Genomic DNA, 144,179 nt, shown 5'->3' with positions numbered 1-144,179 from the left:
CGACGCTTATTATATATGTGACCAAAGCCAGAACTGTGTTATTAGCACTGTGTCAGGTGGCTGTCTCTCTTCACGAGGCTTCATGGAAGAAAGGCATTACAAGTCACAGTTTCCTTGTTTCCAGGGAATTATTTCTCCTTTCCTAGTCTGAAGAGACACAGAAGGTGCAGGCGAGTTGTGAAGTAGTGTGAATGTGTCTCTCAAATTGCAGTGTTGTGGGGAAAAGTGTTCCAGGAAACTCTCCTATGTATTTGCTAAAATAATTAACTTGCTTTTTCAGCTGATCAGATAGATATAGCTTTGCCTTAAAACTCCCTGTGCAGTGTACTAGAGATGCTCTCAGACTCCGGGAAACTTTTCCATTTGGAAGCCTCAGTGTCTTCTGAATTGGAATTGAGTTCATGAACCCAGGGGCAGTAATTTGAATAAAACCTGTCTTTCTACCTTCAACAAGTATTTGATACTACTTGCTTTTGACAGTAAAGGATCTTAGTTCTTTTCACACTTTGATGTGTGAAAGAACTAAGTTAATTGAAATCATTCTAGTTTTTAAGGATGATAGAGGTAAATTAATTCATGGAGTTGTCTCTGTCAAATGCTTTGATAACTTGGAAAGCTAGGAATAGGCATTTGGCAGACTGTCTATAAGTAAAGTGTGGCCCTTCCTTCTCAGTTTTCCTTTTGCTTTTGTTCTGTCTTTGCACTCCCTCTAACTTCTGCACCTGAGGCTCATTGGACCTTACTCTAACTGTGGCAAAGAGAATGTTAGCAGACCTGGACCAAGCAAGGGTCTGGGGAAAACACATGCATTTTTGATGATTCCTGCAGGCTGAGAATATACCCTTGATAACCTAATCAATGGATAAAAGATGTGTACATGTGAACACATGGGAGAGAGTTAGTTGCTCAGCTCAAGTCATCACAGACAAGTCTACAGACAGCTGATTCCAAACGAAGGAGCCAGCTTGAAGACCTGCAGAGCTCCTGCCAGTCTGAGACAGGCCATATATTTCCGGAAGAATGAGGTTATAGTGTACAATCCTAGACTAGGTAATTCAAACTATTGGATTGTGAGGTGGTTTATTTCATGGCATTGATTGAAAAATAGCTTATTATGTTTAAGACTTAAAAATTGTGAGTTGATTAGTCTCTATGAGTTGTGTACTTACTAGAGATTTTTTTATTGTTGCTTTTAAGTTTTACTGCCTTATGGTCAAATAGGATACATGGAGTTATTTCAATCTTTCTGAATTTCTTTAGATTTATTTCATACTGCCAAGACTTGGTCATTTTAGAGGGACTTCTGTATGCTACTGAATAGAACATATTCTTTGGTGTTTGGGTTGAAAAATCTGTAAGTATCTGTCAAGTCTATTTGATGTTTGATGTCATTTAATTCTTATGTTGATCTGTTTACTTTTTTTGTGCCAATGATCTGTTTATTAGACAGTTTCAATTAGGAAACCGAGTTTCCGTTGAGAAATCAGCTGTTATTCTTATGAGTTTTCCTTTATAATGTGGCTTGTTGTGGTGATATTATGCTGTAACAAATAAAGCTTGTTTTAAGATCAGAGGCCAGTCTGAGCAGAGCTCTGTGGCAGAGCCAGCCACAGAGTTAGTCATAGAGGCCAGGCAGTGGGCCACACACACCTTTAATCCTAGCACTCGGGAGGCAGAGGCAGAGGCAGACAGTTCTCTGAGTTCAAGGCCACCCTGGACTACACAAGATTAATCCAGTCTAAAAGAGAAACAGCTGGGTGGTCAGGGCTCACACCTTTAATCACAGTACTTGGGAGTCATAAGGCTTTAATCCCAGCACTAGGAAGGTTGAGACAGGAAGTAATATGGCTGAGTGGAGAACGGAATATAAAGCGGGAGGAGACAGGAGTTCAGCCCCCTTTTAGCGGAGGACTCAGGGGGCATTCAGTCTGAGGATTCGTGGAGACTGGATCTTCCCCTTTCAGCTGAGGAGTTGGTAAATGAGAAATGGCTATGGCTTGTTTCTCTCTGATCTTTCAGCATTTACCCTGATATCTGGCTCCAGGTTTTTATTAAGATCAATTAGGATTTGTGCAACAGCTTGTGTTTGTACTCTTTCATTGTTCTCTATACTTAGTGTTTTAACTATTATATGCTGTTCAAAGTTTCTTTTCTGGTCTTCTCTATTTGGTACTGTGTACTTCTTGTATCTGTATGGATATGTCTTTCCTTAGTTTGGGGAAATTTTCTTCTATGATATCATTGATTACCTGGTCTATGCCATTGGCCTGGGATTCTTCTTTCTAGTCCATTTCTACAGTCAGAAGATTTGGTCTTTACACGGTGTCCCACATTTTCTGTATGTTCCTTTCCTGTGCTTTAACAATTTTCACACTCTTTGCTTATTTCATCTGTCTACTCTGCCTTGGAGTCTGATAGTCTATCCTCTGCTTGATTCATTCTACTTGTAAGGCTCTCCCTTGAGTTTTCTAGTTGTATTATTGGAGTTTTAGTTCCGTCTTCATTTCAGCTTGAATCTTTTACAATGCTTCTAGTTCTTTACTGAATTGAATTTTGAAATCCTGGATTACCATGGTCATTTTCATTAGCCTTATGTTTGTTTTCTTGAGCATCACTAAGGCATTTTTCCCTTTGAGTTTATTCTCTTTAAGTTTCTTTGTGTTTTCTTAAACTCTTTGATGAAGTTTCATTTGAGGTTTATGATTATTCTTTTAAATTCTGTATGCTATGGTGCATTGAGGTCAGTGGTTCTTAATCTGTGGGTCCACGACTCCTTGGAGTCAAATGACTCTTTCACAGGTGTTACCTAAGGGAAACACAGATATTTACATTACAATTCTTAACAGCAGCAAAAATACAGTTATAAAGTAGCAATGAAAGTAATTTTATGGTTAGGGGGTCACCACAACATGAGGAACTGTATCAAAGGGCCGAAGCATTAGGAAGGTTGAGGACCACTGATATCATTGGTGAACATTTCTGTAGTACTGACAGATTTGGCATTTCTAAAGAGCAGGCTCATCTGTTCTCCTGTCACTAGTTATTAGTATTTTGGGGAAATTTGAGGTACAAAATCATTATGTACTAATCAAAACAAAATAAAGTGTTAGGAGTTTTTAGCCTTAGCACTTTGAAAGTATCCATACACTCTAAGGCAGCTCTGGGTACAAATACAAAGCAGTATGTTTTTTTCTTTCTTCTCGCTTTAGTAAAAATGGACACTGACAGGTAGCTTCTAAGTGGGAGGATCAAGACAAAATATAAGATAACAAGCTTTGTGACACTTCAATTTAGAAACAAGGAGAAATACAGTCAAAGGCAAAGGTGACTAGGGTTTATTGACACTTGAATGAACACAGGACCTCACAGGTATTGCAAAGAACAAAGTTGGTACAACTCCAACACTTAATGCTCAGTCCTATTCTTAATCTCCAGTGTTCTCTTTGCTGTAACATGGTGAGTATGAGGTTTTTTCTACCAACTCTTCCACTTTTAACTATTATCAACTTTTGTAGAGACTTTTAATCTTTCATATATATGCCTCTTACTACAATAGGAAAAACTTTATCTGCAAAAGAAAAGGGTTATTTAAAATTAAAATTACAAGACTGAGAAAAGTACGCCTTTTGGTTTCCCCAGTTCTCCGATTATCTAGGCCATGTCACAGGGCACAAGATAAACAAACCAAGTGTGACATTTCCAATCTAGCCTTCGACCTCCTCACAGCATCACTGTCAGTACTTCACCTTGTTCCTAAGACATGCCCCCACTCCAACACAGGAATACTTGGTGGAAAGCTAGCACATATAATTTGTCAAATTCCTATCAGCACCTTGTACATATCAAATAACATCTGGTAAGTATTCTATATCCATAAATGAGGAAACAAACTGAGCAGAGTGAGATTAGAGATAGTTACTTCACCCGGGTTGAAACACATTTCTCTTTTCCAGGCTATGTTGGCTTTTCATTGCTTTCCTCCTGCTTTACTGGGACCCTGTGTGAGAAAGGAGTTTTATTTTCTAAAGTCTTTGTTCTTTGTAAATAAAATAAAATAAAAAACTTGTTGTCTTCCCTCCCCACCTTCCTTAAAGCCCCAGTGACCACTTTTATCATTTCCCACTTTAAGAACTCTTCCCTTTGGCTGGGCGGTGGTGGTGCACGCCTTTAATCCCAGCACTCTGGAGGCAGAGGCAGGCAGATCTCTGTGAGTTAGATTATATGGGAATGGATTGCTGGATTTCTCTCCTACTCTGGCTCCATTTATACTTGAATCATTGATCCACTTTAACAGAGAGCTTGGATGCTCAAAAACTAACCCTATGGACTGCAACTTTATAGATGCCAATGACACCACTTTAATCCTTCGCTTGAAAAGAGCTAAACAGAGAAAATTTAGTCCCCCAAAGAAGCAAGTATTACTTTGTCCACATATAGATCTGGAGTGTTTATGGTTCATGTTTGGTCTTCTGGCATTAGGCAAGTTCTGAGTTCCAGTTCTGCCATTTGATCTTCAGCCCACTCCTCAGTTTCTTTTTCTTTCTCCTTCCCCTCCCTCCATTTTCCTTCTCTCTCTCTCTCTCTCTCTCTCTCTCTCTCTCTCTCTCTCTCTCTCTCTCTCTCTCTCACCTTCAAATCAATACTAAGACCTCCTGAATCTGTTGACCAGACTCTACCACCCTCAATGAGAACATTTCAGTCTCCCTCCTACCACCTTTCTCAGAGTTCCCATTGTCTACCCTCTTCCTGGAGAGTCAGTGAGGCACATGGGCCCTGGTCCACTTTACTTCAATTTCACCATCCCTGGTATCTTGGGTTATATACTTGTACCTATCTGGACTCTGATTGGTAGATATACACTCATTCTTTTTTTTCCCCTTTTATTTTATTTTACAATACCATTCAGTCCTACATATCAGCCACGGATTCCCTTATTCTCCCCCCTCCTGCCCCCTCCCCTTCCCCCCAGACCACCCCCCATTCCTACCTCCTCCAGGGCAAAGCCTCCCCCAAGGACTGAGATCAACCTGGTAGACTAAGTCCAGGCAGGTCCAGTCCCTTCCTCCCAGACTGAGCCAAGCGTCCCTGCATAAGCCCCAGGTTTCAAACAGCCAACTCATGCAATGAGCACAGGACCCGGGTCCCACTGCCTGGATGCCTCCCAAACAGATAAAGCCAATCAACTGTCTCACCTATTCAGAGGGCCTGATCCATTTGGGGGCCCCTCAGCCTTTGGTTCATAGTTCATGTGTTTCCATTCATTTGGCTATTTGTCCTGTGCTTTATCCAACCTTGGTTTCAACAATTCTTGCTCATATAAACCCTCCTCTTTCTTGCTAATTAGACTCCCAGAGCTTCACCCAGGACCTAGCCGTGGATCTCTGCATCCAGATCCCTCAGTCGTTGGATGGGGTTTCTAGTACAACTATTAGGGTGTTTGGCCATCCTATCACCAGAGTAGGTCAGTTCGGGCTGTCTCTCGACCATTGCCAGCAGTCTTTTGAGGGGTATCTTTGTGGATTTCTGTGGGCCTCTTTAGCACTTTGTTTCTTCCTTTTCTCATGTGGTCTTCATTTACCATGGTCTCCTATTCCTTGTTCTCCCTCTCTGTTCTTGATCCAGCTGAGATCTTCCACTCCCACAGGCTCTCTTTCCCTCAACCCTCGCCCTTCATTACTCCCACTCATGTCCAGGTTGTTCATGTAGATCTCATCCATTTCTCCGTCATTGGGCGATCCCCGTGCCTTTCTTGGGGTCCTGTTTTCCAGGTAGCCTCACTGGTGATGTGAGTAGCAGTCCAGTCATCCTTGTTCCACATCTAGCATCTTCCTATGAGTGAGTACATACCATATTTGTCTTTCTGAGTCTGGGTTACCTCACTCAGGATGATTTTTTCTAGATCCATTCATTTGCCTGCAAACCTCATGATGTCATTGTTTTTCTCTGCTGAGCAGTATTCCATTGTGTTTATGTGCCACAATTTATTTATCCATTCTTCAGTTGAAGGGCATCTAGGTTGTTTCCAGGTTTTGGCTATTACAAACAATGCTGATATGAACATAGCTGAGCAAGTGCTCTTGTGGTATGTTTGAGCATTCCTTGGGTATATGCCCAAGAGTGGTATAGCTGGATCTTGGGGGAGATTGATTCCCAATTTTCTAAGAAAGCGCCATATTGATTTCCAAAGTGGTTGTACAAGCTTGCATTCCCACCAGCAGTGGTGGAGAGTTCCCCTAGTTCCACATCCTCTCCAGCATAAGGTGTCTTCAGTGTTTTTGATCTTAGCCATTCTGACAGGCATAAGGTGGTATCTCAGAGTTGTTTTGATTTGCATTTCCCTGATGATTAGGGATGTTGAGCAATTCCTTAAATGTCTTTCAGCCATTTGAGTTTCCTCTCTTGAAAATTCTCTGTTTAGTTCTATAGCCCATTTCTTAATTGGACTGTTGGTTGTTTTGATGTCTAATTTCTTGAGTTCCTTATATATTCTGGATATCAGTCCTCTGTCAGATGTGGGGTTGATGAAGACCTTTTCCCATTCTGTAGGCTGTTGCTTTGCCTTGTTGACCGTATCCTTTGCTCCACAAAAGCTTCTCAGTTTCAAGAAGTCCCATTGATTGATTGTTTCTCTCAGTGTCTGTGCTACTGGTGTTATATTTAGGAAGTGATCTCCTATGCCAATGCGTTCAAGATTACTTCCTACTTTCTCTTCTAGCAGGTTCAGAGTAGCTGGATTTATGTTGAGGTCCTTGGTCCACGTGGACTTAAGTTTTGTGCACGGTGACAGACATGGATCTATTTGCAGCCTTTTACACATTGATATCCAGTTATGCCAGCACCATTTGTTGGAGATGCTTTCTTTTTTCCATTGTACACTTTTGGCTTCTTTGTCAAAAATTATATGTTCATAGGTGTGCGGATTAATGTCAGGGTCTTCAATTCGATTCCATTGGTCCACATGTCGTTTTTTATACCAATACCAAGCTGTTTTTATTACAGTAGCTCTATAGTAGAGCTTGAAGTCAGGGATCGTGATGCCTCCAGAGGTTGTTTTATTGTACAGGATTCTTTTGGCTATCCTGGGTTTTTTGTTTTTCCATATGAAGTTGAGTATTATTCTTTCCAGGTCTGTGAAGAATTGTGTTGGTATTTTGATGGGGATTGCATTGAATCTGTAGATTGCTTTTTGTAAAATTGCCATTTTTACTATGTTAACCCTGCCTATCCATGAGTATGGGAGATCCTTCCATTTTCTGACATCTTCTTCTATTTCTTTTTTCAGGGACTTAAAGTTCTTGTCATATAGGTCCTTCACTTGCTTGGTTAGTGTTACCCCAAGGTATTTTATGTCATTTGTGGCTATTGTAAAGGGTGATGTATCTCTGATTTCCTTCTCAGCTTCTTTGTCCATTGTATATAGGAGGGCTACTGGTTTTTTTAGTTGATCTTGTATCCTGCTATGTTGCTGAAGGTGTCTATAAACTGTATCAGTTCCTTGGTGGAATCTTTGGGGTCACTCAAGTATACTATCATGTCATCTGCAAATAGGGAAAGCTTGACTTCTTCCTTTCCAATTTGTATCCCCTTAACCTCCTTATGTTGTCTTATTGCTGTGGCTAGAACTTCAAGTACTATATTGAATAAGTATGGGGAGAGCGAACAGCCTTGCCTCATTCCTAATTTTAGTGGAATTGCTTTGAGTTTCTCTCCATTTAATTTGATGTTGGCTGTTGGCTTGCTGTAAATTGCCTTTATTATGTTTAGGTATGTTCCCTGTATTCCTGATCGCTCCAAGACTTTTATCATGAAAGGGTGTTGGATTTTGTCAAATGCCTTTTCTGCATCTAGTGAGATGATCATGTGGTTTTTTCTTTGAGTTTGTTTATATGGTGTATTACATTGACGGACTTTTGTATGTTGAACCGCCCTTGCATCCCTGGGATGAAGCCTACTTGATCATGGTGGATAATTGTTTTGATGGATATACACTCATTCTTGCTTTGTTTTGTTTTGTTTTTCCAGACAGGTGGTTTTTTGTTTGTGTGTGTGTGTGTGGGGGGTCCTGGCTGGCTGTAGAACAGGCTTGAACTCACAGAGATTTACCTGCCTCTGCCTCTGAAGTGCTGGGACGATAGGTTGTATGTCACCACTGTCTTGGCTCACTCTTGCTTGTGAATTTTCTGGGGATGGGAGTCCACATGTTAATGACTGCAAGCTATCACACTTTCTTATCCTGATGCAGCCTTCAACTGATGCTGGAGAGGGTTTTGTCTACACTCCACCCTCCATGTCCCTTTTCCTTCTATTTTTCTCTCCTTCTTGGGCCTAGCACTAGTGATCATAAATCCCTATGCTAAGGACAAAAACCTGCAGTAGAGAGAGAAAGCAGGAATCAATTTATTTTGAATAACACTACTAACCACGTAATTTACTACTAGGTAAGTATGGGATATGGAAATTCTGGTAAAATAAAATCCCTATCGTCTATAAATCTGCTGTTGTCCTCAGTGTTTTGGCTTTCCAAAAACATTTAACAAATAGGACTCCGGGATTGTAGGAAGTTCTTTTGTTGCTGTAATGGGATTTAGTAGTCATAGTAATTGACTAACTATGAAGTAAGTTCAATTTTGACTTGTACAAGGAAGGACATTGAACTGATTTTTCTCATGATATAGGCATAGAAAATTTATGCAATTGACTGTGTTTGCTGACTTGAAAGTCCTCATCGTACCAACACAACCAAAAGGAATGATGAAATTTTCATGCATTTTAAAACAAGTGGTCTATTTTTAAATTTTAACATACTGTACCCATAAATATGACTGATGATGTTGTACATCACAGTAAACATTTGAAAGGAGTTACATATTGAGAGACTCAGGTCTCAGGAGAAGTACAGGCACAGCAAAAAGGCCTGAGCAGGATGCCCCCCACCCCCGACTGCCCCTGACCCTTGCCCTAGTTACAAAGAGAGCCAGACACCTTCCCCCATAGGGAAGGGGCAATCAGAAGTGGACAGACACCTCCAGGTGCTGAGACTAAAATGTTACAATTCCCTAGACCAGCAGAGTTGTATGCCATGTGATTGTCTGAGTGTATAGTGGGAAGAGGCTTGTAATCTGATCTGTGGCCAACTCCTGTAGCCCACTGAATCTTGTTGACCTTTTAAAGTTTACTTTGTTTTGATTATTTTGTTCCTGTGTAAGTACAGGGACAGATATTTCAAGAATGTCTCATAGCCTTATGCAGAGACCTCTGGTTCCTTTATGTGTTACAACCTCCAAGGCATAAGGAAGACCTTCAAGTAGATAAGGATATCTCCCTAAAAGCAGGGGACTATTACGTTCAGGACTGTCCTAGAGAAGCTTAGAAGAAGCATTCCTGGGAGAAGGCATAAATGATTCAGAAGAAATTTTCCATCAATCTAATATCCCCAAATTGTACAAATATTAAAAGTGCCCCAAGTATGCAACAGGTAGAGATGAAAACCAAAGGTGGCATGGCATCCATCATGCCGCTCAGCTTTGCTGGATCTTTGTCCGAGCAGCTGTGCTGGCTTTATGACTTCTGCCATTCTATTCAGATATGGCTGTGTCAAAATTCTGAGTGTGTCTTGCAGGAGAACCCTCATGACCTTGGTGCGAGATGGTTGTTCACTTGAAACACCAGAAGCATTATTCATGGCAGGGTGGGAAGGTAAAATTGGAGTTCCTTAAAATTAGTAACTGTTTTTCAAAAGGCAGTAATAAGAGAATGAAAATAAGATATAGACTGTGAGAAAATAGTTTGTAGGTATATCATATATGAATGCTGTTCTAGGCAGGGTTACTATTGCTATGACAAAATGCCATGACCAAAAGCAAGTTGGGGAGGAAAGAGTTGATTTGGCCTTCCACATCACTGTTCATCATTGAAGGAAGTTAGAACAGAAACACAAACAGGCCAGAAACCTGGAGGGAAGAGCTGATGTAGAGGCTATGGAGGGGTGCTCCTTACTGTCTTGCTCTTTATGGCTTGCTCAGCTTGCTTTCATACAGAACCAGGACCACGATCCACAGTAGGCTGTGGCCTCCTATCAATCACTAATTAAGAAAATGCCTTACAGTATTGCCTACAGCCCAATCTTATGGAGGCATGACTTTAGCTTGTGTCAAGTTGACATAAAACTAGCCATCTCAGATGCATATAGAATAAAATAATAATACAATGAATGAAAGAATTAATAAAATGTTTTAAATAGAGAAAGAAAAGGGAGACCATGTGCCACACAGCCATCTCCAATGTTCTGTGAGAGGAGCTTCTGTGACCTTCAGGACTTTTTCAGATCCAACTATGCCCAGTAAATATGACATTATTATCTATTAACATCATGGTACTATTGTGTCCACATCTCGAGACCCCCAAGCAAGACCACCACAGAGCCAATATCTGATGCACAACACACGGGTTTATTGATAACAAGCAAGCTGGGGCTTTGTCCTCGTCCAACATCCAACACAGCGGGTGAAGGAGGATGGCCCTGAGCTCTCAGGGTGAGGGGGTTTTAAAGGGAAAAATCATAGGCAGGGTGGTACAAGCCTTTGCATCATATGATTGAGTGAGAGTGTATAACTTTTGAATTTACTGGTTGGGGGTTAGAGTTATGATTTTGGGCAGGCCTGGACAAGTCCTTGATCTGCCATGGAGGCTGGCTGGCCTTGCACATTCACATTGACCCATGCACATAGCTCTAAGTTGGTGAGGGGTCCCAGACAGTAAACAACTGGCTGAACCTAGAACAGTCAGAGTACGTGCAGAAAGGGAGCTACTACAAGGACTATGTCTTTTGTTCATGGCCCTTCCAGAAACTGCTTGCTTAAGTCTCAGGAAACTGAAATTGAGGCCTGATCTCTGAGAAAAGACTGAGCAGCCTGTTATGGCATCTGCTTTGTCCTTTCAGTATAACTGATAATTATAGACGCTATTAAATAAAAACTCACCACTAACAAGCCAATACAATTTTAGAGATAAGAGGAAGTTCATTACATTAAGGGCTGAAAAAATATATTCAAGAGTGGAAAAAGACCACAGGCATCCATATGTAACATCTATATGGAAACTGCCTCAAATCATTTTGTAAACTCCTAGCTCAATAACCTCAGAGGTGTGCAGCATGGCTAATTTATTAATTTTCTGATTTGAGTCTGAGTGCAAGCTTGCCCAAGAAGCAGCTTGGGATTCTGCCAGTAGAGGGTGCCAGGAGACTGTTGGGAAAACATGGGAATAGCAAGATATGTGGGATCTTGTGAATTCTAATTCTTCAGATAAAATATAGTAAACGATCTATACTTCTTTAATATGAAAAAATAACATAAAATAGCATAACATGTTTGGAACAAGCAGAAGCTAATTTTTCTTTCATCACTATAGAAAACCCAGAGTTCGGGTGCCTTAACATGCTTAGATGGGACTGCTTTGGCCCAGTCATTAGAGTTTACTTAGCAAGTTCAAGATCCTAGCTCCATCCTCAGAACAGTAAAATAATAATGATGATTATTGTGATAATGCTAATAGTATTGTGATAGTGAAATGATCCCCAAATTTTGGAATATTATTTCTTTTTAAACTTCTTTTTTCCACTTTTATTTATTTACTTTCATTGGTTTAAATCCGTGAAGGGTACAGTATCACACGGATTCTGTGTCCAACGGCCTTTGCAGGAAGGTTGCTTCGGAATTTGGCATGTACCATGCCACTGTTTCCATGGGCCTGGGTTACTTTTCCCCAGATCACTCTGGTTTTGTTTGTTTTGCCTCCGGGTGTCACTGTGTGGTTTTTTGCTTTATACACATGAGCACATCTCTTGCCCAAGTAGAATTCAGTCTCATCTCGAGCATAAACACCTTCAATTTTAAGAAGAGCTGTGTGCTCTCTTTGGTTCCGGAGACCTCACTTATAGCCAGCAAAAATGGCCTTGCACCAAAGCCTTCCAGACATGTTTGCCTTTTAGAAGTCCTGTTCCCAGCAGGCCCCGGGAAATCTCTCTTTTTAAACTCTTAACCTTGTGACTCTACTTTTAGTTTTAAAGCAAACAAACCACCACCATCACAACAAAAAGAAACCCAAAACTTTCCAAGTAGAAGAGAGAAAAGGCCAAAATCTCACTCAGGGTATCTCTTTCCCTTCCTAACAGCCTGTCTATTTCATGGCCTTTAGTAGGTAGATGATTGGGAGGAATGGATGGTGACTTGCTATTCATATCACATCAAAAGATTTCTCATAGCCTATATAAAGATGCAGCACAACATTGTGCACATAGGAACTGACTTGCCATTCAGAAGCTTTGGGACAGGCATCTGAAACAGAGGGATGCATCAAAATCTGCTCATTGGAATTCCATCCTCATGTCTTATCTTGCCTACGACATAACCTGCTCTATTTATCAGATAAACAAATGGGAGATCCATAGCCAGAGCTTGCTTCTGGATAAATGAAATGATCCAGAACAAGACATCACTTATTAGTGTCTGAGAAACTGACTTTCAGTGCAAGACCACTAGAGGACCCTTACATGACCATCACATCTACTCTCCTTATTAGATCACTCAACTAACAACAAGAATGAAACGCTTAGAAGGTAGCTACTCCCTGTAGCTAAAGTTTACCTGGTCCTGTCCGGCTCCCATGGCCCTGCTGTTTGGACTCAAGTAAACACATAGGGGCTTATATTAATTAAAACTGCTTGGCCATTAGCTCAGGCTAACTATTGACTAGCTCTTACACTTAAATTAACCCATAATTCTTATTTATGTTCAGCCATGTGGCTTGGTACTTTTTCTCAGTTCTGCCTTCACATGTTGCTTCCTCTGTGTCTGTCTGGTGACTCCTTACTCTTCCCAGAATTCTCTTATCTCTTTGTCCCGCCTATACTTCCTGCCTGGCTACTGGCCAATCAGCACTTTATTTATTAACCAATCAGAGCAACACATTCACAGCATACAGAGCAATATCCACAGCAACACTCAAACAAAAGACCAAAGTAGAGAAGCAGATAAAATTATATAATGAAAACTAACACACTAGACACATGAGAAACAAATAAGCATTATATCATTATTCACTTAGTAGTATTTTCTGAGGTTTCAACCTTACAAATATATCACTTTGATGTGTTCCTAATTATTAGGATGTACTATGTATATTTACATACTCAAATTTCAGTTATTTGCATGTTCAACATATTATTTTAGTGAAAGTAAAACAAAGTTGATTTAAAACCTGGCCAGCAACCAAGGAAGAAGAAAGGAATGGAAAATTTTATAAGAACATAATAATGGAAGATACAACATTTTACTGAAGTTTGAAGTTTACAGAACACAATCATCATTAACTAAGAATCTGGAGATGGAGCTTTGGGAAAGACTCAAGACAGAGGCAATGGAAAAAGAGCAGAACAAAAGATGATATATAAACAGAAATAAAAGAAGAACAAGTTAAATACAAAGCCACATGTTGATGGGGTTAGAAACTTCAAGAATTAATGGAATTATAGAATATCACATGAAGAGACTCTCAAGCTGACCAAAGGAATGTCCATGACACCAATTCCAAGAAGGATAAACTTGAAATCTTCTAGATGTAAGCAATCAAACCCAGTCTTGGAAGAAGCAACCCAGGAATCTATACACATGTCCATGCCAAGAGCCTGCAATTAATACCCACATGAAGACATAGATAGGAAAGAGTTTTTCTTTTGTTAAATGTTTCTGGGGACTAAATAAGTAATTTTTCACCTGAATGCACACATGGACACATGCTCATGTACACAGCCACACATTCACACATGCACATCATTGCACACATATACATACACACAAGTGATGGACAAACAGGCGACCTCCGGGCTGGAGGAATGTGGAATATGGGATGACCATGGGCTCTGGCATCTCTCCTCACCTGAGATTGACCATGTGCTGCTGAATCTACTCAGTTACCTTAGGGTGAAATGACACTTTGGACACATGTATAAATTATTTATTTTTATCTATCTGTCTGTCTGTCTGTTTATTTATTTATTTATTTTATCATTCCAGGAAATAAGAGGACAACTGTTTGGCAAAAAGAATGTGCATGTTGTGCATAGATAGAGCAGGTGCCTGAGAGCAGCTCCCATGTATTCTGATTCCCACAACAAATGAACATACATGTGGGGATTAAGACCACTGAAAACCAGAAAATACAACTGAGGCATAGCTCCTCTTAATGCGCATTTACTGTGTCTGGAGAAGCCTAATATCAGATGTCCTCCTTTGAAAAGATCAAGAAAACACAAATCACCTCCCCCAGCTGGTTTATGGAGCCTCATGTAAATGTCCATGAAGTCCTCACTCCCTCCTCCTTTCCTGTCTTCTTTGATGAAGCAGTAGTTTCCTCCAGCAGAGAGGCAGCATGGGGTTCTCTTGTGGTATCACCTAGTCTAACTCTGAGTAGGACTTTTCTTGATGGTCTCTTCTACCTCCCAAATATGTGGGTTTTTCCTTCTCATGGCCAATACTAAAGCCTCAAGAGGCAAAGCTCTGGGTCAGAGGCTATCGGATAAAGCTCCTATTTTTGTAGGTCTCATGATTGCCACAATGTTGTCCCATATGATGGCTACAAGAACTGTGATCTGACTTTTATCCAGTTGCCTAATCGCTTCAGGATTGTCACTCAAAATGTCAGGAGCTCTTCTGTCTTTCAAATTATCATTTTTGGAAATGTATAAAAATAAAAGAAGCTGAAACACTATGGCACCTGCTGAGAAAGAACTCTGCAGAATCCTTGTGCATTGTGGTACATGGGGTTACTAATGTTGATGCTTTAAATACAAACACAAGAATAGGAACATATGGTCATAACCCTTCCTGGAAAGACTGTCAATATAAACGCTTGTGTTCTCAGCTGTGTGTATCCCTCTTTGGAGAAAGTATAAGTTACATGGGGGAAAGGTTTAAGCCCTTTCTGAATGGTCTGAATTTGGGGAGGGAGAAGGTTCCAAGGACAAATGAGAGACACACCAGTCAGTACATGAAAGCTGTAGAAATCCCAGTACCAAGTATGGAGTTTGCTACTGTGAGATACCATGACCTTGACTTTATCAACACTTCACATTAAGCAGATCTCACCCAACACAGTTCATGCTGTTTCTAAATTTCTGTTTCTGGAGTTCTTTGAGAAAACAAACAGGGACAAGGAACTTGCCTGCAGGCATGACCACCCAGAAGGCAAGTCCTACAAATCCCTGTGTCACCTCCACTCTCTTAAAACTGTGTTTAGATTTTTATAAATTTTGTTATGTGAGCATTATGTACTAAAAGGTTTTAATTAAAGATTTTTTTTAATGTTGAGTGAAGTGTTCACTAGCTTGATCTGTAATATATACACATACAAAATTAAATTTGTCATATAATTTATTTTCTTTAAAAACAAACCTCTTTTACAAATTGCCCATGTAACTTTTATTTAGAATTTAAGATCATTTGTAGCTTAATGTCATGCAAATAAAATTCCCCAAAGTGCTAAGGTCGTTGTTTGGAGTTTTGCACTCTGACAAGCTAAATCTTGTCAGCTAACTATTGGACAAACAAAGCCTCTGGCCTGAAAGCTTAGGGCTTGCTGGAATACAGTTCATTGAGCCATAAGCTCCCAACAGCATAGCTAGGAACACAGACACCCCTTTCACCTTGGCATTATGTCTGACAAAAGCATAAATTTCTGTTGTAAAGAAAGTTGCAAAAAGGTTGTCTTGGTGGAGTCTTTGAAACAGGGAGGAAACCTGTAGAGAATCATATTCTCAGCACTGAAAGTTTCAAATGGCCATGTATCCCAGGCTTGCTCTGGATATCAATCTTCAGATCCTCTTGTCTCAGCTTTCTGAATTATAGGTGTTGAAACCACACAATCCAGTTGTAAAAGAAACTATTGTGTCGTTTTTATCTGATTTCCCAAATAGCCTGGATGGCAGCTCTTCTGAAGGGGATGAATGAACATTATAATTAAGTCATTCACCAATAGAAATGTGACTTGAGGGGCTAGAAAGATTGCTCAGTGCTTAAGAATAGATTCTGCTCTTGCAGAGGACCTACATTCAGTTTCCAGCACCACTTTGGGTGACTCACAATCACCTATAACTCCAGTTCAAGCGGGTCTAATGCTCCCTTCTGCATTCTACAGGTATCTGTACAGGTGTGTGTGTGTGTGTGTGTGTGTGTGTGTGTGTGTGTGTGTGTGTGTGTGTGTGTACATTTAAAAATAAAAAGCTTAAAAAGAAATGTGTCTTGATCATAAATACTTGAAAGTGTTAACTGTTTTGTCTCTTTTATACTAATTCACATTATTAATTTTGAGAGGATGTCCTGGCCATGTTTTAGGGTTTCTGTTGCTATAAAGAGACACCATGACCACTGTAACTCTTATAAAGGAAAAACATTTAACTGGGGTGGCTTGCTTACAGTTCAGAGGTTTAGTCCATTGTTTTTATGGTGGAAAGGCAAGGCAGCATGCAGGCAAACTTGGTCCTGGAGAACTAGCTGAGAGTTCTACATCTTGACTTGCAGGCTACAGAAAGAGGTCTGAGAAACTGGGCATGACTTGAGCATATATGAGACCTCAAAGCCCACCCCCACAGTGACACACTTCCTCCAACAAGACCACACCTACTCCAACAAGGCCACACCTCCTAATAGTGCCACTCCCTATGGGCCATTTTCTTTCAAACCACCACCAGCCCTAAAATGGTTCCTTAGTTACTTACTGGTTATTTGGAGTAACTATTATTATAAATTATAATAATATAATATAATATAAAATATAATATAATATAATTAATATAATATAATATAATTAATATAATATAATATAAATATAAATCTGAGCCTATAAGGTGCTAATGAGTTTCCACTCCTGAAAGGTCTTCTTTCTAGAGAGGAAGCTGCACTTGGGCTCACTTGCAGTAAATGTAACACAGCAAGAGTGGTTGTCTTTCAAAGTGAGGTTGCAAACTGTCTGTTCTTGTTCATGTCTGCTTATTTAATAGAGGCAGCTGTCTTGTTGCCCCCAGAGGAGCCTTTAAGGTGTCAATCTTCAGACACTGGGTCCTGCCTCCAGCCAGGCTATGGAGCCTTGAAAGTCTTTTCAGAAAAAAGCTCTGGAAACAGTTCAATGGCAGTTTTGTCTTTTTTTTTTTTTTTTTTTTTTTTTTGGTTTTTTCGAGACAGGGTTTCTCTGTGTAGCTTTGCGCCTTTCCTGGAACTCACTTGGTAGCCCAGGCTGGCCTCGAACTCACAAAGATCCGCCTGCCTCTGCCTCCCGAGTGCTGGGATTAAAGGCGTGCGCCACCACCGCCCGGCTGCAGTTTTGTCTTGAGGTCAAAGCACCCAGCTGAGCTCTACTCAGGTTCCCAAAGTCAGAGACTTTGTTCCAACTGACTAAGCCTCGGAGTAATTTTCTGTCTCATTAGGAGAAAATACATACTGTTCCTTGGGTTCTTATTTTTAAAGACTGTCCACTTAGTACCAAGGGGAGAAGTGACCTGTGTTTTCAATAGATTCATTAATGGTTCAGGAGAAATAATATGTACACACATAAGGATATATAGAGACAATGAAAAGTTTAAACAACTGGTAGAAAGGAGGAGTTCTCTGAGCAAGTATTTACATTTACATCTTGATTAAGGGTTATAAGGTCAAGGAAAAGGACAAATTAAAAGGGGAATGATTAAAGCTGGTAAAATTGAGATTACTAAATATACATAAACCAAGAAAAATATAAAAACAAAGTAACTTTTTTTTTCTTGATTAAATGTGACCATGTGACCACATGTAGGGTTTGGAACAGGCCTAAGATGCAAGGTTGAAAAATGCTCTGCCGTCATTTATTCCTGTGTAGTAATATCCATCAAAGATGTGCTTGACTTAAACAAAAAAGATAAATCATATAAGATTAAAGCAATGAACAAAATTCTTTTATTAAATACATTTAACAATTTTAGTTTGAAAAAATCTGAAAGATCCCTCAGGCTTGATGGGATATGAAAGTGTGGCCAGTGCACTTCTTCCTGTGAGCAAAATGTTGAGCACCCTCAGCCCTACACACTGCCACAGTGTCTTCCTTATCCATGGTCTCATCCTCAATTTCCACCATCTACAGATCTACAATGCTTGATATAAAAATGCACCAGTAGTGAACAGACATTTTCTCTGTTACCATTCCCTAAATGCACAGGAACTGTTTACATCATACTAGGTATAATAAAGAACACTGAGATTAAATTATTTGGTAAGATGTATACAGGTCTGTGTAAAGGCTTCTATATCCCACCAGGGACTGGTATACCTGAGGGCTTTGAAATCTATTGAATAACTAGTACCCTGGAGGTGCTGGAGATGACTGTATTTCCAAAAGGAGTGCTATTCTGTGATCTTTTGGATACATGTCATGTGGCAAATTTTTATTCCTACTGGTGTTGAACAAATTTGCACAACTTGTTAAAGAAACAAGTTGGAAACATATGTGTAAAAAGATTTATACAGCTTTGACTTAATGTCTCAGAAACTTCCTTTGTCAAACTGTGCTTTGAAGAAGACATAAGCACAGAGATGCAGATGACAATGACCCACATTAAAAAGGCAAGATGGAGCCGGGTGGTGGTGGCGCACGCCTTTAATCCCAGCACTCGGGAGGCAGAGCCAGGAGGATCTCTGTGAGTTCGAGGCCAGCCTGGTCTCCAAAGCGAGTTCCAGGAAAGGCTCAAAGCTACACAGAGAAACCCTGTCTCAAAAAACCAAAAAAAAAAAAAAAAAAAAAAAAGGCAAGATGGCATACAGGTACAACCTGACATGATTTAGTCATGGAGAAGACTACTATTTGAAGCATGAAATAACACTGCAATTCAAAAAGGAATATATGTAGATGGTAAGACAGTGTGACTTAGCAGACTCTGGTCTACTGTTTCCAGAAAAGGGTATGTGAGCTAGAAGGTGGTTGGTCTAGCTGCAGAAAGCACATCTATGGTAAGCAAAGAAACCAGAGAACTGAGCTAAAGGCAATCCAAGTTTGGTTGTAATTGTAATGTAAGGCAAGTAAAAAGAATATGGCTTGTTTTGCATAGTAGTAACACTAAACTAGAAAGAACATTTATTGAATGCTTAGTATGTGGATTTTCCCACGCATCATTTTATTGTGTGTTCTGTGTCTCATAATCTGCAATGGAAGCTAAGCATTTGCTAAGTCAGAGACCTATCGTGGTACCTGGTTGCTATCCTTGTGTAGGTAATTTAATTCTCAAATCCAAGATGAAGGTTTTTCCACTTGGCTACACCAAGGCCTCTAGCTATTTGAACACTCTCAGCCTTTCTTACCAAGCAGCATAAAACTTCATGTATAGAGTAGGAGGAGGCTTGAGAAACATTTTCTAATTGTCAGTCATTATGATGTCCGTTGATTCAGTGGGTTCCTCCTGTGCTCTAGTGAAGCTTGAGGTCTTCTTTTCTTGGTCCCTGGGAAGGTAGCTATAAAACTTGCCTTTCTGGGGAGTGGGCATAGACCCTGTTAACTGAGATATGCTTATGTGTATCTTCTTGAACCAACGTGTCCTGTGTGACCCTTGTGTATATCTCGTTCTCCACTATTTTGAGAACTGTGCTGAAGCACCCACCCCTCCTGGTGCTCTCTGCCCAATGTCTAGATTCCACAGAGCACTGTGAAGAATTTGGATCCATTATGAGTACACTGATGCTCAAGACCCCCAGCCACTCCTTCAGCCTTCTCACCTTCCAAGCCTCAGGACAACTATATATAGGCCATATAACCAAGGTTCTGTAGCATGAATCTTAAAGGTACTTATTAATAAAATCAAACCTGAGGCCAGTTATTGGGGTGAATGCTGGAAGATCAGAGAAGCAGAACAAGCCACAGCTACCTCACCTTGCCAGTTTCTCAGCTGATCCTGTTTCCTCAGACTGGAAGCCTCTGAGTCCTTATCCAAATGAATCTCAGCTGAACTGCTTCTCAAAAGCCTGACTGCTTAACCAGCCTAGTTCCTGGTTTTCATGCCTTATATACCTTTCCACTTTCTTCCCTCACTCCCTGGGATTAAAGGCTCACTTCTTGGGATTAAAGGCGTGTGTCACCATGCCTGGCTGTTTCCAATGTGGCCTTGAACTCACAAAGATCCAGATAGATTTCTGCCTCTGGAATGCTAGGATTAAAGGTGTGAGTGCCACCATTTTCTAGCCTCTGTATCTAGTGGCTGTTCTGTTCTCTGACCCCAGATAAGTTTATTAGGGTGCACAATATTTTGGGGAACACAATACCACCACAAAGTTCTGTTATTCAGAATTATACATTCTTTTTGGAGACTATTTCTCTTCCCAGAACATCTGACTTCTAATGTTTTCTAGCTGTGGGAGATTCAAAGAAAGAGAGATGTTTATTTTAGATTTTTTTTAAAACCCTCTAATTTTACATGGTCTTGGCCCTTCTCCTATATGTACAGACATTTCCCCCATAACCAATAATACCCATGAGCTGAAGGGAAAAATTGATTTGAAAAAAAAAAAATCTGGAAGTCTGGAAGATACTTTGTTTCTTTCTAGCTGATAGCCTCTGTTACAGAAAGCAAGATAGAAATGATTTCTATTGACTGTCCCAGTGGATGTTTGCATAGGCTGCATTGGTGTAGGGGGAGAAAGAAGGACTTAGTGGACAGCACATGTCAGAGCCTGTTCCTGTCATGTTGTAGCATCAGGAGGTTACTCATGAGTAAGAAGGTAAGCTAACAACAGGAGAAAATGGAAAGAGAAACCAAGTCCTATTGATAGGAACATGGTAAAGGCATGAACAGCATCCATAACCCGTGTTTCCACTCCATGTACTAACTAATACATGTACCTATACTGAATGTACAGATATTGTATAGAACTTTAAAGATAATCTAATGTAAAGATATTAATGTTAAAATAACTCAGAATAATTTTATCTTATTAACATTCTCTGCCTTATGAAAACATTTCTATATATTCCCACATTCTGCATTCATATATATGTTTTCCCTTATTTAATCAATATTTAGAAAAATATAACAAGATATTTATTTCACTTCTGTTTCATGTATTTTAGTACATTGCCATATAATTAGTATTTTATTTACTATTATGCAATATAATAAAGTGTGACTATACATGACTTAAATTCATATCTATTATTAGATATTTGACTTATTGTTGTTACTGAAATCAACAGCTTTTATTGTTTTTCTTCTTAGGTTACTTTCTTGTGGTAAATTTCCATGGGTCCATGGCACAGTTTCTCCTAAGCTCTAGGCTGACCTGGCTGCCTTACAAGATTGTCTCTCATCATTGCAGAGCTACCTGGTACCAGCATGTGGTGTTGGGCATCCTTCCCTGTGGAGTCCCCTTGGTTCTCTTATGATGACCCCTCTACTTTCACCTTACTCCAAGGGCTGTTGTCAGGACAGATTGGTATCTATACCATATTCTAGAGATCTCTGCCCTTGTGTGATACCAGACACAAGGGTATTTACCAGCTCTCATTTTATTATGTCCTGTTTTCTCACAACCTTCTATTCAACCCATTGTACAACCAAGGCCAGGACCTGGGTCTTTCTTCTTATCTGTCTCAAAACTATCAATTCTGTGTGTATATCTTTTCAAAATCCACTTCCCTGGGCTATTTATCAAGGTCTTGGGACAAATATGACCATATCAGAACATTTCAGCAACTCCCCATTTAGGAAATGCATAGCACCAGAAGAGGCTCCCATAGCTGAGGTCAAATATTCAATCATCATTCCTTCTGTTCAGTGTTTTGTGACAGTGAATTTCTACAGTACTCAGTTTGATCTTTTCCCCACTGTCAATTTTCTTTATATATCCTCCTGCCTTCCCATCACAGGAGTGCACTGGATCTTCACTTTCCCATCAGAAATAGTGTAAGGCTTGAAATCTGGATTTTGGTTAATAAGATGGTACTCAATTCAGACCCATTGCCAAAATCATTCCCAAGGATGGTTTACATCTGCTTCTGCCTTTACATACTTAACACTACTGACTAAGAGTTTGTTAGTCACAGAGATCTTGGGTTTAGGAAGACTCTAGGAGTGATTTTCTAGTCTCTTTTCCCAGAATTCAGACAGATAGGTAGTCTGAAGAGACTTGCTTTCATCTCTGGTAAGGTCAATATTCTCTACTGGCCTGGGTAGATGGTCTAGCAGGTAAGAATGCTTGTTGAATACGTATGAGAACCTGAATTCAGATCACCATCCATCCATGTAAAAATCTGAATATGGCTGCACAAGAGGACTTTAACATCAACACTGGTAAGACACAAGTAGCTGGGGCTTGCTGGCAATCAGCCTAGCTCCAGGTTCAGTGAAAGACCATACCTCAAAGGAATACAATAGTGAGTGAGGTAACTGTCACCTGATGTTCTTTCCTGGCCTACACATGTGCACAGGTGGGTACATCCCATACATGTATGCACATACTACACATATACAAATCTTTCTGAGGGCACAGATTTATAAAAGCCATTTTATTTCCTGCCAGAAACCCTGAGGCCACAGAGAAGAGACAGTGCCCTCAGATAGTACAATGCCTTCTCTTTTCTCAATATCCTTCTACTTATATAGTTAACAAACTCTAAAATGCTTTTATTTTCATTATTTATTTAGCACCTCCCATTTCTGTTTGTTGGGGCTCAAGTCAAGGGTCTCATATGCTAAGTGAAGCCCAACCCTGTTTCTGGCATCTCAGTACACTCTGGGCAACAAGGCTGCACAGGCCACGGTGGACATATCCCAGAAGGAGCAGCCCCTGGTCACAGTTATTGTTCAGGACACAGTTGTGATTCTTGACCAGCCTGTTGTCCAGACATGGTAAAGGAAGACTTTTTTTTGAAAGATTTCTTTTGGTAAGGGGAGGAACATTGTGGCTTTCTAGTATCTTAATATCAGGCAAGAAATTGTGCTTCTGGTACCTGGAACTGCCCAGGCATAAAAACACAAGTAAGTTGTAGGTGAGTGGGAGGCCAGCTAGATGGTAGACAGATAATGAGTTATCTTGAGGGGCCTCAGTGGGGACACTCTTAGAAAGTGAGTAAAGTCCCCACTCCAAGGCTGTGGGAGCCAAACTGCAGGGACTGGAGGAGAGAAAGGAAGAGATGAGCTGACAGTTTCATAAGCTGAGTCAGTGGAGTCAAAGAAGGTCAGAGGCTCACAGTCCAAGGATGAGCATGGGAGTATCTAGTCATTGGTGTGACAGGACATTCATGAGCCTTAGGAACCAAGTGAGGAAGAAGTTTCTTGTAACAAAGATAGGGAGGGGCTTTGTAACTCTTCCAGGCTTGAGAGCTAGGACAAGTTCAGTTCTGCTAATGGCCAATATACCTTGCTTGCTTGCATATCTATCTATCTATCATCTATCTATCTATCTATCTATCTATCTATCTATCTATCTATCTATCTATCTATCTATCTATCATCTATCTATCTATCTATCTATTTATCTTCTTCATCATCATCATCTATCATCTATCTATCTATAGTATGTGCATAAGTATGTGGTGTGAATATGTGCATGTGTTCACATGTGTGTGAGCATACATATATACCCATGTGTGTGTACACATATATGTGTTTGTGTGTAGAGGTCCGTAGTTTATGCCAGGTTGTAGCTAGAGTTTTCCTGCTTTGCCCACAGTCAGGACAAATCTTTGTCACCCGCCAGTCCCACAGCCGCTCAGACCCAACCAAGTAAACACAGAGACTTATATTGCTTACAAACTGTATGGCCGTGGCAGGCTTCTTGCTAACTGTTCTTATATCTTAAATTAACCCATTTCTATAAATCTATACCTTGCCACGTGGCTGGTGGCTTACCGGCATCTTTACATGCTGCTTGTCCTGGCGGTGGCTGCAGTGTCTCTCTGCCTCAGCCTTCCGCTTCCCAGAATCCTCCTCTCTCCTTGTCCCACCTACTTCCTGCCTGGCCACTGGCCAATCAGTGTTTTATTTATTGACCAATCCCAGCAATTTTACATACAGACCATCCCACAGCACCAGGCGTCTTCCTTGATTGGTTCCCTCCCCCCATATCTTATACATTGAGACACGGTCTATTGCTGAACCTGGAATTTGCCTATTCCAGCTTGTCTGCTCAGCTAGGTTGCTCAGGGGCTCCATGTCTCTGTCTCCTGAGATTATAAGCAGGCCATACTACTCAGCTTCTTTCTTTCTTTGTTTCTTTCTTCCTTCCTTCCTTCTTTCTTCCTTCCTTCCTCCTTCCTTCCTTCCTTCCTTCCTTCCTTCCTTCCTTCCTTCCTTCTTTCTTTCTTCCTTTCTTTTTTTCCCTTCCTTTCTTTCTTTTTTCTGAGACAGGGTTTCTCTGTGTAGCCCTGGCTGTCCTGGAGTTTGCTCTGTAGACCAGGCTGGCCTCAAACTAGAGATCCATTTGCCACTGCCACCCAAGTGCTGGGATTAAAGACATGCACCAACCTGCCTGACTCAGCTTACTATCTTAAACAACTCAGGTCTACCTGCCCAAGGATAACACAACCCAAGTAGTCTGTGCCCTCCCACATCAAGGATTAATTAAGAAAATGCCCCACAGACATGCCCACAGGCCAATCTGATAGAGAAAATTCCTTAACCGAGGGTCCCTCATCCCAAGTGACTCCAGTTTGTGTCAAGTTGACAAAGTCTAATCATACATGATATCAGTATCAATTAAATAAAACATGGTATAAAATTTTGCATAAAGAAAACTCATGCTGTACCAAGTACCAGGGATATGTCAAATATTTCACATGATTTTCTCTGCTGGTCTCTATCCACACAATTTCACACAGTCTCTATCAGGTTGTAACAGAGTTCATGTGGTGCACTATGTAAATGTTTGTCTTAAGTCGCTTCCTGTGTTGCTGTACCACTGCATATACCCTGCAGACCGCCATAGTTTCTGCATATTTCATAGTTTTTAAAACACTGCTAAACATGTTAACATGTGAAATAAAAGACTGTTGTACCTTGATAGGGGACAGAAATTCTATGTGGTTAAGGGAGTTCATGCCGTCACCCTCGTGGGCAATAGTTGCTGATTTTCCTGTTTCATATACTTTGATATTAATTAAAAATATTAAAATCTATTCATCTTATCCTGAGTCTTGAACTTCTTCTGTGGCCACGAACTCTTGATGTTCAAGTCAGCCCCATGAAACAGTGCTCCTGAATTCACCCCAACCCCTGTATTTCCACAGTGTAAAGTTTACTTTGAACTTATTCTTTCCCATATTGTGTTGCTTTCAGATAACACATGCAATTAAGGAAGTAAATTCAGGTGAACTCTGCTTTTTTGTAAGAATGAGTCACAGTAGAACACCCAGGGTCATTATGTGGGAGGAATATGACACAATCATTTTAGAATAACTGGGGGAAAGTATAAAGCACTGGGGCAATTTTATGTTGCCAACCAAGCAATAATTTCTGAGTTCCTCAAACAGGCCCCCAGATACATTTCTGTCATCTTGATGCACTAATTTGGCTCTCAACTCCTTTGCATGAATGCAAGCTAGAGACTTACTTCTCCTCGGTTGAGTAGTGTGAACTCATTTAGTGAATAGCATGGCATCTCTAGGGAAGCAAGGTATACTTAGATACCCTTTTTATCACTAAAATATCACATTCTTGTGGAGATAGAAAGGATGAGAGAATGTATATCTGCAATGCCTCAGTGAAGGGCAGAAATAACAATGGAGAGACTTCAAGGAGCACTGACAGAAATCAGAGGAAGTTCAGTCGTATTTCTTAGTATATGACATCACAGAATTCCAAATGCTTCATCTCACATAATCTTTCTAAGCTCAGAAAAGGGACAACATGTGGGTAGCTTGTTTCACATCAACACTATCTGATACAGTTCCACTTTGTTCCTCAGTAATTCTTACACCTGCACAAGAACATGATGTTTGCCTTTTTCATATTCTGCAGTGTTTACAGAACCTTGAATGACATTTAACATATAGTAGCTACTCAATACTTTTTTGATTGAATGCATAGATAATAGAATAGTCATTTAACCTAATAAATTCTAGAATTAAACTCTTAATAGTTTAGTGGTCTCACTAAATATATAGATATAGCATTTTAGCACAGGTATTAAAAGACTTTCATTTGTCAACTTGGCATTTATTCAGTAAAATGGCACTTGGGTACTTATGACCTTTCAGTTAGCATGCCAAGCCCTGAGAATACAAGGACACAGCTTACTTCTCAGGAAGCTAGGCAGCCCCAGTTGCATGTCAGCAGGTAAGACTCCTGCAGGCAGGCCTGACCACACTCCCCATTGGACCCTGTAATTTACAAGCTCTACTCCGTCCCCCAAACCCACCCATCCACCAAGACTGCAGCTGCTCCCCAAGACACAGACTCTGCCAGCTCCTACTGGACCAAGAGGTGAGTGACTGTTCTCTCAGCTGGTCACCCCAGCCTCTAGGCCCTAAACCCAGAGGCACAACCCATCCTCACCCATTGCAGCGCCAGTTGCAAGCCAGCAGGCAAGATTTCTGCAGACAGGCCTGATCAATTCTCAGGAAGCTCATTGCTGCTGCTGCTGCTGCTGCTGCTGCTGCTGCTGGTAAAACACACAGACAGGACTAGGAACAGAACATATAGTTCTGCAGCAGAGCAGCTCTAAAGGGCAAAGTTTGTGGCCAGAGACTGACATGAGAACCAAAGGTGTCCAGAGATCACTGAGATGTCAGGCCCTAAACAAAGAGTCCTGTAGGATGCTCTGTGTCAAATGATGTAGACATCTAGTATTTCCGCTCTAGAAAGTTATAGACATGGATAGTGTTAGCTTTGCTTTTAGTTGGAGCATTAGCTTTTAGCTATGTTTGGAAACAGGCAGTAAAGGCAGGAAGATGGTTTATTACCTACCTCCTCAGAGGTTCATAACTTTTCCAAATAGTGCCACTAGATGAGGACCAAGTGTTTAAATGCAAAAGCCTATGGAGGGCATTTCATGTTCAAACCACAACACAGATGAATTCTGGGATCTAGGCTGTCAGAATTTCTGATCATGAAGTAGTGTGTACACACTATGGCTTTGTCCACCCAGAGAAAAAGGCCACTTAAGATGGATTTCTTTTTATTTACAGCTTGTATCAAAGTGTGGAGGGCTTTCCAGGGAGAAACATTCAACAGTGAAGCACACAAGTATAAAAATTGCAAAGAACCCTCTAATAGTATAGCCAAATATACCTCCTTACAGTCTCCTTCCTTCCTTCCTTCCTTCCTTCCTTCCTTCCTTCCTTCCTTCCTTCCTTCCTTCCTTCCTTCCTTCCTTCCTTCCTTCCTTCCTTCCTTTCTTCCTCTTTCTAACCTGTTGAGCTTGTTGGTCCCCAATAAAATTTATGTTGAAGACAGCCTATTTTCACACTGTGGCATTTGGAACATTCTTACACAATAGTATAAATAAACATATAAAAATATGTAGGAGAGTCACACACCACAATGGCAGTGGCCTAGCCAACTAAAGACTAACCTGGCATTGGCATGAAATCCAGGGCCTCAAGATGCCAACTGGATGCAGGTTGGATACTGTTTAATGGTACTAGCTGAGTGTCTTGAGAGGTCACCACTGACTGGGAAACTTGGGAAAATACACTTGGCTGCCTTGGAGGGTATTACAAGTAGCTTGGGAGAGCACTAGTCAGTACCTCTGAAGGTAATGGTCAGAATTCTTAGAAGACCATTGATCAGAAGTCTCAGGGAAGTACTATTGGATACCATGGAAGAGTACTGGCTAGAAACTTACTAGGGCATTACTGGTCAGTGGTTCTGAGAGGATGCTAGCCAGGCAATTTTTGACTGCTTATCAATGCCAAATTGTTGACAAAATTGACTGATAGCCAGCCAGGCTAGCATAAGGACTCTGTGGAAGTTTGAATTAGAATGCTCCACAAAGGCTCATATATTTGAATGCTTGGGCCTCAGCTAGTAGAACAGTTTTAGAAGGATTAGGAGGTGTGAACTTGATGAGGTAGGCATGGCCTTGTAGGAGGAGGAGTGCCATTAGGAGTGGGCTTTGAGGTCACCCCAGCCTCTAGGCCCTAGGCCCAGAGGCACAACCTGTGTTTCAGTCTCTCTCTCTCTCTCTCTCTCTCTCTCTCTCTCTCTCTCTCTCTCTCTCTCTCTCTCTCTCTCTCTCTTTCTCTCTCTCTCTCTCTCTCTGAAGTCAGGATGTAAAGTTCTCAACTTCTGTTCCAGCAGCATACCTGCCATGCTCCCTGCTATGATGATAATGATCTAGCCCTCTGAAACTGTAAGCAAGCCCTCAATTAAATGTTTTCTTTTGTAAGAGTTGCCTTGGTCATATTGTCCCTTCACAGCAGTAGAACAGACTATTTTTTTCTTATGAGATTCTTTTTTTAATTAAAATATAATTATATCATATCCTTCCATTCTGTTTCCTTCCTCCAACTCCTCCATGACCCCATCCCCCACCCCAAACTCCTCAAATTCCTGGCCTCCTCATTTTTTTATATAGGTGCATATAAATACATAAATATAACCTGGTGAATCCATTCAGTGTTGCTTGCATGTACACGTTTTTTCAGGGATGATCACTTTGTATTGGATAATGGATAGGGGGCTCCTCCCTGGAAGAAGACTCCTGCTCTTGGCATCTGTAGGGTGAAATTCTTCAATCTGTGTATTTAACTCATTTTCAGTTAAACTTCTGAACACCTAGAGAATTTTACCTACAATGCTTATTTACTATTGTGATGGTCTGCTGGTCTAACAGTGCTGTATTTGCCTGATTCTTTTATATTTTTGGTTGTGAGCCTAGCCTTTAACGGCTGAGCCATCTCTCCAGCCCTCCTGATTCTTTTTATACTAAACCAACCTAAACTCTCTCTTAGGAGGAGCTGCCATGTGTTCTATTATTTATTTGTCATTGTGCAGCAATGGGCGTCTCTTCCATGTTACAATAGGGTATTTTCATTGTTTTCTCATTCTGGCATGGTGAGTTCACTTTCTGTCTTTAAATATCTTTCATATTTATCATCTGTTTACTTGTACAAAATAATTTCTTCAGACCTCAGTATGACATGAAATTAAGGTAGACATCAAGTTTTAATCCTAGGTATCATAGCTTTCACTTATAAACGCCACATTTAGAAATGTGACATGCTTTTCTTTTTTATGGTTTATGACATTTTTATCATAATCATTTTGCAAGTTATTTCAACTTAAATTACCCTTATTCAACTCAACTAGAAGCATGAAAAAAATTAAGTGTAGAAGTAAGAAAGGGAATTTGAAGGGAGGATGGAAGAAAGGGAGGGAATTTGCTTTATCAGGGGAATGCTTGACATCTGGTAGAATTTTCATCATTTCAGAAGGATTTTCTTTCAAGAGTGTATCTGGGAAGGTTATGAGTAATAACCCAGTGGTACAAAGACATCACGATCAAAGATAGGCACCTCCTGAAGACTCCCTGAAAAGTGAGCCTGTGAGTAACACAGCAGGCTTCCCCTTATCTTTCCACTGCAAGTCCAATGTTGTTCAAATGTTGCATTTGGCATGAGACCCCTGGACGGAAAATAATGCTCATAGGGTGTCTTAGTTAGGGTTTCTATTGCTGTGAAGAGACATCATAACCATGGCAACACTTAAAAATGAGAAACATTTAATTGGGGTGGCTTACATTTTCAGAGGTTTATATCATCTGGTAAGACATGGTGGCATGCAGGCAGACATGGTGCTGGAGAAGTAGCTGAGTGTTCTACATCTTGGCTCGCAGGCAACAGGAAGTGGCCTCAGTGTTATACAGAGGGAAGCTTGAACAAAACAGACCTCAAAACCTGTCCCCACAGTGACACACTTCCTCTAAAAAGGCCATACCTACTCCAACAAGGCCACACTTCCTAATAGTGCTACTCCCTTTGGAGGCCATTTTCTTTCAAACAACCACATAGGGTGCCTTAGTTTCTTTTTTATTGCTATGATTAAGACATTATGACTGAAAGCAACTTGGGAAGAAAAGAGTTTATTTTAGTTTACAGCTTATATTAATGAAGGGAAGTAGGGACAGGAACTCAAAGCAGGTACTTAGAAGCAGGAACTGAAGCAGAGATCATGAAAGAATGCTCTTTACTGGCTTGCTCTCCATTGCTGGCTCAGCCTACTTGCTTATACCATCTAAGACCACCTGCCCTGTGGTAACACAACACACAGTGGTAGGCTGGGCCATCCTGCATCAATCATTAATCAAGAAAATACCTCTAGATTGTTGCCTACAGGCCAATCTGGTGGGGGCATTTTCTCAGCTGAGGTTTCCTCTTTCCAAATGACTCTAGTTTGTGTCAAGTGGCCAAAAACTAAACCAAAACAAACTGCAAAATAAAACTAATCAGAACACAGGGTCTCCAACCCACCTTTTATCTTGTTCTTACTTTACTAACAGTTCTACTTTCTGTGTGTCATTTTGAGCATTACAGCTAACAATATGACCTCTTCTGAAGGGGAAACTCTAAGACATTTTCCAGACTACTAGGCTTTAGGGTTTGAAGCCAGGCCCTTTCCTTTAGAAACCCAAAGCTGTCTTGTAGATCAGGCTCCATTCCAGTGACAGCTGTCCTGCCTGACACTTTTACATGAGATCACCAGTAGGTGTTTATGTTCTGCACTGAAAAGCAGTTATTTAGATAGCCTCCATGGCAGGGCTGGCTCTGCATAGACCAAGAGGAATGCCTGTAGGATATGTAATTGATGACACACAGGTGACCATAGGAGCTCAGCCCTGGGTCCTCAGCCTGGCCTCTGCTTCCACTTGGGTCTTCTGGGAGAAGGGGCAGCATCTTAGAGGATAAGGTTATCACCATTTCTACAGAGCTTTAATACCCTTCTAAACAGCAACAACCTCAGGCTTGCAGACCTAATAAAGGATCTCTGTGTCTCCTTAGTATAGCAGATTCATGGCCTGTAGGTTGACAGAGCTACATTCAGCTGCTGTGATTCTCTGGTTCTCTGGCCTTTGACAGCATGTATGCCCTCAGTAGTAAGGCAGTGGGCACCACACTGCCCACTACCTTTGGCTGTCTATATAGCCAGTGAGGTTAGTGTTCCTAGGACAGTGACTCTGCCTCCTTCCACCTCTCTCCCAGGATCACAGCAGTAAAAATAGATCTAGATTTGTTCACTAGGGCTTGTCAAATAGATTTATAAGTTTAAATAACTTTTCTTATTAACAAATATACATTTACAGCTAATATATCCTGTATAGACTGGGCACATGCAGCCCTGTTATCAGTTTGAATGTATGGTTTCCTTTTAAATATATACTTTTAAAGTATAATTAAATGATATATTTACACTGTTTCACTCTCGACTTTTTTATTTCAGTGATATAGAATATCTTTGCAAATTATTAATTCATCCCCAAATTTAACAGCTATGCTTTGGTGTGTATATCACTGAGCCAATGATTGTACCAATCTCACTGAGTTCATTTAATAACCAGGTTCCTAAGGGAGCTCCCAGAGCTACTGATCTGAGCTTGGGGAAGTCTTCTGGATTGCATTCATCAGCTAATCCTTAGCAGAAATTGGTTTATTTCCAGACTGTCTAATCTAAAGTCAACAGTTTTCAAACATAATATAAGCTGTTTTAAATGTTATTGTTGTATACAGCTGGGAAATGAATACCTTTTGGCACTAAAATGAATAGTCTATACAGTTCCTGATGTTTTAGACCAATTAGAGTTCTTTCAGACTTTTCAAGTACCAAGGATAAAAACCAAACAAATTTTCATGAGATTACAGCAAAAGCTTTCAAAATTGCATAGTTCCACTCACCGATTCTGCCAGCAGGATATAGCCTAAGAATTTATTCCTTCCTATGAGTATAAGCATGAATATTGGCCCCAGACTCTACCTGCCTAAGAGCATCTGCCAGTGCTAACTCAGGTGACTGCCCACTGGTGCTCTTCTTGGGATGCCCATGGTGACTGAGGGAATTGTTGAGTACCCACATCAAAGCACTGTTCATTGCCTCATGTATTCAGAACTATGAGCCTACATAGACATCTTTTTCCCACATAAGAATTTTTTTCTTCTGTTCCTGTTCCTGACAGGAGCTGTGCACAGGTATAGCTCTGCTCCCTCATAACAAATCCTCTCCCTATTTTAAATCATAAACTACATAGCAAATGTTTCCAGATTCTAGTATTGACTTCAGATCTTTCCACTTCATTACAGACCCACAACTCTACTTGGATGTGTCTGGTGGGATCCCTAAATTAATATGTTAGAAAAGGATAACCACATCTTCCTTTTGCCTCTTTTCTATCTTTACTAAGCCTACCCACTTCTCCCATGTGACTATTCTACTATGGAGCACACAGCTTACTGATGACCTTTCTTTACCCTGCAAACCATTCCATTAACAATACAAACCTCTAAAACATCTAGCTGGGTCATGTTCACAGCCTTTGTTTCTCAGTGCCCATCTACAGTTCTAGGACAACAAGGGTATTCCTCTGTCATAGATACACAGAATGAAAACCTCTTCCATGGGTCTCTGCAATCCTAGGTGCAACAAGCCTTCTTTTTACCTTCACGACCTGTGAAGGTACAATACTCATTGTTTCTTCTGCTTATAAAATCTTTTCATACATCCAGTGCATTCTAATTTTACCTAAAGATTCTTTCTAAACATTTTAGTTGAAAAGTAAAATTGATATCTTTATCATGTGTGAGAAATGTTTTGGACTATGTAAACATTGTGGAGTAATTAAATCTACTTAGAGTATATATTACTTCACCTCCCCATCATAGGGGAGAAAATACTTAAAATCTACTGTCTTAGCAATTTCAAGAACAGGACACATCATCACCAATTACAGTCATCACATTGTGCAGGAAATTTGAGTTCTCTATGGAGTTTTCTCTGTCCTGTGTCTTTATGCCACATACTCCATGGATGGGTCTCCCTAGCCACCTTTGATGGAGTCAAATCCTGCTTCTATGTGCTACCAATAATATTCTTTATAGTATTTAATATATAAATATATATTTAATATATAAAAAGAATATAAACAATATTCTTTATAGTATTTATCAGTGACTAAACTACTGCAGCTTCTTAGTTTTAACTTAGGAATTTATTGTTCTTCCTCTTCATTAGATTAGCCGCATTCAGTTTTTCTTCAACAAAACAGGTGTTCTGAAAATACCTGTGGACCAACCCTCAAGTTTATCTGTCCATATTTTCACTTGACCTGTTAGAGAGAGTACAAACATCCCTGTAGCTTTGAGACACTGCTCCCTAGACAACACAAAGCTTCTGGGATCTGAGTCTCCCAGACAGGGCTCAGCAGATGGGACAGTGGTCTGATACTCTATACTTTGAGGGGTTAAGCAGGTATCTGAAAAGAAAGCACTCAAGAGAATGAACTCTAGGAGGAAGACGGGTCTGGCAGAATTAGTGTTGGAAGGCATCCTGAACTGTGCTGTTTCTGTGCCAGTGAGCCACCTCAGCACCTGAAAACATAAGAAATGCAAAACAAGGCTTCTTCACATTTAGTTTTAGTTATATGCAGTCCAAGTGGTAACTAGAAAAGGTACAGTTCTTTGTCATGTAAGGAAATGCAACACTAGTTGCTGGTGTTTAATGATTTCTTTACATGATCAACACTGTTCTAAGCATTTTATGCAATCATCAGAGGTGGAAAAACTAAGGCATAGAGGTTGGATAAATTGTTTAAGATCAGTCATTAAAGTTGGTCTGAGGTTTACAAATTAACCAAAAAAATGTAAGTTCTGGCACAGGGCAAGTGTTTCCCATGTTATGCAAAATGATTTTATTGTGCTTACTTTAGAGGAGAAAAGGAAGTGATCAATTTTCTGCCAGCCATACAATGTCATGATGATACTCATCCTCAAAAGACAAGTTAACAAGGGAGAAATAAAGGAAATATATTTGATTATCATCTTATGAGACATCTTTTAAGGGAGCCTCCAGACTGATTTATACTTGGGTTCCATGATGGAAGCCACTACCTGATATTCCCTGCCTGATGCCTAGTGTGGATCTTAGGACTTACCAGGCAAAGCACATCATAGAATTTCTTTATGGTTAGTTCCAAGATGGAAAGGTGGAGGCATAGGGGAAGATTCCTATTTCTAGGCATGGAGATTTGGTTTAAGAAAAAGAGGTTCTAGATTCTAAGATTTATTGGGAACAGAAATTGTATTTTCTATGGTTTGTCTTTGGGAGAGAATGGATAGCAAAACACGGCAGGGTGGGAGACAAACAGAGCCTTTCTTCCTAAAGGCTCTGAGGCCCCTCTACTCTGTGGGGCCTCTATTCTTTATGTTCACGAGCTCATTTAATCACCTAAACTTTGTTAAATGAAAAGAACAAACCTCTACCCTACCCAGATGTTCAGAGGTTGACCCATGTTCATATAAGAGTGAGCAGTGCTCCCCAGACATGCTTTGTTTACACTAAAACTGTGGTAATAAGCAGTCAGATTAGTCAAGGGTCAGTGGGGTCTGATAAGCACAAAAGAAACATGACCATAAAAATTGTTGCTGACAACTGTAGAATAGTTTATGTGATTAAGTTAATACAAAGTATTTAGCAACATGTTAATTTAACCATTTATTTATATGCAGAGAAAAATCTTTTCCAACTGGATAAAATACTTGCAGAGCAAGGATGTGTTTAAACAGATTAATGTAAATAAATGAATCCTGTCTGTGTAGAAATATTTTTGTGTAATTATTAAATAACAAAATAGCATGAACTTTAATTCATAGTTACATAGTTGGCTGGAAAAATTCCAGTTTGACCTCGAAGCTTTCCTTCCCACCAATCAAAATGTGAGTCCGTCTTTGATATAACTGTGATTCTGTCTCCGGCTTGAAAATTCAAATCACCTGGCTGTTGCCCTTCAAAAGAGTACAGTGCTGTCACTTCTATTGGCTGATTCAAACTACCTAAAACAAGAAAATGTAATTGGATTGTAAATTATTTTAGGAAAGAAGTTGAAGTATGGGTTGTTAAGATAGAAACTGATTGATTAGCTTTTAATTTTTGGTTTCCTAAAGGGTGTCAGAACCCACACTGCTCAATCCCTGCAATGTTCACATCATTAAACTTAGAATTTTCTCCTTTTCAAGGATGAAAGACTAAAACAGATTCCCAGGATCCATATGGTAGAAGGAGAGAACTGACTCCTAGAAGTTGTCTTTTGGCCTCCACAAATGCCTTGTGTGTGGACACTGCCTTACAACAGGACCAGTGCCATGGGATCACAGCAGGAGGCATGAAAACCCAGAATAGCAGAAATCTAGTTTCTAAAAAACCTAGAAAGACATTTAAAATATTTTTATCTATATGACAATATTTAAAATTTTGATTACCTGATTTTTTGACAATATTCTTTATACTTATACAAAATGGCTAATTTGTCAATAGTTTATAAATCCAGTAACACATAATTTGAAGACTTTAGTTGTAAAAGTTTAGGACATTAAATTAATGGCTCTTTAATCTTTGGCCTCGATGTGTGTTCAATTCACTTTTTTAAAAAGTGCTTAATTCTTTCAAGAAAAATTTCTAAGGAATATTTAAGTAAAACAAGTTGAGAAATATTTTTACTAGAAAACCATGGGCTGGCAATGGTAATGCTTGCTCCTGAATAGTCTCTATTGGTCTCTCAAAGCCTTTCAGAGAACAAAAGCATACCATTTGTCACTGAAGAATATTTACAACTAAACTTACTCTTTAAAAATGCCATGAATAGAGTCCTGAACACTTTTCTATATATTTTCATAACCTATAAATTACCTGGAAATTTTGTGATTGTAGGGTGGTTATAAATCATTTTTAAACAATAGCTTGTTACTTACCAGTTTTCTCATGATAGCTAGAAAGCTCAGGATATAGCTTATATTCATTTCCGTTACCTGTTAAAATAAAAGTAAAATAGGGGAAGATTTAAAAGCTTATTACAGTAGATAAAACACACAAAACATCAAATCCTGACCTTGCTAAAGGTTTACACTATTGGGCCAGGCTATAAACTGAGAGATGCCTAAATGTCCTACAAAGACTATGTACAAGGCAAAAGTAGCTGAAGTGCCTGACACTGCTCCATGCACAGTTCCAGAAGCAAGCACAGAACAATTTAGCAAGCAAGGTTGCAGCCCCACATAGGGATCTCTAAACATTCATTCTTGTTTAACCCTTAAGATAACTTCAGACATCATGTAGATGAGCCACTGTATAGCTTCTCACAGATATCTGAAGTTCAGGATGAATTTAAATAGTCATATGGGATATGCTTACAACACATTATGAATACCAATTATTTAAATTAAATAATCATATTTCTGCTTTTGAATTAGAGACTATAAACCACACTGATGTGAATCCTACTATGACCAATTAAAGAAAATCAACAGGCCTTTCCTAGTAGAAAGGATGTACAGCACCCACTTTCAACCTTGAAACAATATTTCCATGCTCCAGCTGGGCTGGCCCTGAGGAATTCCTCCATAAACTAGAGATCAGGAAATGCTGTCTCAAAAATCACTTCTTGCCACATGAATATAAAGATATAGAAAAGGAAGGTAATATAGATATCCCAGGAGAACCTACTTGAAGAAACTGAATAGAAATAATTTTGGGTAGATTACCATATATTAGATAAACATATGCCAACTAAGATTTCCTCAACTTTGAAATGGAAATGGGAACCATGACTCTTCTGTACCAGGAAAGAAATCTAAATGAAAAGACAAAAGAAACTAAAAATTTTACTGACATGAAATAACATCTCTACAAATAGAAAGCACAGCAAGGAGAGATTATGAAACAGTGAAAATATACAGATAAGACAAGAGGTGAAAATCCAAATGTTATAGAGTGAATAAAGGTATTTAACATTGTTTTGACTTACATATTGATAAAGGAAGAGAGAATCAATAAAATGATCTCAAAGTATTTGAAAAATAGTATCCCTAAATCAGACATTAACACGATCACAAGAAACTCCAAGGAACTGAATACAGTATTTCAACACAAGGTAGGAAGACCTTCTTGGTCATGATTTAAAAAATATGAATCTATAAAAAGTAGGGGGCTGTGGTGATATTTTGTTTGTGCTCTAACAAATAAAGCTTGCCTGGAGATCAGAGAGAGGGCAGAGCTAGCCACTAGTTAACGATATAGGGCAGGCAGTAATGGCATACACCTTTAATCCCAGCACTTGTAAGGAGGAAACAGGAGGTGATATGGCTCGGTGGAGAGAGGAAGTGATAAGGTGAGGCGGAGACTGGAGCTAAGCCCCTTCCAGCTGAGTAGTTGGTGAGGTAAGAAGTGACTTTGGCTGCTCTGCTTTTCTGACCTATCATCTTTCACCCTAACATCTGACTCCAGGTTTTTATTATTAAGACCAATTAGACTTTGCACTACAGACGACAGACATATTTCACATAACAATTAAAACTTTAATGTGGTAAGTAAAATACATGAACATATACCCAGGATAAATGTTAAATATACCAAACCCAAATGACAAAGCCTTTAGAATACAAATATTTGCACAATTTAAGCAATAAATACACCACAGAAAAAACCCTGACCAATAAAATGAATTTTTCATTAAAAAAGTAAATCTAAAACTCCAAAAAATATATGAAGAAATTTAAATTCACTAACATATAGGGTTGAACATGATCCTGTTAACAAGGAAAGACAATTACCCTTGCCTGAGAAACACTTTAAAATGTTCTAATACAAACAGAAGTGAGGTATGCAAGAGCTGTGACAGACAGTGGGAGAATGTTAGGGGGTGTATTATATGCTTGGGAACATATGTGGTTGAAGGTATTCATTGTGGAGAACTTTTGAGGTGGTAAATGAAGATGGTAATGTTTGTGACAAGGAATGTCAGGAAGCAATATGAGTGACGAACCTGGGCTAAAAATAAAAGAAAATGGAACTGGAACATAAAAGTGGGACTAGGGACAAGCCTGCTGTGCTCATGAAAACATTGCTATTTATTCTATTCCTTCTTCTACTGATAGTAGTTGCATTTTAACATGTAATATTGGTTTTCCAAAACTGAAAATTCTTGAAGGGCAAAATCCAAGGTATAGACACCTTTGTGTTCCATTCTATGAAATATTACCCACTGTAGCAAACATTTAATATAATCCACTTGCTAATAAACTATATACATGAAAAATACAATTCTAATAGTTAAGTGTCATTAAAAAGTGATGACAGAGCTGGGCATTGGTGGTGCACACCTTTAATTCCAGCACTCAGGAGGTGGAGGCAGGTGGATCTCTGTGAGTTCTAGGCCAGCCTGGTCTACAGAGAAACCCTGTCTTGAAAAAAAACCAAAAAATCAAAAAAAAAAAAAAAAAAGTGATGACAGACTGTCCTAGTTCACCTTCTACTACTGTGATAAACAATATTACCAAATGGAACTTAGGAAGGAAAGGTGTATTTGGCTTACATGCCCTGGTCACACTCAATCATTAAGGGAAAGTCAGGTCAGGAAGTAGATGGAAACGTCAACAGGAACCATGGAGGAAAGCTGCTAACTTGCTTGCTCTTAGGAACATGTTCAACGGCCAACTACCTTTCTTATACCTCCCAGGATGACCTTTCCAGGAGTGAGACTGCCCATAATGGTCTGGGTTCTACCACATCAATCATCAATCAAAAACAAAACAAAACAAACAAACTAAAAACCCTCATAGTCATGCCTCAGGCCAATTCCTCAATTAAGATTCCCTCTTCCCAGATATGTCTAAGCTTATGTCAAATTGACCAAACCTAACCAACGTAAAGACCCTGTCTTCTGGCACTATTCCCAGCCCTACCCCACATAGTTCCTGAACAACCTTTCTCTGGTGAATTTCCTCAGTTCTAAAACCCCACCTGTAGAAGTAACTGCCTTATTAAATAAGAAATACAGAGCCAATGCAGAGCAGGCTATTAAAGGCAAGATCTGCACCCTTGGAAGATTGGATTAGAGACACGGTTAATGTTAAGGCTCTTAGCTCTGACCTCTTGGGCTTTCATCTCTGAATTGGCTCTGTGTTTCTTATTTAATAAGATGGTTACTTCTACACCCACCACACCATTTGTATATTCCCAGGCCTAGCTCTGGTCTCCCAGTTCCTGTACCAGTCCAGCCTGAGGTAGGCTAGAATGGCACATCAGACACACAACCAATGAAAAAAGTTCACATGACCAGGTCACAATGCAAAAACCCCATAATTAATATAAAATGCCAGTACAGTATCCTATGCCCTGCTAAACCCACTAGTCCCATAGAAATGTTCTCTAATAAGAACTACTTAGATGAATGGGAATAGGAAGAGGCATGGTGCTGGGGAGGCTCTCAGGAATTCACAAGGTTGACCCCCACCTTGGTCTGCTGGCAGTGGTCCAGAGGGTGCCTGGACCGGTCTACTCTGGTGACCCGCCTAGCAAATAACCTAGCTGTCATCATAGAGCCTTTGTCCAGTGACAGATGGAGTCAGATACAGAGATCCATGGCCAGGCACCAGGCTGAGTTCTGGGAATCCAGTTGATAAGAGAGAGGAGAGATACTGCTGGCAAGGGACGTCGAGATCATGATGGGAGGATGTACAGAGATGATGGACCACACTAGTGGAAACCCATGAACTGTGGACTGGTGGCTGTGGAGCAACCATGGGACTGGACTAGGCCCTCTGGACATGGAAGACGGTTGCTTGGCTTGAACTGTTTGGGGAGCACCCAGGCAGAGGGATCAGGATCTGTCCCTGGTGCATGGGCAGGCTTCTGGGAATCCAGTGTCTATGGTGTGACACCTTGCACAGTCTTGGTGCAGTGGGAAGGGGCTTGGACCTGCCTAGGCTCAGTGAGATGGGCTCTGCTGACTACCCATGGGAGACCTTGATTTGGGGGATGTGGGGATGCGGGGTCGCTTGGGAAAGAGGGCTGCAGGGTGGGAGGAGGGAGGAGGGTGGTCTGTGGATAGCATGAGGAGTGAGTAGAAAATTTCTTAATAAAGAAAAATAAATAAATAAATAGGAAAAAAAAGAACTACTTAGATGAACCATAGGACACACAAATTTGCCTGCTTCCTTATAGAACTAAGGAACATCAGCCCAGGGATAGCACCACCCACCATAGGCTGGGCCCTCCCCTCCACTGGTCAATAATTGAGAAAATGTCTTACAGCTGGATCTTATCAAAGCATTTCCTCAACTGAGGCTCCTTCCTATGATGATTCCAGCTTGCTCTAAGTTAACACACAAAACCAGCCAGTACACACCAGGAACATTAAGTAGACAGGGCCAGAAAAGAAATGCCCTACAGTGTATTATAGCTAAACACGTATACAGAGCAAAAAAAGGGTACTGAAAGCTGCAAGAGACAACCATAAGTCATATATACAGGAAAACCCATCAGAGTAACAGCCGATTTTTCAATGGAAACTTTAAAAGTCAGAACTTAGAGCAATATACTTTAGGATCTAAAAGACAATGGATCCCTATCTAGACTATTATACCCAGGAAAACTATCTACCACACTTCAAAGGAGAAAGAAAATCATTCCATGATATAAACAGACTAAAAGAATTAATGTCCACTAAACCAGCTTGACAGGGAATATTGGAAGCAATATTTTTGTAGTGAAGAGAAGAATAAGTACAGCCATGACACTATAGAAAGAAAACAAATGAAACTAAAATTACTGAAATACAAAACAGAACTCAGAACACACACAAGGAAAATCAGAACCAATAAAATGATAGCAATCAATACACACCTTTCAACAGTAATTTTAAACACTAATGGCCTCAACTTCCCAATCAAAAGACACAGGTTAGTTGAACAGATTAAGAAAGAAAACCCATTTGTCTCTTGTGTATGAGAAACTCATCTCACCTCAAGGATAAGCACTATCTTAAAGGGAAAGGATGAAAAAAGAATGCCAATCAAATGGGGCCAGGAAGCAAGTAGGGATAACTCTCTTAATATCTGACAAAATAGACCCCAAATAAATGAATCAGAAGAGAAAAAGAAGGACAATTCATTCTAATCTGGGCATAATTAACTCAGAAGACATTACCAACCATATATATATATGTCAGATATATATATATATATATATATATATCTGACATATCAGTTTCATAAAGATTAACTTCAACTCATTAATAATAGGTGATTTTAATACTCTACTTCATAAAAAAAAAACAGGCCATCTAGACAAACGATATACAGAGTAACATCAGAATTAAATGACATCATTTATCAAATGGACTTAACAGAGATCTACAGAATATTCAATCCAAACACCAAAGAATATACTTTCTATTTAGCAGCATATGAAAGCTTCTCTAAAGTAGACAGTTATTGGGACATAAAACAAATCTTAAATTCAAAAAAATGGAACTAACTCCCTGTATCCTATCTGATCACAAGGCAGTATACAAACTCATGAAAATTAAACTACACATTACTGATATATGCAGTCAAAAAAGAAACCAAAGAAGTTTTAAAAATCCTAGAACTAAATAAAAATGAAAATATGACACAACAAAGCCTCCAGGACTTAAAAGCTGTCCTAAGCCTATGAACTGCAACAATGATTAGCATGGCAAGATACATGTCTCAGTGGTAACCAACAGCTGTCTAATTGGACTTAAGACTTACTAAAAAAGAGGGGATTCATGCCTGGTGTTGTAAACCCAGTGGCTTGAATACCTGCAGCTTGTGAGGTTATAGATCTCAGAGGAGAACCTACTACTGTCACTTTAGTACATGAGTATAATCCCTAACTGTATTCTAAATACTTCTCTTTATACCCACAGATAAGTGTACTTCTTACCCACTGTAGAAGACCATCATAGATATCCATAATTTGTCAAAATTCAGAGAAAAACTAACTATGGAATGCTTAGAGCTTATTGATAATTTACAATACATCTCCTACACCTAAGGCTCAGAGAGCACTGTGGAAGGAGTGGAAAGAGTGTAAGGGCCAGAAGACCATGATATCTGCTGTAAAGATCAAAAACACTGAAGACACCTTATGCTGGAGAGGATGTGGAACTAGGGGAACTCTCCACCACTGCTGGTGGGAATGCAAGCTTGTACAACCACTTTGGAAATCAATATGGCGCTTTCTTAGAAAATTGGGAATCAATCTCCCCCAAGATCCAGCTATACCACTCCTGGGCATATACCCAAGAAATGCTCAATCATACCACAAGAGCACTTGCTCAGCTATGTTCATATCAGCATTGTTTGTAATAGCCAAAACCTGGAAACAACCTAGATGCCCTTCAATTGAAGAATGGATAAATAAATTGTGGCACATATACACAATGGAATACTACTCAGCAGAGAAAAACAATGACATCATGAGGTTTGCAGACAAATGGATGGATCTAGAAAAAATCATCCTGAGTGAGGTAACCCAGACTCAGAAAGACAAATATGGTATGTACTCACTCATAGGAAGATGCTAGATGTGGAACAAGGATGACTGGACTGCTACTCACATCACCAGTGAGGCTACCTGGAAAACAGGACCCCAAGAAAGGCACGGGGATCGCCCAATGACGGAGAAATGGATGAGATCTACATGAACAGCCTGGACATGAGTGGGAGCAATGAAGGGCGAGGGTTGAGGGAAAGAGAGCCTGTGGGAGTGGAAGATCTCAGCTGGATCAAGAACAGAGAGGGAGAACAAGGAATAGGAGACCATGGTAAATGAAGACCACATGAGAAAAGGAAGAAACAAAGAGCTAAAGAGGCCCACAGAAATCCACAAAGATACCCCCACAAAAGACTGCTGGCAATGGTCAAGAGACAGCCCGAACTGACCTACTCTGGTGATGGGATGGCCAAACACCCTAATAGTTGTGCCATAAACCCCATCCAAGGACTGAGAAATCTGGATGCAGACATCCACGGCTAGGCCCCTGGTTATATATGACAAACCCATAGCCAACATCATCCAAATGTAGATTAGGAATGAGACAGGTCTGTCCACTATCCCCACACCTTTTCAATATAGCAATCTGAACCTAGCTAGAGGGATAAGACAACAGAAGGAAATTAAAGGGATTCCAAAGGAAAAATAAGTCAAGTTATCCATATTTATAGATGATTTGATACTATACGTTAGGAGATTCCCAAAATTCCATCAGAAAATTTCTAGAAATGATCAACACTTCTGATCAATAACAAACTGGTAAGATAAAAAAATCAACTAACAAAAATCAGTATTCTTTTTAGATACTAGTAACAAACATCCTGAGGCGATCATTTAAACACTCCTATTCACAATAGCCTCAACACACACACACACACACACACACACACACCAAAAAAGAAGGAAAGAAAAGAAAAAGAGTGTAGAGAGATGGCTCAGTGGTTAAGAAAAAGGTGTACCCTCCTGGCCTACTATTTTTAGGACTTTCATTATGAAGGCATGTTGGTTTTTGTCAAGGTCCTATTTTTGAAATGACAGTGTGATTTTTGTCTTTAAGTTCATTTGTGTGATTTATTACATTTATTAACTTAAATATATTGAACTATTCCTGCATCTCAGAGGTAAAGCCAACTTAATTGTTATGGATGATCTTGTAATTGTTTTGCAATTATTTTGTTGAGGATTTTTGTGTCTATGTTCCTCAGGGATATTGGCCTATTATCTTCTTTGGTGCTGTATTTTTATTTAGTTTGAGCATTATAGTAATTCTTGATTTGTAGGAGTTTGGAAGTGCTCCTTTGTTTCTATTGTTTTGAACAATTTAAGGAGTATTGGTTGTAGATCTTCTTTGAAAGTCTGATAGACATCTGTTGTGACTCCATCTGTCCTGGAATTTTTTTTTTTTTTAAAGTCAGGAGGCTTTTTATTACTTTTTGATCTCCTTTTTTGGCTATGTGATCTCTTTGGCTGTTGATCTCTTCTTGGTTTAATTTAAGTGGTTTGGATGAACCTAGAAATTTGTCCATTTTTAAGTTTTTCTAACTTAATGGACTATGGATTTTTAAACTATTTCCTTATAATCTGAATTTCTCTGATGTCTATATGGTGGTATTTCACTGTATATCTCTGATTCTATTAATTTGGGTTATCTCTATCTTTTGATTACTTGGGCCTAGGATTTGTTAATCATAGTTATCTTCTCAAGAAACCAGATCTTAGATTTATTGATTCTTTGTATTATTTTATTTGTTTCTGTTTCATTAATTTATGCTCTGGTTTAGAAAAAGGCCAGCTATTCTAGAGGACCTAAATTTGATTCCTAGTATCCATAAGGCAGCTCACAACTGCCTGTTAACTCCAGGCCCAGGGATCTAACACTCTCTTCTTGCCTCCTTGTGTACTATACACATATTGTACACACACATACATGCAGACAAAACACAAATACATAAGAAAAGATGAAAATAATTAAAATATCTAGGAATAAACCTAACCAAGAAGGTAAAAGACCTCCTACAACAAAAACTTTAAGTCTCTAAGGAAAGAGATAGATGAAAACATTAAGAGCTGGAAAGACCTCTGCACTCATGGGTTGGTAGAATTAATACTGATTTTAAAAAATGACCACTCAATCAAAAGCAAATTAGAGATTCAATGCAATCAAAATCCCCATTACATTCTTCACAGATATAGAAAAAAAAGTCCTTAAGTTCATACAGAGCAACAAAAGATCCTAGATAGTCAAAGTAATCTTGATCAAAAGAATGGAGGAATAACCACACCAGATTTCAAGCTATATTACAGAGATATAGTGATAAAAACAGCATGGCACCAGTGTGAAAACCAACATCTAAATAGAAGACCCAATTGCGTGTGTACATGATTATGGTTATCTAATATTTGACAAAGATGCCAAAAATACACACTGGAAAAAAAGACACTTTCTTCTACAAATATTGTGGTGAAAACTGGATGTCCACATGTAGAAGAATGCAATTAGGCTAGTATCTATCATACTGCACAAAAATGAGCTTCAAATGCATCAAAGACCTCAATGTGAAACTTGAAATGCTGAAACCGATAGAAGAAAACATAAGCAGAATGTATAAGATATATGAGTAAGAAAGGATTTCTTGACTAGTACTACATTTTACCCAGAAATTAAGGTCATCAATTGACAAATAGGATCTCATGAAACTATTCGAGTATCTGTACAGCAAAGGAAATGGTCATGAGAAAGTGTACAGAGCAGAGAGAACCTTCATTAGCTAAACATCCTATAGATGGTTAATATCCAGAATATGTAATGACTCAAAAAACAAAGAATAAAAGTAACAAACCACCAAATTAAAACATGGGCTAAGGATCAGAGCAAAAAGTTCTCAAAAGAAGAAAAAAATGGCCAAGAAATATCTTTAAGTGTTCAACATACTTAATAATTACAAAAATGCAAATTAAAACTATTTTGATATTTCATCTTAACCGAGACAGAATGGCCAAGAACAAGAAAACAATTGACAACAAAGGCTAGAGAAGGTGTGGAAAAGGGAAACCCCATTCACTGTTGTAGAACTGCAAACTGATAGAGCCACTATAGAAATCAGTGTGGAGACTTCTTAAAAGCTAAAGTAGATCTAGCATACGACCCAGCTATACTACTCTTTGGCATATGTCCAGAAAGAAGTGAAATCATGAAATTTGCAAACAAATGGAACTAGAAAATATTACACTGAATGAGGCAACCCATACCTAGAAAGACAATATGGTTCTCCTTATTTGTGAATCCTGGAGAGACCTGCCTTTAAATCAGGAGAGTAAAAAGGAACTATGGGGTGCAGGAGGGCTCTCTACGGAGTGAGATAGTAGGACATGGGTACTATGAAGGGGGACATGGGAAAATGGGGTTGGGGAGAGAAGGAAATACAGAGAAAGGACAGGGGGGGAGGTTACATGACACTAAGGATATTTGACTAAGCCATAGGGAAACATTATTGTATGTTTGCATACATCTACACATACATATTTTATACACACATATATACATATTTACAGTTTAAATGAAGCAATGACACTTGGGGTGAAAATGATCTCTCCAAGAACCATCCACAGACTTGTTAATGACATCCCAATGCTGGGTAAGGGAATCCTCACTTCCAAGAGCCCCCAATAACATTATGTTACAGGCTATTTGCCCTTTGCTGTCTCCTAGAATTTAAAAGTAAGACCTTACTGCTGAAAACACCACACTTTGGACAAAGGACTTGGAGGAAATGAGCTGGAATCGACTTGGTAACTTCTTCCCTGAGGAAATTGGCCAAAGGAGAAAAGTAAGCCCTACCTATCTGTAAAGTCTATGGCCTAAAACAATGACCACCCTTGGTAAGATATTCCCTGTGGTGCAACAGTGGCACTTATTGCTTCTGGTAACTAACAGCCATCAAATTGGACTTAAGCCTTTCTTAAGGGAATTCATGCCTGATACTAGAAACTGAGTCAACGACCCATAGCTAATGAGGTCATAGACCTTACAGAAGAACCTACTATGGCCATTTTCCTAAGCCAGTATAATTTTGAACTGCATTCTAAATACTTATAACCATAGATAAGTACAGTTCTTGTTACTCATCAAGGCTTCTTTTTGCAGCAGATGGAAACCATTACAGAGATAGTCACTACTGGTCAAAATGCAGGCAACTGACTGTTGGGTACTCAATCCTAGTTGATATATCTACAATGCACAGGGAACATCATAGAATAAGGGCTAGAAAGATTCTATAATCTTTCTATTATAGAATTCATATATATTCATTATGGGAAGGATGGAAGGGATGTAAACACTGTACACATACACAAACAAAACTAATAAAAATGAAAGAGGAAGAAAGATTATAAATTTGAAAAGGAGTTGGAAAAACACAGGAGGAATTAGAGGGGAGAGAAAGGGGTAGAATGATGTAAAGACAGTATTTGTATGTGAAAGCCTTAAAAAAATCTTTTAAAATTAAAAGATATTATGACAAGAGGAAACCTGGGTGTTTATAAAACTTAATTTGATGCTGCGGGCCACAAGAAAAATATGAAATACCATTTCAGCTGATTAGGACAAAGTTATACCTGGAAGAGTTAAGAACACTTCCAGAGGATGAAGCCAAGTCCTAAGGAGTCATGGTGATATTAGCTTTTGAATATTAGCTGTTTCTTACTATGAATTTCTCGTATGCTATGGTAGCTTTTCTATCATTCATTGGGCACAATTTCCCCTACACAATTAAAGTATTTGTATAACTTTCTCCAACTGTGCTACAATAGACACAGTCAAAAACCCTAATTCCAGGCCTTTCTGTAATTATGGTAATTAGCAGCATCTGGCCAGGACCATCCCTGGAAGGATGGATGAAAGTATCTTATCTGAGATATCTCACAGACTCTCTAAGAACACACTTAAGCATCCAGGCTATCTGTTTGAGATGACCTGGCAGATGCATTAATTAACTAATTAAGGTTAACCTTCACCTTTCCAAAGACTTATCTCTAGTTTTAGATCTACCTTTAACAATTAACTCAGAACTAAAGGGTTTCTACTTATGGGTACATGCAGGCTATGACTCAGGGTACCTAGCTACCAAGTGCACTCCTCCGCCCTGCCAGAAAATGACAGGAGCTGAGATAGCTTGAACAGATAAAGGGACAGAAGGAAAAAAGAGGGCAGTTTTATTTTTCACCCATGACTTATAGGTTCTATAGGTTCTTAACATTTCAACTAACCACTTCTAAGAATATAGTTTGAGCACATAAATTCCCTTTTCTTAGATATTAACCAAATTTAGCCCCCATTAGTCACTTCCCTTTTGGGTTACAAATGATAGCTGACAATTACTGCTCTTTTGTGTGGGTTGTATTGCCCCTCCTTTTGACCTGGAGGGAATTCAAGTCTGGTGACTTTGCCTTAGTCAGAGCATTGCTATTGCATGGATATGTAACTGTAAACCTCAGAGATTTAAGAACTAGACCGGAGAAATAGAAGAGAAAACTAGAAGAACGAGATGAGAGGTGAGGAAGAACAAGGTGAGAAAGAAGGAGATGAGAGAGGAGCTAAGATTATGGTAAAGAACTACATGGATGGGAACCTAGATGGGGCAGAACAAAGAGGAAGGAATTAAGATAGCACATAAAGGGAACAGCAAAATTTGTAGAGAGAAACCTGGCAAGAAAGGATCTAAATAAGAGAGCAGAATAGAAGCTGCGTACAGAGAGAATGGACTCAAAGAATAAAGTGAATGGACTGAAGAGTTTCATGTACATAGATTTATTAGAGTATCCCTCAGATTAATCTGGAACTCTGGAAGAAGGCTATCGAGGGGCTGGACCCCAGTAGCTTTTGTTAATTCCACCTAGTTTGAAAAACACTTCTTGGAGACCTGTGTGCCTAGGAAAATACAGCAAAATAATTTTTATTTTTATTTTTATTTTATCTATATGAGTGTTTTGTCTGTGTGCATGTGAACTACACATGTGCATTGTCCACAAAGACCTGAAGAGGGTGTCCAATCCCATTGAACTAGAGGTGCAGACGTTTTTGAGCTGCTTTCTGGTTGCTAGGAATAGAAACGGGGTCCGCTGCAAGAGCACTGAGTGTTATTGACTGCTGAGTTATTTCTCAAGCCCTATATGACATATAAATCTCATTGTAGGTTAAAAAAAAGGTCTTATGAATGAGAGAAGTCTTCACAAATTACAACAGTGGAAAATCATATATGAAAGCCTATATTATGGCTTAGAAAAAGCTGAACATTTATTTTTCTCTTAAATGCTCATAGTTCTTCTATTTGATATTGAAATATAACAATATGATCTGTTTTCTTAATATTTAATGATTACTTAAATATTGTTACATTTACACTGCAGTAGAATCACTTACTCTGGGAGCCAGCATTCAGCTGGCCAGGTGCTCGGGATTGCTGTGGTCTTGATGATGGTTTTGGAGGTAATTCTTTAGCCTGTGCGATACAAGAATAAATATATAATTTTTTTAAAAAAATTTTCTTTTACTTATGAGACTAGGATGATTTTGCCTCTAATCTGTTTTTTTTTTTTTTTTTTTTTTGGTTTTTCGAGACAGGGTTTCTCTGTGTAGTTTTGGTGCCTGTCCTGGATCTCACTCTGTAGACCAGGCTGGCCTCGAACTCACAGAGATCAGCCTGACTCTGCCTCCCTAGGGCTGGGATTAAAGGCATGTGCCACCACTGCCCAGCTGTTTTTTTAATATAATTTTTTATTTAAAAAAAGATTTTTTTTCCTTTTACATTCTAACCTGTTTATTGAACAGGTTTCATTCTCTGCATTTATTATTTAGGCTCCCAGAAACTCATATGTATGGTGCAGGACTGGATGTGAGACTATGCTGTGGGTTGATCTAGTACACTCCTGCACTTAGCCCCGCCCCTCTGACATCTGTGTGTGATCTAGTACACTCCTGCACTTAGCCCCTCCCCTCTGACATCTGTGTGTGATCTAGTACACTCCTGCACTTACCCCCTCCTCTGACATCTGTGTGTGATCTAGTACACTCCTGCACTTAGCCCCTGCCCTCTGACATCTGTGTGTGATCTAGTACACTCCTGCACTTACCCCCTCCTCTGACATCTGTGTGTGATCTAGTACACTCCTGCACTTACCCCCTCCTCTGACATCTGTGTGTGATCTAGTACACTCCTGCACTTAGCCCCGCCCCTCTGACATCTGTGTGTGATCTGCAAGGGACTGCAAGTCCAGTGATATGGTCACAGGGAACAGTCAGCAGAGAAAAGCAGTGATAACTTAAACTCTAAACTTCAATTTCACTCTGTACAACAGAATTCAATTAGAGACCAAAGGAAGAAAGGCACAGCTAGTATTGATTTTCTAACATTACCAGATTTCATCTTACAAGACATAAAATTATAGAAGACAAACTATTCTTAAAATATTGTACAATGACATTGTACAATGTCAAAACTGTAGGACATTTTTGAGGACTTTACATAAATGAATCATAAAAGAAGCTCAGTATATCAATGGGAACTTGCTATCAGAGACAGTATGTCCTAAGACAGTTCACTGAGAAAAATAGGAAGTCTTTCCACAGTACCTTCCTCTGCTCCCGTGCTACTTTCCTCAAATTGATGCGCTGTCCTTCACTTTCATACTTTTCAGTAAAGGAATCAAGAATTTCATAAAGATCTTCTGCTTGGGCAGGCCGTGGAACATCTCCAAATAAAATGTCATAAGCTCGAATGTCCTGACAGTAAAATCTAGTAAGCACAAAATTAGGAACATTTCTATAACATATACAGATGTACTTTGGAGGTAAATATAGCACATTCACATACATGTGTAACCACTCTTATGAAATACATCAGATACCACAAGACTTACCTCATGTCTATTCTTAGATTCATCCCGTTCTCTTTCTAAATCAATGAACATAAATATTGATATGTACTTTTCTTCATACAAAAAGCATGTCAATACACACACAGACACATTTATATAGAAATACATAAACATACAAAGCATACATATTTTCGTAAGTGTTATCTTTATTTTTTATTTATTTATTTATTTATTTTTTTTATTTTTTATTTTTTGGTTTTTCGAGACAGGGTTTCTCTGTGTAGCTTTGCACCTTTCCTGGAGCTCACTTGGTAGCCCAGGCTGGCCTCGAACTCACATAGATCCGCCTGCCTCTGCCTCCCGAGTGCTGGGATTAAAGGTGTGCGCCACCACCGCCCGGCTTATTTTTTTTTTTTTTTTTTACAAAATAATTACTATATATGGCTATGTGATTTAAAATGTTTATCAAAATTAAAATTTGTCTTTCAAGTTTGAAAGACTTGCAGTTCTTTAAGGGACTATTTGTTGTAGATTACCTAAGATTTAGCTGAGCTTTAGGGAGAAGACTGCCAAACACCTAAAATTATGAGTTTCTAAAAGCATTTCATAACCATAAATGGACGGACACATCACTCTTGCTTCTATAGGATGAAGACTTTTGCAAACCTTAATTTTCTTCATTCAGACTAGTTCTGTTATATGCAAGATAGCAGCATAATATTATACTCTTGGGAAAACTGGTGTAAACATTCATTCCTTCAATGGAATGTCTGTCCTAATGGTAGGGCCCTGTGGGTCACCAAGACATTGGCTCCCTTGGGCTAGTGATTCTGATATCTGTTGGTCTGATTTCTAAGACCCACTTGAGAAAAAAAAAAAAAAAAAAAAAAACACATTATCCAGACACAAGATTAAAAAAGCTCTGAAATAGCAACAAATGTTTTAAAGATCAAATTGGGTTTTGAATCAAAATTGGTATCTATTTTATATGGAAGAATACAAATCCAGTGTGGTGACAGGAAATCTTCCACTGTGAGGCACTTCTAATTAACCCACAGATTATTTGCTGTGCTCACTACAATGCACGATAATGTCATATTGTCACCTAGTTGAATACTGTCTGGTCATCAACTTATGGTTGTGCTTATTATAATGCTAAGCAAAAATAATTTACAATTAATACATGTCATGATTATAATCTTATTTAGCAAAAGAAGATTAAGGAGGAAGAGGGGGTAGTTGAAAGTATTAGTAAGAAAATTGTAACATGTTTTATTTTTTCTAAGTTTTATTTTCACAAGTATATACTACTTTTTAACTTATTTTATTATATTTTATGTCTTTTGTCTGTGTGTATCTATGTGCACCACATGATTACCTGGTGCTCTAAAGGTAAGAAGAAGGAGTTTTATCCCTTGGAACTGGAATTACGGTTGGTGGTTATGAACCATCATGTGGGTGCTGGGAACAAACCTAGGTCCTCTGTAAGAGCAACAGGTGCGATTAACTGCTGTGACATCTCCCCAGTTCCAAGCAATACCAATTTCATCTTAAAAGTTTTAAATATAGACCTTGCTGCATTTAAATGATTATATGTGTACTTGTAAACTCCTAAATGATGACAAATTTTGAAGTATTATCTTCTTATCACACATTTTAAAAAATCTATCAAAGTCACACTGCATGAACTTACTTCCGATTAGTTTCTTTCCTTTCAATCAAACAGCTTCCTTCCAGGGAAATGCCAGCAAAGAGGCCCCTGGATTTGCAGTAAGTGAAGACAGCTGCAGAGCTCCTCAGGGACACGTTTCCTTCCAGGTTCCTACAAAAGATGGCAGAACCAGAATGACTGCTCATCACTTGGCCACAAGGCCTGCCTTCCTAGGCCATGGTTTTCTTTGGCTAAGCTAGAGTTTTAATGTGGCTTGAAGAGAAGGCAGCCATGGGAGAACATATCGCATGGAACTGCCGTAGAAGGGCTGGGGGCCTGGTGGGAATGCACTGGAGAGAGAGTTGAGAGCTAGCCCTCTCAACCAGAGGTACACATCCCAAGAGTGCTGAGAGTATGGATTCTTCTTACATAGAACATTTTCAGATGGTTTACTGTTTAATTTACATAAATAAGTAGCATTTCTAATTCTCTAGCATGATTACTAACCCAAGAATAGTTTCGTTAACAGGGGAGGAAAATAAAATTACACTGTTATAAACACTCCTCAAAAGATCCAACCTTTTCACATTCTAATTATTTAATTTGAGAAAAACCTTTTTTAAAAAATTCTAGAACACTGATGCCCTTTATCAGTTAATAAAATTTGACTACACTTAGCTTCATCAAAACTAGTCTAAATTTTATGTCAATTCAATGTGCATGTGAAAAACTTTAATTTTTTTCTCATGTGTTCTGGGCTCAGAGTTTACTCTACTCACTGTTTTCTTTTTCTTCTTTTTATAATTTCGTGTTTAAGAGACCTTTAATCATCTGGCAATTGTAGAAATTACATTTGTTCATTTTAATTCACATTTCTTCATAATACAAAAACCTTTTTAAGTCTTTATAGTTTGGTATGTGTTTACTCACCTGCCAAGGGGCCCAACTGCTACAGTAAAATTCCCTCCAAGTGTCAGGTTTCCGCCCTTTGCAAAGGCTTCTACTGCTCTGTCATAATTCAGAATTATCACCAAATCCGATACCTGAAATGTAGAAACCCACTCATTTATAAACAGCCATACTGCCTGATGTAGTGGTGTATATCTTTAATCCTTGCACTTGGAAGGAATAGGCCAGTCTATCTCTGTGTGTTCAAGGCCATCCTGGTCTACATATCAAATTCCAGGCTGCTAGCAAGTCTACTGTCTCAACAAACAAACAAGAGTACCCCCCACCAATAAAACAGCCACACCTAAATATTGCATAAAATACATGTTGATTTAAATTCAGCTATACCATATATAATGCAAACTTTCAATGTAGATAGCTAGATATGGGCGAGATACCATTATTTTGAATAGATAAGGCCAGCAGCCAGCCTTACACTGATAATTATCTCAAATATTTGTGCGCCATTCAGCCCTTTTATGCCTCCTGACAACAGGTAATGCAGCTGGTACATCATCAGCTGTACTACCTGCAAACTGTCACATTGATAACCAGAAAAGATCAAATAGGTGAGGACAAAATGTGCTCTGATCTCAAAATAAACTTCTACAAAATATAGTCTCATAGAATGTAGAGCTGGGACGTCACGTCAGGCTTCATCTTGAGATGACTTCTATCCTAACTCCGTGAGAGGCTGTACACTTACCACTGGAACACTGCACATTGAGTTTTTGAATGGTGTTAGCTGGCTTCCATTTGTAATGTCTAAGGCAGTGACTTATTATTTTCTAAATAATAATAAAAACTAGAATAAGATTTAAGTGACTGGTTAGGCCAATACAACATAAAGTTTGTTTTTCAAATTCATAAAGGCCATAGGAAGTCCAAAGTTAGACAGGAGAAAGAGTAGCACCTATCATGTGAGAGGCATCACTGGAGACCACAGTGCTGACCCCCACTTTCCCTCCCCCTTAGGGGAGGCATATTGATTTGTTACCCTGAAGTCTTAGCACAGAACCCACCTCGCTCAACTGTCATGAGGATCAGATACACACATCATCTGTATCTGTAAAATTGAAGACATAATTACAGGTGCTAAAAATTGGGCTCAAAATGGAGACTATTTGGGTATGAACTCCACTAATTCTCAAACATTGTGTGATCTTGGGGAAATGATGTTGATAGATGCTCAAGCCATTCTCCACTGTCTGAGGAAAAGGAATTATTTGTAAGGCCTATATAGCCACATAATAGTGAAACACAAAGGTCAAGCAGATCCTAAAAGATGCCTTAATTTGGATAGTTCTTTATATTTTTTAAATGTTTTCTAATTAATGTTTCATTTCATATACAGAAAAATCTTGTCATCAAAAACATCCATGATATAAGCAGGTTCTTGATATATGCAGAAAAATCTTCTCAACTCTTGCCAACTGTTAGGTCCAAAATTCCCCACCCCACCCCCAAATAAGGGGAACATTGTACTAAACAGGAGGACTTTGGCCAAGTAAACAGAATGACTATAGCCTAAAGGTGGGGTTTCTGTTTACCAGAAAAGCAGATTTCCTAGAGCCTACAACCCTCCTGGAACTTCCCTTAACATTCCACCAAAGGTCAACTACCTTTGGCAAAGGCACCTAGTCAATCCAGACAGCCTTTATCAGTTTAGGTCCTTACTCTGCTGACTGTCATATAAAAGCTGCTTGATTTTCCACATCTCTCTGACCCCCTACCATACCCCCAGATATGGTCTTGGCATTTTAATCCCAATAACTCTTTCTGCCCATGGAGGGGTCTAGTTTGGTAGTTTTTCTGCACCATCACTTATACCAGCTACTCTTCTTATTTGACATATACACAACTTCTGAGGATTACAGTGTTAAATGACCAGATGATCTAGCATTTCTTTATTGTTTGTTTGCTTACTACAGTGTCTCACTAGGCAGCCAATGCTGGCCTTGAATTTACAGTCTTCCTGCCTTGGTCTCCTGAATGCTGGGATTACAGGCCTGTTCCACTACATCCAATAGCATTCCTTGTGCAAATGTAAGCACTTCCTGCAGTGATTATATAATCATGTATCACAGGCACCTGGAGATAACAAAACAACCTTGCATTGTTTGGTCCATTCACACTAAAAAAAAAAAAAAATGTAAATTTCTCTCCAGTAATGCTACACTAGTTGCTGTGTACTGCTTAGTAAGCTCTGTGGAGAAAGGTTTCCCCAACAGAAGTGTTGCAGCTCTGAGAGAAAGGTATCCCAGCAGTCTGGAGACAAGAAATATCACAAAATCACACCGTGCAACAAACCTCACACAAGAGATTTATTGGGAAAGACACAAGAGAAAAAAGCAGCAGGGAACTGAGCAGGAAACAGGCTTATATAGTTTCTTGGGGGAAGAATTTTCCAGAGTGGAGATTTCCAGAATGGAGATGGAGGATTTCAAGTCCTTATTTTGGGGCAAGCTGAGGAATTGGTGAATTTTCAAGGTGAGGGATTGGTGAGTTTTGGTGGCTTTTCAAACACTGAAGTAAATGTGGACTTTTTACCCTACACTTACAACAGCTCAGAATAGTTAAGTAAGGCAAAGAGGCTCTGAGAGGCCACTTAGGAACAAGGTCATTCTTCTAATTTTCCATCTGCTCCGTATTTGGTTTCTTTAAAGTAAGATGATGTTGTGTTCTTTTTGTGATGCCACTGGTGAAACAGTCAATAACCTGTTTCTATATTTCTATAGCTGAAAATGAAAAGCAGAAAAGTCTTCCTGATGAAGGCTGGGCAGTGAAGCAACCCTGAGACACTATAAGACAGCACTGAGAATCTGATATAAGTCGGAATGTTTTGTATAAAAATTTAATTTAAAAAGTGCAAGTTTTTCAATTAAATAAATTGTTAAACCTAAGAGCTAAAAAAAAAAAAAAAAAAAAAGATAGTCCCAACAGTAAAATTTGAGGGAAATATTCTGAGATGTCCTTTCTCTGAGCTGCTATGGAGAAATCACTTGGGATCTGTGTCACTTCCTGTGGTTGCTAAGGAGTTCTTTCCATAATCTCAAGTCTTGACAGTTGGCAGCTAACAATCAGTCCCACCTCTGAGCACTGATAAGAAGCCTGGGGTATCCCCCTTTTGGCTACTGTGGATGTTGAAACATTCCTTCCTGCAGGAAGCTCCTTAAGCAGAAGGTAAACAACTCAAAATAGCTTCAGGAAGTCCCTGAAACTGACTAGATTCATTAGGCTCCTCCCTGACAGAGTAAGTAATAAAAGCTTAAAGTGCATCTCAGATGGAAAGAGGCTTGGCATCAAAGAAGATGCTTGGAGGAGAAGAGCTGCTTTGAGGGCTAAAGTTATGTTTTAAGTTTTAATTACTGTACATAAGAGATCTATAAATAAAAAAAAATGCCTCTAACCTATAAACCCCACTTGCCCAAAAACAGATAACTTCCTGGAATGCTGGGAGTTGTTCATGTAAGAACATGAACCATTCTATCACTTTACTGCACAGGATGTGCTTGATCACATGTAGGCAGGAGGTACACAGACAGGAAGAGAAAGGTGGGAGGTACATAGCCTTGCGGGTTTTGCCTTTATAAGCCTCTGCTTAATGTAATTTGGGGCCATTCTCTGGGAATTTCAGGTATGGACCTGGCCAGTGTCTACCTTCCTGGCCAGTATTTAATAAAGCCTGCTTCAAATTTGGCTCAAAAAATTGTGGTAGTGGTCATATTCTCAACTGGTGGGATTAATACTGCAAAGAAGACACTGAGATCAGCTTCCTAGAAAAAGCTAAAATCAGCAGAGCTGTCTTAAAGAAGTTTAGACCAACTGAGGCACTTGGAAAGGGAACCCTCCAACCTGTTGAGCTGTCTACAGGCTGCATTGTGCTCCAGGTTTGCAGCTTTGTGAGCTGGCATCCATGCTGGGGTGGACTTCGGTGATACAGCTGTCTTTGAGTCATTTCTACTCCTGTAATAACCCCTTACCCATATTACTGTAAGTAACCCCAATAAAACTTCATTGGTTCACCAAGTTGGACATTGGTGGTATCTGTACTTTGGTCTGTTGTGGGTTCCCTATCTGGAGTGAGTAGACGTGTATTTCATCTTCCCAGGAAAAGTTGTCACACAATACTCCATATTCATACTTCACATAAGCCAGGCTATCTTTTCTCTCCATTCTCCCTCACCCCCAACCCCTGCTCCCTTGGCTCTGTCTGGAAGTTATGTAACTTCCCTGTTTGTCTTGTTATTACAGGGATTCATATATCTCTCATACCTAATTCTGAGGCATGGCTCCTCTCACCACACAAATCAGATATAGGGATTATTTCATACCTTCCAGTCCCCACTCAGAAGCTCTGTTTGAGGGTTTGAAGACTCAACTCTCATCTCTGACAATAAAGGCTCAGTAATATTCCCTCTGTAAGAGGCTGAGTTGCTTGGTGCCCCCTCACCTACCAAATTCTAGTGATAAAAATTCAGTAGTCCACTGTGAGCTCTATCAGATTATTCTAAGATAGGCTAAAAGCAGTGTCATTTTCAGTGCTTTGCACTTTGCTGTAATTTTCCTATAAATATAATGTTGAATGTATTTAACACAATTCATGGCGTTATTATCTTCTTACACTACTGACTTTCAAAGCTGTACTTCTTAGAACAGTCAGAATGTCCATTAGGAAAACAGTGGGCGGGGATGTTGTCATCTTTAAATAAATGTATGAATAAATGAGCTGTTTTTTTTGTTTGTTTTTGTTTTTTTTCCCCCTGATCTTTCCATGGGCATTTCCAAGACGGCTTCTTCTGAGATTAGGTATTTTCCCTTCTTGAGAGTCTTTTGCCCTATGCCTGTGGTCTGCCTTTGTTACTGCCCTATCTAGATAATCTTATCGTTTCAATTATAAAGACACATCAAACTAAGGAAAAAGAACAACCTGATGACACTACTCCTAAATTCCTTTAGATGTCTGGTTTCATGGTTTTCTATTTAATGTTTTAACAGGTACTGTAAGTTTTAAAAGGGCCAAAGGAAAAAAATATATTAGAGGTTTGACTGGCAAAGGAGCCACTATCTCCAAGCCTCATAGAATCATTATATTATCCTGAAACTTGAAGTCTTTGTAAATGGTAGAATACTTACTAAGGTTTCAGGTTGTCTGTCCCCATCTGCAGACAAACACAAACTGGTTATGGATATGTATGTAACTGGGTTCAGTCTTATAAAGAAATAAATGTCTTTTGGGTATGGATAATACTGACAAATTGTCATATGCTCTTTTAGCTCACCGAAAAGCTGGTTCTGGAGATAGGAATTGGCTCACCCACTTCAGACCCAAGCATGTTTGTCTCAAAATTTCCTCCAAAGACTTTGTTCTGGATCAGGTTGGCCCCTTGACTCTTTGACAGGGAGAACAGAACAGCCCAAGAAAAAGGTATTGTGTACTCGAGAACAGCTAAGAGATAAACTATTTGTAGATTGAGGTTACTATAATTTATCTCAAGGCATAAAGGTGCCTATGATAATGGGATGCTCATACATGGAAAGGATAAAAGGAACTCTCTTCTAAAATCTTTCAAAAATAACTTCAGCATCACAGTCAGCTAAATTCTCTTGGATGCTATAAAATTAATTTATCCTACATGCTGTATAAATCATAAAAATCATCTTATATTTTTGCTAAGGTTTACTTGGAAACTTAAAAGGCCTAATGGTTTATCAGTATGAACACAGGCAATATTAATTTATTACATTATTCTTGTAATAAATAAATCTATAATGATTGAATCTTCTTTTATTAAAACGATATTGTGCAATGTCTTCTGAGCTGAACAACTGCCTGCTTAAAATAATCACAGCTAGGCTTTTTTAAATGTTCATATTGCTTCAGGAAAGGAGAAGATAGACGTCACTGGACCCTCACATTAGTATCCAGTCACTCCTCCCAACCAATTGTATGCAATTAGGCTCTAATTGCATAAGGCCCCAGGGTGTTCCAGAGGTAATAAGGAATACAGGTTAGGAAAGCTAAGAATAAGGGGCAGTGTTGGGGAGGATGTCCACCTATGCAGCTAGCGGGAAGCTGTTATGCCTACTAAGTGCAGCCCTAATGGAAACTGATACCTATCACTTAACACCCCACCCCCAGGGAAAATTTTTTATAACAAATGAAAAATTTGTGTGTTATTGTTATGTAGCCTAGTATTTAGATTTTTTTTTATTGTTTAATCAAGGGGATTTTTATGTAAAGGTTAAGATGGCTGGATGTTTTCAGGACTTAGAAGAAAAATATGATTTGTCATCTAAATCTACAATTACAGATGTTTAGCTCACTGAGTAATTTTATCTCATTCAGTCTTTTTACAAATAATGTTCACTCATTCAAGGTCACTGATATCTCTAAAGTTCTTAGTGAGATGTAAACTTTCTTTCTCAGGATCAGTGAGACAACATCAAAAAAAATTACAAAAGATATACATTTGAGGCTGTATCTCTGAAAATAGAATAAATTATATTAAAGATGGGGACACATCCATAAAAGCTTGAAGCCAAGTGACAGAAGGTCTGAATATTATTACATAGGGATTCTGGACAAGCAATGGAGAAGCAAATAACTTATCTTTTACACTCAGCATCTCCCAAACTCACATATGAAGATACTGTACTTATCCTTGTACCTAAGTACAAGGTTAATCCTGCTAGTTGATTGGTATAGAGTCTGCATCCCAGTTCAACTGGCCATGCCTTTTACCCTGGACTTCAATTCTCCTCCTAACAAAGCTGATCACAAGAAGGACTTCCCCACTCACAGCAAGAGGAATCAGGCTTTCCATTTCCCAGCATAGAATTCCTGGGGAACCTTTAATTATTTTGTTGTCTATATTTTAGGGCCTCTGTTTCAAAATTATTTTAAAAGAAGCACGAAAAATACTAAAGGTGGTATGCTGTGGGATGTTCTGTATGTCCTGTGGGAGCCCTTCTTGGGTTCTTTGTGGCGTTACCCAGCAGGTCCGCATAGAGGATGATTAGGACCATGGGCCTGAGTGCAGGTGTCTTAGATGGTCTGCACTTGGCTGTGCTGGGGGATGGTCTGTATGTCAAGTTGTTCTGATTGATCAATAAATAAAACCTGATCGGCTGTGGCTAGGCAGGAAGGATAGGCGGGACTAACAGAGAGGAGAAATAAAAGGACAAGAAGGCAGAAGGACTGACTGCAGCAGCCGCCATGACCAGCAGCATGTGAAGTCACCGGGAAGCCACCAGCCACGTGGCAAGGTATAGATTTATGGAAATGGACTAATTTAAGCTATAAGCACAGTTAGCAAGAAGCCTGCCACGGCCATACAGTCTGTAAGCAATATAAGTCTCTGTGTTTACTTGGTTGGGTCTAAGCAGCTGTGGGACTGGCGGGTGACAGAGATTTGTCCTGACTGTGGGCATGGCAGGAAAACTCAAGCAACAGTGGTACTTAACATGAAATAAGTAACTAGATAATAATTCAAACCACATTTAAAAATTAATAATTATCTTTCCTGCATATTAATAAAATAAATTCCAAAACTAATTTTATACCACCATGAATATAAGCTTTATGATCCAAACTTCATAAATGGTAAAAAATTTTCAAGAAAAAATTATAGCTTATATCATTCCAAGAGCTTTTTATGCATACATCAGTCTTTTTGATCATCAATATGAGCTCAAGGGAAGGCCGTTTCATCCCTATGTTGTAGATGAAGAAAACAGCATCCATAAAGGAAAAGTGGCCTTCAACATCACACAGCAAGAGGGTACTCTAGCCAGAATGTGAGCCAGCACCGCCCTCCCCCATAGAGTAGTCCAACCACTAACTCATGTTGCTTTTGAAAATATACAGTAAAGTATTTTAATAAAATGTTTGTTTAATATCTTTATGTTTCATTACATTTTTTCAAGGCCATTAAAATGGAAAAAAATCCCCAATTTCCAAAGTATGATCTTGGAACTCTCCTTTTTGGTCTTAGTCTTTTGAAAATTTAAGCTACTTGGTTATTACTTAATTTCTCAATATGTTCAAAACAAATGGCACTTGACCTGATGCTCAGAGAAGGCTCATATGGAATTGGAGTGGTAAGAGGGCATAGGGTCTACAGAAAGGTTAAGAGACTGTAAAAAAGCATTGGGAGTTGTGGAAAGAGAAGGGAATTGTTGAAATGAGCGGACAGAGCTAAAGGAAGAGGGCTGGGGACACTGGACTAGAAGTCTAGGTAGCATATCTACAGAAAGGAAACTGAAGGCACCGAAGGCCAGAGTTGCTGGGAATACCACTTCCAAGGTTCCAAAGTGGATTCTACTGTACACAACGGAGATGAAATATTGAGGATCATTACTGAAATGCTTTGTGTTGTCTTGAAATTAGACAACAGTTAATATATAAGGCTGAGAGAAGAGACAAGGAGAGGAGAGAGAGAAGGAAACAATTCTCACAGGTATAAGAAAGCAAAGCAAGAACACTAAGAAGCCTTAGTTCTATCATGCCAGTTTGGGGTAACTTTAGGGACTGTGGCAATGGCATAGGCAGTCCACTTACCTCTATTCCTATTTCGAATCCTCCACCAAGCCCAGCTATCCCAATGGCTGAAGGTGCAGACCATTCTGATAAAAACAAAAAAAACCAATGTAACCTATAAAATGTCTTTCATATGAAGAAAATAATATTTTTTTCAAAAAACTCATGTATCTTATACTTTAAAATATTTTAAAAGTTAAAGGTTTTTTTAAAGACATTAAATATTAATCAAGAGTGTCATACTCACAAATTCATGTGACTCATGCTCTCCCTAATAGCTCATATAAACTATCTTATTATCCACTTATCATATACAATATCTGATAATTTCATCTATCTATCTATCTATCTATCTATCTATCTATCTATCTATCTATCTATCTATCTATCTATCTATCTTGGTTTTCCAAGGCAAGGTTTCTCTGTGTAGCTTTGTGCCTTTCCTAGAACTTACTCTGTAGCCCAGGCTGGCCTCGAACTCACAGAGATACACCTGCCTCTGCCTCCTGAGTGCTGGGATTAAAGGTGTGCGCCACCATTGTCCAGCTAACTATCAATATTTTTAAAACTTAACTGCTTAGGTTTGGGCTGATAGACCCCAGATTCATGGCACTACCCTCTCAGGTGGGCGCCCCAGAAACACGGATTCCAGACCACTTGATGCAATCAGCAAGAGGCTTTATTTGATCATTTGCACAAATGGGGCCTCTGCACTTCTCAGTGAGAGGAGCCCCGAACAATAATTGCAGGCATATTTTAAAGGCAAAACCCACAAAATTAGCATAGCATTTGGGGCAATACATAATTGGCTAGTTTAAAGATCAGCACTGGGGAGGGGGAGTACAGCTATGGGGACTTTCCATGGGGGTTGCTTTTCTTCTTAGAATAGCCACGGGATGTTCTGCTAGACCCAGATAATGTCACAAGATTATTCTGCTGAGGCTACAGGATATCCCAAAAATATTTCTTCTGAGACTAACAGTTTGGGGGCCTGGGACTGGTATTCATTCCTCCTTCTAATGTTCTGCTAAGGCTAAGGGTTTGGGGGCGTGGGACTGGTACTCGTTCCTCTTTCTCATGTTTAACTCTTTCAGGGCCACAATTGTATCACAGACATAATAGATCAAGATTCAAGAGTCTGTTTCAATCACTAACAGAGATGGGTAACATAATTCTAATTTGTTGCCATCACAAATTGTTTTGGCTCTTCTGTACAAAAGAAGTTCACTTTATAATTGTAAACTAAGCACAATAATTCTATTTGGAATTTTAGGATTGATGTGTACTTACTTTTTCTGCATAGAAACAAATCTAGAAAAACTATTTTTAGCTTGGTATTGAGAGTCTTTATCTATAAATGATACTTCTATGCTAACCTTCCTTTGCTAGACAAGTGTTACTGATGAATTCATCTAGAATTAAGGAATTAACCTGCCAGTCTTGAAAGAAGTTTTTTTTTTTTTTAAATTATATATATATATAATTTTATAATACCATTCAGTTCTATATATCAGCCATGGGTTCTCCTATTCTCCCCCCTCCCCTCCTTCCCCTTACCCCCAGCCTACCCCCCATTCCCACCTCCTCCAGGACAAGTCCTCCCCCGAGGACTGTGATCAACCTGGTAGACTCAGTCCAGGCAGGTCCAGTCCCTTCCTCCCAGACTGAGCCAAGTATCCCTGCATAAGCTCCAGGTTTCAAACAGCCAACTCATGCAATGAGCACAGGACTTGGTCCCACTGCCTAGTTGCCTCCCAAACTGATCAAGCCAATCAACTGTCTCACCTGTCCAGCTGGGGGCCCCTCAGCCTTTGGTTCATAGTTCATGTGTTTCCATTCATTTGGCTATTTTTTTTCAATAATTGAGTAAAACTGAAATTTATTATAAGCCACAGTCGTCCTAGGGATCTCCATGCTATATATATATAGCCTCTATGGTTCTATGGGCTGTGGTCTGATTGTTCTTTATTTTATATCTAGAATCCACCTATGAGAAAGTACATACCATGACTGTCTTTCTGGGTTTGGGTTACCTCACTCAGGATGATTTTTTCTAGTTCCATCCATTTGCCTGCAAATTTCATGCTTTCATTGTTTTTCTCTGCTGAGTAGTACTCCATTGTGTATATGTACCACATTTTTTCCATCCATTCTTCCATTGATGGGCATCTAGTTGTTTCCAGGTTCTGCCTATTACAAATAGTGCTGCTATGAACATAGCTGAGCATGTATCTTTATGGTATGAATCAGCATTCCTTGGGTATATGCCCAAGAGTGGGATGGCTGGGTCTTGATGTAGTTCGATTCTTAATTTTCTGAGAAACTGCCATACTGATTTCCACAGTGGTTGTACAAGTTTACATTCCCACCAACAGTGGAGGAGTGTTCCCTTTGCTCCACATCCTCTCCAACATTGGTTGTCATTGGTGTTTTTGATCGTAGCCATTCTAACAGGTGTAAGGTGGTATCTCAGAGTCGTTTTGATTTGCATTTCTCTGATGATTAAGGATGTTGAGCATTTCTTTAAATGTCTTTCAGCCATTTGTAGTTCTTGTTTTGTGAATTCTCTGTTTAGCTCTTTTGCCCATTTTTTAAGTGGACTGTTCAGTACTTTGATGTCTAGTTTCTTGAGTTCTTTATATATTGTGGAGATCAATCCTCTGTCAGATGTGGGGTTGGTGAAGATCTTTTCCCATTCTGTTGGCTGTCTTTTTGTCTTATTGACTGTGTCTTTTGCCCTGCAAAAGCTTCTCAGTTTCAAGAGGTCCCATTTATTAATTGTTGTGCTCAGGGTCTGTGCTGTTGGTGTTTTATTTAGGAAATGGTCTCCGGTGCCAATGTGTTCAAGAGTGTTTCCTATTTTCTTTTCTATTAAGTTTATTGTAACTGGATTTATGTTTAGGTCTTTGATCCACTTGGACTTGAGTTTTGTGCATGGTGACAGATATGGATCTATTTGTAATTTTTACATATTGACATCCAGTTATGCCAGCACCATTTGTTGAAGATACATTCTTTTTTTCCATTGTATAGTTTTGGCTCCTTTGTCAAAAACCAGGTGTTCATATGTGCATGGATTAATGTCAGGGTGTTCAATTCGATTCCATTGATCTGTATGTCGGTTTTTATACCAGTACCAAGCTGTTTTTATTACTATAGCTCTATAGTAGAGTTTGAGGTCAGGGATGGTGATGCCTCCAAGGGTTACTTTATTGTATAGGATTCTTTTAGCTATCCTGGGTCTTTTGTTTTTCCATATAAAGTTGAGTATTTTTCTTTCCAAGTCTGTGAAGAATTGTGTTGGTATTTTGATGGGGATTGCATTGAATCTGTAGATTACTTTTGGTAAGATTGCCATTTTTACTATGTTAATCCTACCTATCCATGAGCATGGGAGATCCTTCCATTTTCTGATATCTTCTTCAATTTCTTTCTTTAGAGATTTAAAGTTCTTATCAAAAAGGTCCTTCACTTGTTTAGTGTTATCCCAAGGTATTTTATATTATTTGTGGCTATTGTAAAGGGTGATGTTTCTCTGACTTCTTTCTCAGCCCTTTTATCATTTGTGTATAGGAGGGCTACTGATTTTTTTTGAGTTGATCTTGTATCCTACCACTTTACTGAAGGAGTTTATCAGCTGTAAAAGTTCCCTGGTAGAGTTTTTGGGGTCACTTATGTATACTATCATATCATCTGCAAATAGTGAAAGTTTGACTTCTTCCTTGCCAATTTGTATCCCTTTGATCTCCTTTTGTTGTCTTATTGCTCTAGCTAGAACTTCTAGTACTATATTGAATAAAAATGGGGAGAGTGGACAGCCTTGTCTTGTTCCTGAATTTAGTGGTATTGCTTTGAGTTTCTCTCCATTTAATTTGATGTTTGTTGTTGGCTTGCTATAAATTGCTTTTATTATGTTTAGAAATGTTCCTTGTATTCCTGATCTTTCTAAGACCTTTATCATGAAGGGGTGTTGGATTTTGTCAACGGCTTTTTCAGCATCTAAGGAGATGATCATGTGGTTTTTTTCTTTCAGTTTGTTTATATGGTGTATTACATTGACTGATTTTCGTATGTTGAACTATCCTTGCATCCCTGGGATGAATCCTACTTGGTTGTGATGGATGATTGTTTTGATGTATTCTTGGATTCGGTTTGCCAATATTTTGTTGAGTATTTTTGCATCAATGTTCATGAGGGAGATTGGTCTGTAGTTCTCTTTCTTTGTTGCATCTTTGTGTGGTTTGGGTATCAGGGTAATTGTAGCCTCATAAAAAGAGTTTGGTAGTGTTCCTTCTGTTTCTATTGTGTGGAACACTTTGAAGAGTATTGGTATTAGTTCTTCTTTGAAAGTCTGGTAGAATTCTGCACTGAAACCATCTGGTCCTGGGCTTTTTTTGGTTGGGAGACTTTTGATGACTGTTTCTATTTCTTTAGGGGTTATTGGTCTATTTAAATGGTCTATATGGTCTTGATTTAATTTTGGTATGTGGTATTTATCCAGAAAATTGTCCATTTCTTCCTGGTTTTCCATTTTTGTGGAGTACAGGTTTTTGAAGTATGATCTGATGATTCTCTGGATTTCCTCGTTGTCTGTTGTTATGTCTCTCTTTTCATTTCTGATTTTGTGAATTTGGGTGCTCTCTCTTTGCCTTTTGGTTAATTTAGCTAGGGGTTTGTCTATCTTGTTGATTTTTTCAAAGAACCAACTCTTTGTTTCATTGATTTTTTGTATTGTTCTCTTGTTTTCTATTTCGTTGATTTCAGCCCTCAATTTGATTATTTCCTGGCATCTATTTCTCCTGGGTGAGTTTGTTTCTTTTTGTTCTAGAGCTTTCAGTTGTGCTGTTAATTCATTGGTATGGGAATGCTTCATCTTCTTTATGTGTGCATTTAGAGCTATGAATTTTCCTCTTAGCACTGCTTTCATAGTGTCCCATAAGTTTGGGTATGTTGTACTTTCATTTTCATTGAATTCTAGGAAATCTTTAATTTCTTTCTTTATTTCTTCCTCGACCCATTGATGTTTCAGGTGGGCATTATTCAGTTTCCATGAGTTTGTGGGTTTTCTATAATTTTTGTTGTTGTTGAGGTCTAACTTTAAGGCATGGTGGTCTGATAAGATACAGGAGGTTATTCCAATTTTTTTGTATCTGTTGAGATTTGTTTTGTGTCCAAGCATGTGGTCAATTTTTGAGAAGGTTCCATGGGGTGCTGAGAAGAAGGTATATTCTTTTGTGTTAGGATGGAATATTCTGTGGATATCTATTAGGTCCATTTGAGTCATAACATCTGTTAGGTCCTTTATTTCTTGGTTAAGTTTCAGTCTGGTAGATCTATCTTTTGGTGAGAGTGGTGTGTTAAAATCTCCCACTACTAATGTGTGGGGTTTGATGTGCATTTTAAAATTTAGTAGTGTTTCTTTTATGAATGTGGGTGCTTTTGTATTTGGGGCATAAATGTTTAGAATCAAGACTTCATCTTGGTGGATTTTTCCCGTGATAAATATGTAATGTCCATCCTGATCTCTTTTGATTGATTTTAGTTTGAAGTCTATTTTATTAGATATTAGGATAGCTACACCAGCTTGTTTCTTAGGTCCATTTGCTTGGAAAGCCTTTTCCAAGCCCTTTACTCTGAGGTAGTGTCTGTCTTTGAAGTTAAGGTGTGTTTCTTGTATGCAGCAGATGGATGGGTCCTGTTTTCTTATCCATTCTGTTAGCCTGTGTCTTTTTATAGGTGAGTTGAGACCATTGATATTGATGGATATTAATGACCAATGATTGTTAATTCCTGTTATTTTTTGTGGTTGTGTTGTGTTGTCCTTCTGTGGTGTATTTGGTGTAGGATTATCTATTGCTTGATTTTTCATGGATGTGTTTAGCTTCTTTGGGTTGGATTTTCCCTTCTAGTGCTTTCTGTAGGGCTGGGTTTGTGGACAGGTATTGTTACTCCGCCTATGGTGATGGAGAGTTTTGCTGGGTATAATAGTCTGGGTTGGCATCTGTGGTCTCTTAGTGTCTGCATGAGATTTGTCCATGATCTTCTAGCTTTCATAGTCTCTCTTGAGTAGTCTGGTGTTATTCTGATGGGTTTGCCTTTATATGTTACTTGGTCTTTTTCCTTTGTGGCTCTTGATATTTTTTCTTTGTTCTCTGTGTTTAGTGTTTTGATTATTATGTGGCCAGGGGACTTTTTTTTTGGATCCAGGCTATTCGGTGTTCTGTAAGCTTCTTGTATCTTCATAGGTATTTCTTTCTTTAGGTTAGTTAAGTTTTCTTCTATGATTTTGTTGAATATATTTTCTGTGCCTTTGAGTTGGTATTCTTCTCCTTCTTCTATCCCTATTATTCTTAGGTTTGGTCTTTTCATGGTGTCCCAAATTTCCTGGACGTTTTGTGTTACGACTTTTTTGTCTTTAGTGTTTTCTTTGACTGACGAATCTATTTTCTCTATCGTGTCTTCATAGTCAGAGATTCTCTGTTCCATCTCTTGCAATCAGTTGGTTATGCTTGTTCCTGTAATTCCTGTTTGTTTAGTCAGGATTTCTATTTCCAGCATTCCCTCAGTATGTGTTTTCTTTATTGTCTCAAATTCATTTTTCAGATCTTGGAATGTTTCTTTCATCTGTTTAATTGCTTTTTCTTGGCTTGATTTGATTTCTTCCCATTTTTTTGTTCGTTTTTTTCTTCCATTTCTTTAAGGGAGTTTTTTATTTCCTCTTTAATGGAGTTTTTCATTTCCTCTTTTTTTTTTGGTTTTTCGAGACAGGGTTTCTCTGAGTAGCTTTGCGCCTTTCCTGGGACTCACTTGATAGCCCAGGCTGGCCTCGAACTCACAGAGATCCACCTGGCTCTGCCTCCCGAGTGCTGGGATTAAAGGCGTGCGCCACCATCGCCTGGCTTCATTTCCTCTTTAAGGGAAGTTTTTATTTCCTCTTTAAGGGAGTTTTTCATTTCCTCTTTAAGGAAAGTTTTTATTTCCTCTTTGAGGGAATGTTTTATGTCTTCTTTAAGGGCCTCTATCATCTTCTTAAAGTCATTTTTAGGGTTGATTTCTTCTGTTTCTTCTGTCTTGGTATGTTCAGGTCTTGCAGGTGTAGAATCACTAGGTTCTGATGTTGCCATATAGGTCTTTATATTGTTGCCTGTATTTTTGCACTGGCGTCTACTCATCTCTTCCTCTGTGCGGTGCAGGTGGTATCTGTGTCTGAGAGTGCCTCTCTTGTTCTAATTTTTAGTCTTGGTTTAGTAGGGGTTCTTGGTTAAATTGCTGCTATTGGGCTATTTCTTCAGGGGCAGCTGATTTCAGTTGGTGAAGTATATACTTATGATTCTGTTGATCTGGTTTGGTGGCTGGGTAGCGCCTTCTTCTGTGTTCCCAGGTCACGTTTTGTTCATTTGTCAACTCCTCAGTTGATCTTGTTTCTTCAGACTTCAAACTGTAGGCATCTAAATCCTCTCTCAGATGGGTTTCAGCTGAGCGGGGTAGTCTCACCAACACCTCCAAGTTGTTGGGTTTCACAGGATCAGCTGCTGGGCCCTGGGTTGGCCTCAGACGGAGTGTTCAGATTCGTTCTGGTTCCATCTCATGGAGATAGCTTCTTCCCCAGGTGTTGGGGTTAGAGGCGTCCCTGTTCCAAGCTGCGTCTGCTTGTCTCCATCCCTGGGCTTGTCTACCTCTGCGGTCTGCCGCCGGGCCTGTATGTCTCTGCCAGCTGCCACTGGGCCTGTATGTCTCTGTCGGCTGCCGCTGCGGACCTACCTGCATCTGCTTGTCTCTGCCGTGTGGCCTATCTACCTCTGTGGGCCGCCACCGGGCCTGAATGTCCCTGTCGGCCGCTGCCACCGGGCCCGTCTACCTCCGCAGGTCGCTGCCACAGGCCTACCTCTTGGAAGAGTTTTGATTACAGAATTCAGTGCCTCAAATTCCCAAAGCTGCTTTTCACTCCTATGCTAAGAAATGCCTACTTGCTGGTAGCCAGTAGACATGTCAGAGGAACAGCAGATGGCAATTGAAGTTCGAGATGTCAGTCCACCAAGAAGAAAATCTCTGAGGGATCAATCTCGTTTAGGCAGATCCACAAGACTACAGACTCTGAAAATATCTTTTGCTTCTGTTGTATCTGTTCATGCTTTTCTCTGGTATCTGATATGTACATATATGTGGGGGAGTCCCCTACTACCTGTATTGTACTGTGCTTATGTCATGAAAACATCCCAATCTACTGGGAATTTATATCTGTGGATTGTCAAAAAAGATGATTTCTCCTTAAGCTGTATAATTTTAATGAATAAAAATGAATATACGGATATGCTACACAGTTGGTCCATGAGTTCCCCCTAGAAGCTGATTCTGATCACAGCTTAAATTAATGATTAACTGGGAGCCAGAATGACTCAAATTCCTTTAATTTTATGGTTGAGTACCACTAGCTGATACAAAGCTTCAAAACAGCTTTAGATTAGATCAGATGCCTTGCTAATGGTTTTTAAGATAAACATTCCCAATCTTTAGTTCACAAGGACACAGGCTGTACTGTCTGGCTAGGTTGTAAATACAAAAACAGCCCAATTATTGCTATCTGGCAAATGATTAATTTCTTGCACCCATTCCTAACCTCAATTTGTGAAAATAAAGTCTGACTAGTCAAGGCTACAGAAAATAATTTGACTCTTGAGCCCCAAAGGAAGGCTGCAGGTATTCTTGGATAATCAAAAGTTACACACAGGGCAGAAAATATACTTTGAGTTTTAGGTGTTTTGGTCATAATATCATGGAAAGTGCCAATTGAGCTCATATTAAAAGATATATATGGTAACCTAGCTTGAATCAGATAAGCTGTTACACCCTTAGCTTTCTTTGTCTGCAAACCTAGCTCTCACCAGTAATCTCAGAGACCTAAAGAGAATTCCACATTTATGATTCCTAATTACAGAGTATTAGCTAAAAATGTGTACATAGTCATGAGTTAGTTGAACTGCCTTTCCATTGCCTGGAAATAACTAAGGCATCAGGTCAAAAGTGGCCATTACACTCAAAGTATAGGTTATAAACACACAATCTTCTCATTCTCCGGGCTTTTCAATAGTTTAGGTTTATGATTCCTTTGAAATTCCTTATAAGATTACCTCTCAAGATAGATAATAAAGTAATTGATTCTTTATAATTACAATTTACAGCCTGTCAATTAAAAGAGTTGGCTGAGAAAATATGCTCCTTGTTTGCTCATGACAGGCTACTTTGATATATTTATATTGCATGAGAGTTGTCAGGATGTCTCTGTTTTTAGTCATGTCTTTATCTAGGAATGCAACTTTTTTGACTCTTAATATTGCCTGAAAGATTTTGTTGGGGTATATATATATCAATGTGAAAGAGAGGATGAGAGAAAGAATAAAGAATGAAACGATCAAGAGACTGAGTGTCTTTTTCCCCCTAACCTCTCAGATAGAAGAGTTGTAGTTTACACCAACCCCAGGGATTTCTTCCAAACCCTGTGCTGCCTTGGGGCTTCAATTCCTACCCTCCATGCCTGTTCTCTGGGATCAGGAACTTCCCTTGCCGTATTTGGGCAGCATTTTTTTCCTAGCAGGCTTATAGCTGCTGTTCTGGAAGATGAGGGAAAGAAACTTAAGTTTTTGAAAATAATAGAAAAATGCAGTGTGGTTGAGAGCAGGGGTGGAGAGGTTGATAGAGACAGACCCTCACCTTTAAGCTACAAGTTGTCTTGTCAGCAGACAGCAGACAAATCTGCAGAGCCTTCCTGTGGAGACTAGCCCTTCTCTAAGAGGGATCCTCTCAGAAGTTGCCAAATCTGTGTTTGGTGTCACTGCTGAGACTTCTACCCTTGAGCATTTGGGCAATATTTCAAAAAAAAAGCTTCATATTTTCCAATTTTCAAAGATTTAGGATTTTTATTATTTTAAAACATGAAGTGGTTACATGTTAAGACTTTTTATTAAAGGACTAGGGAAGGAAAAGTGACTGGTGGATACTGTACTGGAGTTATAATAACCCAATACCAAAGGCAACCTTGAACTATAAAAAGTAGAGCTACAACTGTAGGAAGAGAACTGTACTGTTGTCTATGGAGAAACAATGAATCCAACCCAGGGACAAAGGACATGTTTATCAATACCTGTGTTTCTTATCTGAAAGTATAAATGATTTCTGTCCACACAGTTACTGACAGAACACAATGTGTTCCCTCATAAGAAGAATAACACAGGTCAAATTGAAAAGGTACTTTAGTTGGTTCTGACATGTAACTACATTTTAAATACTACTATAAGGATTCTTAGCAAATGCATTTTGAATTTGTCTCTGAAAAATCAAACAACAGCTTTTAGTACAGAAATGTTATAATGCTCTCAACATGATTCTACTGGCAGGAGAAGGCAGGTCTTCAAATGTCACTATCTTCCAGAGAAACAACGAGTTTACAGATTACAACCATAAACAGAAGAAACTGGCTTTCCCACAGAACTGAGGAATAATAACTCACATTCAACAAAAGAAATGTGTGTAGTATGTTCAAGAAAGTGTTCCATAGAAGGCCTACAAAGCATAATATAACATAGTCAGATATACCTTGAATCCCATCTAATAATAATCTAAGGCTAGGTTTCCTGCTTGCTTCCCCTAACACACACTACATGTTTCCAGAAGAAGCACACAGCAGATTAGCAAGTCATACTCCCTATGAAGACATCAATGACAGATGCAGAACACAGAAGATTTAAGGTCTTTACAAGTATCAACTTACTTCCATCTGGAAGACGTGCCAGGACAATCCCACTGCCTCCCCTGGCTGTCACCAGAAATCCAGCTTTAATCACAGACAAAACTGCAAGTCCTTTTGCTTTTGCAATAACATGGGCTGCAAACAAACAAAATAGCAATGACTAAAAGGCAGCTTGTGACAGAGCTTTGATTTTAAAGATATATAGCTGAATTAATTATTAATATGAAATTTTGTATTTGACAACAAAATTAAGTGATTTGCCATTTCAAAAGGTTTTCTTTTTAAACTCATGGTCTGTTTGAACTACCACTTTATATTGAAATTCTAATTCTGTTTACAATACAAGTTTACTCACATTTCAGAGTTCACTACATAAAATGAGAGTTATAAGTGCATGTATCTACTAAAGGTACAACCTCACCACTATTCACTCTGTTTACTTGCAAGGGAAGACTTGAGTTTGATGAGCTACATTAGCATATATGTGAACACAGGAATTCAGCACTTGTTATGCATCATTTCAGGAGTTACTGCTATTGTTGATGAGAGCTTTGGACATAAAATAATAGTGTCATTTAGAAGAACAGGAAGGCAGTTAGGGAATTCATTGGAATTATGGACCAAATTCTCTTTGGTGCCTTTTGCTTATATGAAAAATATTGTTACTTATAAATACAATTTCCCTATTTGCAAGAAACATTGTAAAGTGCTTTAAAAAGCTTACATCGTAAAAATTTATTTGAGAGGTTAGCTAGTGAGTTTTGAAAATCTGTTTGCAAATTCCCCCAATACTGATTTTAAAAGAACAGAGTTTAAAAAGCTGAAAGGAGCAGAGACTCAAGGGTTTAGGCTGGTACCTCTAAGTGGAGGGAAGCAAGGTGAGGGACAATTTTTCTGCTGATTGGCTCTGGTCTTTGTCTATCTACTAGAAGATTGCCTACAAAGTGCTGCCCCTCTGAGGTCTGAGACTAGGGTGGTCTAAATGCTTGCTTGTTTCCATAGGACATTTATGGAGAAATGCTAAGGAATGTAGAAAGCAATGTGGAAAACAAACATACTTAGACATTTACCTACCAGGAATGATCTTATCAGGTCCATTTCTGGAAGTTATTTCTGTGAATTCTCTTAATATTTTGGCAGCCTTCTTTGCTTCTGATTTCAGATTGGAAGGTATAGGGTTATTCACTGAAAGATTAAAAACATACTATAGTGAGAAAAGAAATCTAGTTTCAGAATATATTTCAGTTTCATTCTTCTCTCATACAATTAAGCATTTAAAGTCAAATGTTAGAAAAGGGAATGACTTCCAGTCCTCGTTTATTGATTATCTCATCTCTGTTTTCTTATGTTGTGAAATCTTGCAGATGGCTAACTCTGAACACTCAAACTCTCACCAATTATGAAAACATGGAATCTTGGGATCCTAGGCAAAAGCTGGTTGGCCCTCTCTCCTCACTAAGTATCTTCTCCTCATTAGTTAAATCATCTAAGTTTTAACTTAAAAAAAATTGAATTGGAGGATTAACAAAAGATGCACTTCATAGTTGTCTTTAATAGATGTAAAATTTGATACAGTTGGCTTTTCTTGTCAGAAATTTTGGAGATGGCTGGCCGTCACAAGTAAAATTCTGGTATGCCCAGAAACTGAGTTAGTATGTCCAGCAATATATGCTTGCTCTTACATAACATTTTACATTCCCAGTGTAAATATTTCTTTGTCATAATAGAATGAATGCAACTCTTGAACTCCACAGCATGTGGGAGAAGGTGGACCATTATCTTGCCTTTGGAGAAGCAAACGTAAGAATGGACAAAGTCCAAGTGAGTTCACCAGCTATGGTATTCATCTGATTGATTGTCTGTAATCAAGTATTTCATCAAGTATTTCAGATGGAAAATGCTATTGATATCAATACCACCATTTCAACTGGTGATGCAAGTACACTAGAAATAGAAGGAATGACCAAGTAATACAGGGGGAAAGCCTTTTATTTAGCCAAGTACAGAGCTATCTAATAAAATAATACAGATGCACTTTGGCAGCTGGTGTTTGAAATATGTAATTTATTTTAATAGTAGAAACTGAACTAGAGTCATAGCAGAGCCTTCTTTGTTTTCCTTAGAAGGTATCAGTTTGGTTCTCTGTGGCCCAGTACAGGAATATTAGTAAGAATAAAGCTATGGGAAAGTCCATCCCACAAATCATCAGGTACATTTCCAGTTTATGAAAGCAAAATAAAATGTATATACTGTATATTGTATTCCTTTTCCATCTGCATCCTAACAGTATGTATTTTTTTACTCAGTTTTATTTCAGAACATTTAAATATTCATTTTCCAAATTTACCTGTCTTGCTGATGCAGTTTGTACAATAGTCCCATCTCCTTTAAACATTTCTAGTTTGCCCATCTGCAACAACATACTAATTTGTTATTCTATATCAGTTCTGTCTGTGTTTGAATTGCACATAAGTGAAAGGAAAAAGAGTTCAACCTTTTCTAACTACCACACACCACAAAATAAGTGGGAATCATATATGTTGGGCAGAGATCAGAAATTCATCTTTTTTTCTCCTGCCAGGCTGTATTTTTATATGTGAAAACACAATTTAGTCTTTTATCTTCTTTTTTGTTTTTTAAACAAACAGTTATGTTGTTTTCAGTTTGGAGTTATTCCAAACTAAACTGCTATAAATATTCCCATGATGGTTTCCTATGCAGAAATGTTTTAATTCTTTTGGATAAATATCAACAATAGAAATTGCTAGTTCATAATAATAAATGTATGGCTAATTATATGTTTCCAAAGAGTCATCTGAAGTGGCATTTTATACTTCCACTAGAAATTCCTGAGACTTTTTGCTACTTCATATCTTCAGCAAGCACACGGTATAGTCTTTTAAATGTTATGAGTGGCTTTTCAAATTGATTTTTCACATTCCTTGCAAAGTTGCAAACTTTGCTTTGTTTATTTCTGTTTCTCTCCCGTGCCCTTTTATTGAAAATAGATTCTTTACTTACATATTATATCCTGACTGAGGTTTCCCCTCCTCCTACTCCTCCCAGTACCTCCCCACCCCCTTCCCCCATCCAGATCCATTCCCTTTCTTCCTCTCATTAGAAAGAAAAGGGCTTCTAAGTAGTAATAAATTATAACAATATAAGATAAAACTAAAACTATCACATTGGAGCGGGACAAGACAAACAAATAGAAGGAAAAGAGCCCAAGAGAAAACACAAGAATCAGAGACTCATTTGTTCATACACTCAGGAATCCCACAAAAATACTAAACTGGAAGCTACAATATATACACAGAGGCCCTGGTGCAGACCCATGCAGGCCCTATGCATGCTGCCCTAGTCTCTTTGAGTTTGTATGTGTTTTGATCATGTTGATTTATTTAGAGGGCCTTGTTTTCTTGGTGTCCTCCATCCTCTCTATCTCTTACAGTCTTTCTACTACCTCTTCCTTGAGATTTCCTGATGCCTGAGAAGAGTGGTTTGAAACATCCCATTTAGGGCTGAGTGTTGCAAGGTCTCTGACTATCTGCATAATGTCTGTCTTTAGGTTTCTGTATTTGTTCCCATCTGCTACAGGAGAAAGTTTCTCTGATGACAACTGAGCAAGGCACTAATCTATGAGTACAGCATGCTGTGGGATGTTCTGTATGTCCTGTGGGAGCCTGTTCTTGGGTTCCTCATGGCTTTACCCAGCAGGTCCGCATAGAGGATGATTAGGACCACAAGCCTGAGTGCAGGTGTCTGAGATGGTCTGCACTTGGCTGTGCTGGGGAATGGTCTGTATGTCAAGTTGCTCTGAATGATCAATAAATAAAACCTGATTGGCCGTGGCTAGGCAGGAAGTATAGGCGGGACTAACAGAGAGGAGAGATACAAGAACAGGAAGGCAGAAGGAATCACTGCCAGCCGCCACCCTGACAAGCAGCATGAAAAGATGCCGGTAAGCCACGAGCCTCGTGGCAGGGTATAGATTTGTGGAAATTGATTAATTTAAGCTATAGAACAGTTAGCAAGAAGCCTGCCATGGCCATACAGTTTGTAAGCAATATAAGTCTCTGTTTACTTGGTTGGATCTGAGTGGCTGTGGGACTGGTGGGTGACAAAGATTTGTCCTGACTGTGGGCAAGGCAGGAAAACTCTAGCTACAACAGCAGAATATCATTAGGAGTCATCTCCTTGCTACTTTCTAGGCTCTAGTTCTTGGTCACCCAGGCAGTGTTGGGTATGGGTTCAATCTCATGGAGTGGGCCTTGAGTCAAATCAGATATTGTTTGGTTAGTCTTACAAGCTTTGTGGCACCACTGCCCTAGCACACTTGCAGGCAGGACATCATTGTAGATAAAAGGTTTGTAGCTGGCTTGGAGTTTATGTTTCTCTTTGGCAGTATGCAGAATACCTTCCTGTATTAAAGATGCTAGAACATAGGAGTGAAGGCTCTATGTATGCACTAGATCAATTACTCCAAGTTCAATGAGTTGCATAGGTATTGTCTTTAACAATGGGGTCTTGCTGTCAGTGTGGAGAGTAACCTATTGTCTTTGCAGCAGCCCGGGTATTTGGGGATTGCCATGAGACCTCTTTGTCCAACAACTCAATTAGATATAACTGAATATTAGTACTAGAAACCTCATTTAGTGACAAGAGATGATCAGTTGTGAATCTGTACCCCACCCCCATCATTTGTAGACGACATTTAGATTGCCTTTATATAGGTATATATTTTAGGAAGCTTCTATTGTATTAGGTTTCTATACTACCTCTCAAATAGCCCTCCCCATATTCCCTCCCTTGTCCCCTTTCCATCCTCAACTGATCCTCCTGTTCTAGCCCTGCCCCATTCACCCATGACTATTCTATTCTCTTTTCTTAATGAGATCTATCTGTACCCTTGAGACCCTTATTCTATACCTACCCTTGGTAGTGCTACAGATTGTAGCTTGGTTATCATTGACTTAAAAACTAATATCCACATGTTGAGATTACATACCATATTTGTTTTTCTGGGTCTGGGATACCTCACTCAGGATGATTTTTTTCTAGTTCCATCCATTTGCCTGCAAATTTCATGTTGTCATTTTTTTTAAACAGCTGAGTAATACTTCATTGTGTACCACATTTTCTTTATTCATTCTCTTGTTGAAGGACATGTAGGTTGTTTCAAATTTTTAGTTATTATAAATAGAGCAGCAGTGAACATGGTTGAACAAGTTTCTTTGTGATAGAATGAAGCATCCTTGGGTAGTATAGCTGAATCTTGAGGTAGACTGATTCCCATCCTCCTGAGGAACTGCCACAGTGATTTCCACAGTGGCTGTAAAAGCTTGCACTCCCACCAGCAATGGATGATTGCTCCCCTTGCTCCACATCCTCATTGGATGAACTGTCACTGTTTTATTGATCTTAGCCATTCTGATAGGCTTAAGATGAAATCTCAAAGTAGTTTTGATTTACTTTTCCCTGATGTCTATGGATTTTGAACATTTCTTTAAGTGTTTCTCAGACATTTGAGTTTTCTCCACTAAGAATTCTGTTTAGATCTGTAGCCCATTTTTAATTGGATTATTTGTTTTCTTAATATCTAGTTTTTGAGTTCTTTATGTATTCTGGATATTAGCCTTCTACAGGATGCGAAGTTAGTTAAAAACTTTTCCCGTTCTGTATGCTGCTTACTTTATATGAATGACAGTGGCCTTTGCTGTGCAGACGCTTCTCAGTTTCATGAGGTTTCATTTATTAATTGTTGATATTAGTGCCTGTGGTAAGAGTATTCTGTACAGAAAGTCATTTCCTGTGTCAATAAGTCCAAGAGTATTCCCTACTTTCTCTTCTACGAGGTACAGTGTATCTTGTTTTATGTTGAGTTTTGCATAAGGTGATAAGTAAGTATGGATCTGTTTGTATTCTTCTACATTTAGACATTCAGTTTGACAAACACCCTTTGTTGAAGATCCTGTCTTTTTTCTAGTACATATTTATGGCTTCTTTTTCAAAACTTAGGTGTCCATAGGTGTGAACATTTATGTCTCGGTCTTCAGTTTGATTCCATTGATCAACGTGTATATTTTTGTGCCAATACTATGTTGTTTTTATTACTATTGCTTTCTAGGACAATTTGAAATTGGGAATAGTGATACTTTCTGCATTGCTTTTATTATTCAGGATTGTTTTAGTTATCCTGGGTTTTTGTTTTCTTCATATGAAGCTGAGAATTGTCCTTTCAAGATCTTTTAAGAATTATGTTGAAATTTTTATGAGGATTGCAATCAATCTGTAGATTACTTTTGGTAGAGTGGCCATTTTTACTATGTTAATCCTACTGATCCATGAGCATGGGAAAGTTTTCTGTCCTCTGATATCTTCTTCAATTTATTTCTTCAAAAATTTGAAGTTTTATCATACAAGTCTTCCTCTTGCTTAGTTAAAGTTACTTCCATGACATTTTATATTATTTGAAACTATTATATTATTTGAAGCTATAGATGTGTTTTTTTTTTCTGATTTCTTTCTCAGTCTATTTATCATTTGTATATAGGAGGGTTACTGATTTTTAGGAGTTAATTTTGTATCCAACTACTTTGCTGAAAGTATTTGTCAGCTGTAGGAGTTTCCTGGTAGAATTTTTAGGGTCACTTATGTACACAATCATATCATCTGCAAATAAAGATAATTAGATTTCTTCCTTTCTAATATGTATCCCCTTGATCTCCATCAGTTCTTTTATTGTTCTAGCTAAGACTTCAAGTACTTTATTGAATAGGTATATAGAGAGTGGACAACCTTGTCTTGTACCTGAATTTCTCTCCACTTAAGTTGATATTGGCTAAGGACTTGCTGTAAATTGCCTTTATGATGTTGAGGTATGTCCCTTGTATCCCTAGTATCTCTAGGACTTTTATCATGAAGGAGTGTTTGTCAAAGGCCTTTTCTGCATCTAATGAGATGATCATGTGTTTTTGTCTTTCAGTTTGTGAAACATTACATTTGAAATGATGAATAATATTTATCAATTTAGATATGTTGAACCATTCCTGCATCTCTAGGATGAAGCCTACCTGATCATGGTGGTTGATCATTTTGATGTGAGCTTGGATTTGGTCTGCAAGTATTTTAGTGAGAATTTTTGCATGCATGTTCAATTAGGAAATTGATCTGTAATTCTCTTCCTTTGTTGGGTCTTTATGTGGTTTGTATATCAGAGTAACTATGGCTTCATAAGATGAAATGGACAATGTTCCTTCTGTTTCTATTTTGTGGGATAATGTGAGGAATATTGGGATTAACTGTTCTTTGAATGTGTGGTAGAATTCTTCCATAAAACAATCTGGCCCTGGGTTTTTTTTTTTGGTTGGGAGACTATTAATGACTGCTTCTAATAATATCACTGAGGATTATAGGTCTGTTTAAATTGTTTTTCTGATTTGATTTAACTTTGATAAGTGGTATGTATCAAGAAAAGTATCCATTTCTTTTAGATTTTCCAATTTACTGGAGTACAGGTTTTAAAGCATGTCCATATTATTCTCTGGATTTTCTCAGTGTCTGTTGTTACATACGCTTTCTCATTTCTAATTTGGTAAATTTGGGTATTTGCTCTCCACTCTTTAGTTCATTTGGATAAAGGCTTGTCAATCTTATTGATTTTCTTAAAGGAACCAATTCTTTGTTTCATTGATTCTTTTTATTGTTCTCTTTGTTTCCATTTTATTGATTTCACCCTGAATTTGATTATTTCTTGCTATCTACTCTTTTGGGGTGTTATTTATTTTTTACATTCTAGAGCTTCCAGGTGTTTTGTTATTCGTATGAGATTGTTCCAATTATTTTATGTAGGCACTTAGTGCTATAAACTTTCTTCTTAGAATAATCTTTCATTGTATTCCATAAGTTTGGGTATGTTGTATACTAATTTTCTTTCAATTCTAGAAAGTCTTTAATTTCTTTCTTAATTGCTGTCTTGACCCATTTTTTTTTTAAAGATCCAAAGCCAATGTTTTAATTATACCAATCACTTAAGCTGCAAAAAAACAAAAACAAGAAGATAGCAACAACCAGAAACCACAGATATACCTGGAAATGTGAAGAGGCAAGCCTCTAAGATAAAGAAGAGAACACTTAACATTGGACATTTTGGTTCATGACTTTGTTGGCTTTTGTGTTTTGTTTTTTTTTTTTTTTTGACTGATGAATCTATTTCTTCTATCGTATCTTCAATGCCAGAGATCCTCTCTTCCATCTCTTGCATTCTGTTGGTTATACTTGCATCTGAAGTTCCCGATCGTTTACTCAGATTTTCTATTTCCAGCATTTCCTCTGTTTGTGTCTTCTTCATTTTTTCTATTTCCCTTTTCAGGTCTTGTACTGTTTCCTTCATTTGTTTCATTGCTTTTTCATGTTTTTTTTTTTTTTTTAGTACTTTATTGTTTTCTTCCAGGACTTTATTGTTTTCTTCTAATTTGTTTGCCCTTTCCTCTAGTTGTTTATAGCATTCTTCCCATTTTTTTTGTCTTTTCCTCTACACAAGCCTCTACCTTCTTCATGATGTTATTCATAAGGCTGTTTTCTTCTGCTTCTTTCAATTTTTGATGTTCAGGTCTAGATGTTGGAGGTGGGCTAGGTCCTGGTGATGCTGCATTGTTCTTCATTTTGTTGTATGTACTTCTGCCTCGATGTCTGACCATCTCCTTATGGTTCGTTCTTGGTCTTATCAGTGCACTTGTTTCAGACAGAGCTGACAGATTCAGGAAGTCTCTCTCTCTTGTCCAGATGGGAGCTTTCTTGTCCAAATGGGAACTCTGGGGCAGGATGGGAGCTCTTGTCCAGAAGGGAAGTCCGGGGCAGGATGGGAGCTCTCTCTGGTCCAGAAGGGATGTCAGGGGCAGAATGGGAACTGGGGGCTGGTCTCTAAGTATCAGGAAGCGGCTGGGGTCTCAGGTGGATGGCTGTGGGGGCAGGGTGTGGAGATTACAGGGTCTGCCAGGGGGGCCTTGGAGAAGTGGAGCCTTCCTGGTGGGGCTAGAAGGGGACTTGCCCAGAGGCCAGAACCTGGGGGCAAGTTGGGCAAGTCTTCTCCAGAGTGGCTGGTGCCCAGGGATGGGGTCCGCATGAGCCAGGACACTCACGTCTGGTCCAGAAGGGAAGTCCGGGGCAGGATCCAATGTTTTAATTATATCAATGACTTAAGCATGTCATGGTTTCGCAGCTTGTCCATGCTCTCGGATCAGCTCACTGCAGCAGGACTCACAGCACACCACACAAAACTGCAGGAACCAGCTCTGCTTCAAAATCCTTGACCCATTTTTTTTCAGTCAATTGTGAGCTATTTAGTTTCTATGAGTTTGTAAACTTTCTGTTGTTGATATCTAGTTTTAATCTGTGGTAGTCTGATAGGATGCAGGGAGTTATTTAAATTTTCTTGTATCCATCGAGACTTGCTTTGTGTCTGAGTATATGGTCAATTTTGGGGGAAGTTTAATGAGGTGTTGAGAAGATGGTATATTCTTTTGTGTTTGGGTAAAATGTTCTGTAAATATATGTTAGGTCCATTTGGTTTATAAGGTCTGTTAGATCTAGTATTTCTGATTAGTTTTTGTCCAGATGACCTGTCTGTTAGTGAGATTGGGGCACTGAAGTCTCTCACTGTCTTAGGGTTTTTATTGCTGTGAAGAAACCCATGATTATGGCAACTCTTATGAATGAAAACACTTGGGTGATTTGCTTACAGTTTCAGAGGTTTAGTCCATTATCATCATGGCAGGAAGCATGATAGCATGCAGGCAGACATGGTACTGGAGAAGTAGCTGAGAGTCCCACATCTTGCAGGCAAAAGGAAGTTAACTGAGACATTGGGCAGTATCCTAGGCACAGGAAACCTCAAAGCCCACCCCTACAGTGGCACACTTTTTCCAACAAGGCCATACCCACTCCAACAAAGCCACACCTCCTAGTAGTGGCACTCACTATGAGATTATGGGGACCAATTACATTCAAACTACCAAACCCACTATCAGTGTGTGAAGGTCAATATGTGATTTAAGCTATACTAGTGCTCCTTTTACAAAAGTGTGTTTGGGCATAGACGTTTCAAGAATTGAAATCTTGGTGGATTTTACCTTTGATGAGTATGTAGTATCTTTTTCCCATCTCTTTTGATTGATTTTGGTTTGAAGTTCATTTTATCAGATATAAAAATGCCTATATTAGCTTGCTTCTTGGGTCCATTTGCTTGAAATAACTTTTTCATCCTTTAGGCCTGAAGTGATGTCTATCCTTGATGTTAAGGTGTGTTTCTTGGATGCAGCAGAAGAATGGATCCTGTCTTAGCATCCATTTTGTTAGAGTCTTTTAATAGGACTATAGATGTTGAGAGTTATCAATGACCAGATTAGTGACTCCTGTTATTTTGTTTTGTTTTTATGTGTGTGCTTCCCTCTTTTTATTTTGCTGTTCTGCAATTACTTATTTCCTGTATTTTCTTGGGTGTAATTAACCTATTTAGGTTGGATTTTTCCTTCTAGCACTTTCTGTAGGGCTGGATTTGTAGATAAATATTGCTTAAATTTGGCTTTATCATGGACTATCTTATTTTCTCCATCTATGGTGATGGAAAGTTTTCTGGTTATAGTCGTCTGAGCTGGCATCTGTAGTTTCTTAGAATCTGCAGGACATCTGCCCGGCTGGGCCCATCTGGCTTTTAAAGTCTCCATTGAGAAGTCAAGTATAATTCTAATAGGTCTGCCTTTATAAGTTACTTAGTCTTTTTCTTTTGCAGCTTTAAATATTCTTTCTTTGTCCTGTACATGTGCTGAGGCGACTTTCTTTTCTGGTCTATTTGGTGTTCTGTATGCTTTGTATATCTTTATAGGCATCTCCTACTTTAAGTTAGGAATATTTTCTTATGTGATTTTGTTGAGAATATTTTCTGGGTCTTTGAGTTGTGTTTCTTCTCCTTCCTTTATTCCTACTATTCTTACATTTGGTCATTTCATAAAGTCCTAGATTTCTTGAATGTTTTGCTTCAGGAAGTTTTTTTTTTTCTTTTAAGATTTAGCATTTTCTTTGACCAATGTATCCATTTCTTCTATCATGTCTTCAATGCTTGAGATTCTCTCTTCCATATCTTGTATTCTGTTGGTGAAGTCTGCCTCTGTGGTTCCTGTTCGAGTTTCTAAATTTTTCATTTCCAGACTTCCCCAGTTTTAGGTTTTCCTTATTGATTCTATTTCCACTTTCAGGTCTTGAATAGTTTTATTCATCTCCTTCAACTGTTTGTTTTCATAGACTTCATTAAGAGGTTTATTCATTTCCTCTCTGAGGATCTCTATCATAGTCATAAAGGTTGTTTAAAGGTCTTTTTCTTTTTTTGGGGGGGGTTGTTTGTTTGTTTTGTTTTTTTCCGAGACAGGGTTTCTCTGTGTAGCTTTGAGCCTTTCCTGGAACTCACTTGGTAGCCCAGGCTGGCCTCAAACTCACAGAGATCCGCCTGCCTCTGAGTGCTGGGATTAAAGGCGTGTGCCACCACCGCCCGGCCATTAAAGGTCTTTTTCTTGTGCTTCAGCTATGTTGGAATACTCAGGGCTTGCTGTGGTAGGGTTGACTGTCCTGGCTGTTATTGATTGTGTTTTTACACTGGCAAATAAGCACCTGGGATTGGGAAGACTATAATTCAAGGTGTTGATATCTGTACTTTTCTTTGTTGGGTGGGAGCTTTGTTCCTCGGTTTTTGTTTCCTTTCTGGTTCTTAGGACAGTGTGGTGACTGTGCATTGCCTGGTATGAAATTTTTCTGGGATCCTAATAGGTATGTCCACTGGAGGTTCTAGGTAAACTGAGTTTCTGAGTATTGGAAGATGATCCTTAGGAATGGGGATGGACTGGGTGGGTGGTTGGAGGGGTCCACAGGAAGGCAGAGAGCAGGGTATTCCACTAGGTTCTGTTTGGTCACCTTGGAATGGGGACAGAGTGAGGAGAGGCCACAGCAGAAGTTCTGCTACAGGGCTGAGGATGAGACTGGGGACTGAACATGGAGGTGTGGAGGGAGTGCTAAAGATTGGCTGTTAGCCAACTTACTTCCCTGGTCATAGTAGCCTGTAGGTTCCCAGATAAGGCCTTTTGAGGTTGGGAGCTGAGACAAAGTAATGGGTGGTGGGAAAGGAAGTTTGGAGGGGAAGATCTTGTGTGAGCCACTGGAGATGGGGACAATAGGGAAGAGAGGCTGCAAGAGGTATTCTGCTGCAGAGCTTGGGATGAGAATGGGAGATTGTATTTGGAGGGGCAGAGGGAAAGGTGAAGATCGGCAGTTAGCCTGCCTCAGACCCTGGCCAGAGTTCTTATTTCTATTTGTTATGGTGTCTGTTAAAAATTTTTGCCCATTTAAAATGTGCATTGTCTTGTTTGTTTTGTAAATTATTCATTATATCCTTACATATAATGAATATCTAACACTCAAGTATAAATATATATATTTGTGCATATACACACGCATACATATCTTGAATATTTTTCAAAATGGTTCACCTGACCATTTTCTCAGTGGCATCTAAATCATGGGGTATCATTTCCTATAATACATTTAAAATTTCCTCCACTATTTTGGCTTCTCAAATTCTAGATCTATTTATTTACCTGATTTTTTTCCCCAAATTTTTTTCACTGAGGGTTTGGTCCTTTTCTCACAGCCCATACCACCCTTTGCCTCTTTCTGCATTTGGTTGATGTTTCTTCAAGTTCATGGTCTTATTTTTCTCTCAGATATGCTCTTTAGACAATAGTGAACTCTTTCCTCAAATTTTATGCCTTCAGCTTAAATTCTTCTGCTTGTTTCTCTCCTCTCCATTTCTGTCCTGGTGACATTCACACCTCCTTTTAAGTCCTTGAGTACATCTGACATCCCTGTCTGTAACTGCATCATCAATTGTCATTTCCAGTCTGTCTCTGTCTTGACTGACTTCTCCAGGTCTCAGGTTACATTTTCTTGTTTAGTCGTTTCTTGTAGTTTGATGAGTGCTAGACCCCTTGAGAGTGGCAATTTATTAAGATGAGGTTATGTTGTATTCTACGTTCCTCCATGTTGTGTGGAACAATGGCTTCAGGCTCTGCCTTGTCCTAGTTTACTTCATTGTCAAGCAGTGGTTGATCCCATTTTCAGTGCATAAGCCAGGATGACACTTCAGTATCACATTTGAACATGTAGAAACCATTACCTTTCCAGAACCAACTACAAGGCAGGCTGGTAAACTATTCATGCAAAGTAAAAAGTACCATCTATGAGCTGACTGGTATAGGTTGGGAACACGTGGATGAAACAAAGGCAGAACAGAAAAAGCAGGTCTCTGACCTTAAGAATGCATCAGACCAATAAAGAATTTAACACCCTTATCTGGACATCATAAAAGCTGAGGCATCTAACAGCACCATGATGAAGCAGAATCCTTCTACTCATCATCTGACCATTTGGTGAACACACAACAGGAAGGACAGGCAAAAGTCTCCTAACTGTCTGCAGGGTTTCAGCTTAGCATATTCACTTATATGGGAATTCCAATCAAGCTTTGTCATCAGTTTCCAACTTAAATTGATGTTCTCCCAGATCTGCACCTTGGAAACATGCCTTGGACTAACCTCTGCCTTGAACCTGCTAAGCTCTGTGTACCTTTAGCAGCTCTTCAAATATATCGGTTAATGTGCTAGTTAGTTTTAACTTTCAACTTGACACAACCTAGAATCGCTTGGAAAGACATTTTTAAAAGAGGAATTATCTAGATCAGGTTGGCCTGTGGACACGTCTGTGGGGAACTGTCTTGACTTAGTCATCATGGGGGCACCATTCCCCAGACAGAGGCTCCTGAACTGTAAGAGAAGCGAAAATTACTGAAAAACAAGTAAGCAAGGTTTCATACATTTGTTTTACTCTACTCTTGACTATAGATATGATATAACCAGCTGCTTCAAGATGCTGCCACTGTGACTTCTCTCCTACAATGAATTGTAATTTGGAATTGTAAACTGAAATGAAACTTTTTCTCCCCTAAGATGCTTTTTATCAGGGTGGGTTGGTTTAGGATAAATCTTGTTCCAAGGCTTCAGCAAGTTGTAATTCAGCTGAATTACAAAAATATAAGGAATTCTGTGAAACTTTCTGTAAGATCACATTACCTGATCAGTTACAGGCAGTAAATTTCAGTCAGAAACAACACATGTAAACAGAAAGTTTGGATATAGATCTTAGTTCCTGTACTCAGCTTCAAATCTTGAGCCTCTCACTTTCCCTCTATTTTACTATAATGACAACAGAGCATGGATGTGGGTATCCTATTCAATGGTTCTGCTGAATGACCACAATATCTCCTCAACTTCACATCACAATCAGGATCTGAATACTCATAAAAGCCTTAAACCACTGAATTCCAAAGCCAAGCAAACTATAAGGTTTTCTTTTCTGAAAAGTGACTATGAAATCTCAAGCCAAGAAAGTCCTTTTTCTTCAGAAGCAACTAAAATATTTGAATATTTCTAAATTTTAAAATAATGTCATATTATTAATATATTAGGAAGAATTTATAAAAGTTGGGAAGAAAAAATTTGCTTTGTAAACTTCATAGCTTCAGTGAACTTAAGATCTGGAAATCATTTTACATGTTGACAATTTGTTAATAACTCAGGCTAGAGGTCAAAGAGTGTCATTCACATCTTATTCTGAATAAATTTTCACTGGAGTAAGAAAGCTGATCACTACTTCTAAACTAGAACCAAGGTCAGGAACAAAAGCCCAGAGAGCAAAGGACCCCTCCCTCTTTTTCTATTAGAATATTAGATCATAAATTAATGCCATCAACAACCAACTCTCAACAGACATTAAAGCTCTCAAACAAATAAAAACAAACATCAACAGAAATATAAAAATGGTACATATAGGAAAAGTACATCTAGAAATGGCTTTCTAAATTTTCATTCTGTATTAAAATCCATGTCTTAAATTTTTAATTTACAAGGTTAATTTGCTAAGTTGATAAAAATCCCATTAGAAGTAAAAGAAATAAGAACACAACTAGGTTTATATTGTATTTATAACAGTTGATAAAAACGTAGAAAAAAAAGAGTTAAGTCTCTTAAGAGGCTCTGAAATGCTGCCTTTCTTAAGAAGCAAAACTTTAAACACTGACATTAACATCTTCCACCTTTGTTTCCAGATCAGTGTAATCTTTCTGGGACTTGAGTTTTAATTACTTACTTTGTCTTAAGGAGACCAAGTTTGTCGAATTAGTAAGTCAGAATCTATGTTCCTGGTCAGACAATTAACCTCCTTAAACAAATTTTACAATCAAATTATCCATGTGAACTCCACTGCTCCCTCCCCTGCACCTGTCTGTGGAGAGGGACAAAGAGCTGAGAGCAAAGGGCAGAAAAATCCTTGCCTTGTACCTGCTTCTCAGAGAATTTCAGGGAGATACTGGCTTAAGACAGGATACATGCTTGTCTGTCATTTTAAAAAAAAGGAAAAAAATAATTCAATATACTTAGACTTTAAACGGTAAAGAATCCTGTCATTTTACAACACCATTTGCAAATGAGTGAATAGACAAGGACCTGTGACTCTTAGTAGTGAGAATGTACAAATTTTACCTTTGACTACTATCAACTTTGTATTTTGGAACACTAAATATTTATTTTTTAATAGGGAGGAAACTCCTGAGAATAAAAATAAAGAATAAATGTACCAGAGTTTAAAAATTTAAAAAAAAACAAACAAAAAAACACAACTTTTTGTAAAGTTAAAAAAGTAGTAGAGTAGTATTGGCTCATTTCACAGAAACTGAACATAGTGAGCCAATAGCCAATTCTCCTTAATGAAGATACCATAAACTAGATGGAAGTTATTACTTATTCTTTTTAAGCTCCAACATAGCAATTTGCAAACAACCAGATGCTGCTATGGTATTTCAATAACAGGCCACAGAGTAGAATAAAACAGCACCTTAAACCCAGCCCTATTATTCTCTAAACTTTGTGTGCAGGTTTACTAACTCATTATTAACCCAAACATTTCCTCATATCTCAAGGAAGTACCTTGGCCAAGCAGGAATACAGAACCTGTTCACTTGGTAAACACAGAACAGGGCAATGCTTCTGCCCCAGGGCAGGGCATTCCTGTGGGTGAGGTAGTTTCTCACGTCTTTGTTACCCAGGAGAAGGGTAACATTTATTGAAATGAAGTAAAAATGGCACTTTTTGACAGTAGAGAAAACTGCTTCCTATTGTTACCTGTCCATTCAGAGCTCTAAAAAGGAACATACAAGCACTATGTCTAGAGGCGCAGCACTCAGCGCACTCTCCGCCCCCACTCCTCTAAGTATGGTGTTGCAGAATCAGTGGCCCTATGTGCAAGACCTTACACCTCTTCTTCTGGAAGCCCCAAACCCATGTGAGGTCCTCCTCTAGGGGAATATCCCTTCCCCCAGAGACCCTATTCCTACAAAAGCCCTACACAATTCTCAGCTCTGGATCAAAGATGCAGCTCTCCCCATCTGTGTCAAACACACAGGATGCCATTTCTCAAAGCGATTTGAAACTAGAAGATGGTAAAGTATCAGATATTAGAAAAATAACAAAATGAAAATCAGTTTTCAAAACTGGAAATGCAGGAGGAGTTTTTCTGCAATGAACTGAAACGACTGTGGTTAACAGTCAACCACAATCTTCATGACCAAGAGTGTAGAAACTAATCTTGAGTTCTGAGAGTCTGCAAATGGATCCATGGAGTATGAACTTGGTGGATGCGCACAGACAAACCCAGGGACTCGACTGATTCTCTTTCACAATGCCCTTTTCAAGAGGAAGAGTAGACACAGTACCGACTTGCCCCAGCCGCTCAGACCCGTACTCACTGATGCCCGCCGCTCCGCTCGGTGCCGGAGTTCCTCACACCAGCCCAGGAAGAGGAAGGCGTTCTCCTTGGCCAGCCTCTCCGACAGGACCCGCCCAACGGGCGCGCACCTGATCCAGGTGAGGGAATAGGTGTACGCCCTGCTTTCGCCAATGCAATCACCAGTCCTAGAACCTTGCTCAGAACATAGCTCAATTGCGTCCACCCGCCTCATTCCTCTGGAACCTTCTAAACCACCCCTCTTTTTAATCGGGAAAACCCACTGATTGTGCAGTAACGCGCGGCCTAGGGTCGGTGGTCCAACGGGGTACCCTGCCCACGAGGGCGGTGCCTCAGAGCAGAGGAGCGCCGCCCAGGAAGGGTCCGTGAGCCAGTGTCCCAGAGCTCATTGGCCGCCCCGGCACGTCCTAATCCGCCCTGCACAGCACCGTGCCACCGTGACCTTATCTACGCGTTCACTCCGCCCTCTGTCCCTAGGCGTGTGACCACGGCCCAGCCCAGAGGAGACTCCAGACGCTGTTGCCAGGCCCCGCCCTCCCCTCAGCCCCGCCCCACAGCACAGCACAACCCTCCAGGCCACTTCTGGCCCCTCCTCTGGCGGCGTGCAAACGTGGGGCGCGGACTGCGCAGGTTTGCAAGCAGAACACTTGCAGTACGCATGCGCCGAGTCCTTACGCGTTCTCTGGGCGCCAGCGTCCGTACCGAAAGATGGCAGAGGTTGGGTCCAAGTCAGTGTTGTTCGTGTGTCTCGGTAAGAGCGCGCCGACTTAACAGTTTTTCTCTTTGGGACCCTGAAGTGCTGCTTGTGTTAAGCTTCTTAACAAGAACACTGGGCGGAGGGAAGCAGAGACAGGAGGCCTTGGCTGGGCCTGCGCCGATGCACACACTCATTTATTTGCCTGGCTTTTTCATACCCATCCCCCATCTTCCGGTGCTCCTCTGAATTTAAGATCGCTACAGTTTTGCCCGAGATTATGCCTCTGCTCTCCTTCCTGCCCTTTCCAAGCCCATGCCACCCTCCCAACTGCCCTTCCTCCATAAATCTTTGTCCTATCCTGTCTCTCCCAAGCGGGTGGCCCTTCTCACTTGCTCCTCCTCCCCCAAGTCTGTCTTCCATCACCTGCTGTGTAAGTTACTTTCCTTATCTCTGTGATGAGATATCTCACCAAAACAATCTAAGAACAGATTTGTTTTGCCTCTGTTTTAGAGGTTTCGAGCCTTTCTTGAATGATTGTTAACTCTGGTCTTCAGGCGGGCAAAGCATGAGTCAGACTACTCCATGTGGACTGGAAGCACAGAAAGGGAGACATGAAGGCAAGACCAGCTTTAACCCCAGGAACGTGCACCCAGTGGTGTACTTTCTTGTTCAAGGCCCCACATTACTTTCCATCACTCTCCAGTAATTTTATCATACTGTGAATCTAATGGATTAGACCATTGACTAGGTCAGAGCCCTTATGATCAAATCCCCTCTGGATATGCCATCACCAACATACTGAGAGTTGTGTTTTTCTAATCAGTCAAGGTAACAAGATCAGTCATCATCCCTGCCTTTCCCTCATGCCCTTGTCCTTCACCTGACTTGTCTTTCTTCCTCCAAACCCTCCCACCTCTCACCTGCCAACTGGTCCAGGTGGCTTCATGTCTCTAGTGTGACTCCCTAAGCTAGCCCCTTCTACTTTAATGGCTGAAGTTCTTGGTTCCCCTGCATTGTGCCAAGATGAACCAAGGCCGTGGAAAGAACATTCTGACTGTGTCCTAAGCAGGCTTGCTTGGTGTCATCTTTGGGTCACAGTTGCTGTGGTTCTCAGCAGTGGTCTGTCTCTTCTTTAGGTCTCTCAGAAACCTTGGTTTCCAGTCCCTGGAGCAATCACTCAATTTTTTAAAAAATGAATAATCTTTCAAATATCTTCCAACTCAGAATTTTTATTCTCAGAATTTCAACAATGATTTTCCTTTATATAATTTATGATTAATTTTTTTTCAGAGTTCTTACCTCATTGCCTCCACCCTGAGGGGAAAGGCCTAAATTGCCAACAGTCCAGTTTTTGAGATCTTTTGCCTTCCGCATTTCCTACAGAGTAGCACTCCTTGTCTTTAGGACAGAAGTAGGCCAAGACTTTTCCTGTCCACCTCTCTATCTTTCCACTCACCCGTGGAGACTACCTTTAAGAAACTGTTGCTGGCCTGCTCTGAAGGTGGTCCCTGTGCCTTGATGGTGTGGTTTTGCTTAGGAAGCCTTATGTGTTATGAAGTCATGATCAAAGACTCCTGTCTTTTCTTTCCTAGACCATTAGTCACTTCCTTTTACCTTCTATAGAGATATTTTATTCTACAAATTTAATTTTTATTTAACAGCCTGTTGAGTTCCTAGTAAGAGTTACCTTCCTTGTGGGTAATAGCTTATTTTTCCACCTTCAGTACAATATAGTATATTATATTTGCAAGGTGTCTGTACTAGATAATTTCTCAAGAGAAAAGTACAAGTTTGGCCTTATTCATGTTGATAGTGGACATTATGGTCTTTATTGAAGGCCATGGAAGCAATATATTCATTAAACATTGGTTTCTTTCAGTACCTATTAGTATCCCATTGCTCTATTTCTGCTTATTATAGTTAACTATCTTGGCATATTGCACGAGTATGACATTTAAAGAGAAGTATTTGATTGCATATATTTGTCTTCAATATAATTCAGTATTTTGTTTTTAACCACTGGAGATGCATATAGTGGTGAACACCGCAGATGAAGCCTCAGCCTTTCGGAAGCCGGTGTTCTGTCATTATCAGTCAAGTAATGCTAGTGGCCTCATTCAGTTGGTGTGAAGTGTTCAATAAAAGCAGAAACAGAGTGGGAATAGAACTTACCTGAAAGTGACCAGTAAGCAGAGACCTGAAGGTGGGCAGGGGGCATGTCTGTCCTAGCCCAGAAGACAGAGCATGTCGTTTTCAGGTGAGAGTTGTAACTAAGGCAGTCATGATACCTGAGTTTGGAGACCAGGCAGCCTTTCTCAGCCAAGCTTTCTTTGCCCATGGGTATCAAACATATATCATTAGGTCCTTATGTACAGTGTATACTTTAGGTCAGGCATCTACATACTCTGTAAAGAGTTGGAGTGAATCCTTAAACTTTGTGTGGCGAACAATAGTGTAATCATAGATGGCTCATAAGCAATCAAGCTTAGTTATGTTCAGTAGAACTTGTTCATAGATACCAGCATTGGGACTTAAGACAATTTTCACATATCACAAGATTTTCTGCATTTGCATTTTTTAATGATTTAAAACTAAAAATTTTGTTAACCCTCTGGACTATATGTGAGTATGGTAGGCCATGAGTTGTCATTTCTGGGCTCCTATTTGGAGTGCAGATCATGGGAGGCTGTGCGGGGACTTGGGTTTACTCTGAGTCAGATAAGCCATGGGAGGTTCAGAGCAGAAGTGGGGAGGGGTATAGTTTGTTCCATCTGCAGTATGGAGATTAGGCTGCAAGAGGCCCTGGGAGAAGCAAGGATATCCTTCTTAGTCAGATGTGTGCTAGTCAGGTGGTATGTTGCTAGTCCAGGAAAATTTGAGGGTAGTGCAGATGCATTATACCCAGAGCCCATTTGGAGTACAGTAAAAGCTGTTGTGTTTGAAATGTAAAAGTTTTATTCCTTCAGAACATTTCGTCGGGCTCTTTTAAGATGAAGTGTACATGTACAGAACCATCAGGAGTTTGTCAGTCATAGGGCTATTGGTTAAGAAGGGCATCTTGTTTTATTAAGATTATGAGAGGAGCTTTTTGCTCTCTTAAGCTGGTCAAGACTAGACAAAGGCAGGTGTGATCTCAGCTCCAGCCATTGTGGTTGGTAAGAAACCAATGTCATGTTTAAGTTCCAGAACTTGTAAAAGGTAAAATCTGAGGCTGAGGCCCCATGTTTTTCTTATGGCTAGTGTACTGACTTCTAATGTATATATGTATGTTTTTATTTGTTTATTTTTGATGGGGTCAGAGATCTAACCTAGGATCTTGTATATACTAGGCAACATCTCAACTGTGTATCTTTTAATAATATTAATTTTAATAACAAATTGGGAAGCTAGAGGCTAGTTACTAGCACTGGTTATAGCTAGTTATTAGCTAGTTATTGATCTTGTAGGTTGTGTGACTTGTAGTTTCTGTAAAAATAGTCTCTTTTAATCTACACTTACCTATCTTTAAATACAGCTATTTGGGCTGAAAGTATGAGTGAATATGCTAAAATGATGAAATGGCCCAGATTTTTGTATTGTAGAAAAACAAAACTGTTATTTCACAGTTAGTGATATACATATTTTTATACAGAGGTGGAGACATTTTGCATTTTATCTTTATATGCTGAGATATTACATATCAATTATTTCTAAAGTTCCAAAATAACGACAGTTGTCCTAATTTGCCCATCATTATTGGCTATAAAAAGTATTACCTGGATAGGTGGTGATGTGCATAAAGTCTTTTGGTGGTGAAACTTTATGAGGAAAATCAGTGTTAGGGAGATCTTAGTTGGAGGGACCTAGGTTTTATTCACAAAACCCAAGTTTAAATAAAAGAAAAAAACTGTACATGGTAATATACTTGTATAATCCCAGTACTGGGTAGGTAGAGTCTTTTGAGTCCCTAAGCCTCTTGGCCAGCAAGCCTGTCCTACTAAGGTTGCTCTAAACCAGTAAGAAACCTTGTCTCATGGAGGAGGAGTAGATGGGGAGGGGGGGTAGATGGGAAGTGTGGGGAGGGAAAGGGAGGAGAGGAGAGAGGGGAAACTGTAAAATAAATGAAAAAATGTTAATTAAATTTAAAAAAAAAACCTGTCTTAGAAAACAAAGTGGACAACTTCTGAGGAACACCACCTGACATTACCCCCATCCTCTGTATGTACCTGCACACCTGCCTGTGCACCCACACATATACAGAGAAAAATCAAACAAAAATTAAAATGTAAAAAAAAAAAATCACAACCAGGACTAGCATTATAGAGGACATTCGAAATAAATTTCTGTCTTAGCTTTAATGGTTTAATGGTTAATCAGTAAGACTTTTTATTGCTATTAAAAGCAAAAAAACATAGTATATAAGAAGCCAAATAATTAGTCTTGTAGCTATGGAAGGATGTACAATCATGGCAGGAACTGGTCCAGGGACCAGAGCATCTGTTTCATCACATGTCAAAATGTCTGATTGTATATAAGAAGCCAGGAGATTTTGACCTCTACAGTTTCTTTCTTGCCTGCTTAATTTTGTTCATAATGTTGGGTTTATGTCATACACCCAAATATGTTATTTTGTTTTGCTGTGTACCTGGAACAAAGTCTCTTACATCCTGCTTTCCTGCCTCTTGCCCCCTGTAGCAAAACAGACTTCCTCTAAGATAGGACGTATACTCTGTAATTCCTCTAATTTCCTTTAAGAAACCTTAAACCCAGAAATATTATTTCCCATTCTCCCTTAAAGACCTGCATTCTAGAGTTGATCCCACACTAGGAGGAAAGAGTGGGACATGGACAAACATCACTAGGCGCCCACCGGTCTCCCTGCATGTGTTTCATCAGGAAGAGGTGCTTTGTCCAATCACAACTATCCATTCTTGTCAGACTTAGTCATAAAATTATATATGCTAACTCTTTAACAAAAAGGAAGTGGGATAGTTCTTTCAAACTCTTTGGCTCTTCAATCAGAAGCTTTCTGTGTCAAATAAGACTAAATAGATCTGCATGTTTTTCTCTTATAAACCTGCCTTCTTAGAGTTGTCTGGGCTGATTAAAGGGTGGATGAGGAAAGGAGTCATATTTATATACTTAGTTTCCCATTGCCTTTTTCATGTAACCTCACAGAGTATCTTTGTCTTCCATTCTGAGCTCTTCTGAACTTTCCCACCTTGCAGGAAGATATTGTATCTTAAACAGCTTTCTGTCTGCAGGCCTACCATACTACTTGGCTCAAAAGAAGTAGGCATACAAAGTGTGTTTGGGAAGCTACATTGCCAGAACCTTCAAATTGTTCTCACTAGCCCCACCAAGTACAGACTTGGCATGAGATTAGGGCTCCATGTCCCAGATCCCTCAATTCATGCTCCCTGATGGCAGTCCCTGCCTTCTTTGTCTGGACTAGTACAGATGCATCCCTGCATCCTGCAGTTCCTACCTTCAGGTCCTTCCACAATGCCATTTAGACTTTTTATCCTGTGGACATCAGTTCAGTCTTAGGTTCCCTGGCATCTTATTTAGCTTTGTGGAGTCTTTGTTTCTCTAGTCTTGTACTATTGCAGCACTTATTTATCAACATTTATTATTATTTTTTATTATTATGTTGTATCTTTTCAGTATATGAGCATGCCTCATTGTTGATCTGCTTGCAGAGATAAGGTGTCTTTTGTCATTCTTGGTATAGTAAGGAATTTGGTTCTTGTTCAGATTGGCTCATCTTTGATTTCCTTGTACTTTCTTGGAATGATAGAGCATCTGTTAACACCTGGAAGCCCCATAGTTGTATGTTGTTGGGGGACTCGGGTAGGTCCTGATTCATCATCCCCTCTCATTTAACTAGTAACTCTGAATATCAGTACTGTGGTTAGCTTCCCGGCTTGGCAGTAGTACTCTTAGCAAAACTCTTAAGGCAACTACCTTAGCAAATATACTTCTTATTACTTCTTATATTCATTCCATCTTATTTCTTATTTAAACTTATATTTCCAACTAGCATCTTACAAGCTTATTACTACATGTCTTAAGACTACCTTAGATACTTCTTGCAAGCTTATATTCTTAAAGGAACTCTATAGATCTATTTTACAAACTTATATAGGGCTACCATTAGCATATATCTAATTTAGCAAACACCCAAAGATTTCTTAACACAGAGATCTAACAAGAGAATAATTTCTACAAACTCACATATCTTATTTTCATCTTTTTCTACTTCTTACTCTTAATTATTATCACTATCTCTATTAGAAAGACTCTCTTAACTAGACAGAAAGTACGTATATCATTTCTAAAGTTTGGAGTTTATAGTCAGCTTTGCTATACAATACTGGGATTTAGTGAGTGTTGTTATAGAGTTGTGATACTTGTTGCTAGGGGACTGTAACATTCTCGGGACGAAGCCACACCCCAAAGTTGCCAAGTTCTCTCAGCCTCTCCGAACTGGCAGAGATGCACTGTCAGCAGTAAACAGTTTTTAACTAGAGGCTATCCCTTCACCCAAATTCATAATAGCTCCCCTGAGTACTTCAATTCAGACAAACGTTTCTATTACAGTAGTACTCTTGGTTTGCTCTACTGAAAAACTTCCCTTTACCCTGAGGGTGAAATTACTGTATTTAGCTGCTGTAAAGCTCTTCGCCAAATACTGCATAGCTATTAGGTGATATAAAGTATTTTTCTAAAGGAGCTAGTAAAGCCAAAAGCGGCACAGCTCTGAACTCTATTTCCTCATTGTTTGCATTAACCAGTGACGAAACCTCAGAAATACTAATCGAGTCACTTTCATTCTGGTTCCTTTAGAGGAACGTCATTGGAGCTGACCCTTCCTCAGTTCCACGCTCCTTACTAGACGCTCCAGTAACCACTGAGCTTCATTCTCCTCTTGTGAAAAAACACAAACATGTCCTCAACCCCATATTAAAACAGGATCGGGACCCTTCCATAATCCCGAGCAGGGATCTTTCCATTTCACTTGAGCAAAAGTCACTTGGGTGCCACTGTGCCAAAATCTATCTGTGGCAGACTATTCATAGACATCCATATTCAAAAAGTTCAGAACAAAAAGAGCATGATTAAATGCATTATGTGGAGATTGAGGGTAATTTTCTTCCTTTTATTTTTTGAAGTTGTATTTTAAGACAGCTATGAGCCCTTTCTACAATACCTTGTCCCTGAGGATTATGAGGAATACCTGTTTTATGTATGATTTCCCATTGGGTACAAAATTGTTGAAATGCCTTACTACTATATCCAGAAGCATTATCAGTTTTAATATTTTTTGGTATGCCCATATACAAAAAACACTTCAAGCAGTGCATAATTACATATTTTGTAGCTTCCCCAGGTTGTGCACTAGCCATTAAAAATCCTGAATAAGTGTCAATGGTCACATGTACATATCTTAATTTGCCAAATTCTGCAATATGCGTAACATCCATTTGCCATAGATGATTAGGAAGAAGACCTCGAGGGTTTACCCCTAAGTGAGGGATAGGAAAATATTTTGGATATACCCCACATCATTTAACTATTTGACAAGCTGCTTCTTTTGGTAAGATTGAATTGCTTTCTTAAACTTTTGCTATTTTGATGAAGAGCATGTGACTGTTGAGCCATTTCCACTTGGGATAATGCTCAGCCATTGCATTACTCTCAGCTAAAGGACCGGGAAGATTGGAGTGAGCCCTAATATGGCCCAAAAAGCATGGCAGCTTTCTTTTTGTGAATAGCGACTTGAATTTGTTGAAACATTTTGACTTGATTGTTGTTAGTTCCAATATTTTCACCAAAACTGTTACTATTCAAAGGTGTCAAGAACATAGATGTTCTTTCATGAAACGTATCCTTCATTAGCTTACTTTGAGAAAAAGCTTTTTCAAGATTTGGTATTTTCATTTCATTAGCTTTAACTCCTGATGTTATTAGCAGCTGTGATATTTAGCATTGATTTCTTATAAGGAACTTTCAGGTAAAGCAACTCTTTTGTAAGACAGCTAGATTCTCTGAAGTTTGTTCCAGTCTATAAAGCAGTCATTTCTTTTTTGAATGCCTGTTTCCTTGTCTCCTTATTAGATTTGCAAAGGAATTACTCATTGCAGGCTGTTCGTTCAAGGCAAAGAACTTTTTTAATTTCAACATAAGTTTTTTCATATCTAAGACAACATTCAGTGTATAAACTGCTTTCCCTTGTTTTAAGGATTTTAAAGTGGCTTGTTTGCTCTTATAGGTAGCTTTTTGTCATCCCAACTACTGTAAAAATTGCACATCTCTTAGGGTAAATAAGGCATTTTACCAAACCACGAAGCACCTAGTTCCGTATCCTTTAAATTTTTCATTGGAACTGATACTTAAACTCTTAGACGATTTTCCTCCTTATTCTTTTAAAAGCTGTATTTTAAGTTTACCATGAACGTATTTTTGAGCTGACAAAAGTGTTTCGGGGCAATGGCACCATCTTTAGCGGAAAAACTACCTTTCCCAGAATGCATTTCCCTTATATCAGTCCCTTATTGCAAGCTAGCTTTTGGACTTCATTTCCCATAGTTCTTTTCGGGTCTGAGAGTCAACTGATTCTTTTTTACCAGACTTGCTTACAGATTCTTGCCTGGGAGGTTTGAACAAAGTTTTTTGCTTTTGCAACGGGAGATTTGAACAAGCATTTTACATTTTCAGCTATGGCACATTGGGAGATTTCTATTCTCTCCTCAGCTAGCTTCAACAGATGTCTCTCCTTCATTTGACACTGGCCCCCAAATCAGAACTGCACCTGCCTTGTTAGCGCGCATTGAGGTGGGCAATTTGTGATAGCAACTTTCCTGGGGGCTTGTGTTTGCCTTAGCCAGTCAGTGAAAAACAAATATTTACAAAAGAGCTTTTCCATAGCTCCTTCAGAGATTTTCTCCTACTGATTTTATTCTCATTTTGCTTGTTCCTTTCCCCCCAGATGCAGAGCTTCAGATCTCTCAGGCTGTTCTGTTCCTCTGCTAGCTGCCTTCGGAGGTAGGGGCTTTTTCCCCCAATCTGCCTCAAACTCTTAGCAGCTTTCACAGGTCACGAATTTTCTGGGGAGGAATCTGTCCCCTGTTTCTTCAGAGTCTTTCTCCCTGACAGTTCCCAATTTGGTCTCAGTTTATTCCCTTTACCCCAGAAACAGTTTCTGACACTACAGTGGCGGCTTTCCCTGCTACTGAAGGTAGGGGCTTTTTGTCCATTTGTTTTTGGGGTCTGTGTGGTTTGCGTACAGACTGAAAATCTAACGAGGAAGGTTTCCCCCATCTCTAAGCTCACATTAGGCCAGGTGTTTTTCCCTCAGGCCTTTCACCTGACCCAGTGGGTTGCATTTGCTTGTCTGGGTGCTCAAGGACAGAGCTTATGCCAGAGGCAATCACCCCTTAGGGCTACACTCCATCTCACCGGGAGTCAGTTGAAACAAAGCTTTTCTCAAAGAGATGCTTTCTCTGACAGAAAAGAAAGCTTTACTCCTGGATAGTTCTATTTTGCCCTGACTGGACTTTCCCCAGACAGCGTTCTGACTCAGCAACACGACTGCTTCAGACACAGTTCAGTTTCACTGTTTTCCCAGAAAGGTCCTTACTCTGATAGGAAAGCTTTTTCTCAGATTTCTTTTTGCAACTGTGGACCTATCAACCTGGGACTTGTAGGAAAGCAGACAACTGTGCCGTTCCCACTGGCTTTAGCTTTGTTTGTTCATTAGCAATCTTCCCCTGGGTCCTGCTCCTTCCTGCCTCAGCTCTATGCTCCAGGAAGTTTACCACTGCAGGAACCCTAGTATCCACAAAATGCATTTCAAACTCAGACTCTGGCCAGTCGCCCGCCTCTGGGTTTTTGGTCAGAAGCTAGGATAGAATGCTAACCGAGTTTGCATTGCTTCAGGGGATCTTTGCATTAGGACTATTAGGAGCACCTTTTCATTCTGAAACTCTCACTCAAACAAAACCCTTGATGCCTCAGCTCGCTGTAACTGGAAAGTTTGACTTTTTTGCTTTTCTCAGGTAAAGTTTCCGGCTCTTTTGGGCTCTCTAGCTCTTTACCCGCACTCTCCCAAGCATTTCCCTCAGGGTACTCTGACCCACTGTCTTTTACCAGCTTGAAGAGACAAGGCTTAGAAGAGGTTTTTAGGAACTTGTCCCTGCCTCTTGCATTGCAGGGAAGATTTTTAAAACTTGAAAGAACTTGGAGAGGTTTTGCTGTCTTAAGTTTGTTGCTTTCCCTTAGAGCTAATCACAGTTGGTCCCCATACTAATATCTTCAGGTGATTAATTTTTATCCTTCTGAGAGAGAAAGAGGCTTTAGTTTTTAAGTTTTTTAAGAGAGCTTTTGAAAAAGATTAAAGCTTTTTAGAGAGATTTCCCCCCCAAATTTTCCAAGAAAAGCTTTTTAGTTTAAGAGAAAGATTTTTTTTTTCCCCCAAGAGAGAAAGACCAACTTATCCCAAAACTTCTGAACTTTAAACTTTTTGGCTTTTTACACCCCCATTTTTGCCTCAGGGAGAAAACACTTTCTCCTGCTGCTTGGACTTAGCATTTCAGCTGTCCCCAGGACAAAAGCTTCCATAGGAAACCTTTTCTTCGCCATAAGCTCAGGGAAGAGCTTTTTTACTTCCCATAAAGCCCAAAGAAAGATTTTCCCCCAGTTTGTGTTCATAGCCCCCAAAGTTAGAAAATTGAAGTTTTTCTGTCTAGTTGTCTTATTTTTTTACACGATCTTACATTTCTAATTTTTTCCTACACTATATTACTACCCTTAAACTTATTTTTCACAGATAGAAATTGAGAAAGGGATAGAAGATAGAAAATTTTGACAGAAGAGAATTGCGCTGCAGCATTGGACATCCTTCTAGTCCGTTTTCCTTTTCTCTTGAGGATAAAACCCCTGCCCCTCGATAATTAATATATATATATATATATATATATATATATATATATATATATATATATATATATACACACACACACACACACACACATATATATATAAAATATATATTTTTTCCATAACACTGGCATGCCTTTCCACTGGCAGAGCTGACCCACACTTTCGACAAAAACTCTGTAATAAAACTATTATTTTCCTTTATCTTTAGTCCCTATTACTTTGTCTTTAGTCCCTGTTCATTTGTCTTTAGTCCCCCCTTTTTTTAGTCCCCCCTTTTTTTCTTTTTTCTTTAGTCCCTGTTCATGGTGCCATTCTGTGGGGCATTTATCCACCAACCCCACAGCTCCCCAGAGTTTTCTTGAGTGTGAGCAGCAGGAAATATTAGATAGAAAGATTTATATTGCGGAGATAAACAGAAAATAAAGGATAGCCTTGAGAGGGCCTGGAACCTTTTCCAACAGGCCCTGACGGGCTCTGCCCCAGGGTATTTATAGAGACGCCAAGGGGCTGGAGCAAAAGACCTCCTGCCCCAGCACAGCCAAGTGCAGACCATCTCAGACACCTGCACTCAGGCCCATGGTCCTAATCATCCTCTATGCAGACATGCTGGGTAAAGCCACGAGGAACCATTAACCCTGAGAGGCAGGGGGAGCAAAGGCAGTTTGTAGCCAGCTAGATTGGAGCTTCCAACCTAGCTATTGATGTCAGAATTTGGGGACAGGTGAGGCAGTAAGGAGAAACCTCTCCCTGTTTCTTTAGCTGGCTAACTCATGGGACCACAGTCTTCTTGGGATAGGGCTTTGTATGATTACTCAGTAAAGCTCGTGTTGAATTGCCTTGTATTTAATTTGAAATGTTACTAATCTTTATTATGTTTGGTATACTTAAAAATACATATTCCTGTTCTATTGTACTTATTTTAACTTAAACTAAGCTGATTGCAACCCACTTCACTGATTTCAGAACTTGGTTTTGGTTCATTGCTAGTGAAAGTTGATATGGGTTTTATTTGCTTTCTTGAGCTTTAGTTACCTCAACTGTGAATGTGGTTTGATCAGTGGTTGTGCCAAGGAATTCTGCACCGCTTTCCCAATCTTAAATGCAGTTACTGGGTATCCACTTTGAGAGTGGTCTACCCATTCTGTAAGCCAGGAGTTAATATCTACATTTCTGCCACAACTAACAACCTGTATGTCTTCTCCCTCTTTTTTAAGGTAACATTTGCCGGTCACCCATTGCAGAAGCAGTTTTCAGAAAATTGGTAACTGATGAAAATGTTTCAGATAATGTGAGTACTGTTCAGTAGTGTAAAGAGTCCAGGCTAAGTACCTATGGGCAGAAAGGTGCCAGAACATTCTTTTTCTCTCCTGCAGTGGAGGATAGACAGTGCGGCTACATCCACCTATGAAGTGGGGAACCCCCCTGACTATCGTGGGCAGAGCTGCATGAGAAAACATGGCATCCCCATGAATCACGTTGCACGGCAGGTACCGTACTGGAACTTGACGTATGTTTTGTGTTACAGTGGGCCATTGACAGCAGCGCTGTTTCCGACTGGAACGTGGGCCGGCCCCCAGACCCAAGAGCTGTCAGCTGCCTAAGAAATCATGGCATTAGCACAGCCCATAAGGCAAGACAGGTAGAAAAGATCTTGTTTAATTTCTACTACGTAGAATCCCGTAATTTGAAAGACTGACCACCCTATGTGTTACTGGATGTATTTGGTTGGGGTGAACTAACTTGCTACCTGCGTAGTTCTAAAGGTTTAGATGACCTTGGATAATTTGTTAAAGTACAAATAAAAGGCATAAAATACAGTGAGACAGTCTTGACTCTGAGGCCTTAAAAAACAAAGACAGAAGCTCCTTCCAGAGCAATTTTAATTATTAGCTTTAGAAGTAGGATTTCCATGGGATCTTTTTTGTTTTTTCTTTTCCTTTTGTTTTTAAGAAAAAGTTCTCAACCATTGTTTTTGTTTTTTTAGTTTGAAAACACTAGTAAAGAATATTCTGTAGGTCGATATCACATTTTTTTTTTTGCTTATGTTTACAGGTTCTTTCTCTTTACTGATTTTCACCCTTTGTGTAAATAACTATTCTAGTACAGTTCTTAAAGTTTTATTTCCCTAGTCTGTCAACCTAGGTTTACTAGATGGCCTGTTGTTAGGATGCTAGTTCTTTTTTGACTCAGTAGTAATGTCTTGGGCTGTGAGCTTAGTGTGGTCAGCTGTGGAGAACAGCCCTTGTTGTTGAAGTGTTCCTTCCATCAGCTTGTCCATGAACTGAATATGACACTGAGATTACGTGGATGCTTTCTCCCTTTCATGGAGAGGTCACCCTCAAAATTCCCTTCTGCTTTTTAACCTGATATGAGTAGGATCATTTGCATTTTCTCTTTTGACTCAGGGTGATACTCTGTAACCCAGACTAGCCTCAGACTCAAGGCAGTCCTCCTGATTCACCTTCCCCGGTGCTACCCAGGGATTGTGGGTATGCTTGGTATCCCTGGCACAGAGGTGGAGTCCATACATTCATAGTATCTTCTCCGTGTTGCTGCTAAGTGTAACAGCAGTTGTCCTGGTTGGTGTTAAGTGCTTTATTGTTCTACCTGCTCTACCTCTGCTGGGCTTGTGGGCAGCTTCTAGTGTGAGATTTCTATGAGTAGCGCTCCGCTGCAGATGGAGTGAGCACAAGTACAGGATTCTAACGAGTTTATACCTAGTGTATGTACCTGTACCTCATCAAATGCACTGGGGATGCTTTCTTATCTTTAGAAGTTTATAAAAAGTTGACAGTATCTCTACTTTGGAAAAATTGGTCTGATCAATTGTTTTTGCTATTCCTTTGGTTTGAAATTACCCATCTTTTTTTCTTGCTGCTTGTTTTTCTTCTGGTCTACAGTTAAGCAGCTTTGCTGTGGGAAACCAAAGTATGCTTTTTGAATTGTGACTTGATTTTCTTTTTAAATCAATTTTGGGAAATGACAGACTGTTATTTTACCACATTTTCCTTTTTTTGTAAAGACAACTTTTATGTATATTGAACATAAAATCTTTATGTTCTTTTCTCTTGTTTCCATCCTATCACTCTGTTCTTATTATGAGATTTCCTGCTAACCAGGTGTCGCTCTAAGCATTTTGCTATTTACAGAGTCCATAAGTGTATTTATGGAGTTATTGATGTCTGTCATTTTATTAACAGCTGTTTTAGGTTTTACTTGATCTTTTTGTAATTGTAGTTTTCTGGTGAAACTTAGCCTCTTACAGTTTTTTGGACATCATACTGTTACTATTATTTCATAATTTATTCTTTGGCAATTTCATATGTGTGCATAATATATTTACTCCTATTAACTTTTCTACTTTCCTCTTGTCTCCTTCTCACTCCTTTCGATTCCTTCTTCTCAACATATCTCCCTCCTACTTTCGTGTGTGTGTGTGTGTGTGTGTGTGTGTGTGTGTGTGTGTTTGTGTGTGCATGCGCGCACACACATACACACTCATCCCACTGAGTTAATTTAAGGGTGTTGCATGCCTGTGGCATGGAGTTATTTACTGGATAGTGGGGAGCTTACCATTGGCTGTTCCACTTAAGAAAAATGACCTCCTCAGCTAGGGGTTAGGCCTCATATGCCCCTCCCCATTCTTGCCAGACTATTGATGGGCTCCATGTTGTGCAATAATGAAAGCTGCTGTGAATTCACAAGTGAACATACTGGTAGTATTTTCAATAAGGTTTGTTAACATCTTTCTGAGTCATTTCTGAGCCTGCTCTCTTTTTACCTTTTTGGAGTAGCTTAGATAGGGCCTAGTACATGATTTTATGCAAATGATCTGCCACTGAGCCGTATCCCCAGCATTATTTAGTTTTTATTTTGATAGTCTCACTCTGTAGCCTAGGTTGGCCTTGATCATGATCTTCCTGCTTCTCCTTTACAAGGAGCTGAAATTACAGACCTATAATACTAGGCCTGGTGAGTCTGTTTTCTTCTCTTTGCCATGTGGTGTCCTTGCAGGTGGTGTGTAACAATCACAGTGCCTTTGAATGATCACATTCTTATACCATTGTTGTTGGGATGCAGGTAGATAAGAGTCTCAGTCGGATTGAGGGCTTATGGTAATTGAGTACTCTGCTCTTTCTGCTGGGCCTGAGGTATGGCATAGACAGCACACCATTGGTGCAGGGGCAGTCCTGGCATCGAATGTTGGTCTTTTCTTTACTGAGTCGACCCAATTTCTCATTGGCCTATTGAGCTTTTTGCCCTGGTAGGAGAGAACTTGGTCAGGCCAAGAGGAAAAGGCTATACTAGCTCTCATTTTCTGGGCCTCATTTTCTTCCAAGGCTGGCCTCAGTTTCTTCTCCATTTTCCCAGACTGACAGCAAGGCAGCTGGGGCCCTGTTTTTCTACCATGGCTTTTGCTTGGGTCTCTATTCTCAAGGAAGCTTCTGGGCACTTGACACCATTGAAATCTCAGTCCTGATGGTTGTTTGTGCGTGCTTACTCAGTTGTGGTTTAGTATCAAACAGTAATATTCACAGTGATCCACAAGTCCTTTGAAAGCATTCCTAAATTGCATATAACTTTACCTTAGATGGTATAATCTAATAGAACCAAGTGCAGGAGCTTAGAAGAAAATCTGGCTGACAGTACTATCCCCTGAACTGAAAATTAAAACGTCTGTGGGCTAGAGCAATGTCTCAGTGGTTGAGTTCTTCCTCAGCACCCATGTTAGGCAGATCATAACTCTAGCTCCAGGTGATCTGATGCCTTCTAGTTTCTACTGCACACAGGTGCATACCTTCACACACACACACACACACACACACACACACACACACACAGACAAATAAGAACAAATCTTAAGAAAAAAAGCCTATGGTTCTGGATTTTTAATGTTTTAAAAAAATTTATTTATTTTTGTTTTATGTGTTTGAATGTTTTGCCTGAAAGTATGTGTACCACATTCATGTAGTGCTTGCAGAAGCTAGAAGAGAGTGTCAGAATCATTGAAACTTGAATTACACAGTTTTGAGACACCATGTGGATGCTGGGAACTGAACCTGAGCCCTCTGCAAGAGCAACAAGTGCTTTTCACAACTGAGCTATTTCTCTAGTCCTGGATTTGTATTTTTTAATTACGAAAAAAATAATTTTGTTTTAGTTTTAACAATGATAAAACCCCCATAAATGGGCTGTTTGGATATGGACTTGAATGCTTTGAGAGTTAAAAGAACTCTTGGACTATAATGACTTGAGAGTTAAAAAGCCCTTAGGAAAGCTCTGGGTAGGATCCAGTTAGTGCTTAGTGAGATCAGCAGGTAAGGTCCATGCATAGGAATTCAACTGGAGATGATCTGTTATCTGTGGCTGTATCCCTGCCACACTGCTGTAATGAACCAGGGATTCTTAGGAGCATGCTTATGACCTTGAAGAAGAATCTTGGTTTCCATGTGGGTTTTCTAATTATATATGGTAATGGGATTAAATTGTCATATGCCATATCCTGTGTAGCTGCATGCAAAAATGCTTTACTGTGCATTCTTCATGAGATGAAGTTCTAGCTGCTCTTCTTAGTCATTTTAAAATCCAAAAATCTTATGTTTGACTGTGTAAGCCACTAAGTGTTACCTTTTTTAAAGGATAAATCAATTATAATAGGTCAAAATTAATGCTAAGGTATTTCTTATAACTTGAAAAAGTAACATTTTATATAATAGTATTTGCTTAATATCTTTGAAATAAGTTATAAGCCTTGGGGATATTAAAAACAATACAATTCTTTGTAATTATTTAAATGCTATACTAAAAGTTAATAGAAGTGTATACGAAAAGCTAAAATTTCCCATTTCTAATAGAATAACAAGCAAGTGACCAATTTTATTATTCTTGGCTATAGTTGTTGTTCCTTTTACCCAAGTGCCTCCTGGGTAGTCAAAATCTAGAAGATAAATTTCTTTAGCTACACTTAAAGGGGCTTTACATGTCTTAAACTATAAGGTGTCAAAAAAAAAAAAGTACATCTGATGACATTTTAGAGGAATCCCTTCCATGTTAAGTTATGGATTTTTGTCCCTGGTGGACCTTCTACCCTTTGAAAATTAGTTACTCTCCCTTTTCTCAGGCCCTGTATCTCCTCTCTGCCTTTTTCTGTGAGAATATTTATTGTCCTTCATGAATGGATGGGCCTACTAGAAGATTTGTTCCTTGATTAATCTGGAGTGTGTTACCAAGGGCTAAGACAGTCAGTCTTAGGAATGACAAATAGAGTAGTGGAGGTGATTGCATGAAAGTCATTTCAGTGTGTCAACAGAATTATATTTCTTTACTGAGGGACCAAAACTGGCAATAAACTTTATGCCCATATTTCATATTTTCTAATTATTGCAAAGAACCTTGTATAAAATGTCCATATTTTATATTTTTTGATTATTTCAAAAAACCTTGCACAAAATTATTTTGCAATATAGTTTTGGAAATACTTAAAAATACCCTAAATTGCTTATTTTGTTAAAATTTTACTTAATGACTGAACATGTAATTTAGTTAATGAGTTACCATGTTTTTTTTCCAACTACTGTTTTGTATGTATATAATCACTGTTTTGACTCCTTAATTGTAGATTACAAAAGAAGACTTTGCCACATTCGATTATATACTGTGTATGGATGAAAGCAATCTGAGGTAATCATTATATACAATTGGTTTTTTAAGACAGGGTTTCCCTATGTAGCCCTATCTGTTCTGGAACTCACAACTGCCTCTGCCTCCTGAGTGCTGAGATTACAGGCAAGTGCCCCCATGCCTCTCAGTGTATCATAGGCCTAGCAAGTGATTGTACAGAATGTCTTACAGTTTTTAATGTACAAGGTTGATTATAATTTACAGAATTATTCAGGATGGCAGGAAAATCAGAGGGTGAGGTATGGTTGTCTCAGAGATCTGTTTACAGAGATGTGTCTTCCAAAAGAGAAAGTCCAGCTAGTGCAATGAATGGACATGGAGATCAGCTGGTTTGGGGCTATAGGTTTAGAGGTGATGAATTGATTTGCATTGATTCTGTTAACTGCTGTAATACATGAGAAGTATCTTGTATCTTATTTCCTTAGAAATGCAGCACTCTAGAGTAAGTCTGATAAGATAGACTTTACTGGGTTTACATTTTTGGTTAATTAACACTGATGGGCTAAGATATTAAGTAGCAATGGTTGCTCTGTAATGCTGATGTGGTCTGCAGGTCCACACCACTCATTAGTAAATTCACTTTATTACCAAGGAAGAAATTGAGTAACTGTGGACTTAAGTTACTTCCCTAAGTTCATGAGACAGATGGCTGGGTATAGAAGGGCCTAAAGCCATAGCTACTTCCACCTTGGTCTTCATGCTTTCCATTGAACTCATTTGTCCCAACCACACTTGCTTCACTCACCTGTCCTTGCACTCAGTCCTACTTGCTTCAGTCTTCACTTGACCTGAACGTTGTCCAAACTGTCCCTTTGTCTTGGGATGTGGTATACATGTGTTTTTTTTTTTTCTTTCACTTCTCTCCTGACATTTTATGTGTCTGAAATGATATCATTTTTATTATATCAAAATCCATTTCAAAAATCAAAAGAAAACCTAATAATTTTGTGACTTAAAGATGTACATTTGGGTATCAAAATCAGTGCACTGTGGCATACAGCTGCAGGAGTCCCACAGGTCTTCAGAGTATTCTGTTTCATTTCAAGTCAGGTTGCACGGTTGTATTTTGATAGGACATTTCATAAACCCTGAGCAGATGTCCCTGTTTAACTTAAAACCTTAGATCAGAAATCTCAGTTCATGTTTTGATTTTACAGAGATTTGAATAGAAGAAGTAATCAAGTTAAAAACTGCAAAGCTAAAATTGAGTTACTTGGAAGCTATGATCCACAGAAACAACTCATTATTGAAGATCCCTATTATGTAAGTACATTTCAGGTTTGGGGCCACTGTTAAGATGGGCAGGAAATATTATTCTGTAGAATTAAATGACAGGAGTGGGTCTTCTGAGGACATTGTTATCATAAACATTATTGGTGTTTCTTTTTATGTCCTTGCAGGGCAATGATTCTGACTTCGAAGTGGTGTACCAACAATGCCTCAGGTGCTGCAAGGCCTTCCTGGAGAAGACTCACTAGATGGTCCTGCCCACCACCATTTAGCAACTCACTCACCAGAGCCATGCCCAAGGGTGGTGGCAGTCCTTAGTCCTATGCCCCACCTGTCTTTTCAGCTGATTTACTACTGTGTATCTTTAAAATAACTGTAGGTGGAAATTAGGTATATGTTCAGAAGGATAAAAATATTTGAGTAAGACAATTTGAGGTGTGGCTAAGCATTCTTAGACTAATTGAACCTCTCACCTTGTCCTAATTACAAAATAGTGGAACAAGCAAATATGGAACAAAATAGAACCCAATAAAGTAAGAATGACCTACAAGGTCCAGATCAGCCTCTGAGCCAAGCCAGCCTGAGTAGTCTGGTCTAACAGAGTGTGTGCATGGGCAGCTCCCAGTGGTAACATTTGCCTGCCTTATACCTCTGTCCTAGACTCTTGTGACAATAACTCCATCCATATCAGCCTTCCATTTAACATTGGAAGAGTTTAAACTCAGACACTGAGGGCATTCAAATATTTGAAAAAGGAGAAGCTGGATGTGATAATGCAGGCCTGCAATTCCAGCAGGCCATCTTGGGCTATACAGTGGAGATGGGAGCAATAGATTGATAAAATGAGCATTTTTACTCTTCCTTGGTTTTTGTCTGGTGTTTTTGAGCTTTGTTCCTATTTTGACTCTCTAGTGGTATGTTTGTAGTGTTCTTTCATCAGTATTTTAAAAAGTTAACAGGCAAGCATAAGTAATTTTAGTGCATTTTCTGAAAAGTGACCTCAAATTCATATGGCTATATGTCAGAAAAGAATGTGAGTTAAACTGGGAAGTTAAATACAACTGAAATAGAAATCTGGTGTCTGCCTCCTTTTTTATTAACAAATGAAAAAAAAATAGCTAAAACATTGCCTCCATGTGCCTTTGTATTTGGTCTGATGTTAAGTTTGTGTACTTATTCTTATATTAGAAAGTAAAATGATGAAAAATATAAGCAAATTGCTGTGACAAGTAGTGATGTATGCTTAAAATTAAGAGACTCCAGGAACTACCCTTCTCTATGAGCCTTCTTCATGTAACTGGTGCTCCTGCCGGCTTCCTCGCTGAGTAGCTGATAACTGTTTTAGCCTGACTTAACTGGTCACAACTGGTGACCTCCAATCCTGGAGAACTCCTAGTTTGAAAAGGCATCCATCCATATTTGAAAGGAAGCACAGAGACCTGGGAATATGCAGTTACCGGCTTGGCCAGAGCCTACTCTCAAAGGAGGAAGATGAGACAGCTGACCCTCTGGAGGAAAGCAACCATCCCAATACCCTCTTCTCACAGAAAGGCCATGATGTCCTGACAGAGACAGACACTTCACCAGTTGACTTTTTCTGGCTCTTGTGGGGTTTTGGTCATAGTTTTCACAAAGTTAAAAACTAGGAAAGCAAAGGGCAAGTAGTCAACTACAATAAAGAAACAGATTAAGTCAAAAGCTCTCCGTTCTAGTTCAGTAGTTGCTTCAGGATCTCAAATTTCTCTTTCGCGTTATAAAATCCTATTGTTTGCTTGAATTTTTACATGTATATCTTAGATGCAGGTCCTTGGAATGTGGTATTCTGGTGGCAATTTTGTTCTATGGCTGTCCTAAACAGCACCATGTGTTTATAAGAGCTCATGAACAGAAATTTACCTTTTTAAGTTCAATCCAGTTACACTTATTTAAAATACAGCCATTAAAATTTGGAATTGCTCATAGGGTTCTTAGCTTGGCATTCTCTTACAATCATGTAGGAAATGGTGAATATAAACTTATTTGGATGACTAAATGACACCAAGTAATCAGCAATTTGTGTCATTTAATACACCTACATACATACACACACACACTGAACAATGACATTGTTATAGAAGAGTCACTCTGAAGACTGTTCATTATACCAAACACTTCATTTATTTCCTTGTACTTATTCACAGTATTTACATTTTGTACAATACCTGGAATGTACTTTTACAGAGGACAAATGGGACTGGTTTGGACATATCTGCAGGTTGATATGCCACTGTCTTTAACACAAGTGAGGTTTTTTTGGTTTTCATTAAAATTTTTCATGCAGTTCCAAACTGTACTTTGGGAGTTTAATTGTAGAAGTAGTACAAAATGTCAAATCATACTGTATACTATGAAAATACAATTTAATGTTCTGCCTATGTTTTTAAAGAAATACTCCATTTGGTTCCACATAATCTTAAAAGAGAAATACCTCATTTTATAGCATTAAACATCAAATGTGGAGTGTTCTCAGTTCTTATAATCTAAAGAGTGGCAAGTCTCACTGACAGAAACATTGATTTGCTGAATGTATATTTGTAAACTGTCAGCAACATAGAAAATACAGAGGGATTATGGAAGAATGCAAAAATAAATCTCTGTCCACAGGAAATGGGCATGAAGATGGTTCTGTTCTCTGTTGGTTTCCAAGGCACTTTTCAAGGTTCCTGGTGTTGCTCCTTTGCAGCTGAAAACAATTACATTTGATTTTATATTGCCACTCACTTTTTATTACCAATTTTAGAGGACCAGTGAGTTCAGCAATATAATAACACATTTATAAACAAGGAGTCTGTATCTATCTTATGTTCAAAGTCTAGGTCTTTCCCCCACTCCCATCTGGAAAACAACTAAATTTTTTAGTTACCATGTGCTTGCTGCCTAAGGGATGAAAGCCATCATGCACACCTGTGAATAAATACTTGCTACTGTTAACTTTAGTTCTTGGTCTTGATGGGGATCTTTGGGTATTCAATCAATAGAGTTGCAGTTTGTGTCACTTCAGGGAAAGTGACACAAACTTGCCTTAAACTTCTGTGTTCACACAGTAAACTTACTATTTAATCAAAACCCTTTCTAGTACTTCTTGTTAAAATACCTGTCTACTTGTTAGTTTTAAAGGGAGGATAACAGCAAGGTTACTAGGCCATATTTAGCTTAAACCAGGTACTTGGATACTTAGTATTCAAGTCTATACTTAAAAAAAAAAATCCCAGAGCTCAGGCTTTTCATTTAACTGACCTGTAGGTTCAATAATAAGGTGTATGTGTGACTCATGCTTTCTCTGGTCTGAGGACAGTTACTGAGCTTCCCAAGGAAACCTCATGAATTCACTCATTACTTGTCTCCTAGGACTTGTAAAACCTGACCCTTAGGCTGTGGGCAAGAGCTGGGACAGGAATCTAGTCCAGTTGTCTGGAAAAGAGAAGATGAAAACTAAGCAGAAGACTGGTGTGGCCACTGTGAGCCAGCAGAACACATGCTCAGGGTTTTCTCCATTGTGGTGAGATGGGATGCTTGTTCTGGACCTGACTAGTACCCTGAACTAATCTGCAAAAGTACAGAGACACCTACCTAAGTTAATACTGGTGGCCACTAGATATAGGTTTGCTGTCCGTTTTAACCTTCTGACTTAAAAGAGTTTAATCTTTAAAAAATAAATAAAAGTTTTAAACTAACAGCAGAGATACTAGTGTTTTAAATTGCACCCCCCCCCCCATATTTTGGTCAAACTGAACCTATTCCATGTGGGACAAGTGACTGTTGAAGCAGGTGGCCTTTGGTACAGAAGTCTGAGAACACAGATCTTCGTGCCCCTGTACTGTGTTGCAATATTCTGTCTGGATAATGCAGATGTAGCAGAAGCCACTGTGACTTACTGTGTCTGCCCCATGCCATATCTCTTCAACATGCCTTTTCCTTGCTGTTTTCTGTAATATACTATTATTAGGGCAAGCATAGATGTGCTGCTGATGCCTGGCAGACTGGCCAAGAAGAGCTGGTGCATGAATACAGTGTGCTGCTGGTAGTTTGGTTCTTTGGGAAACTGAATCCTGTACAAGAGCAGCCAGCCCTCAGGAGGCTAGGTGGTACCAAAGGCAAGAAAGTTCTCAGTGGATAGGCTGGACATTCATGCCCTACTTCCCAAGAGACACCCAAAGGATATAATAGAACTGATATTTTTATTTTCCCAGCACATTACCAGCACAACTACACGTGTGTGTATGTATGTATGTATGTATGTATGTATGTATGTATGTATGTATGTATGTATGTATGTATATGTGTATGTATGTGAAGAGAAAACACTTCAATGAGCTATAAATGCAGTGGTTGAAAAAATGTTGGAAAGAAGGGAAATGAGGGCACGTACTTCTCAGCTTTGACTAGCATAAACACACCTGCTTCCTCCAGAAAGCCAGGATACATGTGCAGCCCTCACTGCTTCACTTCACCATTAGTAGAGAGCCTCTTATTTTTAGTGGCTTTTGGTCTTGATATAGCAATCCAGACTGTGAGGATGTTGTGTCCTGGCCCTGCTGACCCAGCTAGGTCCAAGGTTTACCTCTGTGCACACTGCTGCTGCTGTACTGGGCATGTCTGTATATAAAAGAGTGCTCCTCTCATCCATTTTTTATGAGACAAGCTAGAATAGCTATTAAAAAAATGCAACATTTTTTATTTGTATTTTCTGGAGAACGGGCATGTTTTCTGGGAATAGCCATTTGTATTCAGGAAGTAGGTCTTATTTGTGGTGTGAATCTCTAACTAATAATACCTGACACACTTAAGACATAGAAATACAGAACTGATTAAAGTCCTGTCAACCGGTCTTAAACGAATTAGTACTGTGGAATCTGTATTGGGAAGTAAAGCCATATTCCCCCTATACATTGTTAGCAGCACAGTTGAGAGCATCAGTGTACAGTTACAACCTGATAGTGCATTTACATTTCTTCCACTAGGCATTAGGGTGGCACTCATAGAAACATTTATTAGCTATGTTAGTTTTTGTTTGTTTGTTTTTGCTATAATGATAAGACTCGAAACCTTTACCAGATACATAAAATTTGCGTGGCTGTGGTTAGTAACAAATAGTATAGTCTAACTTAAAATTTTGTATTACTTTACCAAAGTGCAAAAGGAATGCACATTTGACAAGTATCATGTTTCAGGGTTTGTGTGTGTGTGTGTGTGTGTGTGTGTGTGTGTGTGTGTGTGTGTGTGATATACGTATGTGTATGAAGATGTGCGTGCCCATGTATGCATACAAAAGCCAGAGAAGGATGTTGAGTGTCCTGTTATGTAGCACTCTACCTTAGTCCTTCAAGACAGGGTCTCTCACTGAAACTGGTGCTAAAGTGGTCCTTTTGTCTGGCCACTGCAGCTCTGGGGTTACAGGAATCTGTTGCCATGTCTGGCATTTTACATGGGTAATGGGGATTTGGAACTCAAAGCCTCATGCTTACATAGAAAGTGCTCTTACCTTCTGAGCTATATCCCCACCCACATGCCTTAGTTTTTAAATTTGGTGATTTTTATGGATTGATATGCAGTGCAATGCTGGGCAGCAGGGAACCACAGTTCTAGCCTGCCACATTCTATATGTTGTTTATTAAATAAGTTTTGAAGGACATCTGTGTTCATAAATGTCAGTGAATTAGTTCAGCCTTGAAGCCAACAGCAATGGGTTAAAACATGTGCCCTGATGTAAACTGTCTGTGCTGAAATCAGCTATGTACCATATGAAGCTCCAATAACAATGTCCACTGTAGATAGCCAGCAGGGGGAGCCTTCTACTCATGGCCAGCATTTTGAGATAAGTTGATTGTCTTTTGCTCAGAGAAAGGCTACTGTAGCGAAAGAATGCATGAGTCTAAATGCCCGTTGGTTTTTTTGTTGTTGTTGGTGGTGGTTTGTTTGTTTGTTTTTTAATGACCTACTTGGGATACTAATACTTTCTGTGTGTCCACCACAATTGTTTGGGAGCTTACCTTATCTCTCCATGCACATGGGACTGACAGCCAGCCGAGTAAGTAGCCTGGCACATCTTTTATAGTCTGCAGTGAAAACAAACCATGGACCCTTGTCAGTTGCCTGCACAACATTAAAATTAAACATAGGCTGACTTTTTTGCAAGTTTATAAAGAGTTATAACCACCATTTATTTTTTTAATATTCTGACTTCCTTAGAAGCAATATAATCTGTTATCTGAAATTATGAACTCTATATTACTTACTTACTTCAGGGGAAATTGGCATTACAAGTAGAAATCAGATAAGGGCTACAGAAGGGATAGACACAGCATCCTCTGAAGTGTGGCTGCCAGGTCCACAGAAATCCCACTAGTGTTGCTTCTAGTGAGATAGGCTACTAACGTGCCTTGGTGTGAACTCTCTTTCACATTACATGCAGATTAAGTCCCTACCTGAGATGAGCCTTATAGACTTTTACAGTGATGTCAGAAAGAAAGAGGGACAAAAGGATCAGGGAAGACTGGACCCAGTTGGGAGGCTATGCAAGAAACAGAAGCAAGGGGATAAGAAGGTCAATGCTGGTCTGGGCTACAGAATGAATATGAGGCCACCTTGAGCAACTTAACAAGAATATGTCCCAAAAAGTAAAAATGGGAGATAGGGGTGGGTATAGCTCAGTAGTAATGTGCTTGTGGAAAACTCTAAACTCAGTTATCAACAATGAAGAAGAAGAGGAAGATGAAAGTTTAAAAGCAAATTTTCAAGTGTAGACTGGAAAAAAAGGTAACATTTTTGAGTGCAGCCTGATGGTCACTGCTGCTTCCTAGATTCCATACTTCATTCTTCTGCTCCATCAAAAAATGTATAGGAAGGTTCAGTTACCACAGCTATAGGAGAATTTCCCCAGGACAAATTTCCGTGAAAAGCTTCAGTAATTTATGATTTACTAAAGTGTATTTCTCAGGAGTAACAAAAATCATCAAAAGGGGAAGCATTCATCCTCAATGGAGAATCTGAATGAGTGACAATGATAAATATTTACACACTCCCAAAAAGTTAGCTTCTGAATATTTATGACATATATCCCTTTGGTTCAAAGAGGAAAAAGAACCTAACCTACTTATAATTGGTCACCTAGATTTGTTTTATTGCTCTTCTTCCACAATTTTGGAAATGTAGTTTTCCTGAATAGATTCTGTACCAAGATGGAGTAGATTGTGAGCTCAGGAGTCATCTAATTAACAAACTGTACATACTTCCATTTGTAATTTGCCTTGAGATTCTAGGTGTTCCTATCTCACTCAGTCCAAGTATCAAACAATGCTCCTCAACCAGTGATGTGCATGTAGAGTAGAACTGATTCTGTTTATCAGGAATAAGAGATTTGGTTCTTCATTCCACCAAGCACTTATGGCTATCTAGGAAGGCTGGACTCTATGGTCCACATCAGTTCTAGCACCCCAGGATTTCAGCGAATTTCTGAACATCCTAAAACATCGCAGAAGGGCTATCATTCTGTTTTAATAAAAAAAGAGATGGAAATGGCTGATTGTCCCAATGCACAAATGTGTCAACCTCCCACCACTTGGGACTCAGTTTAAGCTGTGACCAGGAGTCTTTATATATTATTACCAAAGGATGCAACAATGTGGAGAATGGCAAGACACCCTGGGAGAAGCTTGAAGAGACTTTGCAGGGTGGGGCATGAGCCTTGAGCCTGTTGTTTTGATGTTTCTATGACAAGCAATTTAAATTTTGTCTCCTAATCTCTAAAGGAATGGGTTTTAATGCTAGAAGGTCATGTTCAAATTTAGAATCTAGAATCATATTATTGTATTATATGAGATGTTTATTATAAAATAGATGTTCATTTAAACAATAAAAAGGTTCTGAGGCCCCAGGAAACAAGTTAGTAATGCTCAAACAGAAGATATTTCATTGCACAAGAAAGTAGGGGAGATAATGATACAAGAGGTTCACGTAGCAAGTTCAAATGAAAAATCATACTCTACAGGAAGTATGTTTTCTAAACCCTGGGCTTTAGACCTGACTGTCTGACACATGCTAGTGAGAAAGCCTTGCTGGGCCAAGACCCACAGATGTGATGTCATGAACCTACCTAGCAGTGTCCATCATACAGAAGCAGTCTGTAAATGACAGGCATCAATATTCAGAGAAGCTATGCTGCCTAAACAGAAAAAAAATCTTACTCCATGTAACCAGTATATCTGTGTCAAGCAGGAAAGGCTACTTCAGTCTGCTGACTGGGCTGCTGTCCTCTTTATCATCTCTCAAAGCAGCCAGCCAGATCCTGGTGTGTCTGCATGGCTTTTCTCCTGTGAAAGTCGTCATCTCATTTTTTAAAAACGATTTTATGAAGAGTGCAAGGGGTCATTTGGTGGGGGAGTAAAATATACTTCAGTAGATAAGTAAATGAAGTGTGTTGAAAATGAAAAGAAATTTAAAGGAAAGACACATGAGAATTGGGCCAATGTATAAGCCCTGTGTCTCTGAGCTGAAGAAGAACAGCCAGAAGAGCAGCATTTGGAATAGCAAATAAAATTCTTAGGTGAGGAGAGTTTTTATTACTAATGGAAAGAAAATAGCACTGGTCAGAGCAATGGAGACGGTAAAAAAGTTTGATGGGAAATTTTTAGGCCAACCAGACTGTTTATACCCCAACACTTTGACCACCAGCAGACCCCTGAGCATCTCACAACTAACCTGTGTGATGTCCAATAGACTAGAATATGGACTTTGTGCCAGAATTCATAAACAAAATGAAAATGTGAATGAAAGGAAGGGTTCAGGCCATTTCAAGATGGGTTACCATGAGGTAAATACTTTCCAGTGGTTGTTGCAGAGTTTAAACCATCTGTTCCAATGTCTAGGCACCCTGCCCCAATCCAGACAGGTAGGGACCTGTCAAAAAGCAGACCTCCTGCACTGAGAAGGAAGAGTGGAGCGCCATTTGCCTATTGGGTGCTCACTTACATGCAGGGATGGTGCAGTCTCGCGTGTTGTGGTAAAGTCTGTGAAAGTGCTTGCTGCACTTCGGACTGAAATAAAGAGGACCTGGAACACAGAGGAAGAAAGTCACAAAGACTCAGGGCAAAAAGGAGCAGGGAGGGCAGAGGAGTGAAGGGAACACACACCTGTGAGATGTTTCAGAAACTTGTCCTTCATCCTTAGATCTCGAGGAACAATCTCTATGAGGGGTGAGAAAGCGTATTACTTGAACAAAGCACCTATTAAGTGTGATCTTAAGTGAATGTGGAGGAAATTTTTGAGACTTGCATTATCCATACTACAATGCACTGGATAAAATAGGAGAACACTTGGTATTTGCATGTAATACAATGTGGACACTTACATCAGGACATGATTTTTCTCAAACAGCATTAACTACTCATAAAGCTCCAATATTATCAGTCTATTCTTTCTGGATATGATAAGAGTCACAGGCCATAAAGTTACAGGATTGAAAAAAAAATGGTTTTGGATAGATTCCAAGGGATGAATCACTTGTATCCACTTTAATTAAAAAACTTTGAAATCAAATTCCACAGCATTTAAAAATTCTAGAAATAAACCTGAACCTTCAAAACAAAACAAAAAGAGGTATTGAACACTATACTTTTGTAGGTAATTTTAAAGATCAAATTTCTTTACAATTCTCTGATAGTGAGGCTGATGTGAACAGATGGGAATGTACATCACCTTGGTTTATAAGGCAAAGTAGGGTCCCTAAGGAAAGGTTTTTAACACACCAACTCATAATCATGCTTTTTGTTGGCATCTGGTCCCCAGTGATGGCTTCCTGTTTGTTTTTCCCCCTGAGTTTGGAAATTGTTTTTGCTTTATTTTCAGTCTCTGTAATCATTTTCTAAGTCTCTGACCCACATGAAGCCAATAACTTCTCTGTGATTGTGTAATGTCACATTTTATTCTTACCAGAAATATTATTCTCCTCTTTCCTAATAGCCAATGAGAGATACTGACATTGAGTCTTCCATGAGGGAGGTGGAGACTACAACCTAAGGCCTTTCTTCATGTGCTCCTTACTTGAGTCAGTTTACACAAAAGTGACCCTATCATATTTGACCTAATTGTGTCATGAAAGCATTAAAAGCTTGCATGCTTTCCTGAGAAATTCCCATGAGCCACTCTGGAAAGGGCTCCACCAGGGAAGCTCTGGCCATTTCTTCCTCTGCTGGAAATGGTGGGCTGGCAACCCTCCCCTGTAAGGAGCAGAGTGTCCTAAACTGGGCACCAGCATATCTTAGCAGTGGATTGGGATTGTTATTTTAGATGCTCACACACAGTCTCCTGTTTCTGCCAGTTTCTTTTTTCTTGAGAAATAATAAAAAACAAAAACGAAAACAAAAAATTTCTTAGTAAAAAATTTTTAAAATTGATTCATCTTTAAAACTATGTTTCTAAAAAAATTATATTTAAGAAAATACTAATATAATGTGTCTTTCAGATATGGAAGGTAGCCCTTTCATCCACACTGCCAAACCCACTTTTTGCTCCTCAGTACACACTGTGGCTAGAACTGTCTTTCAGGGCCCACACTGACAGTACCTCACTCATTCCTTTTCCTTCAGTTCTACACTGATGGACACTCGGGCATCCTTGGTTTCTCAGGTCATATTGCCAAGACTTTCACTCACTCTCTGTCAGATCTACATCGCCAGGACCTCACCCACTCCAGTCCTCGTGGTCCACATTGTTGGGCCATCATTCACTCTCTACCAAGTAGATTGGAACTGTCAGATAATCAGCAGTCACCCACTCTCTGCCCCTCAGGTCTACACAGCTAAAATACTCACTGTCTGTTCCTTGTAGTCTACACTGCTTGGATCCTCATCCACTCTGCATCCTACTGGTCCATACTGCTACAGCTCAATCTCATTAACTTTCTGTACCTTGTGGTCTAAGTTGCTGGGCACTCACCCACACTGTTCCTCAGACTCACTGCTAGGGCTCTCTCTTCCACATCCTATTCTCATACGTCTACAATGCCAGAGCACTCACTACTTACTTCCTGCCTTTCAAATCTATGCTGCCAGAACCCTCCCTTACTCTATTTCATATTATGGTCTACACTGCTGAGCTCTTACCCACTCTAAGTCCTTCACGTCTACACTGAGGAACACTCACCCACTCTCTGCTCCTCTGGGTCTGCCCCATAATCCGTGGCCTCCCTACGGCCCAAGGCAAAGTCGGACTCGCCAAGGAGCTGCAGCCTCTTGTTGTCTCCAGTGTGGAATTTCTTCAGCTCCTGAACCAGCTCAACTAGCAACCTCAGCAAGGTCTGCCGGTCTGCAGGCCCCCGGGGCTGCGCACGTCCCCGGTCCCCCACCATACTCAGCAGCAGCAGCATAAGGAACAGCGGGCGCCCTGACACGCGCATGGCCCCGGTGGCCTGCGTCGCGGGTCTTGGGACCCGCCGCCCCACCAGCCGGAGTCCAAGTTTCCCGCACGCGGAGTCCGCGCGGAGACCGCGCCACACAACTTTCTTTCACCGCGGGAACCGCGCGCGGGGTCTTGGACACTTCTCTCAGAAATAGGAGGCCACAGGTGCAGCCCGGCCTCAGGACCGGAGCTGCGGAGCAGTTGGGCCACCCTGGACTTGAGAGGCAAGGGCACCTGCCAGCTGTGGGTACCGCACTGCCCTCAGGCACCTGCTCCCACGCCGTGGATCCCGCGTTGCCCTCGGGCACCTGAGCCCACGCCGTGGGTTCCGCGCCTGCCGCGCTCCTCCGTCTCCCAGTTCCGACACTACTTCATGAGCTCCAGCTTCACTTGTCCAGCGCAGGGACACAGGACGCACAGCTCCTACGGGGACAGCGCCGACCCTGCTGCTCCGAGCCCCGCTGTCCTCGGGCGCTTCTTATCCCCGCGGCCGCCGACGTCAGGCGGGTCCCCCGGGTTCCGAGCGCCGCTTTAATTAGAACCACCGAGCGCTGCTCCGGGGCGCGGATATTCGTCAGGCCCCTCCGCCTCACGCTCTCTCATCCCCTCCCCCGTCCCCTCCGGGCCCAGTCTTCAGTCTCCACCCCTCCCTCACGTCTCCACCCGCGTCTGGTCTCCCCCTCTCCCGTCCTTCCTCTGCCTCTCCTGTTTCCCTCTCCCGCAGTCTGTTTCCCTCCGTTCCTGTCACAAGTGACAGGATGAGCAGAAATGCCTTTACCGGGAACTGGGATCTGTTTTTGTCTAAATGTAGATCTTGGGCTATTTAAAAGGAGCGGCTTGATTGCCTCGACATTGACATTGGGTGTCATCTAGAGTCTAGACTTTTCCCGAGGAGGGATCTGCCTGACACAGGCAGGTTTCAGGGTCTGAAGAAGACGGTGGGAGCGCCTTGCACTTGGAGGGACCCAAGCAACCTGAGAAGGTCCTTGGAGTAGGGACAGTGCTGGACCACGGGCTCTTGCCGCTCAATCTGCATCTTTAAGAAAGTTTGATCTTTTGAATCTAGCCAGGCACATTTACAAGGGCACAGCAATTTACTTGCTTGATTTTTTTTTTCTTGTGATAAGTATTACCAACTGCACAGTTTCCCATTTCATTGGTGCTTTCTGGGCAGGAGCTGGACATCATCCAAGTCAGCGATCACATCGGGAAAGGTGTTCTTAGTACAACATCAGAAAGAGAGAACGCAAGCATTAAAAGCCTTGATCTTTAACCTGCGGCTGCTCAGGCTGTTGCGAAGATGCAGTGCCTAGCAAGTGCTCACCTGCATTGGCCAGGGGTGAGGAGGGGAAGCACTGTGTGCCAAGCCCCTGCTCTACATGGATCCTGGAACTCTAATTCTATCTCTTCTCTCCACCACCTTCTCCTTCCCCTCACTGAATCTGTTGCTCTAGAAGATCAAGTACCTGATAGAGTGGGATGAGTAGCTACGGGAGAACCAAAAATGTGGCCCCTTGGATGGTGTGTCTATCTTTAAAAGCAAACAGTTTGATCTTCCAATTTGGGTTTCTTTTAGTTTTAGGTTTTTTTTAAAGTTTATTTAATTTGTTGCATGCAATACAGTGGAAGTGCATAGGTTCCTACTGAAATTAATGCAAGACAAAGTAAAATTTCATGAGAAACAGATCTTAAGCAGATAAGACGGGGTACTTCTCCTTTCCTTTCTCTATCCGTGTATAAAGGGACAAAAAGTTCCTCTGGTAAGAGGGACTCCAACTGCCCAATAGCTTTCCTTCTCAGCAGGTCAGCATCCACCTACTACTCTGGTATCTGCAGATCCATGTACCACTAATCACAGTGCAGTGGAACTTACAAAGCTTCTGGGTTATTGTGATGATATCTTACTTAATCACATACTATTTTAAACTTACATAGACCCATTTAAAACTGTTTCACAGAATCAAAACCTTCAATTTTAAAGACAAAACAACAATGGAATGGAATCCACCCCTTTAAATTCTACCAGCACAACACAACAAGCCTTGCTAGTGGTGAATATTATCCTTTTGTCTTTTTTTTTTTTTTGGTTTCCAGTGAGACAAATGGGTTTCTTGTGGGACTCCTTTCTGTCACCCAACTGTATTGTGCTTAACTCAGAGCACAACATAGATAGTTAAATGCATAAACAATAGAGAAAATGTGTTTGGTTGGTTCCTGGACAAAAAATATGACAATCAAAGATCAGATACGTCATGTGTTTGTTCATTCTTGCAAAGCTCTATGCTAAAATGACTTCAAGTATACCTCATTTCACACAATATAAACATTTCCAGACTTTAAACATTTTAAAGAATGTATTATTCATTATTATTGTTTGCTCAACTTTCTTTTTTTTTTTTTTTTTTTTTTTTTTTTTTTTTTGGGTTTTTCGAGACAGGGTTTCTCTGTGTAGCTTTGCGCCTTTCCTGGGACTCACTTGGTAGCCCAGGCTGGCCTCGAACTCACAGAGATCCGCCTGCCTCTGCCTCCCGAGTGCTGGGATTAAAGGCGTGCGCCACCAACGCCCGGCATTGCTCAACTTTCATACAATAGTTTCAGGATGAATTCTGTGGAGTTCTCCACTTACCAGAATTATGTATGTTTTAAGTTCCTTAGTAGCCAAGACTGACCACAGGACCATACACGCAAGTTCACAAGGACTTTGAAGGTAGAGTGGAATATTGCCTGGTTACTCCAATTCTTTTTACATGAAGTAAGCCTTAGTGGTTGGACATTGTCCCTAATCTAAAACTATATAATTCTGTGATGTTTCAAAACTACAACAATAAAAAAACAACTTTCTGAAAAAAGCTGGAGGTAATTCACCTGAAGTAATTACTATTAGCTTAACATCTATTGGGGGGTAGTTATTAAATTCAAATAATTTCCTTTTTTACTAAATGAGCAACTGTTTATTGTGAAGGATTTCATAAGCTAAAAAGAGAAAACTAGCAAGAAACTGTATTCTAACAATAGATCTGCAATCTTCACCTTGAATTTGTTTATGGTTACCTGACTGTCATTCCAACCTCTAGTAGATGTAGAAATGCTTTGAAAACATTTATTTCCTTAGCTCTGACAATAAACTAAAAATTGCTCATATTACTGAGAAGAAGGTATTAGTAAGGATAGGTGAAGTTGTGGTATGGTTAAAAATAAACTCTAAAATCTCAAAAAAGAAAAAAAAGAAACTGTATTCTAGGTTGTCTTAGTTTACTTTTCTATTGCTGTGATAAAGACCATGACCAAAAGCAACTTGGGAGGAAAGGGTTTATTTGACTTATATATGCCTATTCACAGCCAATTGAAGGAAACCAAGGCAGGAACTCAAGGCAGGAATCAGGAAATATAGCAGAGGCCATGGAGGAATACTGCTTACTGTCTTGCTCCCTGTGGCTTGCTCAGCCTTGTAGGTGGAAGTTTCTTTCCTGCCCACCAGTTCCCAAATAACCGATACAGAGACTCAATATTAATTATAAATGTTCAGCCAGTAGCTCAGGCTTGTTACTAACTCTTACATTTTCAATTAACCCATATTTATATCTATGATTTGCCACAAGGCTTGGTACCTTTTCCATCTTGCTTCTCTCTGCTTCTGTTCATGACTCCTGACTCTGTCCTTCTTCCCTAGCATTCTTAGTTTGCTTCTTCTGCCTAATGTTATCTCGTTCAGCTATTGACCAGTCAGCTGCTTAATTTAACCAATCATAGCAACATATATTCACACAGTGTAAAGGAATATTCCACACAGTTTGCTTTCTTATAAAACTCATGACCACCTGCCCCCAGTGGACTGGGCCCTTCCATATTAATAATGAATCAAAAAAAAATACCATACAGACTTACCTACAGCCAATATGATAAAGCATTTTCTCAACTGAGGTTCTCTTTTCCAGATAACTCTAACTTGTGTTAAGCTGACAAAAAAATCTAACCAACTCATAGGTTTATTGGGAGGATTATTTATTTTACTAGATTTAAGCTACTTTGCTTCTGAAGAAAATTATATTATATGATAGAAAGAAAACAACAGAGAGGTAAAAGTTGTATATAATCTGCCTTCACTCATACCCATTTCAAGAGACAGAAAAATTATTTTCTACAATGATAAACAATGTAAATCAAGCGCCAGCATTTTATAAAGGACTTTGCCTTGTCTGTGAAAAGTGTATATTTAATTTTAGATGAATATTAGCTTCCTTTAAATCAGTGGTTCTCAAACTATAGGAAGAATGTCTCAAAATACCTTAGTGTCTTGCCCTTTGAAAGTTTCAACATCCTATCTTTCTATGCCAACAGTGGAAATAACTTTGTATGTGCATATTAATCTTCAACATAAAAAACCTATCTGTGGCAAAAAAGAGAATTTGAACAGTCAAACTGGTCTATAGGAATATCTGGGCCAAATGGCATTTTATGTGCTCAGAAGCAACACCAAACTCTTTACATTTCATATAAATTCTGCAGAAGGTAAAATATCCTGATTAAAAATAACACATACAATGATACAGTGTAAGATAGAGACTGAAAAGTGCTACATAGTCCCATATATCAAATCCTGAAGGTTTGTTTTTTTGATAATTGATTACTCTGACAGATCAATACATAGTAGCAACCTCATACATGCTGCCTATGTTTCTTATCCACTCTTATTAAGAGGAATATCAGGTATAGCTGCCCTTTTCTGGGGGACTGTCTCTCTACTGGATCCTGGATTTGGATCTGAGTGGAAGTGAAGAGGATAAGTTAAATTTTAGAAGAATCAGGCTTGTTGTTGTTGGTCTTTTAAGCAAAGAGATCTGGGGCTGTTCTTCCACCACAGGTAGGATTAAATTCAATATGAATAAAACGTATTTTGTTAGGACACCTCCCCCCACCTCCAAAATCTTAAGCAGCTCAGGAAGAAACCATTACCAACCCCTATCCAAGTTTAAAAACAGTACATTTTGGAGACAACAGAAAGGAATGTAAAACATTAACAATACTCAGATTGGAGAACATGAGCTTTGCTCTTATTGCAGGAGCTGCCTCTCCTATTGCTGAAGTGAAGACACCTGTACTAGGGACAGAAAAGAGGTTCTTTACACTAACAATAAGCTTTGCCCTGTACTTCAGCCAATCTGAGAGTTTAGAAATTCATGGTCTCCTGTCTAGTGCGTTTTCTTTTAAAATATTTTTATTTAATTTTTATGTACATTAGTATTTTGACTGTATGTATGTGTTGCACCATGTACATTTTAGAATTCTATTTATTTTAATCTTTAAGATTTATTCATTTTTACACTTCCCTTTCTTTCCACTCCTTACTTTTATTGACTGATATCCTAGTCTAACCTTGTCACTGATCTCTCACTGACCTCTGCAGGCCAGGTGGGGGCTCCCTTGCACTCTGTTTTTTACCTATCATAGTGCTCATCTCCTTTGCTCTGTTTGGTTTTTGTGGCATGCTAAACAAATAATGGAGATAAAAAAAACTTATAAAGAGAAAGTTTCAGAGTTCAAGCCATTGCTTTTGGATAGATAGTAAGAACACATCAGGATAGGAACACACACACACACACAAAGCATGTGATGGAGCAAAATTACTCATATCAGGGATAGGAAGCAGAACAGAGAGAGTAAATGTCCCACTATTTCTCTCAAGGACACAACTCTTAATGACCCAAGATCTCCCACTAGGTTTTATCTTTCAAAGAAACCACCACCTCCCAATAGGTACTCATTCTCCAACACATGGTCTTTAAGAATGCTTAAGATCAAATTAAGGCAAATCATGTGCACCCATGGTTCCCAAAGTTTCACAACCATCTCACAAATGAAAAATCTATTCGATCTCTTAAGTCTCAGAAGTTGTAGCCTGGTTCAAAAGTAAAAATTCAAATTCTCCTTCAAGATTGAAGACAACTCCACTGTTAGTCCATGTAAAAGGGAAAAAAGAAGCCATGCCCTCCCAATGCACACTGTTATAAAAGGCGCAGAGTAATCAACCACTACCAAAAGGGAGGAATAAGGAGCAGAGTGGAACAAGCTCCAAACAAGACCAAAACCCAGAAAGCCAAACATTAAATCCCCAAACTCCATGTGGGTTCCCAAGAGTGGTGTGACCTGCTCAGGTGGCTGTGATTGTTGTACTCCACAGAACCACTCTCGGTTCAACTCTGCTTTCCCCTGTAGCTTGCTTTCACAGTTGCTCAACCTTCCTGGCACCTCTAACTTGCTGGGGTCTCTGTTACAAGTTATATTTCATTCTTACAGCTCCACAATTCACCCTGTGAGGAAGTCCACACACTGCCTGACCTCAGGCTTTCCTTTGAAATATCAGCAGAAACTACGACCATGACTCTTGCATTCTGTATCCCTGAAAAATGTGTCATATAGATGACATCACCAAGGTTTGATGCCATATGAGCTGGACATGGGTTTTCTTCAACAACAGTTAAATGGTTTCTACTGCTTGGACACAAGTGTCCAGACACTGTGGGCATGCAGGGTACCCTGATTCTCTTACCAAAAGTTCTACCTTGGAAAGTCTCCTAAACACTTTTGAATTTCTGTCTTTCCAAGACTTTCCAGCAAGAGGTCTTGCTGATTCCTGAAATACACTCAGGGCTTCTTTCTTAGTATACAGGTAGAAAACATTTGTCTTAATTTTCTTTGGTGTTAGAAAGAAAACTCTTTTAAATGTGTCCCTTTTCTCATAAAACTGCAATGAGATCTGCTCTGCTCCGCATTGCTTCTGATTATCACTACAAATCTGGCTAAAAGTGTCGGCTTCAGTGTCATAAGTGCTGAGATTGAGTTTTATTCTAGAGATAACCTAGTCCATCACATTTAAGGCAACTCTTCCACACACCCTCAAGATATGGACAGAATCCAACCAAATTCTTTGCCAGAATATTATACAGATGACCTCCAACTGTCTTCATTGCCATGAGAACCCTCACAAGCCTAACCTTTCCTGTCCACATCTCTGTTATCATAATAGCCTTTTGATTCCTTGTATGCATTTAGAAATTCACTCATTTCTTTTAGATTTTTATTTGTAGCATGTCCTTATTATTCATAATTTCCCTAAGTGTCTGTTGTAATGTCTCCCCTTTCATCTCTAATTCTATAATTTGGTACTTCTCTTTCTTTTGGTTATTTTTGGCTAAAGGCTGGTCAATCTTGTTAATCTTTCCAAAGAACCAAAAATCTTCATTGATTCTTTGTATTCGCCAAAAATTCTTACTAAGTTCTACTTACAGCATTCAACATCATCAGATAGAGCCAAGTACCAATTTTCTAGGCATCCCTCAATTCCATCAAGTTTACAACCAAGGTTAATCACAGATACATGTGCTATGAAAACCAGCATTGCCAAAAACATAATGATAATTTGAAATAGGCCATTTCCTTTGAAGACATGAAATCACATAGTAAAGACTGACAAACTATATTTTAATGAAAGTCCTGATGTTTTATTTGAACGCTTTGGAAATTATTGTAGGAAATGGGACATTCAATATGCCCTGTGATGGCAGGGAACTGTTCATATTGGCATGGAGGTCTGACAGAGGAAACTGCTTAATAAAGCTCCCAAGGTCAGGCCTGGAACCTCAGAGTTTAAGATAGAAACATGAACTGAAAAGAGGGAAAGTGAGTTAATAGGAGAGGAAACTTCACGATCCTCTCCCCATTCTCTCCAGAATTAAATGTGAAAAAGTGAAAACACTGCAAATACAACTTGAGTTCTTATTCCTCTCTTTGTAGATGAGTCATTATATATTTGATGCCTACTTCTTCATGCTTTACATGAAAAAGGCAAGTGTAGGGCTGGAGAGATGGCTCAAAGGTTAAAAGCACTGACTGTTCTTCCAGAGGTCCTGAGTTCAATTCCCAGCAACCACATGGTGGCTCACAACCATCTATAATGAGATCTGGTGCCCTCTTCTGGCCTACAGACATACATGCAGGCAGAACACTGTATACATAATAAATAAATAGATCTTTAAAAAAAAAGAAAAAGAAAAAAGAAAAAGACAAGTGTACATACTACCTCAGAATGTTTGTGAACAATAACATATGTTAATTTCTTACTACAATTCTAATATTTAATAAAAAATTAAAAGTAAACAATAATTATTAGTTCTTAATACTTGTTCTGTATGATCTGGAGAATGATCTACAATTACTGTACTTTGAGTTTCAAATGAGTAAGTTATTGTATTAAACAAAAGTGAAAGAACAAATAGTAAGTATAGGAGGAAGAAGCAGACAGATAGCAATATATCATTAAATCAGATACAAAATTAATCAGAGTTGACTAGAGTATTTTGATCGAACAAACACAAGAAACACCATCAAATAGTGGGCTCACAAACATCTAGCAGAAATCAACTGGAGAAGCTGTGCTGAAACTGTTAGCAAGAGTTCCTGATAAAGCTTTTTCCTCTACAGATGGGTTTTAAGCTTTGCATTCCTATCACGGGCACTTTTATACTATGGGATAAACAATAGTAACCTCTGTTTTCAATGGTTTACTTTCTAGCTCTTCTCAAGGATACAACATGACCTAAGACTTTGGAGGACATTTGACATAAACATGACTGAATATGAGATAAGGGAAGGCTTTCTTGTGCCTAGTTCACTTTCAATGAGTTTAAAAAGCACACAGTGAGTTACCAGTTTAATGCATATTATAATAGTGTATATGTCTTAACTACCTACATTTTCCTTTCATTTCTTTTTCTTTTTCATCTTTTCTTTTTCTTTCATTTTTTTCTTTTCTTTTTCTTTTTCCTTTTTTCTTTCTTTCTTTCTTTTTTTTTTTTTTTTGAGACAAGGCTTCTCTGAGTAGCTTTGGCTATTCTGGAATTCACTCTATAGACAAGGCTAGTCTTAAACTCACAGAGATCCACCTGTCTCTGTTTCCCAAATGCTAGGATTAAAGGTATCCACCACCACCACTGCCTGGCTTCCTTTCATTTCTAACAATATTTCATAAAGAGGGCATATTTGAAATTCTATAGAACATATATTGGTTCAGAATATGTAACTTGCTTACAAACATACAAGATAAATATGTAAGTGCACCGAAATATCCTCAATTAGTAAATTTTCACGAGAGTAGCAGCAATCATGACATGGATAATAAGTGAGTCTCAGTTTAGTGAATCAGTGTCCAGGCCATCAATGTTCAGGCCAAGCCTGAAGTTGTAGTCTAGGCTATGCCCGAAGATCTAGCCCAGTGGATGAGGTTCTATATATGTGGGTAATGTCTACTGCTCCAATCTGAAGCAATATACATGTACAATTAAAAGAACATATATGAGGTATTTTTTTTCTGGCTACAGACATACTAAGATTATGAGTTCATTAGAAATGTCTACATTTTCTTGATCATACTCTTACCTACAATAACAAGGACATTTGAACATAGCATTATTACTTCCTCTGACATTTTCCCACTGTTATTACACAGTCTTTATGAAAAGTGCAATTAGATATTATTTTAATCCATTTAGGGTTCTATAAAAATATTAAAAGCAGGATTACAGTATATCAATAGCATATTTATTTCTTATAATTTGGAGGCTGGGAAGTCCAAGATAAGGCACCAGTAGATTCTGTAGTGTCAGAAAGTATTTTGGTGAATACTTTCTTTTCATATATATGTGCTTTCTTGTGGCTTCCTCGGTGTGAAAGGGGCTAGGCAGCTTGCTAAGTCCTCCTTTATAGGCACAATAATCCCATCATGAAATTACTTTATTGATCTCTTCAGTTTCCCAAGGTCCCACATCCTGTACTATTACACTGAGGATTAGGTTTTAATATGAATTTTGTTGGAATTTCATCTGGTTTGGGCTTGCATAGACATGGGGAACCCAGGGGTCCAAGGGGTTAGCTATGTCTTGTGTGAGATATCTGAGGGAAAAAAATCTACATACACTATGTTCTTATGTCTGTTAACTTTATTCCTCTAAGACAAAATTCTATCAATACAGCTATAGCTCCGTCAGGCATTCAGGGCAGGAATAACACTAGATACACCAAGCTCTATATCTGACTACTATATTTCTCTGGGATGAAATCCTGTTTCTATAGCTTCAGTTCTGTCCAGTTCCCTAGCTCATAGTCCTGCTAATAACTAAACTCCTATGCTACCAGCCTCATCTTCATCCTGTTTCCTCATTCTCCATGTCCACTACCCTCTATTCAGAAAACTCTACATGAGATTTGCTTACTCTCAATGGAACCTCTGTCTTCCTCTCTTCTCTCTCCCATGCTGTTCTGTCTGTTTCTACAGAAAATGCCTGCCCTTTCTTTCCCTGAGTGGGTCTCTGACTCCTCAGGAATGTTATTCTACCTCTCACCTTGATATATAAAAACCTATTTTGTTCTCTGTCAGTTGCTCTGGAGAGCTGCTAGGCCTCAGGTCAGTGGGGGGGATAGTCTGAGTTTCATTTGCACAAGAAACAACGCTATGCATCTCCTGCCAGCTTGTCTTTGCCTATGCCAGCTTGTCTTTGACTATGTGACTTTATCCAGGTACTGGCTCCAATAGGAAATTTACCTAGAAGTTCAGCAGGTCTGAAAATATTTGGCCATGCAAGAATTTCATAGTAGAAAACAGTTGGAATATTAAAGGCTGGGTAGCACCAAATATTCATAATAAATAGCTTGCCTCTTGACAGACCCCTGGCCAGTCAAGGTATAGCTTTAATACACAGCTGAATCTCTATGATATATTCTTGCGGCCTGCAAGACATAAATCTTGTGCATGCTGTCACAATCACTGTGAGTTTATTTGTACAATTGCCCTATTGTGTCTGGAAAAGACTGTTTCCTTAAAGTCATCAACAACCTCTGTGTCTTACAATCTTTCCACATCCCTTCCTTGAAGGATCTTCCTTAAAGATACTTGATAACTAGAGGAGAGAGATGGTATGTTCCATTAAGGGCCAGACACTCCACCGTCTCCTATTCTTTGCATGTTGGCCAGTTGTGGATCTCTGTCTTAACTGCCACCTACTACAAGAAGGAAGTTTTCTGATAAGGGTTGAGAGATGTACTTATCTATGGGCATAGCAATAAGTAATTAAGAGTAATTTTAATAGTGGCTATGGAGTCTTTTAAAAGGGCAACTGTGCTTTGGGAGTTTCCTATGATATCCAGAAGACACTATCTTAGAGAATTATTTCCAGTCCTTAGATTCTCACAGTCTTTCTGCCCCCTCTTCCACAATATCCTGTGAGCTGTAGGTATAGGGGTTGTATTGTAGAAGTCCATTTGGAGATAGGCACTTGTACTCTGCATTTTGACCAGTTGTAGATCTCTGTAGTAAGCTTCTGTCTGCTGAAAAAAGAAACTTCTTTGATAAGGAGTAAGAACTTATCTATAGTTATAACATTTATATATATTCTTATAACTAACTTATCTGTAGTTGTAAGAATAAATATACTGACTTCACTATCTCTGCTTTGATGTTGGTTCTGGGTTTCTTCATTATTGAATATGCAAAGCTGATTATGTAAATGATGAATGTCATTAACATATTGTTACTTTTATTCAGATATATTAATACATATTTTATAAATTACACATCAGAAAATAATTGATTGTGAGAAGCAATGATGGATCATAACAGTGGTGTTCTTAGTATGAACATTGTGTTGTGCAAGGAGAATTTTCAAGTGTGGCAATGAACAATGACTATTTCCCCAAGGGAGAATGGACTTAAAAAAGAATAGTGTTTTATTTTATTTTGTTTTTTTAAAAAAGAACACTATATTAGTTACTTTGATCATTGCTGAAAAAAACAAAACAAAGACAAACAAGCAAAAAGACTCACAAGACACAAAATCTTGGTAAAAGCAACTTAAAGAAAGAGAGATTTATTTTGGTTCACAGTTTGAGTGTATAGATCATCATGGCAGAGAGGCATTGCATTTATATTATAAAACAATAGTTGGTTGATGAAGCAAAAAGTAAGTGCCCTGACATCATTCTGAAGATGTAAAGCCTGACTTTTCAGATACAAAGTTAAATAGCTAAAATGTATCAATGTTCATGCTGCTATGTGGCCAATACAATGAAGTCTGGAAAGAAGAAATACCTGATACTGATTAATGTAGTTTTACAGGTATTTTCTATTAAAACATGAAGACAAAACTGTTTTAAAGGGACCAATTTTTCTAAAATCAATCAATAGGTTCTACTTAAAAACAATCAACAGCTCCTCTTACTGCTAATGATTATGTTCTTACTCAATTTTGATGAATATTTCTAAAGACAAATTTCATGTAATTTTCATCTAATATTAAGAAATTCTGTTTTTTCCCAGCAAGTTGAACTCAGAGAGTGATAGAAAATATTGAAAAAAGTTATAGCCACTCTAAAGCTATAACGTACATTAAGCCAGTGTTAGAAGAAGTGAAAGCTTCTTACATGTTTGACATTTATTTGAACTCTTATGATTCTTGCATTTGTAAAAGAATGGTTCCTCATGTTGAGTGGGCAGTTATAGTTTCCTTTATCTTTTAAAATAAACCACTGTTGAGAAACTGTTATATCAAATGTTGGTGTTAACTCTATCAAGTTTAGGGACGTTTAGACACAGAGGAATGACAAAATAACCAGCCAGATGCCCAGATATTTGGCACCTCTGAAATTCCCCTGAAGTGATGGCCAGCTCCTCACAAAGTCATTTTGCTGATCTTGCTTTGAGGGTATGCCTGTAATTACCACACATGTCCCGGGGAATACTGGTGAATTTTAAGCTGGCATGAATCTTAAATGTGCTAAAGATGTTTGTTATTTAAAGAACCCATGGGTAACTTTCTTTTTTAAAGGAAAGAAGCATTTCATTAGGAAAGTTGCTATCATCTCTTCCTTTTTTATAAGTCTATAAAAATTGTATGTCACTATGTAGAAATGGATTTTTAAGACAAATTGTGGTTATTTTAGAATTATTTCTATTATATGTTTTCATTTTATGCCATCTATCTTACAATGTAATAAAATTTTCATATTTAGGACTTCTTGGCTGACAAGAATATAGATATTCTGTTTAGTGCCCTTGGGTTTGCTTTTCCAAATGTCCTCCAGGAAGAGCAAACTTCAACTGAGCTTAGGACTTTGAGAAGAGGTGAGCATGCTGCCCTTTGGTTAGACAGGCAGAATGCACTCTAATAATCACCATCACTTCCTGTCTAATCTTTGGGGTCAAGAGCAGAGTTTTATTCTTTATATATTCTTCCTCATACAGGCATTTTTCAAAAGTATTAAACATACTGGAAAGATCAAGTAAACGGGTTTCAAACAGAGCTCAACCAACACATGCCTGCAGATTTCTTTCATATTCAGAAGCTTCTCATTTCTCCAGAATGCTCTTGAAGTTTGGTGTCTCCTGATGATGAAGATGATGATGAGATTCTCAGGATCAGCAGGTTAGGAATGAAGTCTTAACTTTGCTTGGACTTCCTTAGTGAACTGAATCTTTGTTTCAGTAAGATGCTTAGGTGATCTTAGGTATGTTAAAGGCAGAAGACTTAGTTAGGCCACTTAAAATAAACCAGACTATTCTGAAAAAAGAAAATGATCGTTGGTCCTTGACCACTCACCATCTCTATTATCTGTATAGTTATGGCCAAATGTAATATTTTTCTAATCCTTGGTTTCCTAATACCCTAGTGATGATTTTATAATAAATACACCTTAATCTTACATTTAATTGAGATAATATTAACTGTATGTACTTCTTTCCTCCTCCCATCTGTATCTTGTTTTTATATTTTTATTCTTAATGTTGAAAATGAATGCATTCTGTTCAAGTCACCGAATCTGTGGCTTAGGCTATAAATGATCTTATAATTGGAAACAAATGATATAGCAATGGTTTTTGTGACAACCAATAGAACACTCAAAAGTGGTTTATAATTATACATAAAATACATATACAGATTACATATCCTGAGCAGAATATGTGTTTTTGCACCTTAATGTGGAAAGTCTTGATTCTTACTTAACAGATAGAGTCTGCAGCATGGTGCTTCTAGTTTTTTTAAATAAATGAGATGGATTCCAGACTTACTGTATAGAAAGAACAGGCCCTTGTGGTCTGATTGGGTAAAATTGAGAGTTTCTATCTCTGCTTTGCTTATTTGAACAGGGGCATTGGAGGTTGAATGTCTAGGACATCAGTAGCCTGAACCAGATTCAACTTTGATTCTGCCAACTGATACTATGTGATGTAAATTTGCAATTCTGTGGTCAACAACATAAATGTTTTCTTAAATATATTTAATATTTTTTCTTCTTCTCTTTTTCCTTTCTTCCCCCTCTCCCTCCCTGCTCCTTGTTACAAAGGAAATTAAGATTCTCTTTTGAGTTTTAGCTTTGCTAATAAAAGAGTTTATAAACATACTCACAAGAATGGAAACAATAATTTTATTAGAGTTTGAGAAACAAACAAAAAAGGCACACATGCTGTAAATTTAGGCATATGCCAGGAGGAGGGAGAAGGAGAGAAAGTTATGGTTTTAAAATTTGGCATAGAAATCAGAGACACAGTGAGAAAACACTGAATCTCAGGAAAAGCATGCTTAGGGTTTGATCAGTATCTGAAAAAGAGATGAACATGCTTAGTCCTAGCTGCAGATCCGAGTTCAAAGGGCACCCAGTTCTATCTAGGCTCTGGTGTCTCAAGACCAAGGCCATATGATTAGAAATAGAAATAGTTTATTTAAGAATGGAAATGTACTTCTGAGAGTGGAGGAGAACTAGGGGCCAAGGAAAGCATAAAAAGCATCAGGCCTAAAGGTGCATTTTTTCTATAGGACATTTACATAGCATTTGCCTGTCCTCTGTATTTCTTGGGCTTTTTTTGTTTCCTATATAAAGCTTGGGTGAGGAAGGACTTCCATTCAGTCTCTGTAAACTATCTTCTTTCATAGGAAAATCTTGATGTTTCCGTCTCCAGTTCTTACTCTTCTGTCTTGCGTGGCCCCCCTTTTTCCTTATTTCTTCCTTCTGATACAGGGTTTCTCTGTGTGTCCCAAGCTGGCCTTAAATTGCTGATCCTTTTACCTCTACCGACCTCTTGAATACCAGGGTAATAAGCATGTACCATACTGCTTGGTTCCTAGTCCCAAGTGACCCAGTCTTTTATTTTATTTTATTTATTTATTTATTTTTTTTTGGTTTTTCGAGACAGGGTTTCTCTGTGTAGCTTTGCACCTTTCCTGGAACTCACTTGGTAGTCCAGGCTGGCCTCAAACTCACAGAGATCCGCCTGGCTCTGCCTCCCAAGTGTTGGGATTAAAGGCGTGCGCCACCACCGCCCGGCGACTCAGTCTTTTAGAGTGACTGCTATTAGATAAGAGTTAAACAAATTTTCAATATATACTGATTCAATGGGCCATCAATTATGAGGTACCTGATACAACGTATGAGATATTCTGCTTTCCCAAATGATAATCTGTCAGTTTATGGCTTGTTAAATGAAACTAATTCACATTAGGTTTCTGTCTTTTTGATAATCATGAGACTGCAATATGTGGATTTTGCAGGCAGTTCTTCCTTCATTGTGTTGTTTTTTCATTCTTTACATCCTCCCATGAGTATGTATAATTATTTATTGTGTTGTCAGTAGCTAGCAATAAAATATACTTAAGAGAAAACACAGTAAGATACAACATTTCTCCTGCGTTTTGACAAATAACATAAGTTAAGGGAAGAATATGGTTTAACTTTGGAGAAACACAGTTTGAATTATATAGAATAAATCAAGTATCCCACCACTTGCCTTCTATATTTAGAAAGTATCTTCTGGGAACCTGAGGCATACCTTGTCGTTATCTTCTCTTTTCCTCTCTTTTTTGTTTGCCAAACATTAACTTCTTCTAAATCTTTCATAACACTTTTAAGAGAACAAAACTTATCCATTCTACCAAAGGATTTCTTACTTATCTAAAGATAAGTATTTCTCTTTGTTAGGATGACTTACGACTGATTGGAAATCCACATTGGAGGAGAACAATCATTAATTGATGAGCATGTGCAAGATCTATCTTGAAGGTTAAATCCCCTCTGTCAGTGACTTCAGAGAGCGTTCAAATTAATAAAATGGAAAGTGTGTAATCATTTGCAGTAATAATTGACTTAATGTAGCTCTTTGGGTTAAGCTGACTGAATTCTTTGGAAATATGACTATAATGCTTTACTATCTAATTTTGTTTCAGATGGCCAATGGTCACCAAAGGCATTTTGTTCTCAACTGGAACTTACTCTCATGCAGATAGTGAGATCACTTGTTTTTGCTACATGTGTATTAGAAACCACAAATGCTAACATTAAGAATTGATCAACTATTTGATATCAAAAGTATAAATATTAACTCAATCATAAGAAGTCTTAACATTTAAAATATCAATGTAAATAACAGTGTCATGAATACATTTGACTACATATTTAAAACTAGTACTCCAATCTTTTAGGGTGACTCACTTTACTGAACTCACAGAACTCTAGTAGCACATAAGTTTGTCTAGCTTCATCTTAGAGAGCTACATTTTAATACACATCAGGCACAAAATACTGCATAGAAATGTAAAGTTGTATGGGATGGAGAACAGCCAGGGCAGGCTCAGAGATTTTAATCCTTAAAGCCACAAAGAGTCAGGATTGAATGACATTCTAAGAATTCAGGAGACAAAAAGGAATGAATCCAAAAGATGTAAAATGAATTTTTGGGGAACATAGAATAGGAGGTGTATGTGACACAAGTGCTTGAACTATGTTCACTGCTGTGTAAGGCACACTGAAGTACACACAGCTTTTATACAAGACAGTCTTATTTCATGGCCTATGCTGCCTGATTATGAATGTGCCTTAGTTCCCACCTGGACAGTTCATTGGGCTACATGGACAGCAGAACACAAACTTTGTGCTTATAAACATTTACAATTTGATTTAAATAAAATAAAAAAGCAATACGCCGGGCGGTGGTGGTGGCGCACGCCTTTAATCCCAGCACTCGGGAGGCAGAGCCAGGCAGATCTCTCTGAGTTCGAGGCCAGCCTGGGCTACCAAGTGAGTCCCAGGAAAGGCGCAAAGCTACACAGAGAAACCCTGTCTCGAAAAACAAAACAAAAATAAATAAATAAATAAAAAATAAATAAATAAATAAATAAAAAATAAAAAAGCAATAGGAATTGTGGTCAGCAATATGCATTTAGGTTTATATTTAGCTGGGGAGTTTTCATGTCAGGTAGGGGTTCTGCATAATCTTTTAAATCTGGGGAAGTTGCTATCAGAAAGTTAGCATTGATTATATCACGAACGAATACAGAAAGATTAAAAAGTCAAGTAAGACAATGCATTTGTGTCCATATAGAGGGGGTCTTTGAGGAATCACCCATTTCTACACTCTTCTCTGTAGGTTTCAGTCTCTGTTCTAGCTCTGAACAGAACCTGGGTACTGGTCAGCAATAGGCCCATCCCCCAGTATCAACAAAGGCAGTAGGGAATTTCAAGGGATGCACAATAGATCTGTAACCCCATTGGTTGAATGTGTTTCTCCCTGGAAACTTCTTACTGCCTCTGCTGATTCTGGGGTGGGGGATGGGTTCTTCTCTCAAACTGAAAACACATGGAGGCTTTTGCAGCCCAGGAACCCAGGAGGTTATCTGCTGCTATGGCCAGGCCCCCTTGTCCCCTTGTTCTTTGTGATGGAATGGACTTCATCTAGTGCCAGGGTGGGTTCCTCTGATCTGTATACCTGTGTCATGAGAAGCTGCTGTGTTTTCTCCTTTGATCCTAAGTTTGCTTATTTAATATATTTTTTGATGTTTTCCTCCATTGGCTCTATGAAAAGGATGCCTGTGGAGTGAGAAGTGGAGAAAGAGGAAAAGTGAACTTTAAATTTTTTATATTTATTTATTTTTCTTTCTTTTTTTCCCCTGTAAAAGTATGGATGTCTAATGCTTTCTGTCATGAGTCTTATTATATTTTTCTGCAATACAATGTGACCTGTGTGGGACAAAATGTGGCCAGATAATGCAGTTACCTGGTTAGCACCAGGAAGGAAGACAAAGGCCTCTTACACCCAGTCATTTCTGAGAAGAGCTTGGGTGCTGATCCACCACAGGCATGTATCATGGGTCAAAGATGCACAGTGGATCTGTAACCCTGTTGGAGAGTATGGCCACAGGATCCTGTGACTGTGAATGACATGGATGAAGTTCACAACCAGAAATCTCAGTTAGTTGTCTTTGTAGACTACAGGTATCAGAGTGGCAATAATAGATCTGCTTTGCTTTTGACAGATTGTCTCATTTAGCTGGATGATTAAAATATAGTGACATTCAATAAGTATTTTGAATGTTTGATCAATACCTTTATTTTGTTTAATTAACTAAGAGTGAAAATTTTAGACAAGTCATTAAGGAATACTTTCAATTAGTAAGTTTTAATTATCTTCAAATCAAAGCTGCTTACCTAAGTGATACTGAAGACTGTCTCCATAGAATGCTTTCCAAACAGACCTACAAGGTGATTCAAGAGATTATTTGGAAGGCCTAATGGATTAAAATGGATTCTAAAAGAGGGTCTTCTTTGATTGAGACCACCAGCAAATGGCAGCTAAAGACTAGTCTATATGCCCAGAGTTTACATTTGCAGTAGAGGCCCAGAAATGTCTCCTGCATGAATACTTTATATTGCTTAAAATCTAAATTATGGAATCTGCTTGTAATGTTATTTTTGACTCACTGGTAAAGAGATATTAATAGGATAGAAATGGGGGCTGTGGAAGGAGTTAGCTGCTTTTACCACCCACTTTGGTTTGAGAGCATCAAAGGAAAATTACATATGGATGCATTGAAAAACTAATGGCTGTGCCTGCACCACCAGTCATGGGCCAGTTGAGCTAGGAAAACAGGGAGAACATTTAGTTTAAATCCCAGAGTAATGAAAAATAAACTAGCTCAGCTGAGTCACACAGGTAAGAAGGAAGTAGGACCTGGAGCTCTGAGCAGAGTGGAGAAATTTACAGCAGTGTGTTGCTAGTAGTAAAAAAGTTAAAACAACTCAAATAGCTATCAAATACTGGAGAGAAATAAAATGTGGCTTATTCATACAATAGAATATTATTAAGACATAAAAATGAAGGAGAAACTGACAGATTAAATGACTTTGGTGAACCTTCATAATTTCATTTGTAGATCTTTCCATTTTTAATCTATAAATACATTTGGGGTTATAAATTATAAATGTACTGTCTTCTGTCAACATTGTATACTTCTATTTGATGATTTCTGTGTCAAACATTATATGGAAATGTTTCCAAGTATTTTCTGTATTAACTGTGAATGAATAGAACAAAATAAATTGCCTGTGATGGAAAAAAAAAAAGAAAAATAAACTAGCTCAGCTGAGTCACACAGGTAAGAAGGAAGTAGGACCTGGAGCTCTGAGCAGAGTGGAGAAATATAGAGAACAGGATTTGAAGAGTTTGCCATGCAATATGAGCCACCTGCAATGGGATAGTTCCCACAGTGCTTTGAGTCATGTCTATCCCATGGCAGGAGCTTGACCTCTGGCTTTTGGCCTCATTGTGAAATTGAAGGGTCCCTTTGGTTATACTTGTTCCATGCATACTCTGTGCATTTATCATGAGTCATCATTCACCCAAGTAAATGCTGTTTTTCATTGTTCAGCTAAATTACTTTGTTGTACAGACAAACCTGTCAACCCACACAAGAGGAGACTCTGATATTTTAATTTAATTAATGTATTTATTGTGATATAATAAAAAACATCTGTTGCTATCAGTCCTCTTGGGTCAAGGACTCTGGGGAATGTGTATGGTTGTGCCACTGCGGTTACAGACTATTCTTTCTGATTCTGGAAGCTCACCTGTCTTGGTTTGGCATCTCACTTCTACATAAAGCATGCAAAATCAGGGAAGTTGGAGACATCTCACTAAGCAGGCCCTGACATTAGGTCTTGGAGATTGTTTCCAACTGACATAACCTGTCACACTAATCTTAAAAGGTCTTATAATAAAAAAAAAACTCAGAGTCAGATATTGGGGTGAAAGCTGAAAGATCAGAGAAACAGAACAAGCCAGCCATGATCTTACCTCTACAAAATTCTCAGTCTCAAGAGAGTGAGTTCCTGTTTCCTCATGCCTTATATACTTTTCTCCACCCTGCCATCATTTCCTGGGATTAAAGGCATGTGTGCTTCCCTGTAAAGGCATGAGATCTCAAATGTTGGGATTAAAGGTGTGTGCCACCATGTTTGGCTCTGTTGCCAGTGTGGCCTTGAAGTCACAGAGATCCAGATGGATCTCTGCCTCCCAAGTGATAGGATTATGTGTGTCATCACTGTCTGGCATCTATGTCTAATCTAGTGGCTGGCTCTGTCCTCTGATCCCCAGATAATTTTTATTGGGGTGCACAATGTACCACTACAATAACCCTCCTAGGGACCTGCTTGCACCAGCTCCATCATGTTGTTTCTTTAATAGGAAGATTGCCTGTGAAAGGGTTATTGAGTCAAAGACAATGATTAGCACCCAAGTCCTTATCCATTTCAGAAGACGTGTCTGTCATTTTGGCAGAAGAGTTTTCCTATCTTTGTGGAAGAAAATTGTTTTTGGCTTGTTACCTTTTAGGAGTCAAGCTTCCCATAGCCTCACAACTTATCAGCTTTGCTTTATAGAGATAAACTCTCACATTCAGTAATGTATAAATTTGAAATCCAAGTCATGGTTGTAGTCGTGATAATGTGAGAGGGGAAGGCTAAGAAACCCATTTTTTTAAAAATATTGTTTTCAGAGGAGAAAAACAACCAGATGCTTTCAGAATCTGATGTTGGGGAGGAGGAGTCCTGTTTCAAGAAGCAAAAGTAAGTAAAAAATCATTTCTTGTCTTTGTAAAGTGAATTCCCCAGTCACAATGCAATACCAGGGCACACGTACTCCTCTCAATCCTTCAGTGTGAATTGTCAAGTGTCTGTGGCCAGATAGAAAGGACAGGCTGGCCAGGATCTGGCTCCCTTATATGTACATGTTTAATGAACACTGATTAGATGAGCTTCATGCCATACAGCATTATGTCTATAATGCAAGACATCTGTTGAATGTGTGCATGAACAAGGAAGCGGGAGGCTCAGGATTTTTGCTCATTGGCACCAAACATAGGACAAACCAAACAAATCCTCATCAGAGGTGCTTGTAGCTTGCACTCTACTTGCTTGTGCCCTTTCTGGTTCCCAAATAAAGGCAGAATTCCATAATCATGTGGCATAGCAGCCCACTGGCCACCTCTCTGGACCTTGGCCAAATATCTTATGCACCAACAGCACTAGAATTTTTCATTCTCCTCTGGTGGCTTAGCAAGTGACAGGAAAAGCACCCAGATGTAAACAGCACACTGAGCCAGCAGGAAGACTGGAAGGGGGCCAGCCAGGCCCTCCCAGACAACACTGTGTGGTGTAAGGGACCTGGCACAAGCCAGCCCCTTACCCTCCTGGCCAGCACAACTGATATTGTACATGCTAATTATGAGAGGCCTGTTAAAATGTGAGATTTCACTTTAGATTGGACTTGACACTTCAAACACACTGACAAAGTTGTTTCCCAAGAGCATCAAGCAAGGGACTGAACTATTAATCAAAGGTAGGCCAGGCTGTCACACCTACTTTGCTTTGAAGTTCTCACGCACATGAAGAAGCAGAAATGAGGGGAAAGCAGACATTTTAAAAGGGTTATTCCTCCTTGAATTGGGCAAGGTGGGGCATAGACCTTGGACATTTGTTGAAGTCCAGTCAGCAAGCACATGCTGGCTTAGAAGAGTCTAAGACAATGGGAGATCTGCAATGGAATTCATATTATATATATGAATAACACATACATGAAATTTTAATACATAGAAATATTAATGTATTATTACTTGTATGAATTTCTAAGCAATGTAAAATCAGAGAATTCTGAGTTTTATATTCAGACCTGTACCTTCTTACCTTCTTTGCTTTAAAACAATTAAACAATAGCTATTTATTGAATTCAATATTTCTTACAATGTATTTTGATTACATTATCCTCTTATTCCTCCCATACCTACCCTTTCCAACTTTACCTCCCTACACTTGGAGTTTTCACCGCCCCCACCAAGTACAGTTTGTGTTGCCCAAGTGCTCCCCTCACTTGTGGGGAATCTGTTTCTGTGTGCTTTGTCTGTGTGTGTGTGTGTGTGTGTGTGTGTGTGTGTGTGTGTGTGTGTGTTTCTGCTTTCCATAAAACTTGGCTAAGCACTGAGCACTGTTTTTCCTACCTTTTTATTCTTTAAGTTGGTGGATAAAAGGAACCCTTTTCTGAGGCCTAGATGACCTCACCATGATATCATCTCGGGAGGGCTCTATCAGGATTTCAAGGAATCTCCTGCTAGAAGGGGAACTGGATGAAGCCCTGGAGGCATCCAGAGTATGAACTTGTCTATGCTGTTTTGATTGTGGTCTGAAGCTTTGAAGAACTACTTGGCATCTCCTCCCTTCCTTAGAGTTCTCACTTTTCAAACACAACAGATTTGGTAAAGTGCTGGTAAGGTTGAGTCTTGATTACCATCCAGTTTTATGCCTTTTAAATCTATGCTTTTTAAACCCTGTCATGGACATTTTAAAAAGTTTGTTATTTTTTGAGAAGAAGAAAAATGAATTTTCCAACCCTAGGAAAATATGAATATCAATTCTTTTCTGTAAGCTTGAGTTGTTCTCTTTTCCCACTTATAATCACATGAAATGAAGAAGTAGAAACAGAAATTAATTTTCTCAGTTCCTGGTTTCTGTGCTTTTTCTAGGTCTTTTTCCTAGCCTAAATGCATCACTCCAGCTGCACAGCTGTCTTAGAACGTCCCTAAGTTAGTGAATCAGAGCAGACCCCGCTATCTCTCCCTTGCCTCCAAGGCTTTTATGAGGAATGTTCTATATTGGAGTTCATGTTTTAGCCACAGCCAAACTTAGTCCAATGTTTCCATGATCATGAATTCTATCTGCTCATTAAAGGCTCAAACTTATAGTGTTGGCTACTTGGATGTACCCTTCTCAGAGGAGAGGTGTTGAGAAAGCTGTCATATTGGAAGGTCAAAGAGGTCAAATCACAACAGAAAACTGAAATGATGTCTTTGCTTTCACCTCCTTCTTTTAAACCAGGTACATTGGAAATCTTGCATGCTGCTGATAGAGTTATTGCCCAAACATGGGTTTGACAAATATACAAAAGAAGAATATGGAAATATCAATAAACTCACATTCTTATGATGCAAATGCCAGTAGATTAACACTTGTCTTGCAGTGGATATATGGATTATTCTCCATCCTTAACAACAAAGATAATGTCTGACACAGTTGCTGAGCTCTGGGGCCCTGATAGATGGTGGCTCTGGCTCATGTAATCTTGCATCTCTGGTGCTTGTCACAGGGTGCCCATTGTGTTGGACAGTTTACACTGAAGCTCTGTGTGGAAGCTGAAAACCTTTGTGCCACACCTTATATAGCTTGGTCCTGGAAACACAACTTTGGAGGTGAGAGAATGAAGAAAGGACAGACATGTACAGACAAGCTGGGATCAGGTGGGATATTGTCTTAGTCAAGTGTTCTATTGCTGTGAAGAGACACCATTATCATGGTAACTCTTACAAAAGAAAGCACTTCATTGGAGCTTGCTTATATTTTCAGAGGTTTTGCCCACTATCATTATGATGGAGAGCATGGCAGCGCACCAACAGATACGGTGCTGGAGAAGTAGCTGAATGTTCTACATCCAGATCTGCAGGCAGAAGGAAAAGTGAGACACTGGGCCTGGCTTGGGCTTTTGAAATCTCAAAGCCTATTGCCAGTGAAACACTTCCCCCAATGAGGCGATACCTCCTAATCCTTCTCCAAGTAGTGCCACTCCCTGATGACCAAGCATTT

General features: G+C 39.2%; 3 protein-coding genes and 1 pseudogene across 5 annotated transcripts; 1 reads left to right on the top strand and 3 right to left on the bottom strand.

The window, feature by feature from the left end:
* Positions 1 to 11,409: 11,409 nt before the first annotated feature.
* Positions 11,410 to 12,177, bottom strand: LOC102920108 (large ribosomal subunit protein eL33 pseudogene; annotated as a pseudogene).
* A 22,512-nt stretch (positions 12,178 to 34,689) lies between these two features.
* On the bottom strand, positions 34,690 to 89,762 carry Sh3yl1 (SH3 and SYLF domain containing 1). Of its 3 annotated transcripts, none has more exons than XM_042267607.2 (10): positions 89,220 to 89,762; positions 73,394 to 73,504; positions 72,341 to 72,454; positions 61,597 to 61,661; positions 53,016 to 53,128; positions 52,128 to 52,256; positions 50,190 to 50,352; positions 48,981 to 49,059; positions 35,956 to 36,012; positions 34,690 to 34,992 (listed from the first exon to the last, which is right to left on the bottom strand). In XM_042267607.2, coding segments are annotated over exons 1-10 (975 nt in total). In that variant the 5' UTR covers positions 89,221 to 89,762; the 3' UTR covers positions 34,690 to 34,849. The 3 variants fall into 3 exon arrangements, with proteins under 3 accessions (XP_042123541.1, XP_042123540.1, XP_076415348.1); XM_042267606.2 differs by having other exon boundaries at positions 34,690 to 35,040; positions 89,220 to 89,692; XM_076559233.1 differs by having other exon boundaries at positions 34,906 to 35,036; positions 89,220 to 89,680.
* Positions 89,701 to 109,822, top strand: Acp1 (acid phosphatase 1). The gene is made up of 6 exons (XM_006989779.4): positions 89,701 to 89,969; positions 102,053 to 102,126; positions 102,364 to 102,477; positions 107,458 to 107,519; positions 108,677 to 108,782; positions 108,920 to 109,822. Exons 1-6 carry the CDS (start codon positions 89,927 to 89,929, stop codon positions 108,995 to 108,997), a joined length of 477 nt encoding a protein of 158 aa, XP_006989841.1. The 5' UTR covers positions 89,701 to 89,926; the 3' UTR covers positions 108,998 to 109,822.
* A 1,526-nt stretch (positions 109,823 to 111,348) lies between these two features.
* On the bottom strand, positions 111,349 to 120,323 carry Alkal2 (ALK and LTK ligand 2). The gene is made up of 5 exons (XM_006989780.4): positions 119,928 to 120,323; positions 117,917 to 117,970; positions 117,756 to 117,836; positions 114,779 to 114,844; positions 111,349 to 111,471 (listed from the first exon to the last, which is right to left on the bottom strand). Exons 1-4 carry the CDS (start codon positions 120,178 to 120,180, stop codon positions 114,780 to 114,782), a joined length of 453 nt encoding a protein of 150 aa, XP_006989842.1. The 5' UTR covers positions 120,181 to 120,323; the 3' UTR covers positions 111,349 to 111,471; position 114,779.
* Between the last annotated feature and the right edge of the window lie 23,856 nt (positions 120,324 to 144,179).

The sequence above is a fragment of the Peromyscus maniculatus genome, chromosome 22 (genome assembly GCF_049852395.1).
Source record: "Peromyscus maniculatus bairdii isolate BWxNUB_F1_BW_parent chromosome 22, HU_Pman_BW_mat_3.1, whole genome shotgun sequence".
Taxonomy (NCBI): Eukaryota; Metazoa; Chordata; class Mammalia; order Rodentia; family Cricetidae; genus Peromyscus; species Peromyscus maniculatus.
The sequence above is the reverse complement of the archived record's forward strand: the minus strand, read 5'-3'. Positions and strand labels throughout refer to the sequence as shown.

Coding starts and splice junctions, on each gene's coding strand:
- Sh3yl1 (XM_042267606.2), bottom strand. Junction 72,455..73,393: donor ACCTGATAAGATCATTCCTG/GTAGGTAAATGT, acceptor GTTTGTTTGCAG/CCCATGTTATTGCAAAAGCA. Junction 36,013..48,980: donor GCTGAATGCTGGCTCCCAGA/GTAAGTGATTCT, acceptor TTATTTTAACAG/GTAACGGAAATGAATATAAG.
- Acp1 (XM_006989779.4), top strand. CDS start 89,927: ATGGCAGAGGTTGGGTCCAAGTCAGTGTTGTTCGTGTGTCTCG. Junction 102,127..102,363: donor ATGAAAATGTTTCAGATAAT/GTGAGTACTGTT, acceptor TTTGTGTTACAG/TGGGCCATTGACAGCAGCGC. Junction 102,478..107,457: donor CAGCCCATAAGGCAAGACAG/GTAGAAAAGATC, acceptor CCTTAATTGTAG/ATTACAAAAGAAGACTTTGC.
- Alkal2 (XM_006989780.4), bottom strand. CDS start 120,180: ATGCGCGTGTCAGGGCGCCCGCTGTTCCTTATGCTGCTGCTGCTGAGT. Junction 117,971..119,927: donor CCCAGAGGAGCAGAGAGTGG/GTGAGTGTTCCT, acceptor CACCCCTCATAG/AGATTGTTCCTCGAGATCTA. Junction 114,845..117,755: donor AGACTGCACCATCCCTGCAT/GTAAGTGAGCAC, acceptor TTTTCACTGCAG/ACTATAAAAGATGTGCCAGG.